Source organism: Macaca mulatta, chromosome 4 (assembly GCF_049350105.2).
Source record: "Macaca mulatta isolate MMU2019108-1 chromosome 4, T2T-MMU8v2.0, whole genome shotgun sequence".
Taxonomy (NCBI): domain Eukaryota; kingdom Metazoa; phylum Chordata; class Mammalia; order Primates; family Cercopithecidae; genus Macaca; species Macaca mulatta.
Window position 1 is genome coordinate 30974931 of NC_133409.1, and position 144179 is coordinate 31119109.

General features: G+C 38.7%; 1 protein-coding gene across 2 annotated transcripts; it reads left to right on the top strand.

The window, feature by feature from the left end:
- The first annotated feature begins 3305 nt into the window (after window positions 1-3305).
- Window positions 3306-59292, top strand: TRMT11 (tRNA methyltransferase 11 homolog). 2 transcript variants are annotated; one of them, NM_001258056.1, is given in 13 exon segments: window positions 3306-3402; window positions 11885-11950; window positions 14078-14151; window positions 16349-16430; window positions 16519-16611; window positions 16844-16978; window positions 17745-17901; window positions 26726-26806; window positions 29581-29745; window positions 31088-31160; window positions 31278-31409; window positions 39969-40089; window positions 58721-58990. In NM_001258056.1, coding segments are annotated over 13 exon segments (1383 nt in total). In that variant the 5' UTR covers window positions 3306-3330; the 3' UTR covers window positions 58853-58990.
- The last annotated feature ends 84887 nt before the right edge of the window (window positions 59293-144179 follow it).

Genomic DNA, 144179 nt, shown 5'->3' on the forward strand with positions numbered 1-144179 from the left:
TTAAGTTTGAGAATCTGTGCCCTATAGGATTAAGCATAATTCCCCTTTGGGCCTTGTTATGGTAGACTCTCAAGAAAATCTCTTTTTTGGGACCTGAGACTATCTATACTAAATACAATAATTTTCCTACTCATGAGAAGCAAATAGGAGCAAGAGATAGGGATTACTGGGAATTGTGCTTAAACAAGAATCTGTGTGATTTAACAAGCATGTAGAAGGTCACAGGCATACCTACTTTAAATGACTTGCCAGAAGTCTGTTTAGAAATCATGATTGCTTCTGATTTAAAGAAGGAAGGGAGATAAAAGATATGGCTCAAATGAGGTAAATGTGCTGTAACCTTTGTTACCTCTGGTTCACATGTTCTGCCAAGGGAAGTAATAAATGGCATCCCATTCAAATTGAGTCTCCAGCCTGTTTCCCTTCACATTTTTTCTATGCATAGAACCTGCTTTCCAGGTAGCAAATTAGAGGGCACAGTTTGTAACCAGGGCCTCAAGTTTGTTTCGGGGAGTCTTTAGAAAAGAGGATGGGATCTACATTTCTCTGCTTCTGGGGATCTTGTTGGAAATTTGACCTCAAGTAGCTGAGTCATACTTAAATCAACTGCAGCTACTTAAGTCTGAATTGGTGCCTCAGAATTTCAACTCATACAGGCTTGTTTCCTTAGAGTAGGCAGTATTATTTCTCCCTTTTCCTAAATTATCTTCATTAAGATTGACAAGAGGGGAGACCCCTCTGGGACATCAAGAAATTCAAACCTCAGTAATGCTCCGCTACGGTAAAATTTGTGCAATTCTTATGTAACTTATTCCAATAAAATCTTATTCTCCAAACCATTCAGAAGCCTCTCTTTACTGACTGCAAAACTCATAGTCTTAATACATATGAAGAGAACTTTTCTCCCTCTTATTGGTGTGCAAATCCCTATGGTTCTTTGTGATACCTAGACCCTTTTCAAGTGTTAGATATGCAGCCTGAGATAGATGCATGGGCAGTTTTGATATTACATATGACCTCTGCTGCTGGGACCTGTTAACTTTCTATTCATTTCTCTGAGTGTGTCTACTAGCCTCAATGCTTAAGTGGCATATTAAAACCAAAACTCAAAATTCCCCTTTCCAATTTCTGATCCTTACTTCCCAGGAATGTCCTCTGATTTTTTTTAGTGACAGGCAGCCTATACCATAGTCTTTAATGTTTGCACAATAGCTGTCTCACAGAAGGAGCCAGGTTCTAAGAGGTCTGCCCTAGAAGATGGAACATGGACGGAACTTTGGGTCAGTTCCAAGAAGTCAGACTATGAACCTCCTTGCTCCTTATAGTAAAAAAAAACAAAAACAAAAACAAAACCTTACTCTCCTGCTGCTTCTTGACCACTCCTGCAAGCTTAAAAACTTTGAACAGGTATGGCTGTGAGTTCCTCAAAGGCAGTTTAATTGATGTCACAGTAGTTCCACACTAACTCTAGTGGCCTGTGCAAGGTTAACCTCTACTTCTACAATCAGGTATCCAACAATTTAGATTCATGATGTAAATACTCTCCTGCTGATTTTTGAAGTGGAGATTTAGTATAGATTTAGTCCTGAACCGTAGCACAAAGGAGCTGGGTTAAAAATCAGTGACACTTGATTCCATTTGGGTTCTCTAGGCCTCGTAGTCTCATTTGTTGTCTCTATATAGCATTATATTGATCCAGGCATGAAAATCAGCAATTCTTTGATATTCTCTATAAAGTTGCTCCATCAAAATTCCGTATTAATTTTGCTGAAGATTTGACAAGTTCTGGGGATGGGGCATATCAAGCACTGCACATCATTCTCCCAACATCTCACTGGTTTTCTGTCCCAACCTTGGTCTCTCTTCTCAAATAGTAAACGACTTTTTTTTTCTTGCCTCAAAGTACTTTTATCCCCTTTTATGAAGTTTTGGGGTCAAGAGACATCTATGCTTCTGAGAGTCACTTAGCACAAGTGAATTTGAGACATATTTCTAACAAAAACATCTCTTGCTAACAAAAATTCTCATGTGATTTTCTTAAGAAAAATGTCAAGTGCCACTTATTGACCCCATTCAATATGCCAGATGTTATATTCGACACTTTATGAACATTATTTCACTTAATCCTTGTAACAATCCTTTGCAGGAGGCAGTGTGTTTTTCCATTTTTAAAAGAAAACTCGGGCTCGGAGAGGTTAAGAGCACATTGATGGTAAGTGGTGGAAGTGAGGTCTGAATCTAATATTGACACCACAGCCTATGTTCTTAATCACTATCACTACGCATCAACTACTTTTCTGGCACATGCTGCTGGGGATATGCCAGATACATACTCTTTTGTACGTTGTGCAATACCGCAGAGGAATGCAAAAGAAATAGCTCTCAATGGGGCAAAGGGCTCAGTACTCTCAAAAGCAGAAACAGCCTGGAGTGAAGTCTTGAGCCTATAATTCTAGCACTTTGGTAGACTAGGGTGGGAGTATCCCCTGAGCCCAGGAGTTCAAGGTTACAGTGAGCTATGATTGCACCACTGCACTCACCTGGGTGACAGAGCAAGACTGTCTTAAAAAAAAAGTCACATATATACATGGAATATGCAATTAAAATATATTTCATAAACTATCTGCTATGAAACCTGTGCCAGTGTGAACTTTCTCCAAATTTTAATTTACGGCTGTCCGTGGATTTAGTCCTGAGTCTAACAAATAACACAACCTAATAATTATTGCCTACTTTGAGGAAGATATTATTTTGGTTTTTGTTAAGAATAGAGTGAACCATAAGAGATTATCTCAGACCTCAAGAGTTTATCCTAGTTGGCTTATAAGGCATGTGCTCTCGAAAAGTTGTTACATAAATACGAAAAGTATACTAAGTGTTAAACGACTGGTCCAGCTAAATCAGTTCCCGAAGACTGTGCTGGTTAGACAAGTCTACAAGGAAATGGTGAAATTTACAAGGAAATAGTGAAATTTCAGTCCAGTTTTGAAGAACGGGTTTTGAAGGGCTGTAGAGAAAGCTGGAAGTACACTCCAAGCGGAAAAATCACTGGGAAATATACTGTCTTACTATCATACGCCGCTCCAGAAAACCACGCAGCCCCGCCCCCCAGCTACTAGCGCTGGGAGACCCCCAAGCACTAGGCACTCGCAGATGAGGAAGCCCCTCCCACAGCGGCCGGGGTTTCGGACTCGGAGCGCGAGAAACAACGGGATAGCGCCTGCCTCGCCGAGCTTCCGCTTCCGGCCCTTCAGGCTCTGTCTCTGTTTTGGGAGGGAGAAAGAGGTGGGACCTAGCGCGGGACGCGCAGGCGCACGGTGGGCAGCTGCAATGGCGCCGTCGTGTACCCTTAACAGGTATCTGCTGCTCATGGCGCAGGAGCACCTAGAGTTCCGCTTGCCGGTGAGTCCGTAGAGCCCTCCGCAACTTCCGACGGAAGAGGACGCTGGAGTGGAGTGGGTGTGTGGGTGGAGGTGATTTGCATAGCCCCAGGAGGCTGGGATTCGGGGGTCTGTGCTGGTCAGCGCGGGTCACGCGTCCCCAGTCCTCGGGCGGGGTGAGCTTGGCGGAGGATGTGTGCGAGAGAAGTCCGAGACCAAACCCCTCGGCCTGCTTAAATGTTTTCATTCATTCGTTTGCCCGTGTACCAAGTACCGGAGTTAGGCAGGTGAATATGACCGGTCCTCTCACTCCCGGAGCTCTTCGTCTAGCGGAGGATAGAGACATCTAGCAAATGCTCAGGCTAGTGTTTTAAGTATCGGAATCTGCGGATCAAGCTCAGTGGAGGGGATGGTGGTAGGGATTAGATGATGGAGCACTTGAGAAGAGTATTTTATTTATTCAAGAAACGTTTCAGAATGCATGTAGTCGAAGATGCTACACTGGGCATATAACGATGATGTAAACAACCTCTGCCCTCTAGGAGCTTACTGTTTAAAGGCAGAGCAGACACATAAGCGTTGAATGACAAAATAGCGTTGGTAAGTGCAGTGATAGATGCACATGGAAATATGAGAGCACGTGGAAGGGAAGTCTAATCTACTTGAGGGGTTGGGAATGTTGGCCTTTAAGAGGGCTTCCAGAGGAGATGACACTTGAAATAAAGGATGAATAGGAGTTAGAGGACCAAGGGGGGAAATCAGTAAATTAGAATTACAAGCTGTTCATTATTACTGGATCACTAGTTATGTGACCGAGAGTGGTAAGAAGAGGGCAGGGGAAGTAGAAAGGGGCAAGAAAATGAAAGCCTTGAAAACCCTGGAGCTTGGAAGGGGGATTTATTGAAGAGCCTTAAGTAAAAAAGTGACCACAAAATTAAATCAGTTTGACAACACTATGGAGGATGGATTTGAAAAGAGTAAGACTTGAGCCAGAGACTAGTTAGGAATAGTCTTGTTAATAGATTAAGAAGGTCTGACCTACAGCAAGGGGTAAGAGGATGGGATAGACTGGGAAAATATTTTGGCCATACAGTAATTAGGTCTGGATTGATTGAATATGTGGGAAAGGGGCACCAGTCAGGTATGACTTCTGGGGTGTATATAGGTAGGAGTGTCTCCATTTAATATAGAGAACATAGGCAGATGTAAGATTTAAATTTTGTTTACACTGAGTTTGATGTGCTCGTGTAACATCAACCTGAGGTGACCAAGAGGCAGTGGATATATGAATATGCATAGAGTGTGGCAGAGTGATCTGGACTAGTGATAAATATTTGAGAGTCTTCTTCATATGAAGACTAGGAGAGGGGATGAAATTACTCAAAGGGTAAGGTCAAAAGAATAGTGGGCCAAGTATAGATGCTTGGTGAAGGGGTGGCCTACCCCTCCACACCTGTGGGCGTTTCTCATTAGGTGGAACGAGAGACTTGAGAAAAGAAATGAGACACAGAGACAAAGTATAGAGAAAGAGGAAGTGGGCCCAGGGGACCAGCGCTCAGCATACAGAGGACCCACGCCGGCACCGGTCTCTGAGTTCCCTTAGTATTTATTGATAATTATCTTTACCATCTTAAAGAAAAGGAAGTGCCAGGATAATAGGATCGTTATAGGAAGAAAGTCAGCAGTAAGACATGAATAAAGTTCTCTGTGACATGAATAAGTTTGAGGAAAAGTGCTGTGCCTTGATATGCATATGTAAACATCTCCATAAACCTTTTTAGTGCAGAAAGAGCAGCAGCACGCTAGCAAGTCCCGCCTTTCGCCCTAAGGCGGTTTTCTCCTTTCTCAGTAAACAGAACATACAATCGGGTTTTATATCGAGATGTTCCATTGCCCAGGGACGGGCCAGAGACAGATGCTTTTCTCTATCTCAACTGCCAACAACCGCCAAGAGGCCTTCTTTCCTCTTGTACTGGTCCTCCTCAGCATAGACTCTTCATGGGTGTCAGGCTGGGGGACAATCAGGTCTTTCCCTTCCCACGAGGCCATATTTCAGACTATCACATGGGGAGAAACCTTGGACAATACCTAGCTTTCCTAGGCAGAGGTCCCTGTGACCTTTGGCAGTGTGCGTGTCCCTGGGTACTTGAGATTAAGAGAATGGTGGTGACTTTTAACCAGCAAGCTGCCTTCAGGCACTTGTTTAACAAAGCACACCCTGCACAGCCCAAAATCCTTTAAACCTTGAGTCACCACAGCACATGTCTGTTGCAAGGACAAGGTTGGGGGTAGGGTCACAGATTAACAGCATCTCAAATACAGAACAAAATGGAGTCTCTTATGTCTACTTCTTTCTATATAGACACAGTAACAGGCTGATCTTTCTTTCTTTTCCCCACACTTGGAAGCATTGATATTAAGGGAAAGTTGGAGGAGGCCATGAGGAAGATGGGCAAGTGCCAGAAGGTGTGAGACTGCAGAAATCAGAAGGGTAAAATTTTAGGAAGCAGGGACAAATGGATAATGTCGAACGCAGTTGTTTTTTAGTGAGAAAAGAGTGAAAAAGTGTTCATTCATAGTCCCAATTAGAAGATAATTAATTGGTGAATTTTCCTAAAGCCGATATGTTGAGTTTTAGTAGGAGAAGCCAGGTGGCTTGGTTTAGTAGTCACTGGAAAGTGAGGAAGGGGAGATAGGATAGACTCAGTGCCCTTAGCTGGAGCATGAGGGAAAGTAAGAAATTGGTTAACAGTTTGAGGAGGACCTAGGGTGAAAGGAGGATTCTCCCCATGGAGAGAATGAGATTGAGCTTAAGTGTATTTGTAGGCTGATGGGAAGAGAAGGGATAAAAGGGCATGGTGGGAGCGGTTCTCTTTTCAGTAGGAGGGAGGGGTTCTCTTTTCAGTAGGAGGGGAGATTGGACAAGGAAAGTTAGGTGGGTGTGGAGTAGTTGCCTGAGGGCCTGTTTTGTAGGTAATGAATGAGTGGAAGTTATTTCTTGAGAGATGATGGGCCAGTAGTTGAATGTGGAAATTGAGACAAATAGTAAAACTTGAAATAGTCATTGAGAGCAAAGGGGAGAGTTGACAAGGAAAAGTAAAATGATTGAGTGGAAAAGAGCATGGGTATTAGAGCAATGCTGAAAACCAGCTGAAGGTGAAAGTCGTATATCTGTAATCATGCTAAGATTCTGTGATTTTCTTCAGTTGTGTTTAACTCATTGGCCTTAGGAGTCACGAAGGAAGATTGTGGCATTGATTCAGTATTAATGTTTTGAGTTTCGTGGAGGAAATAAATTTTTAATTAAGTCTTAATTGACAGAGGACATGTTCTGTTGGTGAAGAGGATTGGAAAGTCCCCTTCTGTGAGAAACAGAAACAGGCTTAAAGGCACAGAGGTGGCCGGGCGCGGTGGCTCAAGCCTGTAATCCCAGCACTTTGGGAGGCCGAGACGGGCGGATCACGAGGTCAGGAGATCGAGACCATCCTGGCTAACACAGTGAAACCCCGTCTCTACTAAAAAATACAAAAAACTAGCCGGGCGAGGTGGCGGGCGCCTGTAGTCCCAGCTACTCAGGAGGCTGAGGCAGGAGAATGGCGTAAATCCGGGAGGCGGAGCTTGCAGTGAGCCGAGATCCGGTCACTGCACTCCAGCCTGGGCGACAGAGCGAGACTCCGCCTCAAAAAAAAAAAAAAAAAAAAAAAAGGCACAGAGGTGTGATTGGTTATGATAATTTGGAAGACTTGGGGAGGGAGGTTGAAGTAGTGGGCATTGAGACCAGAGAGGTGGTAAGATCTAGATTTGCAAATGTTTTGACACCATTCTAAGGAGTTTGGATTTTTTTTTTTTTTTTTTTTTTTGAGACGGAGTCTCGCTCTGTTGCCAGGCTGGAGTGCATTGGCGCGATCTCTGCTCACTGAAAGCTCCGACTCCCGATTCAAGTGATTCTCCTGCCTCAGCCTCCCAAGTAGCTGGGACTACTGGTGTGCGCCACCACGCCCAGCTAATTTTTGTATTTTTAGTAGAGACAGGGTTTCCCCATGTTGGCCAGGATAGTCTCGATCTCTTGACTTTGTGATCCGCCCGCCTCAGCCTCCAAAGTGCTGGGATTACAGGCATGAGCCACCGCGCCCAGCCAGGGGTTTAGATTTTTAGATTTAATGGGTAGCCACTGACCATTTTTCATTTTAAGCCAGGAAGTGACAAGATCATTTGTGTTTTAGAAAGATAATTCTAAAGTACCAGAGAAAAGATACCACTTAGAGAATACTGGACTAGAACTAGAGAGGCTCAAGAGTGTGTGTAAAGTAAGGCAATGCAGTGCCAATGGAGTGGTTAGACTGTGGTCTCCAGCATAACAACCTTAGTGCTTGGTGATTTTTACTTGTTCTTTCCATTGTAAATTCTTAGTCAGCGTATTACCCTTGTGCCAGTTTATTCTTCCAAAAATTCTGTTCTGTTTTACAGCTTCATTCTTCTTAAGATGAAAATCTTTAGTCAGGCATTCAAGGTCCACCACTGCATGGTTCTTTCCTTTGTGCTGTCACTTCCCACCTAGTCCTTAGTGCTGCCAAAACTGACTCATTATTCCCTAAATTCCTGCTTTCACCTTTGCTCTCTGTGTTTCCTTTAGTCTGGTTTGGGTCTTTCCCATTCTTTATTGATTTTTACATAGTATTCATCTAAATAAATCACATATTTATTTCTTTTAGCTTTATATGTTTTACATGATTCTTTTTCAGATCCACAGTTTCCTTTTTGTAGTTTTTCCTCCTCTGCCAAAATTCTTATTTTTTCTTGAATCCCCTTCAATATAGAAAGCATAGTTATGTTAAAGTATATGATAAAAGGGATCCTGTGGGTCTGTTTCTATTGTTTCTTTTGGTTCTCTTTAATGTAGTGTGCTGGGCTGTTTTTTAAATATATGCCAGATGTTGTATTTGAAAATTTATTTGAAAACATAATTTGAGGGCTGGGATGATGTACATCCTCTTGAAGAAGATAGGAACACGTAGGAGCATGAGGAATCTAGGATGGGTTTAACTCATTTTCAAGCATTAAGCCCTGTTCATGTTCTGATTCCCATGTACTCACAGAGTGTAGCTTTTTGATATCCTAGTGTAAATTAGGTGGTTCATCAAGTATCCTTTTCTCCCCCTGGGTGACCCTTTCTCTTTTTTTCCCTTTCTATGGGCACTCAGAAGGGCTGTTCATTCTTGCAGCTGTTTTTGGATTTGTAAATATCTCAGGGAAAAAGCGGCTCCACCTTGGAATTTTTGTCCTCTCCTGGATGTTGGTTTGGTAATTTTTGTTATCTTTCTATGCCTTCAATTAGATGGCCAACTTTTCTAGTTCTTTTCAACAGGAGGCTTAATCTGAAATACCTCTTTTGCCATCCCTGGAAGTTGAATTCCTCTGTCATTGGGTTAGATTTTTATCACGGATTAAGGCAGTTTCCATGAAATTTTCCTTCTCAAACTGAAATAATCTTTTACTCTGTTGTACTCTAATGCTTTTTTTGCTTTTACCTGTTTAAGAACATGTACTGTTTTTTACACTTTACATTTCAGTTGTGAGGTGGTTTCGTTAGTTCTACTAGACTTTAATTTCCCTAAGATGTGTGTGTATTTTTACATAGCTCAGGGACTTGCACATATTAGTTGCTTAAAAAATTTTTTTGCGGGGGCGGGTCAGGCGCAGTGGCTATCACCTGTAATTCCAGCACTTTGGGAGGCTGAGGTGGGCGGATCACAAGGTCAGGAGTTCGAGACCAGTCTGGCCAACATAGTAAAACCTTATCTCTACTAAAAATACGAAAAAGTAGCTGGGTGTGGTGGTGTGTGCCTGTAATCCCAGCAACTTGGGAGGCTGAGGCAGGAGGATCACGTGAACCTGGGAGGTGGAGGTTGCAGTGAGCCGAGATCACATCATTGCACTCCAGCCTGGGTGACAGTGCAAGACTCCGTCTCAAATAAAAAAAAAAAAATTTTTTTTTTTTTGGAGACAGTTCTCTCTCTGTTGTCCAGGCTAGAGTGCAGTGGTATGACCGTGGCTCACTGCAGCCTCAAAGACCCAAGTTCAAGCCATCCTCCCACCTTAGCTTCCTGAGTAGCTGGGACTACAGGTATACCACTATGCCCGGCTAATTTTTTTATTTTTAATTTTGTAGAGACCGGGTGTTGATCAGAGGCTGAGGGTTGGTGCGAGGGGGCAGGGTGGGGTGGGTGTGGGGGAGTTCTCACTGTGTTGCCAGGGTTGGTCTCGGACTCCTGGTCTCATGTTATCTCTTTGCCTCAGCCTCCCAAAGTGCTGGGATTGCAGGTGGAGCCACCACACCTGGCTGCTTGAAATATTAAAATCAGTGATATAGAATCTCTTCTGGGAAAGGCAATCCAAAGGACAGTCTATACTTTTGGGCCCATCTACTGCATTAGAACTGATAAGCAAGGACGCTATAATGAATGGCTGCCTTTATGAATTAAAATGAGAGATCAGATCCAGTTTTGCCTCTGATAGAATTAATCAGGGCCAATTATAGTTGGCAGCTACTTAATGTAGTTCTTATTGTACTAAGTAATGTTTACTGAAGTTCAAACTCCTGCACTTTATTGCTTGTCCTGAAGCAACCTTTTAAATGGATGAAAAAGCAAGTAGCTGAAATAACAGAAAAGCTCATGGAATTAATGCATCACACATGCCCCAGATCATGCTACATTTTTATATCCAATATTCAATATAAATTCTTTTTTATTCCTAATGTAGAAAGAGTCTCAACTGGAAAGTTGAATTTGCCATAAGATTAATTAACATTTTGTGTTTTGCTTTTTCCAAGTAGGTTGATGAAGTAGTGTAAACATGTTTTGCTTTTCAATTTGAAACTTGGGTTATCATATTTATTCTCAGTTTTAGGTGGCTGCTTAAGTTTTGGGTAGTAAAGATAATGCTGTGCCATAAAGCTTTAGTCTCTCATTTTTTTTTTTCCCCACCTAACTCTTAGAATCTTTGTGTTTTAGCCTGTTGCAGCTTTTTAACAGTATATTCCAGGAGCAGCAAACTTTGGTGTTTTAACTTGGTTGTAGTTGGATGTTTTAAATGTAAAGCTGACTTTACAATATGCTTTAATACAGAACAAACAACAATCATGCAAGATCAAGTAACTTAATCTATAACTTTATTTTTTTCTTTTAAGTGCTATAACTCTATCAGTCTTGGTTGACTTCTTGAGCCACTGGACTTCTAGGACAGTTGTCAGGATCTTCATCATTTTGATTCCCTTAATAACTGCCTATGTTCTGTGCTTCTCTCTTTGTAGTTCACCTAACGTGATGAGGTAGCTATGATTCCTGTTTTACATATGAGGGAACTAAAAGTTGGAGGATTTAAGATTCTTGTTTAAAGCCACATCGCTAGTATTTGGAAGAGCTGAAAATCAGATTATGGTCTATTTGACTTCTAAGTCTCATGTCTCCTATTCAGATTTCTGTTTTCTTTGTTGCAAAATAACCTTTGGGCTGCCTTCACTGATTTATCAGTAGTCTGTGATAGTTCTTGGTTGATCCATCTGATTGAACTAAATTCAGCCCCTTCTAACACTGAATTTAAAAAAAAAATGATTTGTTGCGTAGACAAAGAAAAAATAGAAATGGCGCTAGTAGCTTGAACTTCTTCTTTTTGATCTTGGGGGCGGGGGGACCTTCCTGATCTGGGTATATTTTCCCTTTTGATGGCTGTACCTTACGGTGGGCTTGGTGTTAAAGGCTCTTCCTTCTGGTTGGGAGGAAGGGGGATAGTAGGCAGCCAGCAGTGGGACACTTTCCTCTCATTAGGTTCCATCCTCCGTAAGACCTATAGAGGAGTGTGCTTCTACCTGTTTTATGTGATTTAAGGAGGTAACTTGTTAGTCATACAAATTATAAAATTTGTATAATTATTTGGGTTTATCAGTACAAAGTGATTGCTTCAAAGAATATAAACACTATCTGGACGGATTTCAACTTTGCATGATTGATGCTTTTAAAGTATCTATTATGTTGGTTCTCTTTCTAGTTCTGTAACTTTATGCAGAAAGAAGATGAGATTAACTTAGTTACTTGTGCTTAATGAATACCTAGTGGTATGCCCTGGCTGATTATTTTTTCCTTTTCAAACGTCTTCAAATCATCTGTCTGATTTTCATGTTGACTTTATTCACCAATTGTCAGTTTTACTAATCTGCAGTTTGTGTAATCTGTTTTCTTCCTTTTCAAAATCAGGGAATTTTCTGATTAAGTGTTTGGTAACTCTTCTGTTGTCTAAAATTTCTCAGAAATTACTTACCTGTGGTTTTTACTATTAGATTTTTTCTGAACCCTAAATTGTAATTGTCTGATGTTGAAGCTTAAATGCCTCAGTTAGATCATCAGCCTACTCTTTTTTATTTTTTAGTCATATAATACCTGTCTCCCTTAGTACAGTTTTAGTTCCTTTTGTTAAAATGTCTTTTCTATATCATATTTTCAATACAGGAAATAAAGTCTTTGCTTTCGCTTTTTGGAGGTCAGTTCGCCAGCAGTCAAGAAACTTATGGAAAGGTAAGTTAAATTTTCATTAGACCGTATGGAGTATACTTAGAAATAGAGCCTTAGGTTTGAAGAGAAGTGCATATCTTAAATTTATATTTGTGTGGTTACTTGTATCTGTTTCGAGAGGCAGTGGAATAAAGAGGATATTTTGGGAAACACTGTGGTTTTGTTAAGAAATTTAGATTTATTTCTAGTATTTTATTTGTTTTAAATTTTTAATCAACAGTTGCGTCATAATTTGTATCTGTCCTTTCACTTAAAAAAGGGCTGTGCCCCGTTGGTGAGTTGTGTTTAGAATTTGAATTTAGAATTTAGCAGAATATGGGGCTCATATTGAGAATCATTTTAAAATTTGAAATTGTGCATTGTATGAGATTGTGAATATATGAGCTTTGTATTTTGCATAATACTGTAGTTTATCAGTGTATGACAGAAGTTTGGAAAATAGAAAAAAATAATTTGCAGTTCCTCCTTGACATGACTCATAATTTGGGGATGCTGCCTTCCAGTCTTCTTTTGTTCGTGTACTTTTTTTTCCTCATTGTAATTCTAGTTCTGCAGCCTGTGTTTCTCACCTGATAATGTCAATATAGGCATAAGTTGTTACCTGGCCTTTATCTCTAACATAGTTACATAATTAATCTAACCATTTCATTTTCTTCAGGTTGCTTTAAAAATTTTCTAAATAAAAGTAATACTAAGATGAACATTTTTTTCCTGTTTGGATTAGTTTGAATTTTTCTGTTGGGTGGGGTAAATATTGGAAGAAAAATGATGGGGTATATACCCAAAGTAATATAAGTCATTCTATTATAAAGATACATGCGTGTGCATGTTCATTGCAGCACAATTTACAATAGCAAAGCATGGAATCAACCTAAATGCCATCAGCGATAGACTGGATAATGACAATGTGCATATACACCATGGGAGCCATAGAAAGGAATGAGATCATGCATACTGTGCAGCCATAAAAAGGAACAAAATCATGTCCTTTGCAGGGACATAGATGGAGCTAGAAGCCATTATCCTCAGCAAACTAATGCAGGAACAGAAAACCAAACACCACGTGTTCTCACTTACAAGTGGGAGCTGAATGATAACATATGGATATGTCCAGGGAAACAACACACACTGGAGCCTGTTGGGGGTGGTAGAGTCTGGGGAGGGAGAGCATCAGGAAGAATAACTAATGGATGCTGGGCTTAATACCTAGGCGATGGGATGATCTGGGCAGCAAACCACCATGGCACACATTTACCTATGTAACAAACCTGCACATCCTGCACAGGTATCCCTGAACTTAAAAGTTGAAGAAAAAAGAAAAAAGCTAGGTGTGACAGGAAGGATTTCTTGCAAAAGATGAAAGAGCTTCAGTTGAAAGTCCTGTAGTGTTGGACTTTTACTCCTGAATGACTTTCAGTTATTGAGGGCAGGAGGAAAGGAAGGAGAATGCGGATATAATTGGCTAAGGGTGATGAAATGAGGTCAGGATCCTTTTGGATTTTGCTGTATTCTGACAAGAGGTTATCTGGGTGCAGCTTACCAGAGCTTATAATCTTGGGTGTTGGGATAGAGGATTGGGAAAACACCCCTCATGCACTTGGAGCTTTTTTCCCCGAGACAAAATGTAAAATAGTAAAAGTTAATGAGAATTTAATAATGTACCTCATGATTTTCCATCATAGTTGTTTCAAAGGGCCCCTCCTTCACCCTCAGATGGCCACAATTACTTAGAAAAAGGTCTCATTTAGCAACTAAGAAATACATTACTTAGAAATTAAAACTGAAACAGCTGTATTATAAGGGATGATCAACCATGATGAATTTCAAGATTATACTTTGGGATATAATATGCATTAATTCCTTTAGTAAAGCTACATAAAAGGGCAGATACAAAATTAATGTTTAATTTGAGGATATATTCATTTATAGGGTCATTATAAAAATGTTTTTACTGTATTATTCTAATTTACTCTTTTACTATTGGAACGATTTTTATTTTGGTTACAGTCAGATCAGATATTCTTACATGAAAGTAGCAAATAGGCACTTCTCCTTAGTGACTTCTTGAATAAAAGCATATGATGCCATGTAGCCACTTAGAATTAAGTTGCATATTGTTATTTTTTTCAGTCACCATTTTGGATTCTTAGCATTCCCTCTGAAGATATTGCAAGAAATTTGATGAAACGGACAGTGTGTGCCAAGTAAGAGAAACTTACGTTCTCCTGCATGAATATACTGTTACTTCTCGTAACTACTCAGTCCTATTTTTTGCTATATTGGCATAAAGTAGTGTGGAGGCTCAGTTTAGCTTGCAGTTACAAACAACTGCCACTGGGTGGCGGTGGGGGACCAGAGGAAATTTACCTGCTGAAACCAAGAATCTCTGGGGAAATGTAGACATTTGTTTTCGAATAATTTTTTTAAACTTCTATATTATGTGGGAATATAGTATGAGATATAAACACTATGTTCTTACGCAGGATAGATGCCACATATAATTATAACCAAAGTGCTGAAAATCCAAAAATGCTTTTTTCATAGATGGTTTTTAATTGGATGAGCAGATTAGTGAAGTGTAAGGTAACAAAAGGTGAGGAATGCCATGAGATATGTTTTACTGTTTCAGTTGGTAGAGAAAAGAATTATGAGTATCAAATCTTGATATGAATTAATGTAATGATGCTGTTCATTGTTTATCCTCAGTGTTTCTAGATTTTATCATTGGCATCCACTTTTCATTTCTTTTTTCTTTGTACTATTGGAAAATTTTCTGCCATCAGATTTGAAAATTAAACTGTATTTTTAACTAGAATCTTAAAGATCAAACAGATTGTGTTATCTTTAAGCTACTTTTTCTTCCTGAACATTTTGGCAGATTGCTGAAACCTTTCTTTTCCTTAGAAATTATATTTGCTAATACAGTGCAAATAAGAATTTACATATATCTAGCTTTATTAACATGGTTAGCAATGTTTTATATCATCATATGTAATTGTTGTATTATGGAATTGGATAAAACCCTATATTTAGTTAACTTCATCCTATTGAGAACTACCTGCAGCCTTTAATCTTTTACAGTGAAACTTGTTAACAGGCCTTATTATGAAATAAAAATGACTAGAAAACAGAAACATAACTTTTAAAAAACTCTTTTTGAATAATTGCTTGTTGGGTTTAAAATAGCCACTGGAGTACTAAGAACTTGTATGCTTCTTTCAAAACTCTTGTCTTCTAATTAATATATTTGATTAATAACAATTAACAATTATACAATTGTTATAACAGTTATACAATTAACAATTGTATAAAATAATTTTTAATTGCTTTTTATTATCTATATATTTTGTGTAGCTGAGGTATACCTTAAGTGATAGCTAAGTGAGATTAATATTGTAGAAGCCTTTTCTCTGTAAATTCAATAGAAAAGGAAGAAATCGTTTGCAAAGCAAAAAATTTACAATTTAACTGTATCAGAATGAAGATAGACTTTTATAAAAGCATAGATTCAAACCAACTTAGATTTTTCTGTGGTAGGAGGGGATTGAAAGTTAATTTATTATTAACATGAAATATTTTGAGCATGCGACAAAAAGGTGAAAAATATAACAAGTACCTAGGAATATACCTTATTAGATCTCAACATTTTGGGTAACTTAGTTACTAAAATTTTGTGTGTGTGTGTGTGTGTGTGTGTGTGTGTGTGTGTCCTTGTGTGCGCATGCGCATGCATGACAGAGTCTCACTCTGTTGCCCAAGCTGGAGTGTGGTGACATGATCTTGGCTCATATTAGTCTCAAATTCCAGGGCTCAGGTGATCCTCCTACCTCAGCCTCCCAAGTAGCTGGGGCTACAGGTGTGTGCCACCATGCCTGGCCAATGTTTTCCCTGTTTTGTAGAGACAGGGTTTTGCTATGTTGCCCAGGCTGGTCTTGAACTCCTGGGCTCCAGTGATCCACCCACCTTGGCCTCCCAAAGTGCTGGGATTACAGGCATTAACCACTATACCTGGCCAGCTAAATGTTAATAACATTTTTATTTGGTCATTAGTCTTTTTGTATTATGGAGAAGACATTGGGAATAATTGACTTTTCTGCAGCTTTTTACACATTTATCTAAAATAACTGATTTTACTGTATCATTTGTTCTAGACTAAAAATGTGAAAACTTAGAAAATATCCTGAATTATTGAAAATCCTTCTTTCCATGTCAAGTTTAACTTCTGTGTGTGGTTTGGGCTTAAGTTATATTTGTTTCCAGGATACATAATTTTCATTTATACTTTGCAAAACATAGGCAATAATCAGTGGCGTGTGCGTAAAGAACTAGTAAAATGACTGTACGTATTACTGTGTGAACTAAGTTCTTTACTGAGGTTAGTACCAATCATTTATTTCCTAGGTCTATATTTGAACTATGGGGTCATGGACAATCTCCTGAGGAGCTGTACAGTTCTCTTAAAAATTACCCTGTGGAGAAGATGGTGCGTAGTAAAATGTGGTTTTACATAGGCATGCATGCAGATTCTGTAGAATTAAAATGCTCAAAAAACTGATTTCCTTTTATTTTAGGTTCCATTTCTACATTCGGACTCTACATACAAAATAAAGATTCACACTTTTAATAAGACATTGACACAAGAAGAGAAAATCAAGCGAATAGATGTAAGTAAATTTAGCAAAACAAAAACCCTACATGATGAATGCAGTCTAGCCATTTTTGATATGTAGGAATACCTAATGTCTGTGAAGTGTTTATTTTGTACCACATTGTGTGCTAAGTGCTTTTCATGTTTTATTTAATGTTGACTCCAGGCTTACAAGGTAATGTTATTAGATAAGTGCCATTTTTCATAGTAAATTATTATAAGACATTAGCATTTCTTTTGTTTTTTAGGCACTTGAATTTCTGCCATTTGAAGGAAAAGTGAATTTAAAGAAACCACAACATGTATTCTCTGTTTTGGAGGATTATGGTTTGGACCCAAACCGCATCCCTGAGAATCCACATAATATTTATTTTGGTAGATGGGTGAGCAAGTGTTCTTTCTACCTATGTCAGTTTGTTTTTTTGAAAGCTACGTATTAGGTCTTTTGTTGACTCATATGTAGAAATTTAAAGCAGCTAAAGGTCAGAACTACTGAATGGATTAAAATTGGTGAGGAGTATGTGATTATGTTTTGTTTTGTGTTTTCCCAGAGATTCTTAAATGAAGTGCAAGAGGCTTGTTAGATATAAGGAGGAGGTGGTATACCTGGAAATGTTAAAGCAAGACTTCCCAGAACATCTGGGCTTTTTTGTTTGTTTGTTTTTGTTTGTTTGTTTTAATAAAGCAGAGAAAACACAGAGTGCTGTGGTAGTTGAGGAATCTCATTTGTGGAGATTTCCAATCTGGGCCTTCCATTCCAAAAGAAATGGAATTACTGGAAAGCAGTTCTGCCGACTTCTCTGAGGCTTTAAGTGGGTGATTGGAAGCTGTGAGTGGAAGCTGTGACTTATGGTAGAGATTATTGTTACATAGGAGAACAAAAAAATGGGCATACCTTAACACCTACCTCTGGAATAATTGCATTCAAATGCAGGTCATACTTGTTTTGAAAAGACAAAATAAATGGAATGACATTAAGCAATAAAAGGTTTTGTTCATAACTACCTCAATTACATTATTTTAAAGAAACTGGAGCAGTAATAAGTGGAAAGAAGTTCTTATCAGCAAAATACAATGGTCTTATTGTGAGTGATTATCTTAAGTCCGTTCTGTATGGCTGTACTAACATGAGAAATATCTCTGATTTAGATTGCAGATGGACAGAGAGAGCTTATTGAGTCATACAGTGTCAAAAAGAGACACTTTATTGGAAATACAAGTATGGATGCTGGTTTGTCGTTCATTATGGCTAACCATGGAAAAGTGAAAGAAAATGATATTGTCTTTGATCCATTTGTTGGAACAGGTATTTGTATTTAACTTTTAAGCTAGTGTAGAGATGTTGCTTATTTATATTAATGAAGGTCATGGTAATATTTTTGCTAAAAGAGTAAATGGATCATCGTTTAATTGTGTTTGGATAATGGCCAAGAGACAACCACGTACTTGTATAATAGCTAGTATTTAACACTTTGCCACTTCAAAGATGATGCTGATAGAATTGTATGGGTTTTATTCCAGATAAACTACTAGGGGGGAGCATCCATCTAATTTTTTTGTAGCAGAAAAACTTTCAATACCATACATTGTAGAAATGTTGTAAAGCTGTATAGTTTATTTAAATAGGAAAACTCTTGGTGAAAGAAAACTTGAATGACAAGATCAAAAAAATATATTCATCCATGTTTAAATTCGTAACTGTATATGTGGATGGAGAAAAATAGTTAATATATCCCATCTTTGAGTTGGTTTGTGGAGGTTTATAAGTAAGTGTGAAAATAAGAAAAGGTGTCAAAGTATCAATGGGCTAGATAGCCTGGTCGCTCTGGCAGTGACCTTGGTTTTTTGTGCACGATTGGGATAATTTTTTATGGAAGTCCTAAAACTCCAAGTTTACTTCATCTGACTCTGTGTAGACTTTTTCCTACTTCCACTCAATTTTGCTTGATTTTGCCCATACCCAGCAAATACTTGTATTTATATTTGTTTGGCCAAACTCATTATGGCTCAGTTTGTGGTTGGAGCCTATCCCTGTAGCCATCTTTCCCCTTGGGCAGTGATGATGCAGAGCTAACATTTATTGAATAGCAAATGTATCAGGTACTATAGTTTGCACTCTGATGCTACTATCTAGTTTAATTCTTACAACTAACATGGAAATACTTTAAAAATTTGCTTGAGGAAATTATGGCAGAGAGAAAGGTGAAGTGAACTGGCCAAGGTTATACAGTATATTGGTTTCATAGGATTCAAACTCAAGCAGTCCAACTCCAGAGCTCATGCCCTTAACTTCGAGCTGCCTCCCTCTGCATTAGGATCTGCCAACCAGTGATTACACCATGTACTAACTTAAGGAATATGACCACATATGCTTAGGAAGAAGTAGTATGAAGGTGAATCAATTTCTAATTGATGGAATGACTTTCTCTGTTTATTGTTGAGTTAATTCACTGGCGAGTCTTTCTTCTCTGCCAGTTTCTCCATATCACCTACCCTCAGCATACTCTATATTATTCTCTTCTTACCCACTCTCATTATCCTAAGTAACTCACCCCAAATTTTAAACTTTTTATTGGAAATAATATCAAACTTTCAGAAAAGCTACAAGAATGAAAGTAGAACAAAGAACATCCATGTATCCTTAACTTAGTTTAAGCTGTTGTTAACATTTGGCCTCATTTGCTTTATCATTTGTTCTATTTGTTTATATTTAACACAATATTTTCTTTCCTGCATCATTTGAAAGTTGTATCCATCACATCCCTTTACCCTTCACGTAATTATTTCTCAAGAATAAGGATATATTCTCCTACATAACCACAGTACTGTTTTCAATGTTAATAGATGTATTAATATAGTACTTTGATGTTCATATTCCAGTCTTGCCAGTTGGCCCAGTAATATTAATATTTTTGACAGCATCCTTTCCCCCTTCCTGGCTAGGATCAGGTATTATATTTTGTTGTTAATATTTCTTCGATGTCTTTGATTTGGAACACAGCCAAAGTTTTTTTTCTTTTGTGAAATTTGCACTTTTCAAGATGCTATTTCTCTTCCCTTTATTTTTTATCTAAATTTTTTCTCATTTTGGGTTGTTTGATGTCTCCTCAAGATTAGGATTAGGTTATACATTCCCAGCTGGACCACTATATCAGTGATTTTCGTGGTCTTCTCAGGGCTGTGTGCATGATGGCATTCTGCCCTGCATTGGTGTTGGTAATTTTGATCATCTGGTCTAGGTTGTGTTTGATTTTTTCCATTCATAATCATAAACAGAATTACTGGTGGTTTTATTTTATTTTATTTTTTTCTTGCTATTAAGCAATCTGTGGAGAGACACATTAAGACCATGTAGTATTCTATTCCTTATCCAAATTTCCTCTCACCATTCAGGTCGTCAGGTTTAGTAGCCATTGATAATTCTTTCCTGAACCAGTCTTTACTTTGATGGTTTCAAAGGTGTGATTTTCCAACTCCAGCGCTCCCTCCACAGTTAGAAGTCAATGTTCATTATTCTGCTGTAAGCAAAAGCCCTTTCCTCTCTTCCATGTATTTGTTTTTCTATTTGTTATGAATATGAACTAGTGGGTTCTTCTTTTTAACCCCGATGGTCTGTAATTCATTATATTTCTTAATTTTCATTTATTTTTTTAATAAAATTACTTTTTTTAATAAAATACTTTTTTAAAAAAATTACTTTTTTAAAAAATTACTTATTTTTTTAAAATCAATTACTTTTATTCCTCAAATTGTGATTTGCCCAGTCAGAGCTCTTTCACATTGAATCTGTCTTTGTGACATGTTCATATCCTTTTTTCTTTGGAGTACTTCCTTCCTTTCTCTTCTATTTGTTGAAGCTCTGGTATCAGTCATTTCTCCAAGGAATTTTTGTTTCTTTTAGCAGGGAGATGAAATCTGGATTATAGATCCTTTCAGTGGACAAACTAGAAAATATATGTGCATATATACACAATATGCATGTAAGTGCATGTGCAAATATACAGGTATATATTATATACTGTGTGTATGCACATACACAGGCATATACATATTTTAGACACTGTATTTGCACATATTCTACAAATTGCAGTCAGTCCTTACAGATTTCTTTTTGACTACCCTATTCTGTTGTTTATATGCACCTTCTACCACAGTGAGAACCCTGGTTCCTATCTACATCAACACATTGACTTTTTCTCATTTCTATATCTGAAATGGTTTCACAGTTGTTTTGCTTATGCCACTTAAAAAAATCCTGTGAATAAGAGTTCAGGATGTGTTTTCGGTTACTTACTGTAAGGGGCAGTAAAGTCAAGTACTGTGCCTGCTTTTTCCCTTTTCATTTAAAATTCATTTGGGTTCATTTGTTCCAGTTTGCCCTCTGTTTTAAGTTTTTATCTCCCATCCCCTACTCCTTGTTGATTTACTTTTATTTTCAAATATGTATAAGATGAACTTGCTTCCAGAAGTCAGAACTACACAAGAAGTGGTACTCAGAGAGGTGTCACTTTACTTTTATAACACTTCCAGCCTGTTCTCCCACCTATCCTAGGTGACTAACTTCATTGTTTTCTAGTTGATTCTTCCTGTGTTTTTATTTTGTAATGATAAGCAGATATATATACATTTTCTTATTTTCGGTGCCTTGTTACACAAAAGGTATCATACTGTGTATGTTGGTTTTAACTTTGCTTTTTTCACTTAGTGGTATTTCCTGGAAATCACTTCCTGTCAGTTCATGGAGCTTATCTTTATTCTTTTTTAGTTTTGCTCCATGAGTGTATGTACTGTAATTTATTCAAACAATCTCCTATAGTTGGACATTGGTAGTTTTCAGTATTTTACAGTTACAAATAATGCTTGTAATGACTAACCTTTGTAATGTTGGAGATGTAGCTCCAGAGCAAGCTTGTCCAACCCGCAGCCCATGGACAACAGGCGGCCCAGATGGCTTTGAATGTGGCCTGACACAAACTTGTAAAGTTTCTTAAAACAGTATGAGAATTTTTGCAATTTTTTTAAAGCTCATCAGCCATCATTAGTCTTAGTGTATTTTATGTACAGCCCAAGACAATTCTTCTTCCAATGTGGCCCAGGAAAGCCAAAAGATTGGACCTGCCTGTCCTAGGGTAAATTCTTACAAATAGGATTTCTGGGTTGAAGAGTGTATGCATATGCAGTTTCATTAGATGTTGCCAAATTTGTCTCCATTATACTATTTTGGATTCCTACCAACAGTTGTAGGAGAGTCCCTGTTTTTCTACAATCTCACCAGCAGAGTGTATTTTCAAGCTTTTGAAGTTTTGCCTGTTCTGTTGGGTGAAAAATGGTATCTCAGTGTAGTGTTAATTTATATTTCTATGGTTATGCATGAAGTGTCACAACTTTTTATATTTTAAGGGCCATTATGACTTTTTTTGATTTGTCTTTTTTTGTCTTTTGCCCATTTTTTGATAGCAGTTTTGGTCTCTTTCCCCCTCATTTTTCAAGGTCCTTTGTAAGCTTGGGATACAACCCCCTCACCCTCCCCCTCTGTTTCTGTGACATATGTTGCAGTATTTTCCCTTAGCTTGTCATTTATCTTTTGACTTTGCTACTCATTGATTTTTGCCATGCAAAAGCTTTCCCCACACTCAAGTTATACAGGAATTCATTTGTGTTTTCTTCTAGTACTTTTGTAGTTTTACATTTTTTCGTTTTAGATCTCTGGTTCATTTGGAGATTATTCTTTTGTATGATGTGAAGAATGGATTTAATTTATCTTTTTCCAAATGCTAAAGCTTTTATTCTTAATCTTATTCTTGGACTTTAAAAACTTTTTCTGTCAATTGAGAATAATTCTTTTAGATATATACATGTACAAAATGATTAATATATATACATACATAGACTAGACCACAGAGTTAAAAAATATGGTTGCCAGTATGGGTAATATTTTTTTGTTGAGTAGATGAGGCTAGATTTTGAAATTATCTTCAGAGCTGTCAATATGTGGACCATTCGTAGTATGTCGAGGGTCAAGGAGACCTGCCCCTGTTTGCTTTAGGGCAGCTCCTCACAGTGGGTAGTATATTGGGAACGTCTGACTGTTCATATAGGACAATTAATAGGAAATGAGAGGAGAATCTTTGCAAATGTACTGCTAAAATATATTTTCATAATTTGTGTTTGCAGTTTAAGTATAGCTTTAGGACATCAGTCAATTTTTGGCACTTTTGTTTTGAAACATAATAACCAATAATTGTGAATAGACACAGGTCTTAAGCACAGTTTGTCCTCTCTTGGGCCTTTTGCCTCATCAATGGGTAGTACCTTCTGAAGGACTGGAGAAATATGTAGCTCTGTGCCCTCCTCCATGGTCATAGTTTTCACAAAACACAAATTGTTGATATTTTTCTTTTGGTTGCCTTTTAAATAGCTTTTAAAAAAAATTCACATGTCTAATCCCCTTTTTATTTTAAAGGTACCAAATTGAAATGTATGTAGTTTCCCAAATGTATTGCCCACTTACTACTCATGGTTTGTGATTTTTCTCAGGGATATAGAGTAGGGCAGAAAGCTTCTGGGAGACTGAAAGGAGAAAAATAATCTTTTCATGCCTAAATACTTTTCCTTGTTTCTTTTAGACTGTTTGCTACTGTTGTTTCGAATGACATTATGGGCGGCAGAAACACACTTTTCTTTCTATTTTAACAAATACATTCGTTTTCATTTCAGTAAATTTTTTTTTTTAAATTTTGTGTGTGTCTCTACTTTCCCAAAGGGGAAGAGATATAGCATTGTGTCAGCTCTTAGTTGTTAGGAAGTGCTACTGTTCTCAGGAGAGTTTGGCTAAAGGAATGATCAGCATGAATTTATTGAATAACTATGAATGGCACAGTCCTGTCTGTGATACAGTACAAGACTTGTGAATGGCATATATAACACTCTTATTAACAGAGTGTGTAGCTTCTTTACTTAATATAATTTGTTTAGTAGCATATTTTGCTTTTGTTTATCTAATTGGTGAGTGAATATGTTTTTACTTTAATTGGTGCTAATCCCAAAGGACGTAATATGATATAAAGAAAAGAATAAATAGAGCAAAGTTTAAATCTTTTTACCAATTAGTATGTGACTCTGGGCAAGATTCTTAACTTGTCTGGGTTTCACTTCTATCATTTGTAAAATGGTAATACTAATATATTGTGAGGATTGAGTCTATATGTATATATAATATTTCTAGGAAGTCACCTGACACATGGTAGACATTCAGTGAACTGTAATGGTTATCATTATTACTTTTTAATTATTATTTTGATAAGATTTTAGATGCCTTTTTGGTGAAAGATGTTAGATGTAGCTAATATTAAATGGTGATGATAAAGAGTTTGACCATAAACTTATTTTCTAGTACTCTTTTTGGCTAATTTCCAATATACTAATAATTTGCAACTGTTGGCAGGTTATAGCAGCAGGCAAGGGAATTGAAATATAAAATTATAAATGTCTAATTCTTTGTTTATAATTAAAAGAATATGTGCAAGTGTATGCCAGTTGCTTTAGGTAGCACAGAGCTCTGCAGCAATAGATCTGATTCCCTCTCATCCCCTCTGTCAAGTGAGTCAGCTCTTCCAGTGATGAGAATTCACCCAGGAGACTAATGTGTACTCCTTGGCCATGTCTACCTTCAGATGACCCGTAGGTCGAAGGGAAAGGAGTGTAGCTCCTTTTGAAGTTTTATCATTGCAAAATAGTGGACACAGAAACGAGGTGTTAGGGAACTAACACTCTCTTCCCTGGTTCTGGGAAGAGAAAATGGGGAGAAAAAGAGAGGGTTAGGAGAGTGAGATAATGGATCTCTGTAGGTTTGTATAATAATCTCTTTCCCATTTTTTTCCCATTACCCTTTGTAGTCCCCTTTTCCTGGAATCTCATGGTTTGTCTAATAGGAATCCCATTGCCTAGCCATATTCTTTTGCTCAGCCTGCTAGTTTAATTTATTTAAGTAGAATTCTTTTTTTAAAAAAAGATAAAATAGATGCAATAATATTGCCATTTTTCTTTCTTTTTTTCTCTCAGCAAAACCAAAACCCAGTCTCTCATTTCTCCACATTTGCAAAGCTTTCCAGTTCTCTAAAGATGAAAATCATGAATTAGTTTTTACATCGTGGAATAAATTCGATTCTTATTGTATTATTTTGCTTGTAAGATATTACCCTACCCTTAAAGTGCTCATTACGATTTAAGTAATGAGAAATTGAAACACCGAGTTGCTAGCATAGATCACATATGCAGTATTTTTACTTTTGGTAACATAAAAAGAAATGGGTGAGTCATGTTACTTGCCTCCTTGACACTTCACTTTTTTTAGCACCCCTTTTTCTGCCAAAAGACCCCCTCAAAAAGCTCAAACTGAGGTATAACTAAATGTAAGAAGTGCTTCAATTTAATCAAAAGAACAACTAGATGACTACCAATGATTACCCAGTGACCAGTTCAGATAAGCTAATTTATTATGATTTTATTTAAAAAAAATAAAAGCTTAAAAGGCATGAAGTTAAGTATCAGATGCAGTCTAACAGATTATTCATCTCCTTTCAGCAGTGTACTTGTAGATTGGGTCTTCTCAAAATTCACTGTAACCAAATGGATAAGGTTCTGTTTAAGGAAGCACAGGAAAGCTTTTCTGTTCCCCTTGACAACTAGTTCTTCTAGGTGAGTATCTGCCTTAATTGGCAGAATTGTAGTAATTCCTTGTAATTTGGGTGAAGTGACTTTGTGAATATTCCAAGTCATCACTTATGCTGCCTTTTCTAAATATGGAGTGTTCCATTTCCAGAGTAAGAATTACAAGGACTTTTTAACCTTCCCTCTCACATAAATGCTTTTTGTAGTTAGTATGAGAGGACGTAGGTTTTGGTTTCTGCTGTACTTTTAGTCTTTCATTTCTCTTCTTCATGGGTTCCAATAGGAACTAGTCAGTTATAATATTTTCCTGAACAAAGTATTTTTAACTCCATGCTACCAGACTGTTTTAAATGGCTATGGAAGGCACACCATTAATTTATGGATCTTGACCCTCCAGAGGCACTACCCATCTTACTTGCAGAGATTACATCTCAAAAGGATATAAGGGAAAGAGCCCTAGTTTTTTTTACCCTTGTCCAAGTCTGTGCATATTTTGTAGTCTAAGAATATATTTATGATTTCAGCTTGACTAGCAGGCCTTCCTAGAGTATAGCTAGATAAGACTTACCCAAGCACTAAAAGCATTTTAATTCGAATGATTAAAAAAAGTGAAGTTTAATTAAAAGTACAATTATTAAAAGTTTAGTTAATTTTGTACAATTTTTTTCTTAATTTAAAAATACTATTACCTTTTATTTTAAAGAGTTTCATTATTTAACCTTTATTAAGATTTCTCTTCATGCATGAGCTGGTCACATCTGTCACATTACTTTGACTAGTCAGATTGTGTTGGGACAGTTGTTCTTACTTTGGTCACAGCACTAATAAAAAGTTTATTAATTATTTTGTGCATGTTTGATAACTGTTACTGAGAAATTTATATTTACAGTTTAAAACGAGATAATGACTTGATTGGTTACAGGAGTAACTATATTAAAATAGATAATTCTTACAAAAATTAAAATATGTCCTAACCTTTTAATTTCTGTAAGAACTAATGTCTCACATATTAATTATGCCCTCTTTATTTGTCTGAAACTCTGACTTCAGTGGGAATCGAGCCTAGTTGTCAGAATTTATTCTATTTATTGCCAGCTCTTTGTGTAAACAGTCTTATATGCTCATTTTTAAGAAAGGAGCAAAATGCTTTTGTGTACAGCTCTCAAAATAAGATGAAAATGTCTCAATATACATTATTTTGACCAAAAAAAAAAAAAAAAGATAAAATAGTGCTATTTAAAATAATGATGCCAAGGTATACATTAATTTCGTAACCAGTTTAGTGAATATAGCTTAGGGGTTTGTTTTTTCAGTCCTGAGGCTTACTAAATATGTTATGACCAATGTCATTCTAGGATACTCTGCCTGCAGCTAGTTTCTAAGACTGGATGAAGTTAAATGGGAATGAACAGGAGTTTGGGACTTGCTGGTTAACAGGTCAAAATTGTGTGATTTTTCAGGTGGCCTCCTGATAGCATCTGCTCATTTTGGTGCATATGTATATGGGACAGACATAGACTACAACACAGTTCATGGCTTGGGTGAGTAGAGATTATAACAGTGTTATAGTCATTGCTGTAGTACCAAATGTACCTTTAAAAATACAGTTGACCCTGGAAGAACACAAGTTTGAATTGAACAGGTCCACTTATACTCAGATTTCTTTCCATCTCTGCCACTCCTGAAACAACAAGACCAATCCCTCCACTTCCTCTTCCTCCTCAGCCTACTCAGCATGAAGATGATGAGGATGAAGCCCTTTATGATGATCCACTTCCACTTCATGAATAATAAATCTATTTTTACTAAGTAAAGTAAGTATAACAGTTGGCTATTAGTAGTTAAGTTTTGGGGGAGTCAAAAGATATATGCATATTTTTGACTGTGTGAGGAGTTGGCACCCCTAACCCCCCATGTTGCTTGAGGGTCAACTGTAGTTTTAGATGGCATTATTTTAATCTTCAGATACAAAATTGTGATATAATTTTACTTGTTTTTATAAGACTTCATTGGGTATCTACTTTTATGAAGTAATCCAGTGTGTACAGAGTGATTTCCTGGGGGAACACGAAGACGAATGAGAAAAAGTCCTGCTCTCAGAGGGTTTTAAGGAAGTGCAGGAAAGTGATTACCCAGTGACCAGTCCAGAGCTATAATTTATTAGTTATTATTAATAAATATGCATGATAATGAAACATATTTGGTTAAAGTTATCACCACTCATTTAAAGATTATCACCAAAATTATTCACTAAGCATACATTGAGTGTATACTGGATTGATAACTAGTCTTCGAGGTACTATTTATGTTTCTAATTTCATAACTGACCAAAACCTCTTTAAAGTAACTTTAAAGAATCTGCCTTGAACTGAGGGTACTTGAAACAGTCATTTGCTTTACCTTTCAGGTAATTATGGAAAATATTTTAAACTCTAGAAGCTTCAATAATGATGTGTGATTGGATAGAATTGAATCAAACTGAAAAAATATTTCCTTATAGCTTAATGTTATTAAACATGTCATTTGATTGGCGATTTTGAGATGGTTTGTGTTTATGTTGGTATTTCTTTGTAGTAACTGGGATCAGCCCTTGTAATACTCTTTTCCTTTTCCTCACCCACTGTAAGTTACTGTATTGGTGAGCATTTATTATGCTTTATTTTCTTTTGAGGAAGTAATTTGATAGCTTGTGCTGATGACCTGTCTTTTTTCCTACCTTGACTGTAAAGAATTTAGTAATACTTATTAGGAAAATGAGTTCTAATTTATTAGGTATAAATGGGCTAGCAAGAAAAAGATATTCTTTATCTGAAATTAGTTTTAAAAAGTGCTAAGAATTATTCCAATTTGCTTTTAGTAGAAGCAGTATATTTCTTTTAAGGAAATTGTTTTATATAATTTACTTGAATTTTTATTTATTAAAGTTATGTTTGGAAACTTACGTTGTAACCTTCAGTCTGCTGGGATAGAATTCTGATTGAGGTAGAGTTTCCTTAGAGCATATCCAAGGTACTGTTAGGTATGCTTCTGTTTCCTATTGTTCTAAACTCTTACTTTATCCTAAAATATTCTGAAATTTGTCCTGTTTTAAAAGTACAAAACTTTTTTTAGCAAATCTGTAGAGGCTTTCTAGCTACCACTTTGTTTTCCTCTTCTGTTTGCCAGAATGCTTCTTGAAAAACTACTGTAACTTGTTGTCTCCTGTTCTTCATCTTTCACTCTTTTCTGGCCATTATTTTCCAGCTTTTGTGCCTATCATTCTGCTGAAAACGCTTACAAAGGCCACAGATTTATAGCATTTGACAGTGTTGACCTTCATACAGCCGCTCTTGGTTTCCTTGAGATGGGTCTCGGCAGGTGGTACTTTCACTTTTTTGTTTCTTCTCAGTCTACTTGAGGCCCTGCAATTTTCTTTGATTTCTGTTTATTGATTTTTTTTTTCCAGGCATCTACCTATTTTTGACCACTTCTCTTGTCACAATGCATGTTTTTCAGAATTATGTTGTTCTTCTTTTGATTTTATAAGAATAATTATAGAGCAAACATGTAACTACCTCCTAAGTGAACAAAAAGAATGTTATTCAGCCTTATGGAGTCAGTTTAAGATTATATACTGATAACTCCCAAGTCTCTATATTCTGGCCTTCAACTGCCTGCTGCATGTCTCCAACTGCGTATCTTTTTCTGAATGTTCTGCAGGTACCACAAGGTACACCAAGATTGGTATATCTCAAATGAATCTCATCTTTTTTTCTAAAGCTTGTTTTTCTTCCTGGTTTCTCCGATATTAATCACTGGTGTCATCATCCTAAACTATCATGTCTCCTATACAAGGAACTTACGAGCTTCTTCAGCCTTCCATCCACTCCTACTTTAACTTTCACTAGCAACGTCTCCATTTTGCCTGCCTTCTCCATGGTCACGACTGCGGCATTTCCCAAGTTCACTCTCTTCTTTTCTGTTTCACTTATCTGATTCATACTATCTCTACACAGGACTGTTTACTGCTGGAAGAAAGGAACCATATTCTCTTCAACTCACTCTTAACTACAAAAATCTTCATACTTGAAAATATCGAATGAATGTTTTAGGGCAGTTTTACTTGAAAGTTGACAGAGAAAGATAAGTTAGACATGAGTACATTTTACTGTTGAAATTAAAGTAACTACTTGTGTACATAAGATCAAGATTTTAAATGAAAGCAAATTTTGAATAAATGTAGGTTTCAATGAGTTAAAACATTACTTTTTCTACATGACAGGAAATAAGAATACTCTGTTTAATACTTTCTCTCTTCTTTTTTCTTTCCTTTCAGGAAAGGCTACTAGGAAAAACCAGAAATGGAGAGGACCAGATGAAAACATTAGGGCCAATCTTCGTCAATATGGTTTAGAGAAGTATTACCTTGATGTCCTGGTTTCAGATGCATCTAAACCTTCCTGGAGGAAGGGCACATATTTTGATGCAATCATTACTGATCGTAAGTTTATTTTTATACAAAAGTAGGAGTAGTATTAGTAAAATTTACCAACACATGCACAAAATGCCAACTTGTCAGTGTTTCTCCCATCCACCCCCAGCTTCCTCATCTTGCAAGGAGAAACTTAGGAAGGTAGAGTGGATTACATACTTAACTACATTGTTAAAGATTTACTGTTTTGTTTTTCTAAACAAATATATTGACTTGCCATCCACTTTTATATCCTTTTATATTAACTTGTCACCCATTTTTCCCTTCAGTTTATTTTTTTGAGGCATATATTTAGTATTTGTTTTTGTATTGACTATAATTGGTTATTATTATACCAACTGGAGCTCAAATGTCATTTGCAATTATGGTGTCAAATTTTGAAGAACAGAGTTTCGGATATCACACATTTCTCTATGTGTAAGCATTTGTGTTTTTGTACTGCCTGTTTTCACTGGCATCTCCTTTCTAGCATTACAAGAAATTTGGGGTTCTGTGGAACCATTGGGCCTGTGAACCCACTGAGCTTCAGGAATGTGCATGAAAATTTATTTTCCCATGCCTCATGAGGTCGTGAGTTTTTTAGGCAGGCTATCTAAGAATAGGTCTGCCTTTTCTATATAGTATTTGACAGTAAATCTGTAAATAGTGGCAAAATTGAGCCCTTCTGTCTCAGCTCTCTTTAGTTCTTTGCTAACTTAGATTTTTTTCAAATGTAACAAAAGAAAAGTTATCAAGGCATTATGGTTTCAGTGTGAATATACTTTATGAAAATTTGGTGATTTTTAAAAGGTAACAGTTTGCTTTATTATTTGCTCTCCCACTCTGTGTTTACTTATATAAAATACATTTTTTTTTTCTGATCAATTTGAGAGTAAGTGGTATACATTGTGGCCTATTACTCCTATACTTCAATGTGTATTTACTAAGAATAAAGATAGCCTCTTGGTAAAAATGCAGTTACCAATTTCAGTAAATTGATAAAATACTTTCATCTACAGTTTGCCATTCAGTTTTGTCAATTGACTCAGTAATAGCTTTTATGGCATATATTTTCCCTCTAGGACAGGATCTACTCTAGGGTCAGGTATTGCATTTAGTAATGATACCTTTTAGGCCTCTAATTTGTAACACTTCCACAGCTTTTCTCAATGACTTTTATGATGTTGACATATTTTAAGAAGACAGTTGCTCCTCCCCCAAGTCTTTATGTTGTACATTTTCAGTTGGATTTGTGCATCGGTGATGCTGCGTTCTTCTCAGGGTGTCACGTTTGAAGGCAACATGGCTCTTTGTCCTTGATCAGTGATTTGGTGACTTTTGACTATCTGTGTTACCTTTGTTTTCTGTGTAGCTCCATATGGTATCAGAGAATCTACAAGAAGAACAGGTTCACAGAAGGAGATACCAAAGGGGATAGAAAAATGGTAAGTGAAATTTAAATATGATGTGTTACTACTTTGAGAAGAAGCATGTAGCTTCCCTGATAACTTAGCATTCTTAAAAATGTTCACTGATTTTGAAATTTTGTTTCTTTTGTGTAGTCCAGGAAGCCATGTTCCTGTTTCCTTGAGTTATCATCTGAGTGATATGTTTCTTGACCTGTTAAACTTCGCAGCTGAGACCCTCGTGTTGGGTGGAAGACTAGTCTATTGGTTACCGGTGTATACGCCAGAGTATGTAATCTTAATTTTATTTTTAATGTCATTTTTCTTACAATATTTGCATATCTACTATAATTTTTTCTTCATCTCTTCTTGCATTTGGTGCATCTTTGTATTTAATTTGTAATAGCCTTTGTTTGCCTTCAAATGTGTATAAAATAGTCTTTTTATTTATTTATTTATTGAGACAAGGTCTTGCTCTGTCACCCAGGCTGGAGTGCAGTGGTGCGATCATGACTCACTGCAGCCTTGACCTCCCAGGCTCAAGTGATCCTCCCACCTCAGCCTCCTGAGTATCTGGGACTACAGGCATACGTCACCACGCTCAGCTATTTTTTTTTTTTTTTTTTAATTTTTTTGTAGAGATGGAATCTCACCATGTTGCCCAGGTTGGTTTTAAAGTTCTAGGCTCAAGTAGTTCACCTGCCTCAGCCTCTCAAAGTGTTGTGATTATAAGGGTGAGCCACTGTACTCAGCTTCCCTCTTTTCATCAACTGAATTGTTTTGACCTTGTTATTTTATATCAGGGGGCAAACCATGGCCTATGGACCAGATATGGTCCTCAGCCTGTGTTTGTAAGGTTCTTGAGCTAGGACTAGTTTTTAGATTTTTAAAGGTTCTTAAAAAATATCCACACACAATAATATGTGACAGAAACATACAGTATGTGACCCACAAAATCTGCAATATTTACTCTCTGGCCCTTTATAGAAAAGGTTTTGCCAGCCCTTATTGTACCCTACACTTAGCTCAATACCTGTTGATCACAGCTGTTTTACAGCTCTTTTGCCAGTCTTTAGAGGTAATTTTCAACTGCTTAGCTAAAGGATTCATGCATCTACTACCTTCTAATGCTAGCTTTAATATATATTGGCTATTATGATTATCTTAAATACAATAAATCAAAAGCTAAGACCAAAATAAGAGCTGTGCATATATTTAAAGCCCTGATTATGTTTAGCATTATTACTTTGAGTTTTGTTATTCAGTAACTATTAAATATAAATAAAGCTATATATATTAATAGTAAAAGAGAAGATGTTTGAACAAGATGGAATCTTTAAATTTGAAAGGTATTGCCAAGCCCAGTAGGTTATTTCTTCAATCTGCCATAGATATATTTTTTAATACAATTATTTTAATTCCTATATTTGTATTTTATTTTATTTTATTTATTTTTTGAGACAGGATTTCGTTTTGTCACCCAGACTGGAGTACAGTGGCATGATCTCATCTCACTGCGACCTCCACCTCCTGGGTTCAAGCGATTCTCCCACCTCAACCTTCTGAGTAGCTGAGATTACAGGCGCACGCCACCACGCCCCGCGAAGTTTTGTATTTTTAATAGAGACAGAGTTTCACTGTGTTGGCCAGGCTGGTCTTGAACTCCTGACCTGAAGTGATCCACCCACCTTGGCCTCCCAAAGGATTATAGGCATGAGCCACTGTGTCCGGCCAATTCCTATATTTACTATACATAATTATACAGTGGTAACTGTCTTTTTCTACAAAGATCGGTAGTCCCTCAGCATTTGGGACCCTCAGCTATTTCTTGTTGTTTGTTTTACAAATGCTGTATTTAAAACTACCATGGCCTCAGTTTAGTTATGCATTTCATTATCAGCTGATAAGAGAGAATACATTTGTACCCAGACCCCTTAACACTGAGTTTGTTTTGTTGCTAATGGTAATCTCATTTAACCTGTTTTAGAAATGAGGAAACTTAATTCCAAGGAGTGAAATGATCTATATAAAATTAAAAGCCAGCTAGCTAATTTGTTTCCTTATTCCCAGTGCTGTATTCACTTAATTCAACATCCTGCCACATCTCCTATACTTAGTACATGAAATGATAGGTGAAGTTTTATTAATATTTTCAGATAAGACTATATTTGTTCATGTCTTTGTAGAAAGGGTTCCTACCTTAGACAAACTGAATTCCAGCAACAAGCTACTTGCTTTTTGTTTAATTCAAGTTGTAGGGCTAAAAGTAAAAAAAAAAATTACTGTGAAATAATTTCAAACTTACAGAAGTTTCAAATACAATACAGAAAACTCCCATCTCTACCCTTATCCAGATTTTCCCAATATTAACATATATCTACCTCCCCTGACTCCTGCACGTATCTGTTATCACTAATCTTTTTGAAACCATTTGAGAAGTCATTGATATGGTGCCCTCTTACCTCTATATATGTCATTGTATTTTTCAGAAACAAGAACATTCCTATCTAACCATGATCAACCCTCCAAGTCTGGAAGTTAGCATTGATAACAGTATTCCACCCAGATCATAGACCCCATTCAAATTTTACCAGTTGCAATCCATGTAGGAAACTGTACTGTAATCATCTATCCTATCTTTTTTGGTCTTCTCTGGTCCAGAATATTTTCTGTCTTTCCATATCTTTTGTATCCTTGGAAGTTTTGTAGAAGACCTGGCTTATATTCTGAGGGTTGACTCTCAGCCGGGGCCATCTGATATTTATTCTATGACCAGACTGAGGTCATGCCTTCTTGGTAGGAATACCGCAGACATGATCTTTGCAGCACATCATAGGGCACACAAAGCCACTCCTCCTGGTAACGTTAACTTTGATTGTCTGGTCAGGCTTTTTTCTGACAGATTTCTCCTCTCTGAATCATCATTTTCTTCTTTGATTTGTATTTTATGGGGAAACAACAAGATTACACGAATATCTTGTTTTTCATCAAACCACTACTCAGATTGATGACTCCATTGTTGACAGCCACTGCTGTGGTAGTTGCCAAATGATTCTTCTATTCTATAATTTCTTCTGTATTTGGAAGTTGGTATTCTGTAAGAAAGAGCTTTTATTTCTGCCCCATTTACTTCATTAATTATTTATAGTGGTATGGAGTCATGGATTCCTGTATTATTCATTGGGTTGTAATTTATTAGTAGTAGTATTTTGTTGCTCAAATTATCACAGATTTGACCAGAGGGAGTTTCTTTGAGCTGGCCCTTCTGTCCTTTTGAAATATCCTCAGTAGTTTTTTATGTAATTCCTTCCTTTTTAGCATATCTGACTGTTCACTGTTTTGCAGTTTATGATTTAATTATAATTGAAATCATATGTGGTTAAGAATTTATTCTGGAGTTCTTTTATTCCTTTATAAAAAGTAATATTGGAGGTTCTTTAAACTGAATGTATTTCTAAAGACTTTAAAAAGTGGCCACTGGATATTTCTTCAATGACTTCTCTATTGTAGTAATTTTAGACGAGGGAAGATTTCCAAATACATATAACCAAAGTGATGTTTTAGAAAGGGAAAAGGGAGACATGTTGTAGTGATTTTTTTTTTTTTTTTTTGTCTTAGATGTTTTATCAATGTTTTATCAATGGATAGATTTCTTCTAGTTATGGGGCTAACATACGTGGAAAGACTATGGTGGCATTTATTTCCCTGAGTTTCTGGCCTCTGGAGAGAGTTATTTTCAGATCCCCTGATGTTCATTATTAGATCTCAATAGTGTCTTCTCTCTTTAAGCCTAAAGCGATCTTATTAATTATTAATAGTGAACCAAATTTGTATTGCGTTTATGCGAGAAAAATGAACTGTTTTCATATTCAAGGTCTTTACTCTTTTGAAAATTCTTTACTGTTTTGAAAATAACACAGTATCAAGATGAATTTGAGTCTAAAGTCACCTGTAAAAGTTTGAAATAATATTCTTCTGAATTAAGCAGTTTAGAATTAGTTTAACTATGTTACATTGAAAATGTAGCTTTATATTAGACCAGGAATAAAAAGGAATTCAATTTACAGTTGTACCTTAGTGTAGTTTAATTTTAAGACTTTTGTATTTTTGGTGTGGTGGATGTAGGCTGTTAGTTCTATTACTGAATTAATTTACTCTCAGCCAAACCCTGTTATATGATTCAAGTTACACATTATAACCCAGTTCAGGTATTATTTTAATCCAGGATTGATAGAAAAGTATAAGACATAAAAGCAAAATACTGCCTAAAAGCTTAGTTGTATATGGAAAATTGTGAGAGCTAATGATTGAAAAGGATTTTCTCAGTGTTTGACAATGTAAATTGCAATAAAGAAACTGCTACTCAGAAACTTCTGCTGTTCTTTTTCCTTCTAGTCTAGACTCTCCCTACTCCAATATATCAGATTTTTTGCCAGCATCAAGATACTCTGCATTTTATGTCTTTTCACCTTTGTCTATTCTGACCCTACTGTTTGAGATGCCCTTTCTTCTTTCCTCAACTGGTAAAATTCTAGTCATTTTTCTAGGCCTGGCTTAATTGTCAACACTTCTGTGACACTTTCTCAAGATACTTCTCAGCAGAATTAATCAGTCCTTCCTCTGCACTCTCATAGTAGCTTGTTTTTACTGCTTATAGAGACTTAACACATAAAATTACTGTAGACTGTTGGTATTTGTGAGTTTATTATTTACAATTTTGACTACTTACAAATGACCCAGATTATCTGTGTTACAATCATGTGTATAGGGCGTCAATCCAGTGTGTACATGTACAATCCAGGTATGTTTGATGTCATAGGAGTCAGTGTGCTACTGAGTGAGTGTAGCTGTTTGCCCAGGCTCCGTATATCCATTTAGCTTTATCTAATTTCATTGTACACAGATAACTCCTGAAGTGATTAGAAATAGTGTTTCTTTATAAAAGATGACCTTTATAGAAATCCAGCTGCTAGTGTTAGTGCTGATAGATGACATACTTATATTAAAATTGCACATAGTACCCCCCCAATGTATATAATTTTAATTCATTAATTAAAAATTTTTGAAAAGGTGAGAAGCTAATAATGTGCCCCAAAGTAGGACTTGGAGATAAATTTTGATTGTAGTAAGATGAACTTTGCAGTGCCTATAATCAGTGAAGAGAACATGTTTTTCATCTCTTAGGAAAGAGGAAGAAGTGATTTTTTTTTTCTTTTTTTTCTTTTTTAAATTTATTTATTTATTATTATTATTATACTTTAAGTTCTAGGGTACATGTGCATAATGTGCAGGTTTGTTACATATGTATACTTGTGCCATGTTGGTGTGCTGCACCCATCAACTCGTCAGCACCCATCAACTCGTCATTTACATCAGGTATAACTCCCAGTGCAATCCCTCCCCCCTCCCCCCTCCCCATGATAGGCCCCAGTGTGTGATGTTCCCCTTCCCGAGTCCAAGTGATCTCATTGTTCAGTTCCCACCTATGAGTGAGAACATGCGGTGTTTTGTTTTCTGTTCTTGTGATAGTTTGCTAAGAATGATGGTTTCCAGCTGCATCCATGTCCCTACAAAGGACACAGACTCATCCTTTTTTATGGCTGCATAGTATTCTATGGTGTATATGTGCCACATTTTCTTAATCCAGTCTGTCACTGATGGACATTTGGGTTGATTCCAAGTCTTTGCTATTGTGAATAGTGCCGCAATAAACATATGTGTGCATGTGTCTTTATAGCAGCATGATTTATAATCCTTTGGGTATATACCCAGTAATGGTATGGCTGGGTCATATGGTACATCTAGTTCTAGATCCTTGAGGAATCGCCATACTGTTTTCCATAATGGTTGAACTAGTTTACAGTCCCACCAACAGTGTAAAAGTGTTCCTATTTCTCCACATCCTCTCCAGCACCTGTTGTTTCCTGACTTTTTAATGATTGCCATTCTAACTGGTGTGAGATGGTATCTCATTGTGGTTTTGATTTGCATTGGAAGAACTGATTTTTAAGCTGTTTTTAGTAAATGTTCAATCTTTGCAAAATCTGTTTCTCAAATGGAAGCTGAAATTCTAGTGACATTTGGAAAGTAGTTGAAGCATGAAGATTCACAGGAAAATGAGTGACAGTCAAAATTGATTCGCGGAAAATCTAGGGGCCTATGTACACAATTATTTTTGTTTTTTTTTTTTAAAAATTGAAATAGAATTTGCATACCATGAAACTCACCCTCTTAACGTATATAGCTTCATGGTTTTAGTTTATCCACAAAGTTGTGTGATTGTCACCACTAGGTAATTCCAGAACATTTTCTTCACCCCCGAGAAGTACCCCATAGACATTAGCAATTACCACCTCTGGCACCACTTGTCAGTCTCTGTGGATTTACCTATTAAGGATGATTTAGCTTTTAAATAGATAACTTGGATTGTAGGGGGATATTAATAAAAACGGGGAGTTAAGATAGGATTTGGTACTGTCGTAATGGCCCAGGCAAAATACAGATTTATGCCTTCTACTTAACCATTTGCCAGCATTCCACTGGAATGAAATATATTGGTAAATATACAGTGAATTATTTTTTATTTTATTTTATTTTATTTTATTTTATTTTATTTTGAGACAGAGTTTCGCTCTTGTTGCCCAGGCTAGAGTGCAGTGGTGTGATCTTGGCCCACTACAACCTCCACCTCTCAGGTTTGAGCGATTCTGCTGCTTCAGCCTTCCAAGTAGCTGGGATTACAGGCATGTGCCACCATGCCTGGGTAATTTTGTATTTTTAGCAGAGACGGGGTTTCACCATGTTGGCCAGGCTGGTCTCGAACTTCTGACCTCAGGTGATCCACCCGCCTTGGCCTCCCAAAGCTCTAGGATTACAGGTGTGAGCCACCACACCCAGCTGAATACTTTTTTAACTGCTGTTTTTAATCTTTTTAGTATAATACTTTGGGAGTATATTGTTAAATTGATTAGCTCATTAATGGAATAATTGTTAAAAGTGAATTAAGATTGAGTCAGAAAAGATAATAGGAAACATGCAAATATGTTTTTCTGCTGTTAAACCAAATGCAGCAACTTAGTTCAGCAGTTTAGCATCATTCATGCCATAGATGTTAATTAAAATTGTATTGGTTTTGTACTTTGGGATTGGATTGTTAAATTTGTTTTTTGGGTTTTATAGTTATATTAGGGATATAAGCATGAAGAATTTATATCGAATTTATGCTTGTGCATATTTAAGTGACACTTTAATAAAAAAATACTTTAAGTCAGTCCACCAGGAAGTAAAAGATTTTTTTCCTTTTAAAAATAGTATATTACTTAGTTTGACACATACTGTTTCCAGCATCTATAGATCCTACGGTTTGTAAGCGTAAGTTTAAGGCTATATCTTCTCTCTGTTAGCACTTATTATTTTAGTCTCACCCATGGTGTAGAATATATTCTTTCTACTGTACTCCAGCCTGGGCAACAGAGCAAGATCCTGTCTCTGAAAAAGAAAAAAAAGAATGTATTCTTTCATGTCGTAAATGTATTGCATGAAGATTCAAAATTTGATGTCAGTGTTACAAGAAGTACAACATTTCTGGCTATGTAGTGAACATTAAAGAATTACTAGATGAGGTGAAATCTGAAGTGCTCATTACTTGTCGGAAAGCTCTAGGAAGAAGTCAGAGAATGACTTCAAGATAATTCTTTCCACTGATAATAAAGTGAAGTGCATTATGAATGATGCTTGGGAAGTGGGTGATGATGGGTTTGAGCATATGATTGAGGTAACAGGGAGAGCTCGTTGAATGTCAGTGGGACCTAGAAAAGTTCATGAAAGAGTAGTGGGGAAAACAGTGTTGATGCATTAAAACAGGTAGCTGAGATTGTCGTCCTTTACATGAAAAACTAATCAGCACCTTTGCTATTTTGAATCAGACCTTTAAGATTACCTGTATAATAAATGTGTGCAGACACCATCCAAAAAGGTGTAAAAAATTGCAAAGGAAACAGAAATCCTGGCAACACAGTGTTCTTAAAAGTACCCCATGCCTAGTGAGTTCCCTCCTTTGCTGTTCTTTCACATTCTGTTCCATAGCTGTTTCTCCCACCTCTGTTACCTATTTCTTTGGCCAAGATTTATGCTAAGCTGTCAGATGCCAGATTCTGAACTCCTGCTATTGACTGTCCTGCTTTCTGGATGTTGTCATCATCTTTATCCATGTAGGACATGTGCTGTACAGCAGCAGTCTCCACCACTCATTGGCATATTTTTGTTTTATTTCCTGGTTCATATGACCAGAAGACTGATGTAATCTGTAGCGTTTATTTTAGTTGTAGTTTATTTGAATAATTTTACAAATAACTTTAGTTCTATATGTACAAACATAATAGAGGTCTCAAGATGTTATTAAAATTTTGCAGGGGCACTTCATTTTAGAGGGGAAAGTATATGCTGTAGTGGATTTTACACTTTGGGAATTTATAAAAATCTACAGATGGTCAGTCTTTCGTGAATGTCAAGGGATGTTCTTGAGTGTATTTTTGTCTACTCTTATGGAGTTCTGTAGGGTGGAATCACCTTGTACTTCTGTGGTTTAAATGTTTGGCGTTCTTCAACAAAACGTACTTACAATATTTCTCTCTTATTCTACAGGTAAAACATTTAACTGCATTTTTGGGATATGATAAAATTAAGCTACTTTGCTTATAGATAGTTATGGATCATGTGGATAGTAAGCAGGTGTGGGGAAAAAGAGCAGATAGTGGAAGAACATCTCACACTACGTTGGACGATCCCCATGATTCTTTGTGGGCCACACATGCGAGTGTTCCTAACAGTCAGCTGTTCTTCCTTCAGGTACACTGAAGAGATGGTGCCTTGGCACCCTTGCCTGAAACTCATTAGCAACTGCGAGCAGAAGCTTTCCAGTCACACATCAAGGCGCTTGATCACAATGGAAAAGGTGCAGAAATTTGAGGTAAATTGCTTTAGTATTTTTGGGATAAATTCTGAAAGAATCAAAAGTAGTTGTTTCTAAATAGTTTTTCTGTGATAGAGTTTGGAAATGTTATTCCGTGATATTTTAAAAATTACAGATGAATTTAGCAAGAGGCAGAAGTTGAAGAGATTTGTGCATCCACTTGGGATTGAAGGGTAGGAGCTGGATATAGACATAGACATTGAGAGGAGTTCAAATAGACGTTGACCCTCACTTCTCAGGCTTTATTTGACATCCTTGTTGCTAACTCAGTTATAAAACAGCATTCTTAGACAACTGTTATCTAATTAGCAATGTCCTAGTTACCATTTTTCTCCAAAAGCAGAACCTACTTGATTGCAGACTGTAATGAAGAGATTATGTTGCTTTATAAATAAAGAGAGAAAGTAAATGTCCCCAGTTTGTTAGGGCCCAACACATTCTCTGTCTCTCTTTCTCTCTGTTACATACAAAATTCATTTAAGCTTAAGAAAGAACGAAACGTTTGTTATTTCATGCCCAGACGAGAGTTGACATGAATAGTGCCTCATAATGGAGCTTAATTAAATCTACAAAAGGTCTTTGGGCTGTACTTCTGTCGATTGACAACCAAAGCTCTCTTAATTTCACTGGCAACTTGGATGACCCCCATTCTTGCTTTGGACCTTTAGGGTAAGCAGAAGAAAGGTGGTACTGTGAAGATTCTTCCTTACTTTTTGTTTTGTTTTGAGACGGAGTTTCCCTCTTTCACCCAGGCAATCTTGGCTCACTGCATCCTCCACCTTCTGGTTTCAAGTGATTCTCCTGCCTCAGCCTCCTGAGTAGCTGGGATTACAGGTGCCTGCCACTATGCCTGGCTAATTTTTGTTTTTTTTTGTATTTTTAGTAGAGACGGGGTTTCACCGTCCTGGCCAGGCTGGTCTTGAACTCCTGAGCTCTTGATCTGCCTGCTTTGGCCTCCCAAAGTGTTGGGATTACAGGCGTGAGCCACTGCTCCAGCCTGAAGATTTTCATACCCATCTGTAGCCTGCATTTGACTTGTTTTTATGTAGTTCCTATCTTACGGATTATTTCATAGTAATGAAAACTAATATTTGTATGGTGCCTTTTGCATATATTATATCATTGTTTTCATCCTTTTTATTTCCATTTGCTGTCTCTAATTTAGACCCTTATTACCATACACCTGGTTTATGTTCACAGTCTCCTAAATGATCTCCTTCATACCTCTAGTTTATATGTTAAATGCATCTTCCTAAAACACTGCATTCATTATGTCACTACCTTATGCAAAATATTTTTTTATTACTGAAAAATGTTCAGAATTTTCATTGTGATATAAACTATCTTCTGTAATCAGGCTCCAATATCAGGGCATTTCAGAAAGCTAACCTATACATCTATATAAGTAGTTGATTGGTATCTACTATATGTATATATAGGTATCTGTGTACCTACATAAAAACATACGGATGTATAGATATATGTGGTGTAATTAAAATGAAAATGTACGGCAGTCATTTTTAAAACAAAAATACTAGAAGTTTATATTCAAATGACATCCTTGGAGTGGAATCTTTGTACTCATTCTATTTCTGTCATAATTTTTCAGCATATTCTTGAAACTTACCTTTAAGATTTGCCTTTAAAGAAGTTTTTTTTTTTTTTTTTATTAATCGGTTATTTTGTTTTATAGTAACACCTTGCTTTTCTTAAAATGATTTTACTGGACTTTGCTGCTCTTATTTTATACCAGACTAATGATTTAAAGTTGTTTTTGGAAATCAAATTCTATTTCAAGGATGATGATTTGCCATTAAACCATTAAACATTTAAAACATTACAGATTCAGAAATTCTATAAATAGTTTCCAAATTGGCATCATTACAGCCTTCCAGAATGAAAGTTTTAAATGAGTAACATTTATTTGGGCATACAGTAAAAGCCCTCTTATCTAACGTCCATTTCAAACCCTGTCGATTAACCAATACTGGCCATTCCTTCTGTAAAACACACTGCCTGGGCCGGGTGCAGTGGCTCTCGTCTGTAATCCCAGCACTTTGGGAGGCCGAGGTGGGCGGATCACGAGGCCAGGAGTACGAGACCAGCCTGGCCAACATAGTGAAACCCTGTCTCTACTAAAAATACAAAAATTAGCTGGGCATGGTGGCACACACCTGTAGTCCCAGTGACTTGGGAGGCTGAGGCAGGAGAATCGCTTGAACCGGGAGGTGGAGGTTGCAGTGAGCCGAGATTGTGTCACTGCACTCCAGCCTGGAGACAGAGCGAGACTCCGTCTCAAAACAAACAAACAACAACAAAATAAATTATTTAATAAATTATTGCCTGATGCAATAATATGTTGTATGTTGAATACTTTCAGCTGGTGAGTCGCTTGATCTCTACTATTCATATACAGTACTTCTGCTTCTATCAGCTGATTTATTTGTTTAACGAGTCTATTGTGGTATTCTCAGAGCTGTTTATGCCAATTATATTTGTTACAGTAATTATATAATCTACTTAAATACTAGTTAGACCAGTGAAATATTTGTGTAAGAATACAATTGTAATTTCTGTAAAAACTAAGTTAATGCTTTAGAAAGAACAAAGTGAGTTGCTAAAAAAAAAAAAGACTTGAATTGGGAATGACTTTGAAAAAAGTAACTGCAATCTAAGTTTTTGCACCCAGATTGCTTTGTAAGGTCTTGCATCATTTTATAGAAGCCAAAACTAGAATTCTTTATAGGTCTTGATTCTGTTTGAATATATACAAATGAATATTGTTTTTTAAGTTAAAGTAAGTTTAATATGTTTACAAAGCATTTTAATTTCTTCCTGCTTTTATTTTATTTATCCAGTTAGCTAATTGTATTAGTGTGCTTGGGCTGCCATAACCAAATACCACAGACTGGGCGACTTAACAGAAATTTATTTTCTCACAGTTCTGGAGGCTGGAAATTCAAGATTAAGGTGTCAGCAGACTTAGCTTCTTGCAGGTGTTCACTGTCTCACTGTTCTCACAAGGCCTTTCCTTTGTGCATCTGCACTTCCAGTGTCTGTTCCTCTTCTTTTTGTTTTGGATTTAGACAGTGTCTCACTCCATCACCCAGACTAGAATACAGTGGCACTATTATACCTTACTGTAACCTCAAACTCCAGGGCTCAAGCCATCCTCCAGTCTCATCTGTCTTCCTCTTCTTAGAAGAATGAGAGTCCTATTGGATTAAAGCCCCACCTTTAAGATTTCATTTATGTGTAATTACTTCCTTAAAGGCCCTGTCTTCAAATACAGTCATATTGAGGGTTAGGGACTCAACATATGAATTTTAGGGTAGAACAGAATATTCATTCCATTATACTAACGATTACCAATGTCCATCACATTGAATAAGAGGAGTCTGTTGTATGTTAGAGGATGCTTTTTTTTCTCCTCTCCTAGTCACTTACTTCTCATGTATATGTTTGTCTTTTGGTATTTTAAAGGATGTAAGGCATTTTGATAATTCAGATGGTAACATTACAGCTCTTAGAAATCATAGCATTTAAGGCCAGGCGCGGTGGCTCAAGCCTGTAATCCCAGCACTTTGGGAGGCCGAGACGGGGGGATCACGAGCTCAGGAGATCGAGACCATCCTGGCTAACACGATGAAACCCCGTCTCTACTAAAAAATACAAAAAACTAGCCGGGTGCGGTGGTGGGCGCCTGTAGTCCCAGCTACTCGGGAGGTTGAGGCAGGAGAATGGCGTGAACCCGGGAGGCGGAGCTTGCAGTGAGCTGAGATCCGGCCACTGCACTCCAGCCTGGGCGACAGAGCAAGACTCCGTCTCAAAAAAAAAAAAAAAAAGAAATCATAGCATTTAATAGAATCATTCGAGTTAGTAATATAATAGTAACTAACATTTATGTGCCAGGCACATGAGTAATACATGTAAAAAGCAAGCATTACTTATAGATTTTGCAGTTTTAGGTCGTGATATTAGAAAGAAAAGTAAATGGCATTAGCATTCTTTATTGTGTGGCCTACATAAATAGTATTCCAAAGAATTAGGAGGACGAAGCTGTGAAGACTCTTTAATAATTCATGGAGCTGCATAATAAATCAGCCATTCTATTTTAATGGAAAAATTTAAAAATTAAGATCCATTGTGGACTAATTTTTATGCTTGCTTTCCACTGAGTTTTATTTGTTTAAGAAAGTCTGATATTTTTTCCCAGATTTATAATATTTCCCTAAGCAAATTTATTTGAGACTCAAGGAAAACTGGGCTTTTGAGGATTTTTGTCCTATGTTAAAATGATAAATGAGGGTACTCACCTTTGGTATTTTTAAACCTGTAAAGGCAATGCTCATTTTTGTTGGGTTTTCTTTTTATCATTTTACTTTCTTCTTTTCAAATTGATTAAAAAAAAAAAAAAAAAAAAAAAAAAAAAAAACAAGGAAAAGCCGCAAGTAATTTTTTGAAATGGTCTTCCCTATATAAGATCAAATTTAACTAGTGAATTTTTACTAGTATGATGTTTATTGTAACCGAAAATACTTTGTCATGTTAAATTAATCATGTTTGGTTTTTAATTAATTACTTCATTTCTACCTTTTGTTTCTGTGGAGAGGAGTGTATATAATTGCAGCAAGATCTCAGTCCTTTATAATGCAAGTGGTGACATAAAATTGTCAAACAGTTCTCACACACGTCTAACAAATTATTCTTGGGCTTGTTCAGAATTGTTGATTTTGGCAATGCAAGACTATTAGTTTTAGATTTTTACAGTTTTGTATACTGTGTCTCTTCATTTTTGATTTGTCACTTGTTAGGTTTAACTTCAGTATAACTTTTGGCCCACTTGGTATGTTGTTATAAAGTATTCTCCCTTTTCCTCTTTTAAAAGTGTAAATGTACGTTACAACAAAAATTGTCTAAGGAATATTGATATTTTATAAAATTTTGAAGTTTTATATTATTGGCCATACTTTTCAGACTTGCTTATGGCACATAAGTAGTAAAGAAGAAAATTCTTGACAACTGTATTAAAATTTTGAAATTGCCTGATAAGAAGGCCCAGGTTTTTTCATTATTCCTTGTTGATATATTCTGAAAGCCAAGTGAATGATGAGTAACACTTTTATAATGCATTATTGTTTATAAAACTTCCCTATCCACTTGACTTTATTAATGTCACCATTTTAGAAATGAGAAAGTAGCCTGGGCCGGGCGCGGTGGCTCAAGCCTGTAATCCCAGCACTTTGGGAGGCCGAGACGGGTGGATCACGAGGTCAGGAGATCGAGACTATCCTGGCTAACACGGTGAAACCCCGTCTCTACTAAAAAATACAAGAAACTAGCCGGGCGAGGTGGCGGGCGCCTGTAGTCCCAGCTACTCGGGAGGCTGAGGCAGGAGAATGGCGTGAACCCGGGAGGCGGAGCTTGCAGTGAGCTGAGATCCGGCCACTGCACTCCAGCCTGGGCGGCAGAGCGAGACTCCGTCTCAAAAAAAAAAAAAAAAAAAAAAAAAAAAGAGAAAGTAGCCTGGGACTATCCCAGTTTGCTTAAATAGTTAAGTGGCAGAGTTGAGACCAAAACTCCTCTTTGTACTTGAAATTCTGTGTCCTTTTTTCTACATCTTGTTGCCTCTATACTGAAGCATATTTCTACCTTTGGAATATGCCAACATTAAAAAGTAAATATTCTTTTTATTTTTTATTTTTATTTTTGAGATGGAGTCTCACCCGGTTGCCAGGCTGGAGTGCAGTGGCGCAGTCTCGGCTCACTGCAACCTCTGCTTTCTGGGTTTGAGCGATTCTCCTGCCTCAGCCTCCCAAGTAGCTGGGACTGCAGGCGCGCGCCACCATGCCCAGCTAATTTTTGTATTTTTAGTAGAGACGGGGTTTCACCATATTGGCCAGGATGGTCTCGATCTCCTAACCTCGTGATCCGCCCGCCTCAGCCTCCCAAAGTGCTGGGATTACAGGCATGAGCCATTGCGCCCGGCTCTAAAAGGTAAACATTCTTGAGTGACGTATTACTAGTTTGTTTTTAAAGATAGTCTTTCCTTGTCCTGCTGTATAGCTAGTGTTACTTTTGGGGCCATGGTGGAATGTGTGTTTTTTTTGTTGTTGTTTTTTGGTTTTTGGTTTTTTTTTGAGACGAAGTCTCGCTCTTTTGCCCAGGTTGGAGTGCAGGGCCTTGGTCTCGGCTCGCTGCAAGGTACGCCTCCCGGGTTTACGCCACTCTCCTGCCGCAGCCTCCCGAGTAGCCGGGACTACAGGCGCCCGCCACCACGCCCGGCAGATTTTGTTTTTGTATTTTTAGTAGAAACCAGGTTTCACCCTGTTAGCCAGGATGGTCTCGATTTCCTGACCTCGTGAACCGCCAGCCTCGGCCTCCCAAAAATGCTAGGATTACAGGCGTGAGCCACCACGCCCGGCAGTTTGTTTTACTAGATCTTGCTGTCCCACTTAACACAACATGTAGTTGATGCTGCTATATGTGGTTGTAGTCACAGTGGTTACTTCTATAAAACATTTTTCTTATATGAAATGTATAGGATAAAAATGCTGATCTCCAGAGTTGTCCACAACAGACTGAGGTGTAATAGTTACGTTTTCAATGACAGTCACCTGAAACAATACTCTCTCAACCTTCTCCATAGAATCTACTTGAACAGATGAAAAGAGTATCCAGGGTCGCCTTTTCAAGGTTTCCTTGAAATCTTTTTTAAAAATTCATGCAACTTTTATAGTCTACTCTGTAATAGATACATGATTAAATATAAAAAATTAGTTTAGATTACCATTACATTAAGTGGGCCATCATGTGCCCTATTTATTTTGTGGTTTATTTACCTGACACGCTACCTTATATTCCTAGTGGTTTGAGAAGTATTGAAGTTTGGGTACGTTTAATTCAAGGTATTATATGGTTATTAATTTAGACTAAAGTTATAATGTATAAATCAGTTGTCTTTTTTTTGTATAGCTACATCATATAGTTTAGGTTATTTAAAAGAGGAATACTGGAAGATCACAGTGGCAGCTGATGACAGTTTATGTAATTTTTTATTTTGGATTGAATGAAAGAGTCCAGTAACATGAAGCTGATGAATGCATTAATCAGAATGGAGTGTCGCCAAAACTGAGGGTTTTAACTAAAGGACTGAAAGATTTTGAAGCTATGAAGGACAAAAGAACCATTAACTTTATGACAGTATTTTTTTAAACAAAGGAGATAATAGACACTGAGGTCACTTCAGAAAATGACTTATAGATGGCTTGAAGTGGAAGAAATTAGTCTTTATGATAAATAGTTTACATATTAGAATGATAGTAGTGTTACTGATCATAAACTCTGGTGTTTTGCTGGCATAATGCTGATGCCTATTTTCTTTATACATTATCCTTTCTCAGGATTAATGTTGTTACTGTGTTTTTCTTTTGCAGCTATTTGAATTAAAGTGTGTCTCTTCTGATTGACTTTTCCTTCTGAAATATTTTGTGATTTTTGCCTATCTCTTCCCAAAACTGTGTGTTCCCTTTTGATTAGAAGTATAAAAGGTTAGAGATTAGGTATGAAGCATTTAAAACAAAGGGTAAGATAGATAAAGGTAATAACCTCATTTATTGGTGAGAAAAACAAGGCATGGTGGCACTAAAGACATATTGAACATAAACTCAGTCTAGGTCTTCATACAATCCAGTACTTACCACCATCAAAGTATGTGTGTGTATCTGAGAGAAAGAGAGAGTCTTTTCAAAAATTATTTTGCATAGCAAGTCAGAAGGGAACCAATTTGCATTATTTATAAATTATGACTTAATTTGAGATACTTAAAAAAGACTCGGAGAAGCAGACAGCAGCCTGGTGATGCTGCATATCATGCTGCCTGAATTCAGTTTTCAGGTTCATTTGGTCCACTTAGTTCCACATGAATTTTCTTTTGCTGTTGGTGGTACTTTTTCTTGAGTTTACATCGTGGAGGGTCATTTTTCTTTTATACTTATGCAAATAAAATGATCTTGTTAAACGGGGTTTTTTGTTAAGTTAATGCTATCATAATAGTTTTAAACTATTGTTTCTGATAAACCATGAAAAAGCAAACATATCTTCCCCACTAGCTCCAGGAAAGCAGGCATTTAAGGTATCTGGATCCCGCATCTTATGGTTCTGTTTAGAAAGAACTATTTTATTTGCAGAAATAAGCAGTTCTCTGAAGACTGAGAGAACATATGTCTTTATGGTTCCAGCATGTTTTTAAACTATGCCAATAAAACAGTTTTTAAAGTACTAGTGCTAAAAGAATCTTTGGCATAGGTCAGTTGAAAACATAAATATAACTCAGGGATTCCAAGGTATGAATGATTTAGAGAAATGGGAAGTTTCTCATGTATATTTTTGTATTTTTTCCTCATTGTATGTTTTTATATTTTTCTTATTTATCATATAGTTATTTAACTTAGAATTATCTTTCTGGTGTTTTTCAAATTCACATGTAAACTTACGTCCTCTTTCCACTTTATGATCTAAGAATCTAACCCTGAGATTTTTAATGTGTATTTTTTACATAAGACATAAATGTACAATTTAGTAATTATAAAGTGAATGTCCATGTGCCTGCCACCAAGGTCAAGGTTATAGAATAATGCAGCACTCCAGAAGAACCCCCCTTTGTGGCCATTGTTAATCATAAATACCTCCCTCTGCAGTGTAACCACTATTCTGACTTTTATGGTAATCATTATCTTGCTTCTCTTTTGTAATATTGCCACTATTGAATTCATCCCTAAGCAATATAGTTTTGCTTGGTTTTGATCTTTGTATAAATGCATATTCGTTTTTATTAATTTTTATTTTAATGGATTATGGAAATTAAAAAAACTCACCTAGGAGAGGAGTAGTCTACATTAAAGTGACAGCATATATATGTGCATGCCTGCACATGTTTTGGTCTGCTACTCAAGAAGGTGTTAAACAAGATTTTTAGTTTTAATGAAATATTAGATACAGTAACTAATAAGCGGTCATTAAATGTTTATCCTAGTGTGTTGACTTTGTATTCTTTTATCATTTGAGATAAAGTTTTGAATTTTATCAAGTATAGATTCTAGCAGATAGCATGTAGAAAGTGTTAATACTTCTGTGTTGTCATCATAAGGACTAATATCCCCAATGCTTTTTTTATAATTATTAAGAAATTACGTATTGAGTGCCAGATGTCAAAGTTTAATCATTGTCACTCATGTTGAACACTCTAGATATGAAGATTTTAATATGTATTAAAATAAAATATTTTCATAGATTTTAGGTGACTTACTATCATGTAGTGACATTTTTAAAAAGTATAGATGATATGTAAATATCGAATTCAAGGATGAAGGTTTCCAGTGGTACCTTGTTCTCATTAAGAATAACGCTAGAGGTTTCTCTTGATAGTATTGGGTGCCAGACTTTTGACCTGCTTGTCCTTGGTTTGGAAATGGCCTAGTGCTGTTTATAGTTGTATAACTTTAGCACAAGTGGTTTCTATAGCTACTGTCCAGTACCAGATGTAGAACAGTGGGAAGCTTTGATAAGGAGAGCAGGATTTTTAAACAAAAGCCGGACATGGGTAATTACCCTGAAGCTGAACTGAGCCCCATTATATTCAGCACTGTCATTTAAATTTCATTTCACTCTCTGCTGATTACAAGAAAATAAACCGACCCATTGTTTTTCTCTTCCATCTCTTTGCCTTCTTCCTCACACCTTACTTAAGAATGTATATCGTAGCTTTAACTGGTTCCATGAATCTAAAAAGGTTTTCCCCACAAAATTAGATGAACACTACCAGTTTGGTGGCTTTCACTATGGTGACAGCATCACTGGTTTTTACTTATCATAGAATAAATTTCATAAGCCATTTGTATTCAAGCGTTTGCAATGAAACTGCTGTTTTGTATAAACTACTGTCACTTTGAGACTATAAATGACTTAAGGTTAATACTAGTGAGGTAGAAGAAATCATTATCTCATTATCAGGAACTGTCAGTGAGTAAAAGGACAGCTTAAACCTGACCTACAATTAAAATAGAAGCCATTTGGTTTTCTGCTGAATGACTATAGAGCTCTGAAACTTCATCCTCTAGAAAGTGGACGTATCGTATTTTTAAAGAATAGTGATTTTATAAATTGATGATCATCGTTAGATATTTTAACTGAAATTTCAGGAATTCTATTAAATTAACTCTTGGCAATGAAGGGACACCAGGAGAGAATTTTGTCTTCATCATTATATTGATAGGGAGTGGTGCAGGAGATGAGACTTCACAATGAAGCGAGTAGGAGCCAGTTTGTAGTAGAGGATGGGCATGGTGGTTGGGGCAAGGAGGATGATGAGGAAATTCATATCTGATAACTGCTGTTTGCTCTGTAAAGAAGCATGCACTTTTTTTTTTTTTTCTCTCTGAGAATAAATAAGCAGATACTAATGTAAGAATTGAGGATTGAGGACAGGTGAACTTTTAGAAAAGGTACTATGAGAAATAGGAAAAAAAAAAGCCATTTGCTTAACAATTTTTAGATTCATGTACTTTTCCTATTTTTGTATACTTTATTTCTCTTACTGAATTACGTCTTCCTTGAGAGGAAGGCCATAGTTTTCATCGCGTGACATGTGTTTATGAGACCATTTGTGTCAGGTCTTGGGGCTGAACAGACTAAGGCTTCTTATCCTTAGAAAACTTGCACATCAGGAGAAATGGCCACTCAAACCATATTCCAACATAGCATCTTGTGTTCTGTAGTGATCTGTGAGAAGTGTTGTTGAACATAGAAAAGCACCTACCTAAGGAGATGGTGCTTTTGAGGCAAGAGAGGTGGGGAATTTGGTTGGAAAGCCAAAAATTTAAGCAAGGTACAGAATGAGAGGCATTGTGGTACATGTGGGGAACCCTGGACTTCAGCGGAGCTGGAAATACTGAGCAGTGAGGGAGGAACAGCTGGAGATAACCTGGAAGACTAAAGAGAGGGAAGCCCAGTGTTGAGGGACCTTACCTGCTGTAGAGTTTCAAATTTATCCTGTTGGTAAAAGGGCAAGCCCATGAGGGATGTTTGGAAAATGGCAGAAGCTCTGTGTTCTGTGAAGGGCCTCTGAACTTCACTTTGTTAGTAAATTTGAGCTGTGGAAGGATACCTGTGATACCACTGAGGAGGTTCCTGGCATAGTCAGGCAAAAATGATGAGGCTATGAACCAAGGAAGCTAGAATAGAGATTGTAGAGGGCATGGCGGAATTGAGAATTTTCGGGGGAGGTAGATGTGGCAGGACTCTGACTAATTGGATAATTGGGGTGAGGGAGATGAGCTAGGGGTGAGGGAGATGAGCTAAGGGTGATATTTCAGAAATCTGGCTTGGGACAACTGAATGGATGATTGCTTTCTTGTATGTTTTTATTCCCCACCCTTACTCCCAGGACCATGGTGCAGTGCTGCTTTCTTAGGCCGCTATAATAATCTTCTACTGATTTTTCTGCTTCTGCAGTTTCTTCCTCCATTCCATGTCCTACATGGTGGCCAGAATACCTTTCAGAATATAAATAGATAAGGAAACTCCTCTACTTAAATCTCATCAGTGGCTTTCTGTGGAATTTAGAATAAAATTCAGAATCCTTTACATAACCTTTATGTCAGCCTGATCTACTTCTGACCTGTCCAGTCTCATCTTGTGCCACCTTCCCTTTTGCTTGCCAGTTGTTATCCACCCTGGTCGTCTTCTTTCAGGTCCCAGAATGGATTTACCTCCTGTTAGTCTCAGAGTCTTCTCACACACACTGCGTTTCCTCTTCCTAGAATGTTTTCTTCCCCTCTTTTCATATGAGTAAATTTAATTCATCCTTTAGGTCTCAGATAAATTTCACTTCCTTAGAGAAGCCTTTCTTGTCCTTTCCCTTCACCCCTTCTGAGTAGGTGTTTCCTTTTATTCTTACTGCACTCTTTTCTTCCCAGTGTTTAATCACGGTTTGTAAGTATATGTCTGGATGTATATTGTTTAACGTCTGTCTTTCCCACCACTATACAAGCTCTGTGAATTCACAGACCTTGACTCTCTTGCTCACCATGCAATAAATATTTATGGAAAGAATAGTAACTTTTAAGTGATTACTCTGGGCCATTCTAGTATAAAAACAATCATATCAGTGGTATTTAAATCATCCATTTGAAGGAAGAGTACGAACAGATAGTTATGGCTAGCCAAAAGTTTTCCGTTAGAAAATACATTGAATTTTATCATTACCCTGATACTACTCTTCAAAAATCACTAGGACAAAAACATTTTAATCCTATGATTCCTAGGCCTCATTTCTCATGAGAAGCAAACCAATAAAACAGCTGAATTGACATATTGTGGAAAATTATAACACCTTCCCTTTATTTAAGAAGGAGGTGATAAAAGAGAATAGCAAATACCTGGGAGAAGGCAGTAATTAGGAGGATAGTTTTATCTAAGTGGAATTCTCAATGAAGAATCTTTCGTATCTTGGAAGTCTGAGCAGTTTATGATGGTCAGTTTGAAAAAACTTTTTATATATATGCATTCTCACGGTATAATCCAGAGGGTCATGAGTTGCGTTTAAAGCATCAGTTTCAAATATGACTACAGAACATACAGCTTGATTTATTTTCTTGAGAATGAATTCCCCATTAGATTAAAATTTATTACAAGTGGCTGAAATACTTTTAGCATCATTTTTTGTTCTTTTTAATGCAGTATTTTTGATGTATAGTTGTAAACGTAAAGATTGACTTGAATAAGGTCACATTTATATACTTTTTCTTTCTTGTTCTAGAGAGTAATTTGGAATTTTAGGTTGGACACTGAGACAGTGTTACACGTTAGAATCACTGAGGTGAATATGTAGTCGTCTATTTCTCCATCATTCTTTAAAAATGAAATGGTGTGAATAAATGCTAACATTCCCTGAGGAAAAGGCCAGCCTGGTCATGTTGGGACTGTGGGACTCTAGATGTTTACAGCAATCCGGGACTCACAAACAGCTATCACAACAGGGTGCTCCTGGCAGATGTATGGTCTGCTGTGCTGTAAGCTATTTCAGTTCACATCAGAAAGTACTCCAAAGAAGGGTTACTATGCTCCAGCCAGTAGAGGGTAGTGTACACATAAAAGTAAACTACCGATTTGTAAGCCTGCCTTTGGTTTCTTTGGCAAGTGTGTTAAAATTCCTCGAGTGGTTTATGTTTAGAATTAGCAGTACTGATAGGACAGGAAATTGGCTGGGTGGGACAGTGGTTAAAGGAGTCCTGCCTAAAAGTTTAGATCTGAAATATGTGCTACCATAATGTTGCTGTTCAGTGAGGAATGTCCTCTAAATGTCAAACTCTATTTTGAATGACCCACTAATCTGCCATGTGGGAAATTAACTCTTTAGCCATTGTTTTGATGTAATTTCTACTAAAAAAAAAAAGAGAATCATAATGGGAAAAACATGAGTTTTGAAGTCTGATTTAGGCTACAATTCTGGCAATGCTACCTACCAGCTGTGTGATTTGTGGTAGATTGTTTAAACTCTTTAGCCTCCTTGTGTCCCTATCTGCAAAATTTAGATGATACTCTTCTGCAAAAAGATACAGAAAATTAAATAATTATGTAATAACACATAGTTGGTAGGAAATGTATCTTCCTTTCTTGAATCATAACTTGTATATTTCTTATAATGTTTACGATTGCTGATTGTCTTAAAAGGATCAATGATAGGGCTGAATGCTGTGTATCTTCCTTAGGTAGCCATTTATGGCTAACACAAATTTACCTACAGAAACTCTTCTGATTATAAAAAATGATAATAGTATAATCAATAGTCTTAATATTTTATTCATATCATCTTAATTACTACCAGTGGTTAAGAAATTTGGAAAGTGTAGTTGTTTTATCACCATAATCTTCTCTCTTGCCATTTCCTAATTCTTGTGTGTTTTTATTTTTCCATCAAATATGTTTTGCTTACTAAACATTGGCAGAACGCGGGTTTTATAATACGTAGATGATATCACAATGAATAGTGGTAGACAGATTTGGAAATGTTAGCAAAACCAAAAGTCAAACACTGGGGTGAGCTTGAGTTAATGGGGGAGATCAAAGATTGTATTTGCCGAGGATACTCTTCTCCTTTTAAGTAAGCACTTTGGCCTTTGAGATACTGTGCTGGAAAAAAAAAAACCTTGCAGATATTCCTGGTTGAGATGTGCAGGGAATGTGCATAGAGAAGAGTCATGAAAAGGTGATGAAAAATATGTAGAGTTGAGTATCATCATCTCAGATGTAAGCCCTGGCAAACTAAACTGAAGATAGGATGAAAGAGAGGTAGAGAGAAAAGAGAAAACAAAAATGAGTTTGCCATTTTATTTAGCATTAAGGGTAATATAAGTTCTGAATGCTGCGTATAGTTTATTTCATATGGTCTGGGTGTACTTTAAATGTGTATTGTTCATAGGTATGTGGTATTTATATGTACGATTATATGTGATATGTGTTGGACCATAGACATACTGAGTGTTTTGTGAGAAACGTTTTATGAACTATGGTCTTTCCACTTGAGTGAAAACAGTAGCCAAAGTCCTTGGAATGCCTTACTTGAAGCAGGACTTGTGCTGCTGGGTAATAGACTGGCGCCTGCCAAGTCTCTGGCTGCATAAGGGATTTGGAGCTTTTGGGTTTTCCAGAGTTTCTGTTATAAATGATATTGTGTTTTGCAATCAGGAGTCATTTGGTCTTCTAGAAAGGGGGCATTTTAGCACAGAACGCAAACATACACTTTACACTGATTCTGCTCTACTACCTGGGAAGTAAGAAAATAGGATTTTCCCCCGAGGAGTTGCATTTCTAAGGGTAATGATCTTTCCCAACTTCTTCAGTAGCATGTATGTCTTTGTCACTGTGTCCCCATAGCACTGAATAGAACAGATGGTCTTTTAAGGGCTTATTTTGCCTTTATTCTGAGAGGTCTAAACTATTACAATAAAGAATGTCTTAAGTAGTAAATGTTTTCTCAATAATCGTTAGCATACATTTTAATCATTACTTTTGGATTTTTCAGGCTTTTGCTGTTCATTCCCAGTCTCTGACTCTGATCTTTATATTCTCTGACTTTATTACCAATAGTTGCCCTATTTCTATCCCTCCGGTCAAAGACAAACTATTTTTTTTTTTTTTTTTTTTTGAGACGGAGTCTCGCTCTGTCGCCCAGGCTGGAGTGCAGTGGCCGGATCTCAGCTCACTGCAAGCTCCGCCTCCCAGGTTCACACCATTCTCGTGCCTCAGCCTCCCGAGTAGCTGGGACTACAGGCGCCTGCCACCTCGCCCGGCTAGTTTTTTGTATTTTTTAGTAGAGACGGGGTTTCATCGTGTTAGCCAGGATGGTCTCGATCTCCTGACCTCGTGATCCCCCCGTCTCGGCCTCCCAAAGTGCTGGGATTACAGGCTTGAGCCACCGCGCCCGGCAGACAAACTATTTTTTTAAGCCCTTCCTTTGGTCCATGGAGGAAGCCCATCTTCCGTTGTGCTTTGGGCTTTGTCTTCTGCCTCCCTCTTGTGAGCTGCATAACCACACCTTAGGTCAGCTAGGTACGCTAGTAACTGAGCCTGGTGGTCAGTTTGCTGGAATCATGTTTCTGTCCTACCTTAGTCTCCTTACTACTGCAGTTCTAGAATATTCCATGAAGTAATCCACAGGCAGTTCAAGGGGGAGAGGGAGGTGATCTTGCATGGCCTAGCGGGGCCATGAGAGTAGTGGACACAAGGGCAGAGCTGGGAAGTCCTTTATTGCTTGACTGTATTCTGATTCCCCTTGTACAGAAGAAAGTGAGATGTCATTCCGCAAAGTGATAGGTAATTTAATGTAAGTACCAAATACCAAGGGAAAAGTCTGAGAATTATGGACAATTTGAACTTACTTAGATTTTAGCCAAGTGGTTGGCATATTAAATTTGCACTTTAATAAATTAGATTTGGTCTCAGTATGGAGAATACACTAGAGAAGGAACCGCTGAAGGCAGGGCAGCTGTCCATTTAGGGAAAAGAGGCAAGGATGACGGAGGCCTAGATTAAATATTGGAGATATGAGTGGAGAGAAGTGGATTTGAGATGTTTAGGATATACAAGCTAAGATTTTAGGACTGACCAAATCTGAGAAGAGGGATTTGACCCAGGTTTCTGATTTTGATGACTGGATGGGGAACAATGCCAAGAATTGTGAGCATCAACATAGTAGCCGAAAAGATGGCAGCAACTGGACATAGCTTTAAAATAAAACCAAAGAAAAACATTCTGCCAGGATTAAGCTAACATAGCTCAGGAGGTGGTCAAGTTTTCTTGGTGATCTTACTGACATAAGGACAGATTTCGAATACCTGGAGGAGTAATTGATGGACTTCAGTCAGACTTTTGATAAAAGTTGAAGTAGTTGACATTAAATGGTGGAACATTGTTCTGTGTTGCCGTTGTCCTGGCACAGTCCTGATTATGTGGACCAGACTTGAGTCCACCTGTGGAGTCACCTGTTCTTTCAGGGTTTTGTTATCCTTCAGCTTCCCTGTGGTTCTTATACCTCCTCCTGATATGAAAAGTCTGTGCCATTGAAATATATCCTTAGTTAATAGGCCTTCATTAGTAAGACCTCTTATCCACTTCTACTCCTTTCTTGGTGGGCAGCTCAGCTGTCATGGCCTCAGTCCATCACCTATATTCTCAGAGCTCCTCCTGCTTCGTAAGTTGGGGAAAAAGGTAGCTCTTTTGGAGAAAACCTCATTACCTTGTAGTTAAGGGTGCAGTCTTTAGAGTCAAACAGATCTGTGTTCAGAGCCTAGCTCTGCCACTTACCAGGTGTATTATCTTGGGCCTGTACTCTTAAATAATTCCTCATCTGTAAAATGGTACTGATCTTTTACTTATTTCTTAGAACTGACAAGTTTTATTAGGTAGTACATATAAAGCATTTAGTATTGTTTTTGGTCCATACAAAACACCCAGCAAATGTTACCTTTCGTTTGGCATCTTTAGTTGTATACCTACACGTTGACTCTCTAAAATTGATCTTTTGGGGGATTGTATGTAGCCTGAAGTTATTAATAGTAACCTTTGACATGTTTTCATGTGCTTGCAGGAATTTGGAACTGTAATATACTTAGGTGCCATAAAATTTCAGTAGCTACCTATTTCTCTTTGATGAATCAGGAAATCTGGGCATGTTTAAGTTGTAATAATTGAGTTTTTGGTGTGATTTTAAAAACACATATGGCAAAAATAGTTTCTGAATGAACAAATGTGCCAACATTATTTTGGCTAAACCTGGATTTTTATTAATGCTAGGTATGATGGAAAAATGAAGGTACTCATTTTATACAGGCAAAAATATTTTTGCAAAAATGAAAAAATATTTTGAGGATTGTTATATTCCAGATATATTTTTGTATTTTTAGCTACCATTTTGATACTGAAATCAGGATAAAAAATCATGTTTTCCATTTAAGTCTCCACACTTGTCTTCAAAATCACATTAATCTAGGTGTAATTGAATATGAATTTATAGAAGTACATGGGAAATGAGATTTTATGTCTAATTAGATATTTTTCACAGTTGGATGAGAAGCCAGTGTTCCAGTGTTTCCTGCCAGGAACCTCAATTTTCTAAGCCAAAATATGTTTGACATTTTCACCCAGGTTGATATTACCATTAGATGTCAGTCTGAGCAGTAGTCCTTACTTGTCTGTGAAGTCTACAAGTGTGGAAATCTCTTGTTTAGCCTGTATCTTCATCTACTATGTTCACTTAAAGTTTCCACGAATTGTTTATTTCATTAACTGAATATGGAAATACCCCCAGACAATTTTGTGTTTCTGTATGACCTCACACAAATGTATTATTTTGTTGGTTCCCAACTTTTTCTTGAGTAGAAGCTTCCTTGTTTAGTAATTTTCTTTCTTTTTTTTTTTTTTTTTGAGACGGAGTCTCGCTCTGTCGCCCAGGCTGGAGTGCAGTGGCGCTGTCTCCGCTCACTGCAAGCTCCGCCTCCCGGGTTCACGCCATTCTCCTGCCTCAGCCTCCCGAATAGCTGGGACTACAGGCGCCGCCACTTCGCCCGGCTAGTTTTTTGTGTTTTCGGTAGAGACGGGGTTTCACCGTCTTAGCCAAGATGGTCTCGATCTCCTGACCTCGTGATCCGCCCACCTCGGCCTCCCAAAGTGCTGGGATTACAGGCGTGAGCCACCGCACCCGGCTGTTTAGTAATTTTTATCCATAGGCACAGATGACTCCAGCATGTGCTGAACTTGGAATCAGAAGAAAGTTATAGCCTTGGCTCTGTTACCTGGAACCATTCTCTTTGCCCTGAGGTAAAAGAAAGAAAGAAAGAAAAGAAATTTGTCCTCTGTTGGAGGACTTTTGTGAGGCTTTCATGAGGTAAATGAAAACACTTTGGATATCCAAGCATGATAAGGATGTAAAGTGATGGCATATTTCTAATTCAAGTAGTGAAGGAAAATAAATATGCACTAGAGGGTGAGATTTTGCTTAAGGTAAACAACTGCTTTGGTATAAGCTAACTAAAGAAATAATTTTTACATTTTGTATTTTCCAACCAAACAGAATCGGGACCAGTATTCACATCTACTAAGTGATCATTTTCTGCCATACCAAGGTCATAATTCCTTCCGTGAGAAATATTTTAGTGGGGTAACAAAAAGAATTGCCAAGGAAGAAAAATCCACCCAGGAATGAAAATTAAGATTTTGACAATAAAGAGAGAGTAAGAATTTGATTTAGAAAGACATCTGGATGTGAACTTTCATGTATGATCCAGAAAATATGTACTGTTTTAAAATATTTTATATAGAAAAGCTACAAAGTAAATTGGGCAATGCTTTTAAAGTTATCTTTGTTTTATAGACTTTTTTGTTGTATGTATTACAGTCTTTATAATCTTATTTAATGTATATTTGTACTTCCAAGTACTGATGGAGATGGACTCAAAACAGTTATTTTTTTACAATTAATCTACAAAGGGAGTTAATATTGTTGACTTTTAAAACATCTGCTGGATATATTATAAGCAATTAATAGTAATTAAGAATGTATTCATTTGGTAGATATGTTTATTTGGTTTTTGATGGTCATTGATTTACATTGCCACTAATAAACCATATTGAGAATTTCTAAAATTGTGTCATATCTAGTTGTCTTCAGGGGGGATGTGATGAGGGAAATAAATTTTTATTTAGAAATTCCAGACAAGGAAGTAATAACAGTGCTAATAGTGATGATAAGAAAGGCTAAGACCTGACAACCTAAAAAGATTCCAAACTCCTTAAGGCCTGTCTACATTCGAAGCTCTTTTGTACCTTGGATTTGCTCCTGCATTCCTAACCAGTGACTGTTGGTCAAGTTGACTACCCACAATTTTTGGTTTAGAAAGTAACTGATAGTTAAAAGCAGTAACAACAACACAAATGCTTGATGGTTCCCTAATAGTATTAAGCCTAATCAGTGCCCTTTGAAATAGAAGCTATATTTTTCTTGAAGGAGAAACTTTGCTGAGTCCACATTGTGTCCATCATGAAAATATCTTGCTTGAAAACCACTATACCCATTAATTCAGGATGCTAATAGCTTTCTTGCCTTTGGTGGTCAAATGTACCTCAGCAGGGTGGCAGTAAACGGATCTTCTCTCTCTAACCAGAGCCTATATTATTTATTATTATTATTATTTTAGTGTTACTGCTGACTTTTATGGACTCAGAGTATTAATGTGCGCGGCTTAGGACCTCTGAAAGCTCAGTGCTGCCCAAGTAAAGAGACATCAGGCTATCTGCTTTGGTCTCTCTCCTTTTCTTGTCTTGCAGCTCGGGATTTCAGCAGCAGATCTCAAACATTTCACTGATTCTTTTGTTTGGGTTTCTGGATGTGATTTGTGGTACACTAGGGGGAAATCTAAAAGTATTCAAGGATGATTTATTTTCAGTATTTCTGTTATAAACCATCTTATTTAAAATGTTTCAAGGTTACATGGGGGGTGAGTTTGAAACTTCGTCACTGACTCCATTTGGAATATGAGATTTTAGCTTAGCCCCTTTTTTGGGTGGTCACAAAAATTAGTCCAAATAGTTCTGGGAAGTTGCAATATTAATTTTAGTCACATTATCCTTAAAAATTATCCAGCACTTTAAAAAATATTTGAAATTATTTGTTATTATTACTAATTGAGGTCTTCTAAACTATAATTCCTATTATGAGGCTTATTTTCGTATTTAATCAGGAAGTTCACTTTCCCATTCCTGAAATGTCACTAGGCTCAGAGTATAATCTGTTTAGTTGGTACTCATAAATAAAAAAGAAACCTGATTACTTCCAAACTAATTTTGGTTTTAGAGCATAGGTCTCAAGCCCTCTTAACGAGAGAGTTTTATTTTTTGGCGTTAGGATCTTATTACTTTCAGCGTAAGTTACAGCAGATCATTTCCAGGATTGCTCTGGTTTTCTATGTTACCACTGTATTCCTCATGTGCTTATAGCAACAATATCACCTAGCAAATTGCCTGCATTTCAGATGGTCCTGTAGTCTGGATTTACGGTATAATCTGTGAAGGAATTCCAGGTGGTCTGTGGACTGGCCTATTTTAATGTTTATAATATGACAAAATCTGTAATTTTGTTCCTGGCGTATATTAAATATCCATAAAATCCAGACGGTTACCTTGGTGGTGTTTCCTCAGAAGTGCCTTCTTCCTGTCTATTCTGGTGAGTACTTTTTGCTGTGATAGCTGGGAGGGAATAGTGGAGTAGGTGGTCTTTGTGTTTAGCCGAAGTGGCCAGCAGATTTTAAACGTTTTAAAGCCACTTCCTGCCCAGGGTGACCCAGCTTTGGGCCAGCTTGCCACTGACTTCCTTATGACTAACTCTTTAAATACAAGGATTGAGCAATAAAATATTTTCAAACTGTTTAAGCTCTGGGAGGTAAGTCAGTATTGCCACTATTTCCTTGTTGAGAAAACTCACTCAAATATTGAGATTCCCTACATATTTAAGAAGACTGGCAATTATAAGTAAAAACAAAACAAAACAACAATAACCTTATTTCAAGTTTCGTAGGGGAAAGTAGAGTATGTGTTAACATCACAGGAGGCATTGTAGTGGGTGTGTTTATTTTATTGGGTTAGAGTTGTGCTTTAAAAGTTTGAGACATGGAAATAGCTTTTAAGGTAATATGTTTTATACTCGTAAATTAAAGAAGCAGGGATTTGACTTTTTTTCAACACCGGGAAATTAGATGTTGAGGTTGTGTTACATAGATGCCAATATAAGCAACTCTGGTTCTTGAATAAAAGTTCTTAGTCGTTTGGTGTTAGAAGAACTGCTGACATCTTATGCTGGAAATATTATCAAATATTCCTTATCCAAAGAGATATGGAATAAAACATAATGTTTCTCTGTTGAAAACTGAAGGTGACTTTTTTGGGAAATGATCTTATTTTCCATCCCATTGTAATAAATCTCCCTTGAAAAAGCACAGTGGAACTAAGCTCATGTTAATAGTTCTAATAGGAAAAAAATGCTTCGTAGATAAAGCAAGGCATAAATAAACTCATTAATGCATTGCAGTGGTGGAAATGGAGGTAAGTGTTGCCAAGGCAATTGATGACCTTATTGTTGACCTGCTTGACCAAAAGAGAATAAATTATACCAAAATAAGAACTTTGGCTCTTTTTGCTGGGTTATGGTTCTGTTCCATTATAAAGTTATTTAGAAAACTAAACACTTGCAAGAATCTTTGTTCTTAGAAGGATTGTATTCATAGAATAAGTGAAATCTACTTTGATTTCCAACTCACCCACTCCCATTTTTCTCAGATATTTATCAAGTAATGTGGTTTGTAATCCAAACAAAAAAAAGTGCCTTAATCCAGAACATACACATGGAGACAATAACAGCAGACTGATGGTGTTTGTACTTTACTAAAACATTGAGATCTTCTCTAAAACAGAGTGGTTTGAGAGCATAACATCTAGAGTGTAAAGAATTATAATGGAATGGTAAACATACTGTGATTCTATCTGGTCACAGAATCATAGAGACCAGCACATTCCTGTCTATCCTTTGGGGTGAAAAACTAGGGAATGTGACCCTTTTCCCTTAAAAGAGATCTGCCTTACAATGTTCATATGTTTCACTGTGTGGGATAAGCAAGTTGACATTTAGACATAACTGAGGCCAACCTGGAATTTGGCTCTTATCCCTTCCTTTATAAGCCGTTGTAGACAGGGCTCTTTGGGGGATGGAGGTTTAATTGTAATGGCAGTCTCTTAAGCCTGGGTCATGGAACAATATAGGGCTTAGCAGATGAATGTTAAGATAAGTCAGCTTCCCTTATGTAACTGTTAGCCCTATTTCTTGTGATATTAGGATGTGATTAGTATATTTTTGTTTTAAAATTTGAAAGTTCTTACTAAGATAATCATGTTGCAGTCATGCCAAAATGAATTGCCTAAAAAGGAACCTGTTTTGACCTCTATGACTTTAAAAATCTCTCCTTTAATCAAGCTTCCCTGGCTCTCTCCTGAGGATTTATCGGAAGAACTCCATTTTGGCTAATGTGCAGCAGTAAAGATTAGCTGGGCTTATGTGTGAAGTTAGTCAAATTAAAAGAAAAGGAAAAGGCTGAGGAGAAAATTAAAATTGAAAATGTAAATGGTACTTATGATATTGGAGTTGTGCTTTGATGGACTGCCAAAGTAATGTGTTGTAAGTTGGGGAAGTGGGTCAAGATGGGCAGAGTTGTTATTGGTGAGTTTTAAAAATCTTTAAGAGTCCCTTAATGTTTGTGTATAAATCTTGGAGTATCTCACCACAAGTTGGAGTGAATTCTGCACAAAGAGCAAAATGGCCTTTGCATTTTTCCATTTTTCTACAATTTATACCAATTGAGAAGCAATTCTCCATAGATCTCTTGCATTTCTATGTGTCTTTCTAAGGAAGGCACAGACTTCTTGTATCCTGTACTGTCTTTTTGAGGATATTTGTATAGTGAACAATCTTGGAAGATACAGTGTCTTTCTCTCCCCTGTCTCGCCCTCCCTTTTAACTTCCAGAGCAGAGGTTTAAGTTTGTGTACAACCTCGGAAGATAGTGTCTTCCCTTCAGAGTAAAGGCATGCTTACTGCCCATTATAAAAGATTGAGTTCCGTAAGCTTAAGATTTCTTCTTTGTAATAAAACCTACTGTAAGTGCAGGCACCCATCTGGGCCTAATCTGGTCACTCTTCTGGGACTTGGGTATAAGGAATAACTGATTTTTAAAATGCTGATTATCAGGGCAGGCACCGTGGTTCATGCCTTTAATCCCAGCACTTTGGGAGGCCGAGGCAGATGGATCACCTGAGGTCAGGAGTTCGAGATCAGCCTGGCCAACATGGCAAAACCCCATCTCTACTAAAAATACAAAAATTACCCAGGCGTGGTGTGGTACACGCCTGTAATCCCAGCTACTCCGGAGGCTGAGAAGTGAAAATTGCTTGAACCTGGGAGGTGGAGATTGCAGTGAGCTGAGATTACACCACTGCACTCCAGCCTGGGTGACAGAGCGAGACTCCATCTCAAAAAAAAAAAAAAAAAAAAAAAAAAAAAAAAAAAAAGGATTATCATGCCCTGCTTACTGTACCATAAGTAATAAAGTTCTTTGTATGTGACCTACGGGTATGTCTTTTACCAGTGTCGATGAATATGGCAGGCGCTTGCAATAGAGCAAAATCTCAGACCCTTCACAGTTCTTGATGGATTTTGATCATGAGGATGGGATGCGGACAGACACATAGCTTTCTGGAAGAGGAGGAGGGCTTTGGGGCTCATTAATAGGATTCATAGGAAGTCCTTAGTAATTGTTAGCAAGCATGTTGACCAAATTTCATGATCAACCTGATGATACATGGTCCTCAACTTCATTGCCTGTTAATGAGGAGCAAATGGGACAGTGGTTGCAGGCCAAGTATCAGAAAGTAGGTCCAGTGATAGCTACCCAAATGGTTCCTTGTTTTTTGCTAACCCTTTTCTGGGCATGGGGAGAGGTGTTTCCTCACCAGTTTGCCAGTTAGCTTCAAGTCCACCCCACTGTAAAAATTAGTACTAAGATATATCCTGGGTGGGCTGAAGGGTGTACCTCCTTAGACAATAGGTGAATCATTAGAACTTTGGTTGTTTTGCTTGGGACATATGGTGGCAGGGCACATCATGGTTGTTAAGGAACAAGGGCAACAAGTGGCCTATTTTGTGGCTCAGCTCCTCCTGGCAGTCTGTCATGCCAGACTTAACATCCATTCAGAGAAAATAAAGGATTTTTGTTTCCAGTGGGTCTTGGTTGCTTTCAGAGAGCATTGGCATCTCAGGGATATATCCCTGAGACAAACTCCTGTTAGAAAGGATAGAGAGGCATTAACTAGTATTTGGTCTTTTACTGCCCTGAATTGAGTTTACTATGCTGATGAAGGCGACCTACTGAAGAATGAGAAACTGACCCAGAGAATTCTAGATAAATTCTTGCAGTTGGCCCCCCAACCTTGGAAAAGTACTCTACCTTTTATGTTAAAGCTAGGCCAGAACTTAAGAGATATTTCTTGGTAATGGTGAAGATGCTGTTAATTAAGATGAACTCCTAAAAAAAGAAAAATGTCAATGTAAGTCAAGCTAGAGTCAGGTAAAGGACACAAACCCAGTGGCTTCAGTCTGAAGACCATGTGTCCATGGTTGCTGAGTCAAAGGGTCCCCAGTGCCAAAACATTGTCAGATTTTGCTTTGTTTTGGGGACCAAAATCATTGGAATTTCATTTATTTGAGCTCCAAGCAGCTGCTATACTACTCAATACTAAAAGTAGATGTAAAGCCTTGCATACTGGCATGGAACCTCCCACCCCAACCCCATGTTCCCTCGTTTCTCCCTCCACCTTTAACCTGACATCAGCTGCTTTAAGGAGAAAGATGGTTAGGGATGGGGCCCAGGACTTCTTATCTCAAAGGAGGACCAACCACCACAAGTACCCATCTGAATATGCTGGGGGACTTTATAGGAGAAAGGGGTGCAAACTTTTATGGCTGTGTTGAACACAGGTGCCCAGTTCACCATCTTACACAGTCCTGCGGGGGAAGGGTCCACTCAGTTTCAACTGATAGGGTTTGGGCAAAGTTCATAATAGGAAAGGAAAGTTAACATGACTTTGTGGGTATAGCGTGTTGAACCAATTCAATGCACTGTTGTTCTTTTTGCATCTGAATATATAGCAGAAAATGACATGTTCTATGCTTGACCTTTTCTGCCCCATAAGTGCTAGAGCCCAACAAGAAAGAGCCCTGTTTAGATAGGTACTGGTATCTTTGAGGCTACACAAACCTAATGATACCTTTGAGCTACAGAATATCCCGTAACTGATTACTTTGCTGATTGGAGACCCTGGTAAAAGGAGACACCCTTCATCCAGAGATGCCCTTGGAGTTTTGGATGCCTGGACTCCTTGACATGGCTGGCAAGGTACATGCCTTCTGAAAAACAACTAAGTATTAGCTACTACTGATGTGGACCGAGGGCAGGGAAATTCTGGGTAGAAGAGGGCAGTGCCCTGACAAAGGCTCCACCCTCAAGCCCAGAAACCCACGGCCCTAATTGGGAACAGGCATTCCTGTTTTTGTGCCCAAATGTTGCCTTTTGGCCTGCCATTCCCCCTTATCCTGTACCCATATAAACCCTAAACTCCAGATTCCACAAGCAGAAGAGTGGCAGAGAAGAAGAGAAGCATCTGAACGTCAAGAGGAGTTTGGCTGGAGACGGTTGGAGAGAAGATTGGTTGCAGGATGGCTGAACTCCAGGGGAAGATCATCCTCCCACTCCATCCCCTTTACAGCTCCCCATCCACCCCACTGACAGCCACCTCCACCACTCAATTAAAGCCCCACATTCACCATCCTTCAAGTTTGTGTGTGACCTGATTCTTCTTGCATGCCGGACAAGGACCCGGGTATCAAGAGGGCAGGGTGTAAAAGACTGTCACCCTGACTCTCCACTGAGCTGGTTTAACACTTAGCTGTCCACAGACGGCAACTGCTAAAAGACCATTAATTGTAACACACGCCTAGACGCTACTGTGGGGCTGTAGCCCAAAAGCGCTCGCCCCAGCTCCTGCATCTGCCTGTCTGCGTGCTCCCCTTCCCATAAGGGGTTTGAGCCACACCCCTGTCGCAAGTTCCGTGAAGGAGTCAGGCAACTCTCCTGTTTCACTACTGGGCTTCTATCAAAACTGAACACTTGAGCCATCCAGTCTGCCGTTCCCTTTTTGGAGTAGATCAAACAGACCTCACGACTACTAAAGTGGAAAGGGTCCAACTGGCCTTGCTTGTCATAGAAAATCATTATATGCAATAATCATTAATGCAACAGACCTAGCCCCAGTGGCATCTTGGATTTACATGAAAAAGTGGCAGCTAATCCTTTGGGGAAAACTTTATTGTCTATTCCATTGCCTGAAACAAAGCCCCTGGCTTAGCACCCTCATTTCATAAAGGTTACATGTAGGGGATTTAAAAACATATTTAGGTGGCATTTAGGAGATTCCTCGAAATGCCTGTTGCTTCTTTCACTGACAGATTGGCTAGCTGAAAATCAGTGCCATTTCAATGGACTGCTATGACTGTTCAACCTCAGTGCCAGGTAGCAGAACTGAAAATGGATGTAGTTGATCTGGTCATTAAGTAGAATTCAAGGCCATTCTCAAAGCTCTGACCAATACCCTCCTTGAGGAGCCTTGTAATGTTTTTACTGACTGTTAGGTTGTTGCTAAAGACCTATGGTTTGATCTGCCACTTGGAAAACTACAGATTTGCAAATTGAAGACATCCTTCTTTAGGGACTTCAAACAGCGGAAACAAATTGTGGTGGCTAATAGAACTGTTGGGGTCATTCATATTGACATCCATTGTAAAGTCTCATTCTCTGAAGAGACCAGCTAGAATCACTCGGTTAGCTAGCACCACCTCAATTGCCATCATTGCTGCCTGGATCCCTTATTGTGCTGGACATGGCAACACATCCACTGTTATAGACAGGGTATAAGTAAAGTACTCGATGTTTCTGATGCAAAGGCTACCATTTGGTGCTAGACTTGTGACTCCTGCCAAAAGTTGACCTTGTTGCCTCTTGGTAAGGAAGAACACACTGCATGGGGTGTTTTCTCCACTGCTCCTGGCAGATTGATTACCTCAGACCTTCCGCCACCCCTCTTTAGAGCTACTGGTTGTTCATCAATGCTATTGACACTTTCTCAGGTTACAGGGTTGCTGTTCCAGTGCAATCATTTGACTCCAGCCACACCACTTTGGCCCTTGAAACTAATCTTTGTCATGTGTTTGACTTTCTGGATCATTTCATATGACAACGATACACCTTTTATTGCTAAAGCCACTCAGTCATGGGCTACAGTCAAGACATTTGACAGACTTTCCATACTTCCTACCATCCACAGGCATCTGGAATTTGCGAGCTTTGGAAATTTGCTCTACATTTGTTCTGTATTTTCTCTGGCAACCCTTTGCCAAACCTTCACAGAAAGGCTCAGCACATTGCTCAAAAGTTACCTCTCAACAGGGCAGTCTTCTGTCCTTTGTGGGATGCGTAAATCTTTTAATTGATGGTTTTAACTCAGACAATTGGTGATAAATAGTTTGAGTCTCAGGCCGAGAAGATTTTCCAAAACCAGCACCCGAGAGAGTTGTAACAATCAGTTGAAAAGGATCACTTTACCTAGTATGCTTTATTATTGATGTTGAAGCAGGCAAATAAATATTCTAGTTGACCTATTATCTTCAATTTTCTTTCTCTTTACATTTTTCTATAGATTCCAAGAGTTAATTTTTTTTTCTATTTTAATGTCAATTGTTGTTCCTCTGTAATAGTTGTATGTGTTACTCTATTTTTCCTGTAATACATGTTCTAACGCTTGTCTATTGGTGATTGGTTGATGTCTGTGGGAGTTTCATGCATGGATTTAAATAATGACAAAGGAATTTACAGTCTGGTTGGGGTGATGAGACCTACACATAAAAAGATAGTTAACACAAGGCAGAATGAATTAAGTACCCAGGAGAAGCCTCAATGGAGTTTGGAAGGATGAGAATTTTCTTCAGAGTAGAATATTTAATAAAGATTTCACAGAAGGTGTGGTGCTTAAGCCAGAACATTACACACTTTTTAAAAACTCAGTTAAGTGGAGAGAGGAAAGAAGAACATTTCAGATTGGAGTTGTGTGTGAATAGTGTGAGGAAAGTTCAGATGTGAGAATGCGTGAGTCAAGTTCAGAAGATGATAGGTACTAACTAGACTAGAGGGAAGGGTTCATGTGTATGATGGTGGGAGAGGACTTTGAAGAAAGTAGGCTGGGGTCATGTTGCTAAAGACCTTGAATGTCAGTCTAAAGAAATTGTATTAATAATTATAGACAGACTGGACATGGTGGCTCATCATGCCTGTAATCCCAGCACTTTGGGAGGTGGAGGTAGGCACATCACTTGAGGTCAGGAGTTTGAGACTAGCCTGGCCAACATAGTGAAACACCGTCTCTGCTAAAAATACAAAAATTAGCTGGGTGTGGTGGCACACGCCTGTAGTCCCAGTTACTGGGGAGGCTGAGGCAGGAGAATCGCTTGAATCTGGGAGGCGGAGGTTGCAGTGAGCCGAGATTGCACCACTGCACTCCAGCCTGGACAACAGAGCAAGATTTCATCTCAAAAAAAAAAAAAAAAAAAAAAAAAAAAAAAGACAATAGAAAGTTGTCATGGGACTAAAGATTTGAGAATAGGGACTGATTTCAGAAAGGTGATTTGGGGTGTTGGTTGCAGTGGCTCACACCTGTATCCTCAGAGCTTTGAGAGGCTGAGGCAGGAGGATCACTTGGGGCCAGGATTATGAGACCAGCCTGGGCAACATAGTGAGGCCCTGTAATTACAAAAATAAAATTGGCCAGGTGTGGTGGCACATGCCTGCAGTGCTAGCTACTCAGCAGGTTGAGGTGGGAAGATCACTTGATCCCAGGAGTTCGAGGTTACAGTAAACTATGATTGTGCCACTGTACTCCAGTGTGGGCAACAGAGTGAGATGTGGTCTCAAAAACAAAAAAAGTGATTTTGGCAATGGAATGCAGGATGTGCTTGACACAGGTCAGGAGGTAAATAAATAGTCCGTGTGAGAATCTGAACCAACAGTGGGAATAGACCACAGAGACAGATGGAAGACACAATACTCATCTATTCATTCATTCAACAGATATTTTGTCCACATTGGTATGCTAGGCACTACAGGGTCAAAGATAAGAAATGATAATCCCTACCCTGAAGAAGCTTGGAACCTTCAGTAGTTGTAGAGATAAATAATCCTAGCAAGGCATCAAGTGCAGTGAGATATAGGGGGGCCCTGTGGGAACATGCAGGCAAGGAATCCAGCCTGCCCTGGGTCTGGGGATGTGGGAGGTGGTTCCAAGAGGAGGTGTTTCCTGAATTGCCTTTTGAAGTTTTTATATCGGGTTTAATAACTTTATTGTGAGATACATTATTTACAGCAAAGAGTGCATAAAGCATAAGTGCAGTTTAATGAATAATTACACAGGGACACCCCTACAGCACCATCCCTGAAATGAGTTTTGAAGGGTAGGTAGTAGTTAGCCAGGTTAAGCGGGGGAAAGATCCAGGAGGACATAGCAAAGGAATAGAGAGGTAGAGGACAGAGCAAAGGAATAGAGAGCATGGTATGTGGGGAAACCGCATGCAGTTCATGGTCACTGAAGTGTGCACTGAGGATCGACAATGTAAAGTCAGAGAGTAAGGCAGGAAGGGGTTTGCATTTCTGTTTGATTACCTTGGGCATGCTACCCACTCCCCCTACCCTGGATTTTTGCTGGGGACACCATATTATCAGACTTGGTCAGGCCATCACTGTGATTATAGTGGCTTGGAATGGAGGGAGATATGAATACAATCTAGAATGCTGATCAGAAGATTGATGTGGTCATCCAGGTTAGACAGCGGTGGTGGTAGGGATTGAATGGAGAAATATTTAGAAGGTGAGTGAGCAGGTAGGTCCTGGTAGTTGAGAACCAGATGAGGAGTCAGGGATGATATCTGAGATTCCAACTAGGGCACTGGGTGGGTGCAAACTGAAATAGATGATAATGGGAAAAGGATGAGTTTAGGTTTGGACATCCTGAACAAGAGGAGCCTATGGTACAAGCATGAAGAACTGCATAGCAGGCTTTTGAGTATCCAAGAGCAAAGTCAGGCAATGATTACTTACGCGAGAAGTGGAAGATCCCTGTATGGGACAAAACAAAACAAAACAAAACAAAAACAAACAAACAAAAAAACCCCACTGAGTCAAGATACATTGTACAGCTCTAAGATTCCTTCTGTGCCATTTTCCCCCCAGCATGATATATATATGTGGCAAAGAGCATTGACATGACCCGATACTCTTGAGACTGAATCAGGCAATTCTAAGTTTATTACAAGAAATTTATACTAGAATTAATGAGATGAAATTTCTCCATTGTGCCACCTGAAGCTGCTGAGAACATCACTGGCTTTGGGTGATGTGCTTCTGCCTGAACTGGATGGGTGGACGTGCTACCTTTGCTGTATAAATTAGTGAAACTGTAAGCTGTTGTTAGTTGTCTCTAAGAAAAACCTGCTAAAGAAATACACAGGCCACCACTGTTTGGGCTCTGGACACAGAAAAAGAATAACCCAAAGGGTTTTCCTCTCCTCTCATCCTTTAAAATTAAAAATACTTCCCCTTCCTCTCTCTTATTAAGTAACTACATAATAGCTTTCGGGCAGCATCATAAAATTACAGAGTCGGCCAGAATATGGGGAAAATTTTAATTAAATCTGAGGTTTCATTTGTTTTTTAATTTATTAAAAAAGGCCTGGCCCAAAAAAAAAAATCCCAATTTCCCTCTGCCCCCCTCTTTATATATCCTTATGCATTTGGCAGAGCTCATGACAATGTCTTTCCAGCTGTGGACCAGCCGAAAGCCTTTTCTGAAGCTCCTACTAATTTGGATTCAACTGACTGGTTAAAAGCTTCACACAGAAATGCTGCCAGGAAAGTCATGAGGTCTTATGACATTTAAATCTACAGTCTTATCTTTTGGACCAAAATAAATGAACAAAGATTTAGTTTTTGATCTTGCATTTGTTAGCTTGTTTTCTTTCTTAGTTTTGGAGAAACAGATCAAGAACCTGAAAACGGAAGAACCATGTTTTTGCCTCCAGTCTGGCTTTCTGAACCCAAAGAGAAGATCTTTCATGATCCTAAGTGGATTCCTAAGGAAATGAGAAGGGCAGGATGGTGCTATGTGAAGAATCAGGTTTCTGGGGAAGACCTGACCCATTTCTGCTGGGGTAAATGGCCCAGAAGACTTGCTTCTATGGCAGGGGATGTCACCTGATGCATTGGAACCTAGGGCTAGACCTTGAAGTCTATCAAGTTCATCTCTATGTGCTATTTTGCCTCTCATCAAGGGATAAGATATAGTCCTGTCCTCAATGAGCTCATGGTCTGGAGGATGGCGGTGGTATGAAACAAAGAGGTAAGTAGTCAATTAAAATAGTGTGATCCATTTTCCCACAGGGCAAGCCCAGGGTGAGTCTAAGAGGAGCACCTAGCCACTTCTAACAGTCATAGTATATTAACCATGTGTTTCTGATATTTTGACATCTGGGACTTTGCTGATCCTGGAGAGAACAGAACCAGTCAATTCCTAGAGATAAAGGTTTCACCTTCCTTCAAGTGTGTCTTTTATACAAACTAACCAGTCCAGAGTCCACTCACTCTGTTTCCTCTTTTATACAGCTTTTACGCTTTGGGTCACTATTTCTCAGACCTAAATCACTTTCGGGCCAGGTATCAGGTAACTTAGGAACAACCGCTATACTCCAGAGCCTGCTGAAATTATTCAAACTGGCTAATCCTATGCCTGCTTATCCTGCCTCACCTGTTCCTTTCTCTGGAAACCACAACAAAGGCTCTTGTCCACATTTTCCCCTCCCCTCTACCTCCTGAACGACCCTGGTGCTTCCCCACATGGCCTTGCATGGCGTGGTGTATCCTCTTCCCTTGGGAGCTTCAAGGGACAAACTGTCTTTTCAGTGACAATTATCTTCTGATCTATTGATCTCACCATACCTGAATAATAATAAAACCTACATTTAAAAACACGTGTGAGAGAGGACTGGGTCAAGGAAGAAGTCTGAGAGAAGATGACATCTAAGTAAAACCCTAAAGAAGTGTAAGTTGCTTGATCATGTCAAGGGGTGAGGGCGGGAAGGGGTATTCCAGGCAGAGGGAATAGCACTGGAAGAGCATATTTGGGTAACAGTTCAATTAGTTAGTGTGCCAGGAGCTAAATGTGTTAGCCGAAGAGGAGAAATGAAGCTGGGCAGGTCAGGAGAGCCAGATCCTAAAGGACTCGTACGCCCTGCTGCAGAATCTGCACTTGATCCTGGAGAAGCCCACTCCCTGTGACCTTCTCTCCCCTTTGGTAATGCCAAGGCTCTTTGGGAAGTTTGAATTTCTTTCAGAATGGTGTCCTTGGCTGAAGCGTTTGAGTTCCTTGACAAAGGGTGCCTGTGGAGAGGGAGTTTGTGGCTTTGCCTTTGCTCCAGGGTCTGTTTCTGCCTTGGTTCTAGGTCTCAGTGAATGCTCTCTTCTGAGTTGGGTGAGTTACATAGCTGAGGCTGCCTGAATTAAGGCATTGCCACCGCAAAGCTTCCATTTCTGCATCTATAGAGTCCCCTTAGGTCCCCTTAGGTGCCCAGTTACACTGTGGTAAGAGATTTCCCAGATAAATACAACAGAAACCTCCCTGACCCTGACTGACAGATCCTTGCTCCAGAGCCAAGAAACAGTCTCATGTTGGCCTCCTGCACGGAGGGAGATGATTTTTATTGATTTCGCTCTTCACACAGTGCTGACGGTGTTGGCCTGCAGAAGAGCAAGCTGATGAAAATAAAGATTGTGGGTTGCCAGCTCATGTTTGTCCTTATCTCCAAGGCAAAATACAAACATAGTTTCAGGGAGCTGCTTCTCCACTCCAAGATAAATGAGCTGTTGAAGTGTCATGATTTTAAAATCCGGTGATATACATAAAGGATATTTTACTGATCAACCTCAAGGAACCTGTCGAAAATAAAAAATGGTTTGTGACTCAAGCACTGTTGCCTATTTCAGAATTTCACCTTGGGGCCGACTGTGCTGTCTTCTAAGACACAGGGTGCCCCCCAAAAGAAAACAGCTCAGAACTCCCAACACTTCTCTTTCCCATCTTTCCTTGAAGATGCTTACCAAGAGCAACCAACCTTTTTGAGTCACCATATGCTGACGAACATTTTTGTTGTTTTTTGAGAAAGGGTCTGGCTCTATAGCCCAGGTGGTAGTGCAGTGGTGCAATCTTGGCTCACTGCAGCCACAACCTCCTGGGTTTAAGCAGTCCTCCCGCCTCAGCCTCCTGAGAAGCTGGGACTATAGGCACATGCCACTTCACTCGTCTAATTTTTATATGTTTTGTAGAGACAGGGTTTCTCCATGTTGTCCAGGCTGATGTTGAACTCCTGGGCTGAACTGATCCCCTTGCTTCTGCCTCCCAAAGTGCTACAATTACAGGCATGAGCCACTGTGCCTGGCCTTGATGACCTTTTAAAAACCCATTACTAATGAGGATGAGAGGAAAGGCTAGCCCTTGCTTGTGGCCCGCCTTGTTTTCTCTAACACTCCCTGCCTGCTTCTCCTTCGCCATTTACTGCATGCCTGGCATATGCCAGCCAGCAACCACCATGAACATTGGATGAATAAAAGATACGTGTCTTATGTTGAAAAGTTGTACACAGTTCTTGGTTAAACTAATTTTTGTTAAATTGTTAAGAAGCCATATTTATTCTGAGTCCCAAATTCTGGCACTTAAAAAAAAATACACAGAAAACAAGACTATACCACTTTCAATACACTATTTTCTGGATGAGGTACTGGGTGAGATTGGGAAGGGCAGGAGAGGTTTTGTGGGGTGCAACATCTGATCATAAAGGAATTGACATTTTTTCCCTTTAGTATTTATGATTTCTTTGTATGACTAAACCCATTTCTTTAAGTGTTTATGTTTCCTCCCATAAAGTTCTACAGCCATCTTTTTCATGCTTCCTCAGTGTTCTATAAAGTTCTACAGTCCATTTTTTAAAGCTTTTTATTTAAAATTTTTGAATAAGCAATAAATTTACATGGTTTAAAATTCAAAACAGCTCAAAAGCGTATACCCAAAGAAAAATTTCCCTCTTTCTTCTTCTCCTTCCTGTGGGTCCCTCAGACACCCAGCTCCCTGCCTTGAGACAATCACTGTCACAGATGGCTTAACTCAACGTCAAACAATACAAGAAAGTCCCAATGTGAAGCCATCAGTGAAGCACCCATGTGGAACAATGGCAAAAGCAAAGAACCAGGAGTAAGACAGCCCATCCCAGTCCTCCCAGGACAGCTCTGAATTCATCAGTGTCTTATTTCGCACTGTTAACATAAGAATAATAACCGTTCCTTAGCTATCTCTCTTGGAATGAGAACTGTTGGGATGATTTGTATGAATGCATTTAGAAAAGTTTATAAGGGTTATAAAGACTAAGGAAGAGAAAAAACAGAGCCTAAAACTAAATCCGTTAGGGGAGGAGTTGAATCATGGTAGGGAGTCAAATTGTTCAAGATGTTGCCCAAGAAGAGCTTTTATTTGATTTCAAAGCTTCCACTGCTGAGATGTGGGGAGGTTATTGGGCCAATAGGGAAGGTTAAAAGGTAGATTTATTTTCTGCCAGTTTTCAGATCCTCTCTTGAATTCTCCCATCACCTAGCCAGAAGCGGTAGCCTCTCTTAGGTGCATATCTAAGCAAAGAATGTGACCTCCTTTGCAGCCTCCTGATCAACCACCTTTGGGGTCAGCTGAAGCTTATTTCCTGGGCTACTCAACTCCTTTCTTGTTTGTAGAGTGGTTTCCCATCAAGTAAAGATATGGGCCAGGCGTGAGAGTTGGGAGACAATACAGACTGCTGTAAGGCTATTACCTCAGGACTGATGTCACCATCCTCCTTGAGGCAAAGCTTGCCATTTACTTCAGAGGAAGTTTTGCTTGGGAAGGAATGCAGACTCTGATGTGCAGTTAAATGTGCATGTGTGAAGGGGAACTGGCCTGATAGCTAAGGGCTGGAGCCCTTCTTTATCCACAGAAGATAGGAAGTGAAGAATGGTGATAACGTGGCTTTCACTTCTGTGTGCCTGCACCTGGCCCCAAAGCTGTGTCTAGTGAGATAGGAGCTCTGGGTTGGGCCCACTGAGGCTTTCTTGGTGCAGTAATTATGGAAGGGATCAATGTCCTTCTGTTCAGTGAACTCTGGTGCAATTTTATAAAAGGAACCCTAAGCCTATGCCTTTTGTATGTTTCTTCCTTTTTAAAGTGACAATTATTTATTTGCAGAGTCTCAACAAATAATAAACCTGTCTTGAGCATTATCTTTCTTTTACAAAGCAGCCTGAGCAAAGCTGCAGGATTTCTGGGAGAGTGTTCACGGTTGGCAAGCCTTTGCAACTCTCCTCTCTTCCTCTTTCCTCTCACCCAGTCCTCTGTGGCAAGAAGTAATCTGATGGTGTCTATGGTTGTCTTGATTTTCTGACGCCAGGAATTGAATTGAATTCTTATGTCTTAGGTTATCTTTGAGCTACTTATCTCCTGTATTAGGGAAAAACCAGTACTTTTTGAAGAATCGATGTTGATGAATTATGGTGGGATATGTGGGTGGAGGCACTGATTCTATTAGCTGCCCTATTAGGGGATGTCTAGAGAAACTTCGAGTACTCCATTGATTGGAAGGGATTAGTGGCTTTTTGGTCAGTGTAGAATACAAATCAGAGCTCTGAATACTGTAATTCTGTAATTTAAGGAGAAATCGTTCTGTCCAATGAACCAAACAGGCTTGGTTAAGTAAGTTGCTTAAAATTCACTGAGACCAGGAGCTTTGTAATATGTTTGGAAACCGTTAAAATGCTTCTGCCTAGGCAGTAATTAGTCTTCAGGAAAACACAGAAAATGTGTCATCTACCCCACTGCTGTCAAACCCAGCATCCGCCTGTGAGTTGGTTTTAGCATTTTGACAGCACTGGGGCTCAAGGAACCTAGGTCAAGACCTAATGGCCTAAGAGATAACCTTTTCATTGCCTTGGTCGTCAGAGTCTTTCTATTAGAGCAGCTTTGCTAAAGGGCTGGCAAAGATGGAAGGGCTTAGCTAGAGAGCTCCATCTCCCCAGGGGTATTTCTTTTTTTCTTTCTTTCTTTTTTTTTTTTTCAATTATATAAGTTCCAGGATACGTGTACAGAATGTGCAGCATTGTTACATAGGTATACACGTGCCATAGTGGTTTGTTGTACCCATCAACCTGACATGTACATTAGGTATTTCTCCTAATGCTATCCCTCCCCTAGTCCCCCACCCCCCCGACAGGCCCCAGTGTGTGCTGTTCCCCTCCCTGTGTCCATGTGTTCTTATTGTTCAACTCCCACTTATGAGTGAGAACATACGGTGTTTGATTTTCTGTTCCTGTGTTAGTTTGCTGAGAATGATGATTTCCAGCTTCATCCATGTCCCTGCAAAGGACATGAACTCTTCCTTTTTTTGTGGCTGCATAGTATTCCATGCTGTGTATGTGCCACATTTCCTTTATCCAGTCTATCATTGATGGGCATTTGGGTTTGTTCCAAGTCTTTGCTATTGTGAACGGTGCTACAATAAACATATATGTGCATGTGTCTTTATAGTAGAATGATTTATAATTCTTTGGGTAAATACCCAGTAATGGGATTGCTGGGTGAAATGGTATTTCTAGTTCTAGATCCTTGAGGAATCGCCACATTGTCTTCCACAATGGTTGAACTAATTTACACTCCCACCAACAGTGTAAGAACTGAAGGAGATAGGGACACAAAAAACCCTTCAAAAAATCAGTGAATCCAGGAGCTGTTTTTTGGAAAACATTAACAAAATAGACCACTAGCCAGACTAATAAGACGAAAAGAGAGAAGAATCAAATAGACACAATAAAAAACGATAAAGAGGATATCACCACTGATCCCACAGAAATACAAACTACCATCTGAGAATACTATAAGCATCTCTATGCAAATAAACTACAAAATGTAGAAGAAATGGATAAATTCCTGGACACATAAAACCCCAGTGGTATTTCAAAAGGATAGGGCCCACAGAGATGACTGAACTGGCCAGATTTTGTTATTATACCTCAGAGAGGCCTAGGAGCCTGCCTTGAGTTTTGAGGTTATTCTCTTGTATTCCCCTGGAGACTGAATTGAAGCATGAATTGGTTCCTTGCACCTCTTCTCTCTCTCTCTCTCTACTTATCTCTCTCTCTCTTTTGTTTTGAAGAGATAGGTTCTTGCTGTGTTACCCAGGCTGGTCTCAAAATCCTGGCCTCAAGTGATCTACCTGTCTTGGCCTCCCAAAGTGCTAGGATAACAGGCATGAGCCACTGCACCCAGCCTACCTCTACTCTTTATTGGGACACGTAGTCTCCCTGTCGATGCCCAGGAGTTGGAACAAATAACAGCTTTACTATAAATTGGGTTAGTTACTAATTTCTGAGTTTCCATCCTCTCTAAGATTTTGGACCCCGAAAGATCCCAGAGTTGGTGCATGCCAAGAGCAAATCACACTATTCAGGGTGGTCCTCCTTACTCTCCTGATATATTTTGGACTGGGCATTATTTGGCTAAAAGGAGTATCTGTGGCAGCTTTTATAAACAGGACAAAAACATGAATAGCAAGAAAAGCAGTGCATGGGCACAAGGCAGAGGCTGTGAGTGAGAGATTCACTTAGCTGCAGTACTTATATTAATAATTACTAGTAAATGCTAAGTATCTGACATTGTGATAAGTACATTTTATGTGACCTTTAATCTTCATAACCATTTTATGTCCTAGGGATTATTATATCAATTTTGTAGATGAAGAAATGGAAATTCACAAAGCTTAAGCAACTTGAGCTGTTTAATAGTGAGTAATATGGAGGTGGGATTTGAACCTACATCCAACTGATGAGATCTGTGCTTCTGACCGTTTTACTCGACTATCAATAGCAATTAGCTTTCGTCTCCTCTAGACAGTAAGTACATTTCTCTAGGATAAAGACCCTGGCCCATTCATCTCAATGTCTAATCATAGTGTCTGGTTGAATGAAATTAAATCCTCCTTCACAAAACCCTGAGGCTTTCTTTTTTTTTTTGAGAGGGAGTCTCACTCTGTCGCCCAGGCGGGAGTGCAGTGGCCGGATCTCAGCTCACTGCAAGCTCCGCCTCCCGGGTTTACGCCATTCTCCTGCCTCAGCCTCCCGAGTAGCTGGGACTACAGGCGCCCGCCGCCTCGCCTGGCTAGTTTTTTGTATTTTTTAGTAGAGATGGGGTTTCACCAGGTTAGCCAGGATGGTCTCGATCTCCTGACCTCGTGATCTGCCCGTCTCAGCCTCCCAAAGTGCTGGGATTACAGGCTTGAGCCACCGCACCCGGCCTAACCCTGAGGCTTTCATTGGCATGGAACTGCATGTCGCCATGTCCAAAAAGAGCTCTGAGGAAATACTCAGAAAATTTATCTGGAGGAAAAGAAGGGTAAAAGTCATGGTCAGTGGAAATGTGGGCAAGAACTGTTTCTGCAGACCACGATGTTGTCACTTGTCTGCCATGCTCCAGCATTCTAGTGAACATGAACTGTCAAGAACCATCAAAGACCAGAGAAAGAGTATTTAAACCCCATGGATTTACCTGAAAAGCCCAGGAACTTTTCCTCTTCATGAGCAGGTTCTGTTTTATTCTTCCTTTCTTCATGCAGTGGGCCTGGTTGCAGGATTTTTATTAGACTTTTTCCATTCAGAATTTTAGGTCAAGATCTCAAATGTCAACATTGAGGAATGTTTTCTCATAAGTGTTAGCTGTTCTATTACGGTCTCTAAAAATAATGTTTAGCCTCAGAATCTGACATCCACTGTTTCTTTTTAAATTTTATCTTATCACGGGCTCTTTGGCTCAAGCTGTCCACCAGAGAAGTGAAAGACCAGAGGGGCCGTGAAGTACCCCCACCTCTCCTTCAGGCAACTCAGACCAAGTGTAGTCTAAGAGACCTGTTGACGCTGCCCTCTCTCCAGAGAGAATAGTCCATTCACGAATGGCTCCATCACTCAGTGTGTCTGTGACACAATGCAGATCAAAGGGCGTCACAGTACCCAGAGAGTCTGGGTTGGCCCTGCTCACAGGATGTGGCTAGTCACTGCTGGAGGTGAGGACAAGGCCTGGGCTCTGTCCAGAAGGCACACAATAGCTGAGTTTCAAAGTTTCTTCTTTTTCCTTTTGATTGAGAAATGAATCCCCCAACCCTGATGACAGAACAGTGCCCCATTTGAAGGGCTTGGGGTAAGTCACTATATTAGATTTCTGAGTCTTGCAGCATTTTGAGAACACAACGTAGACTACTTGTTGTTTGCTTTCAGATCAGAGAACAAAAGGATTGTTTATGTAGTTTCTGTGCTCGGGGACATGGGATCACTGGCATGAGTGAAATCCACAAAACTTATTGGAGTGGGCAGTTTCAACTTCCTTCCCCACCAAATCTTTCTAAGAGTTGCCAACAGGCAAGTGGTTTCTAGGAACTGGAAGTGCTGGTGAGAAGTACAGTGGCTAAAAGAGGGCCCGCATAACAGAAGGGGAGAATCACGGATCCCTACAGGAGCAGAGTCTCAGTACTCCTGTACTTGGCTATTCAAAGTGTTGGCTATGGACCAGCACATCTGAAGCCCCAGAACTTGTTAGGAATGCAGGATCTCAGGCCCCATGTCAGACCTGCCAAAGCAGGACCTTTATTTTAACAAGATGCCTGGGTGATTTCTATGGATGTTGCAATCTGGGAAATATGGTTCCCAACTCAAAACAAGATACCACACATGCTGCAGCTGTTGTCTGCTGGCGGAGAAGATAGTCATTAATATAAATAGAAGAAGATAAAGTCATTAATATAGTTCTTAAACTTGTGTTATTTAGGTGAATTATGTGTTTATTTAAAGTAAAATGGCCTACTTTCTCTGAAATCATTTATCGTGCCTCTCAGTAAATTGTTGTTTTAAATTCACAGGCTTCCTTACTTCCTACTTGCGTGACAGTTCTCAGAATGAACTAAGGATCAGTCAATTTTTTTTTTTTTTTTGCTATTAATACCTGTAAACAGTTCAATCTGACATTAGAAAATACTGACTGTTGCTGTTATCTGCCCAGATACCTATTTCTCCTTCATTTGGTAATGGCACCTTCCTCTTCAGAAGCCTGCAGGCTGGTGGAGCTGTCACATACAGTCCTCTCTCCTCTGATGGCCCCTCCAAAGTGAGATCAACTGGACACCCTCTGATGAGACTGAAGCTCATCTGCTCTGTCATACTAGCTGAAAGGACCATTTCCTGCTCGATCCCAGAGCTTCCAGATGACCATCCTGCCCAAGACCTGGCTCTTCAGCTTTTCCTTTATGCTACCCTATATCTAGTCTTTTTCAGTTTTGAGACAGGATCTCCCTCTCTCACCCAGGCTGGAGGGCAGTGGCGTCATCACAATTCACTGCAACCTCCACTTCCTTAGCTCAAGGGATCCCACCTCAGTCTCTTGAATAGCAGGGACTATAGGTGCATGCTGCCACACTTGACTAATTTTTGTATTTTCTATTTTTTTTGGTAGAGACGAGGTTTTACTATGTTGCCCAGACCTGTCTCTAACTCCTGGCCTCAAGAGATCCATCCACCTTGGTCTCCCAAAGTACTGCAATTACAGGTGTGAGCCACCATGCCTGGCCAATATTTTTCATTTTTATTTGCCTGAGGTAGCCAGGATCTCATTCTGTTGATTCAAACCAAAGAATCCTAGCTGAGCAAAGGGATCGAAATATAGTTCATGTTGTGGAAAAATACCAATTTTGTTCTTAAGGCAGAGGTAGGGCACTTTTGAATCACTACAACTTTACACTTTGTGATTGTTCAGATTTTATTTACAGGTTTTCTCCTTTACCTTGAGGTACTTTATTGTAATATGTATATATCTGTGAAAAGACTAATATTGATTAATAATCATCAGGATATGGGTAGCACACTTTTGTGGCAACTTCAAACTTAACTTTGGTGTGGTTTTGTTTTAGCTTTTAAACCTAGGACTTAGGTCTTCAGGTGCTCTTAGAACATCTAAGTGAGTTGAAAATTGGCCCCAAAACAAAAAAGAACACATGAATAACTTATCAATCTATCATATGGAAAACAGCAATGTTAATACAGGCCAATCCACTTAATGACTGTCAAAAGATATTACTTAGTTGACAGGTTTTTAGCTTTATCATTCATAGAGCTGCATACAAATTCACACATCTTTCCCATAAATGTGTTTATTTTTTATTAGTAAGCATAAAGGACTGAAGCTGATACAAAATTTGTTAAATGAATAAATAATACTGCCTTATAAAAAATACATTGAATCAAGCCTCAAGAACAACTAACATATAGCTCCTATCCTATTTTCAAAATACCTTTGGGAAAGGATGGCAATGGATTCTGGTGAAACACTGGCTGATTTAATATCCTGTATCATCAGTACTCTTCAACCATTAAACAATATCATAAATTAATATTTACTGGATGTGTTTCATAATAAATAAATAATAAAGGGTATATATCATGCAATCACATTTCATGATCTATTTATAATAATGTTACATATAAGTGAAAGTATTGCAATGTCTCATAGTTATCTCTGGGTAGTTTTGTTTATTTTATTTTATTGACTTGTTTATTTCATTCTAGTGATATATATTTTACGATTTTACTATCAGATACATTTTGCTTTTTTAACATGAAAAAAGGAAAAGGCTATTTTTGGTTAAAAATAAACTAAAGACTCAGTGGGCTTTGTGCATCAGTTAATATGAGAAGATATGTTAAGGTTTAGCTATCCAGACTATACCATGTTGTACCATGCAGAGTAGTATAGAAAGACTAAATTTCCCTAAGAATGTGGAAAAGTCTTATTAGCTTTTATTTTTAATTAACCAAATTCAATGGAACTTAAATTAAGAAAACATTTCTGTAACCGTTCTGTTTGATTTTGTAAAGAGATCTTACAGTTGGAGATTTTTTTTTAAAGGATAAATTAAACTTCGTGTTACAACAGACATTTCTGCTTTCTAGACCAGAGCTTCTCAAATGTTAATGTGCAGAGACGAATCCCCTGGGGATCTTGTGAAACTACAGATGGGTCTGAGGTGAAGCCTGAGATTCTCTGTTTCCATCACGCTTGGAGGTGAAGCCAGCTGCTGCTGATTCATGGGCCATGCTTTGAGAGGCAAGGGTCTCTGGACAGAAGTTGTCATTCCTAATGACTTTGTAAATCACTCTGAGCCAAGGAAAAATAAACAATCGGTGAGCAAAAGCTTTTACAGCCCAGGGTAGAAATCTGGGAGGATCTGAGCCTTCTGGGTCTGAGGCTTGAAATGTGTCTTCAGGGTGGCACTGGGGTCGGAGATCTAGGAGTAAGAGTGAGGCATGGGATGTTGGATCAAAACAGGGAGGTGGGCCGAGAAAGGACCACAGGAGGAACAAGGCCATGTCACTGATGTGGTTGTGTCCTACAATATGATTTGGCATCTTACATTCCTGAAGCTGCCATTGCAGGGTTCCTTCAGTCAGTGGATTAGAAGGAGCTAGAGGTTGGCAACCTTTGGCGAGGAGAACTTAGGAGAATGGTGGGCTTGTGGGCATTGGGGGAGAGAGGGAGAAGATGGTGGTGAGGTCTGACTGTTGGTGCTGACTCATGAGCCAAGGAGGGCGTGGCGGGGAGGGAGAAAGGGCCCAGGCAACAATTTGTGACCCTTGACCTCTGGTGTGTCTGAGGGCAGCCCGGGTGTCTCTGAAAATCTGCCTGTGAGCTGACTGATGCCCTGGATTAAACCGCAGCTCTGTGGACCCCTTTAAGCCCTTGTAAACAGCTCCAGAAGGATTAGTACCTTCTATTCTCAAAATAAGATTCCAACAAATATAATACACAGCTGCCAGGGTAGCCAAGAGCAGTGGGCTGCTGGATTGAGGCTGTGTAGGGCTAAGCAAGGCAGGAGCTATTAGATCACATTTCCTGACTGACTTGCATTCTGAAGCTGGAAGGGCAGTCTCACAGGAAAAAATTAATTTGCCTCCAAGATTAAAAAAAAAAAAATACCATGAAAGATTAGAGACAATTTTGAAACTGTATTTAATAACCGTGACAATTTATGGTAAGATCAAAACTCCCAAACCATAAAATGCAAATTCTATTTTGAGATCAAATACTAGGTCAGACACACGGTTTCTGCAGGCCAAAAAGATTCATGTAAGTTAGGCCCAGGTTCACAGAAGAGGAAGGAGCCAGCTCTTAGGCTGCAGATTTATCCTAAGGTCAATGTTTACTTTAAAAATCTGTGATAATTTGTTCCACCCAGAGGTGGTTTTTGTCTTATGTTCCACCTCTTAATCATTTGTTGAGCAGACTTGTTTTATGTTTGTTTAGTTAGAACCTTCTGGTGTGGAGCAAGGATCATTAAAAATTATAATTAGCTGTAATTACTTAATACTAGAACAGAACTGCTTTTACTTTAGATGTATGAGCTGATTCCCCCAGGCCGAGTTGGTGATCCTGCTTTGAGTCTAGGAGCATTTCCATTCACAGCTGAGTCCTTATACAGCAGAGGTGTATAGAGCCACCTCTCACATGAGAGGACTGAGACAATACGGAAGGAGAAAGAAGAGGGAAGGGTCGTTTCTTTTTTTTTTTTTTTTTTTTTTTTTGAGACGGAGTCTCGCTCTGCCGCCCAGGCTGGAGTGCAGTGGCCGGATCTCAGCTCACTGCAAGCTCCGCCTCCCGGGTTCACGCCATTCTCCTGCCTCAGCCTCCCGAGTAGCTGGGACTACAGGCGCCCGCCACCTCGCCCGGCTAGTTTTTTGTATTTTTTAGTAGAGACGGGGTTTCACCGGGTTAGCCAGGATGGTCTCGATCTCCTGACCTCGTGATCCGCCCGTCTCGGCCTCCCAAAGTGCTGGGATTACAGGCTTGAGCCACCGCGCCCGGCCGGGTAGTTTCTAAAGATAGAAACCACTGGATAATATCTCACTCACAAAATGTGAACCATTTGCCTATGAAAAGGAGAGCTAAAAAAACCCAGAGAACTGAGTATGAAATTTTTTCTTTTATTGTTAGGTACATAGTTCGACAAGTCTACCTACTAAAAAGGGAAAATGTTAGCTAGAGTACTGTAAAGGAGAGAAGATAATTGGTAAAATAATCTTGTTTTTCTATCACGGGTCCACTGCTGGAGAACTCCTGCCACGACGACAAGGCAGGGCTAGAGTGGGAGCTGAGAGGCGACCACAGAGAACCACGCCTTCAGGCAGCATGTACGATACCCCCCTGTTTGTGTTTCACTCACTGGTAGTGACCTGCTTTTGGTACATCTGGAGATTTCAAACTTCCATACCCAATAACCTACCCTTTAATTCTGGGGAACCATCGGCTAAAGTTTGTGGTTAAGCAACCTTGGTTCATTTCTTGGCTCCTTCATTCATTAATTATTGCGATCTTGAGAAAATGACAGTTTCTCTGTGCCTCAATTTGCTTAATTGTGAAACGGGAATAATAGAAGTACTTATCTCCTAGGATTGTGGGAAGAATTATAAAATGAATACTTGCGAAGTGTTTAAAACAGTGCCTGATACATAGCAAGTACTCAATAGATATAATATTAATAACAGAAATTCTATTATTATTATTCTTTAGCTGTATAGTCTTGGGCAAGTTGCTGTGTTTCTCTGACATTGTCCTTCAGATGAGATTGGCAGCGTTCAGGGTGGTATGACTGTAGACTGAAGTTGTCCTTCACATGTACAATGAAAATAATAGTACCTATCATGAATGTATCATGATCATAAAAGGACAGTTGCTGAGACAGATGCTCAGACTATAGAAAAACGGAGCTCAAATGCTGCTAGACAAAGTTGGGAATGTCCTGGGTGCCTGCATAGCTATTTGCATTTACATGGGAGCAGAGGCTTCTTAGGGAAAGGCACACCACCCTTTCCCTTGTTTGATGGTTGGAGGGAGCAATGATTAAAGCTGGATTGTGAAAGTAGGGGAGCAAGGAAGCCCTCTGGAAGAAACTCACTTTGAGGGCCAGGACGAAAGCTGACCTCTGCCTGTAGGCCAGGGTGTGGCTGGATGCTGTGGGGTTAGAACTCATCCTGTCTGTGCCTGGCTGTGAGTAACTCATTCTGTCTGTGCCTGGCTGTGAGTGAATCACAAGTCCAGGCCCTTTGGGTGTGGCCTTACATGAACTGTCAGTCAGTTTAGGCTGCCGTAACAGAATACTATGGACCAAGTGACGTAAATGACAAACACCCATTCCTCACAGTTCTAGAAGCTGGATGTGCAAGATCACTGTGCCAGCATGGCTGAGTTCTTGGGAAGAGCACTCTTTGTTATGTCCTCATATGGCCTTTCTTGGTGCATGTATGTAGGTCGAGAGGGGAGATGGGAGAGGGAGCTCTAACCTGTTTCTCTTCTCATAGGGACACTAATCCTATCATGGGTGCCCCACTCTCATGATCTCATTTAAACCTAATTAACTCTCAAAAGCTGCACCTCTGAAACCATCCCTTTGGGGCTGGGGTTTTAACATACATTTTGGGGAGACACAATTATATAGTCTGTAACATGGACTGAGTTACAATCCTGCAGTCAGGATACTCCATTCCTTTGCCTAGGGATGCTAGTAAGCCCTAGGTGAATTGTTAGACGTGTCCTGAGGGCTGGGCAGTGGACAAGTCACATGGCTTATTGATGATGAGGCTTGGGGCAGTGCCATCCACCCAGCCAGCCAGGACATTGGTGTCTGGTTTTTAGCCACAGTGAAAAACAAGGGTGAATTGCTTAATGGCTGCAATGCTGGGCAACTGACCAACTTCATTCATGACTAATAAAAAAAAAAAAAAAAAAGGGCCGGGCAAGGAAGCTCACGTCTGTAATCCCAGCACTTTTGTAGGCTGAGGCAGGCGGATCATGAAGTCAGGAGTTCGAGACCAGCCTGACCAACATGGTGCAACCCTGTCTCTAATAAAAATACAAAAGTTAGCCAGTTGTGGTGGTGTGCGCCTGTAATCACAGCTATTCAGGAGGCTGAGGCAGGATAATTGCTGCTGAGATCGTGCCATTGCACTCCAACTTGGGTGACAGAGTGAGACTCCGTCTCAAAAACAAAACAAAACAAAAGTTGTTTTGCCAGTAAAATGCATAAAATGTGTCTATTGCTCAATAAATTGTCACAAAGTTAACCTCATGTAATCACCACTTAGATCAAGAAACGGAACACAGTATTGCCAAAGTTCTACTTCAGAATCACCTCTGTGCCTTCTACGGGTAAGCAATATCTTGACTTTTAGATAATCCTTCATTGCTTACCTGTATAGTTTTACCACTTAAGATGGCATCTTCAAACAGATTTTGGCTGCTTATTTTGCTCAACAATTTTGAAGATTCATTTATATTGTTGCTTCTAGCTGAAGTTTGTTCATGTTCTTTGTTGTGTGGGATTTTACTGTGTGACTATACTGTAGCTTAAGATTTTTATCCATTCTAGTGATGATGGACATTTACATTTCTCTAGTTTTTGGCATCCATGAATAATATTGCTGTAAACATTCTTTTACATGTTTCCTCGTGAACGTATATATGCATTTGGTTGGGTTGATATCTCAGAATTTACTGGTTAGATCATAAAGTATCTGTATTTTCTACTTTAATGGATTATGCCAAATTATTTTCCAAAGTGGTTGTACCAATTTACACTCCCATCAGGAGTGGTTAAGAGTTTGAATTGCTCCACATTCTCACTGACACAATCTTTAAATTTTATTCATTTGAGTAGGTGTAAACTACTTTTGCTTGTGTTTTTTAAGAATAATAGCTTGGATAAGATATTGTTTCCATGCCATACAATTCACGCATTTGAAAAGTACAGCTCTTTAGCATGTTAGTTTTTAGCATATCCACAGAATTGTGTAATCATCACTTACTGCTTATAATTTTTATTTCTCTGACTCCTAATGAGGATGAGAACCTCTTCCCATGTGTACAGATCATTTGGATTTCTTCTTATGTGATGTATCTTTTAAAGTCTTTGGCTCATTTTTCTGTTGGATTGTCCATCATTTTTTATTGTTTCGTAAGAGTTTTTTAAAAATATTCTGCATATGAGCCTTTCTTCTACTTGTATTATAGCTTTTTACTCATTTAATAATACTGTCTGATAAGCAGAAGTTTTCATTTTTGTGGCAGTTAAACATTATTTTTCCTTTACAGTGAGAACCTTTCTGTGTTTTGTTTAAGAAATACTGTATTCTCTTGACTCAGATCATTAAGTTATATATAATCTCCTATGTTATCTTCTAGGAAGTTTGTTATTTTTGCCTTTCAGGTTTGTTTAGATCTGTGGTTCATTTGGAGGTGATTTTAGTGTGTGGTGTGAGATAGGGATGTCAACATCATCCATGCCCCACTGCTTGGCAGTGTCATCTTTGGCATAAATCAGTATCAGTTTATGCATGGGTCTGTTTTAAGGCTTTGTTTCTTATTCCATCAATATAATAGTACATCTTTGTGCCAATACCACATTGTTTTAATCATTGTAACTTTAGATGTGATTTGATATTTGATATCTGTCTAAGCAAGTCATCCTACCTTTTCTTATTTTTCCTTTTCATTCAAGAGCATATTGACTATTCTTAACTCTTTGCATTTTTCTATAAATTTTAAAACCAAGTCTCACAAAAATACATTAGAATTTTGACTTTCCGTATCCATCTTTTTTTCTTTCCATTTTTACTAAGTGAATACCAAAAAGATTATTTCTTCTTACTTAGTGAGTTACAATATGCCAGGTCTACCAAGTTCAGGTGCACTCTAGAAATGATGGCTGTAACAGTACTCTGGCATTGGTTTCTGTAGGAACTAACCTTTGGGCCAGCAGTTGTGGAGTTGTCCAGGCTTGAGAGCCATCTGTGTTTCTGCCCTATCAGATAGGCCACAACTAATTCAGGTGAATCAGGATATCTGGGGATTCTTGGACACATGAGAAGGCGTGTGTCTGGGCAAAGGCAAGAGTCTGCTAATTTGGAAAGTCAGAACTTGGAGTCTTTATAAGTTAGGGTACCTAGGTATACACCTTGAAGCTGAGGAAATCCAATCATTTTGGTTCCATGATGACTGAAGGAATGAAGGATATCTAAGAGCCCCAAACAATATCAAGCCACAGAAGATGCTCAGTAAATAACTGACCTCATCCCCTTCTCTGGCTTTGCCCTAACCACCTGTAAGGCTGTGCTTGACTAAGCACACAGCTGAACCAGGCTATAAATGTTGGACCACATGCTACAGCAGCAGTAGACCAATGGCTTTGGAGTTTGTGATCAGGGAAAGGAGATTCTTTTGGCTTTGCCGTGTTGTCCATGATGCCAAGGAGACAAAGCTGTGAACACCACCAGAACAAATGTCTATTGATTGTGCCTTGCATTCTCTTTACTGTTTCTGGGCAAATTCTGAAAATATCCCCAAAGCAATAATCATTCTGGTGTCTCTGATTTCTATCTAGTTTTCTTTTCTTTTTTTCTTTCTTGCTTTTTTTTTTTTTTTATGAAGTCAACTTCTCAAACAAAACAACAAAACTCCAATACTGAATTATGCCTGGTTTTGCTGTCAGACCCTTGTCCGAGCCATACACTTGGAAACAGTCATCAAACTGAGAAGCTGCATGTTATCCTAACTCCCCTTTGTTAACAGCTTCGTGTTGGCGCCTCTCCAGTTGCTGCTGCCAGCAGAGTGTCTCTGTTTCCAGACCCTGTCATCTGGGACTTGCCAGTCATCAGAGGCATCCTTTTCTCTGGTTATTAGAGACTTTCAAGGAACACTTTTCCTTTTGTTTTTGAAGGCAGTAACTGTGGACATGATGTGAGAGATTGACAGTAGTGATACCTTTGGTTTCTGTAGATGAAGGTTTTTTTTTTTCTTTTTTTTCTAGGTTTATTGAAACAAATGAGAATCTGTCAGCAGAAATGTCCTTTAAAATCACCCTTACTTTTGAAGGGTCAAATAGAAGAGTTAAGATATGGCTACTTTCCAACTGGTCGCCCGGGGAGAGTTTGGAGCAGTTAGAGGGTCCTGTGAAAGCAGAATGACATGAATCAAAATAAAACCAAACATACAAATGACACATTAAGTAGTAGCCACGGGCTACCTTTCCTTTTCTGATTTCTCTGGATAGAAACTAAATGCAGGAAAGAGATAAGTATTTGGAGACAGTGCTTGGAGTGTGCTTCCCATCAGAGAACCAAGGAATTTTCACTTTTCGGCTTTCTCTCTGGGACTCCCATATCAGGATCAAGAGACAAGTTGGTTCCTATAGTGGTTTCCAGTTTGCTGTGAGTGGTGAGAGTTCAGAGAACTTCAGCAGTGTGCCAGACTTGACTTTGCGGCACAGACACCCTCTTCTCTTATTGTCTGTCTTTTTGTCCCCTCCCATATACCTGGTACTCTCACACATTTCTCTTTCTCCAAATTTGAATAAAAATGACTCTCAGATTTTACATTCATCCTAAGGGAGAAATGTTTGCAAAATCAGATAGACTCATGAGATCAGAAACCCGAAATGAAGAAATAAAACTCTATAAGCAGAATTCCAGGAATCATCCAGTTAGTGGGAGAGTTTTGAATGGTTTCTCTCCTTCCCTCTCTTTTCTTTCGCCTTTCTTTCCTATCAAAAAGTCACAGACCCACTGCTTATTCTCCAGAAACATACATCTAGTTAGTGACACCATCCTACATAAACCAAATGTGAGCAATAATGACAATATAATAGCACGATGTATTCAGCATTTACTGAAACAATGTGCCAAGCAACTTACATAAGTCATCTCATTTAATTCTGAAAATAATAATTCTATGATGTTAGTAGTAGTATTCACCATGTTTTTACAGATGGGGAAACTGAGGTTTAGAGAGATTAAGAGCTTACCTAACAGCACACACTTACCAAGTGAAGAGTCAGACAGGTCTGACTTCCAGCCACTATGCTAATTCAGCATCACACCGTGCCTGGAAGGCCACAGTAATTTTGATTGTAAGAGAAGGAAAGAAAAGGCCAGTGAGGGAGGCTTTTCAGAGTTGATGGGACCTGAGCTGGTCATGAAGAACATGTGGAAGAAGGGAGCAAGTGAGCGTTACGTATGTCCTTCTTACGCCCTCAACTCTGATCAATTCTTTCCTTCAGAAGTAACAGTTCTCCTTCTACACATGAGCCTTTGGAGTGCAGTAGTTTTCCACTCAGTGAAAACTGGTTATCATTAATCACTGCGTGCAGCCCTGTTTCCTCGGGGGATGGGGGTGCTTCTTTTGGATGCTGATAAATCTTTCTAATTAGCTGTAAAAAGCATGAAAAGTCGACGTCATGTTTTAATCATAAACCACTTGGGCCATTGGCATTCATGTCCTAGCTTGAATTCTTTTTATTCTTTTTTTTTGTTTGTTTACCAAATTGCTTTGAGCTTATAACATTTTTAGTAGATCTCCTGTAAGTCCACAGAGCTTGGGATTATAAAAGCTATAAATTGTTTTCAGTAACTCAATCAAACTCAATCAGAGAAAAGCAAAGCAAAAAAAAAAAAAAAAAAAATGGCATTGACACATTGTCAGTGGTTTATTTTCCCATGTGTTGGTGCAATATTAAAGATCTTTGAGATCTTTTTAGATAATTCAATGCAGGCCTGGTTCTAAGAATAAAAGCTGGCATGATGATCAGTGAGAGAGTAAATGGGTTTGCTTTTGCTTTTTTTTTTTTTTTTTTCCTCAGAAGCTAAAGTGAACTCTTCCAAGAATTGGGAAGAAGAATGTGGGATTAGAAGTCACACTATAATTGTCCTTTAGCGTTGAGTTGTACTGTCAGAACAGTTTCAGAAAATCAAGTCTCAGCTAAAATCTCTTCCATGTCATGGTATATCAATGACACCCAAACTTAAACATGGATCAGAATCATCTAGAGAGTTTTTTACAACACAGATAGCTATGCCCCAGCTCAGAGTATCAGAGTTAGTAGGTCTTGGATGGAGCCAGAGATTTGCATTTCTGACAAGTTCTCAGATGATGCTGATACCTCTGCCACCAAATTTTGAGAGTCTGACTTCAATCTAAGCTCAATGCTAACCAGCTGTGTGATTGAGCACTTCGTGGCTCTGTCTCCTCGAATCACTTGCACCTAGTTCAGAGCAGGTTTAGAAACCACTGAGAACCATTGTGATACAGTTAACAGCATCTACTAGGATCCCAGCTGATAAAAATATTTACTCAGTGTTCCTTCCAGTTTGAGTAGGATTTGCTTTTCCTGAAATGTTGGTGGGGATTTTCTATTTCTGGGGAGCTCTGAAGTTGAACTAATGCTGCCCTTTAGCATAAGGTCATAGAACACATGCTTCTGAGTCTGATCCTCATATGAATGTAAAAGCCCCAACATTGAGCACAGCATATTGTGGCTTGATATTTTCTTTCAGCACTTGTATTATGAAAGGAAATCACTGTTATTTCTGCAAATCTTATGCTTGTGTTCTTATCTTTGGATTCAACAGCACTTAACAGAATGTCTTGAGTATGGGAGGTGTTCAAAAAATGCTTACTGAGTTGAAACACTACAACTTACACTTGATACCAAGAACGCATCTGTAAAATAGCGTATATTGAGTATATAAAAATAATCAGAACAATTACATTTTATATGAGTATCTTAGTTCAGTTCAGGCTGCTATAACAGAATATCACATACTGGGTAGCTTAAATAACACAAATTTATTTCTCACAGTTCTGAGGCTGGAAAGTCCAAGATCTAGGTGCCAGTAAATCTGGTTTATGGTGACAACCCACTTCCTGTCTTGCAGATGTGTCTTATTGTGTCCTCACATGGCAGAGAGCAGAAATCGTCTCTCTTATGTTTCTTCTTATGAGGACACTAATTCCATTCATGAATGTTCCACCCTCATGATCTAATTACCTCCCAAAGACCCTTACCTTCAAATACCATCACATTTGGAATATAGACTTCAACATATGGATTTTGGTTGTGGGACAAAAACATTCAGTCCATAGCAGTGTGTCTTAGGATTTCAACAGAGTTGTAAAACAAATATTTGTCTTCTTTAATCTTCACAAAAGTTACATGAAATGATAGAATCTTTGGGATTCAGATTATGGAAGATCCTACTTGAGTTTTAGTGATCCCCTGACCAAGATTTCTAGGAGCAACTTTCTATCTCTATGCCCTGTGGAAGGCGTTTTTCCTGTAGGTATTGATGGCTAGGTGTCACATGCGATTGGACATGCAGCTTAGCAGATACACTGAGCCCAAGTTGAGTACTACTACAAAGGGAGCATTGTCCACCCTGAGCCCAGGAGAATGAGTGCTCTCCTTATGACTACTACAATCAGAGACTACCAAAAAGAGAGAGACTACTGAATTCTCTTCTCTTGGAAAATATGGTCTGAATCATTGAATGCAGCATGCCAAATATATATTGATAATTCCATTTTCAATTTTTAAGTGTCAGGGATTTTACCTAGTAAACAAACAATTCATGTGACATGAACATAAAATTGTTCCTAGTTTTTTTTTTAGTCTTCTATTACAGTCAGTGGATATCAAAAAGTTGACTAGTTATATAGTAAGCCAAGATACTTTTATGATTCTTATGTTATATTATTTTTGATTGTCTTAGGGAGGACTCTGTCTATTAGTCTGTTCTCATGCTGCAAATAAAGACATACCCAAGACTGGATAGTTTATAAAGGAAATACGTTTAATTGACTCACAGTTCAGCATGGCTGGGGAGGCCTCAAAAAACTTACAATCGTGGCGGAAGGGGAAGCAAACACCTCCTTCTTCACATGGCGGCAGCACGGAGAAGTGCCCAGCAAAGGGGGTAAAGCCTCTTATTAAACCATCAGATCTCATGAGAACTCACTCACTATCATGAGAACAGCATGATGGTAACCACCTCCATGACTAAATGACCTCCCACCAGGTCCCTCCCATGACACGTGGGGATTATGGAAACTACAATTCCAGATGAAATCCAAGTGGGGGCATAGCCAAACCATAGCACTCCAGGAGATTCTTTTGGATATTAATATTAGGAATATCAGTATTTCTCTTTAACAAATAATCTCTTTTAATAGTGAACAATATGAAACACATAGCTAATCAAGTTTCTCTTTTACAGTAGCTGTTAGGCATTGTGGACTATATTTGTGACTCATCTATCAAAAGTGTATTTAAGTTTATAGAATATGGTTTTGAGATTTTTGCCTTTGTATGTGTGCACATATGTTCCTATTCCTTTCTCACCTATTTTATAAAAAAGACTTTCTTGTTGTAAAATAATGCATATTTATCTTAGAATATTTGGAAGCTATAGAAAAGCAAAAGCAAAAACCAAATCAACCAAACCCAGAATATTTTTGCAGTCTTCTATGCATATATGCATCTGTCTATTTAAGTAAATTGGCATACAGGTATGGTGGTGTGCACCTGTAGTCCCAGCTACCCACGAGGCTGAGCCCAGGTGGTTGAGGCTGCAGTGAGCTAACATTGCACTGTGGCACTTCAACTTGGGAAACAGAGTAAGACCTTGTATTAAAAAACAAGAAAGAAAAAAAGAGATATAAATAAATTGGCATAAAAGTATGTAAACTCTGTTGTACCTGTGTTTTTCTTTAAATAGTATGCCTCTCTTATCACTTACTCTTAATTTACACCATTCTTCTGTTACTCTTAATTTATACCATTCTTCTTTGTTTCATATGTTTCATAAACTACCCAGAAATCCTTTTAAAACAAGGGAGGCTAGGAGGTTCAAAGATGGCTGAATAGGAACAGCTCCAGTCTGCAGCTCCCAGCATGAGTGACGCAGAAGACAGATGATTTCTGCATTTCCCACTGAGGTACCAGGTTCATGTCACTGGGGCTTGTCAGACAGTGGGTGCAGCCCACGGAGCAGGGTGGGGCATTGCCTCACCTGGGAAATGCAAGGGGTCAGGGAATTCCCCTTCCTAGCAAAGGGGAGCTGTGACAGATGGTGCCTGGGAAATCGGGACACTCCCACCCTAATACTGCGCTTTTCCAATGGCCTTAGCAAATGGCACACCAGCAGATTATATCCTGTGCCTGACTAGGAGGGTCCTATGCCCATGGAGCCACGCTCACTGCTAGCACAGCAGTCTGAGATTGAACTGCAAGGTGGCAGTGACGCTGGGGGAGGGGCACCCGCCATTGCTGAGGCTTGAGTAGGTAAACAAAGCAGATGGGAAGCTCAAACTGGGTGGAGCCCACCACAGCTCAAGGAGGCCTGCCTGCCTCTGTAGACCCCACCTCTGGGGGCAGGGCATAGCTGAACAAAGGGCAGCAGAAACTTCTGCAGACTTAAACGTCCCTGTCTGACAGCTTTGAAGAGAGTAGTGGTTCTCTCAGCAAGGAGTTTGAGATCTGAGAACAGACAGACTGCCTCCTCAAGTGGGTCCCTGACCCCTGAGTAGCCTAACTGGGAGACACCTCCCAGTAGGGGTTGACTTACACCTCATACAGCCAGGTGCCTCTCTGAGATGAAGTTTCCAGAGAAAGGATCAGGCAACAACATCTGCCGTTCTGCAAAATTTGCTGTTCTACAGCCTCTGCTGGTGGTACCCAGGCAAACAGGGTCTGGAGTGGACCTCCAGCAAACTCCAACAGACCTGCAGCTGAGGGTTCTGACTGTTAGAAGGAAAACTAACAAACAGAAAGGGCATCCACACCAAAACCCCATCTGTACATTACCATCATCAAAGACCAAAGGTAGATAAAACCACAAAGATGGGGAGAAACCAGAGTAGAAAAGTTGAAAATTCTAAAAATCAGAGAACCTCTTCTCCTCCAAAGGAATGCAGCTCCTTGCTAGCAATGGAAAAAAACTGGAAGAAGAATGACTTTGATGAGTTGAGAGAAGAAGGCTTCAGACGATTGGTAAAAACAAACTTCTCCAAGCTAAAGGAGGATGTTCCAACCCATCGCAAAGAAGCTAAAAACCTTGAAAAAAGATTAGACGAATGGCTAACTGAATAAACAATGTAGAGAAGTCCTTAAATGACCTGATGTAGCTGAAAACCATGGCACAAGAACGACGTGATGCATGCACAAGCTTCAGTAGCCGATTTGATCAAGTGGAAGAAAGGGAATCAGTGATTGAAGATCAAATGAATGAAATGAAGTGAGAAGTTTAGAGAAAAAAGAGTAAAAAGAAATGAATAAAGTCTCTAAGAAATATGGGACTATGTAAAAAGACCAAATCTATGTCTGATGGGCGTACCTGAAAGTGACAGGGAGAATGGCACCAAGTTGGAAAACACACTTCAGGATATTATTCAGGAGAACTTCCCCAACCTAGCAAGGCAGGCCAACATTCAAATTCAGGAAATACAGAGAACGCCACAAATATACTCCTCGGGAAGAGCAACTCCAAGGCACATAATTGTCAGATTAACCAAAGTTGAAATGAAGGAAAAAATGTTAAGGGCAGCCAGAGAGAAAGGTTGGGTTACCCACAAAGGGAAGCCCATCAGACTAACAGCGGATCTCTCGGCAGAAACTCAAACCAGAAGAGAGTGGGGGCTAATATTCAACATTCTTAAAGAAAAGAATTTTCAACCCAAAATTTCATATCCAGCCGAACTAAGCTTCATAAGTGAAGGAGAAATAAAATCTTTTACAGATAAACAAAATATTGAGAGATTTTGTCACCACCAGGCCTGCCTTACAAGAGTTCCTGAAGGAAGCACTAAACTTGGAAAGGAACAACTGGTACCAACCACTGCAAAAACATGCCAAATTGTAAAGACCATCAATGCTAGGAAAAAACTGCATCAACTAACATGCAAAATAACCAGCTAACATAATAATGACAGGATAAAATTCACACATAACAATATTAACCTTAAATGTAAATGGGCTAAATGCTCCAATTAAAAGACACAGACTGGCAAATTGGATAAAGAGTCAAGACCCATCAGTGTGCTACATTCAGGAGACCTATCTCATGTGCAGAGATACACATAGGTTCAAAATAAAGGGATGGAGGAAGATCTACCAAGCAAATGGAAAACAAAAAAAAAGCAGGGGTTGCAATCCTAGTCTCTGATAAAACAGTCTTTAAACCAACAAAGATCAAAAGAGACAAAGAAGGCCATTACATAATCGTAAAGGGATCAATCCAACAAGAAGAGCTAACTAGCCTAAATATATATGCACCCAATACAGGAGCACCCAGATTCATAAAGCAAGTCCTTGGAGACCTAAAAAGAGACTTAGACTCCCACACAATAATAATGGGAGACTTTAACACCCACTGTCAACATTAGACAGATCAATGAGATGGAAAGTTAACAAGGATATCCAGGAATTGAACTCAGCTCTGCAGCAAGCAGACCTAATAGACATCTACAGAACTCTGCACCCCAAATCAACAGAATATACATTTCTTCTGAGCACCACATCTCACTTATTCCAAAATTGACCATATAGTTGGAAGTAAAGCACGCCTCAGCAAATGTACAAGAACAGAAATTATAACAAACTGCCTCTCAGACCACAGTGCAATCAAACTGGAACTCAGGATTAAGAAACTCACTCAAAATCGCTCAACTACATGGAAATTGAACAACCTGCTCCTGAATGACTCCTGGGTACACAACGAAATAAAGGCAGAAATAAAGATGTTCTTTGAAACCAATGAGAACAAAAACACAACATACCAGAATCTCTGGGACACATTTAAAGGACTGTATAGAGGGAAATTTAGAGCACTACATACCCACAACAGAAAGCAGGAAAGATCTAAAATTGACACTCTAACATCAAAATTAAAAGAACTAGAGAAGCAAGAGCAAACAAATTAAAAACTAGCAGAAGGCAAGGAATAACTAAGATGAGAGCAGAAATGAAGGAGATAGAGACACAAAAAATGCTTCACAAAATCAATGAATCCAGGAGCTGGTTTTTGAAAATATCAACAAAATCGATAGACCACTATCAAGATTAATAAAGAAGAAAAGAGAGAAAAATCAAATAGATGCAATAAAAAATGATAAAGGGGATATCACCACCGATCCCACAGAAATACAAACTACCATCAGAGAATACTATAAACACATCTACACAAATAAACTAGAAAATCTAGAAGAAATGGATAAATTCCTGGACACATACACACTCCCAAAACTAAACCAGGAAGAAGTTGAATCCCTGAATAGACCAATGACAGGCTCTGAAATTGAGGCAAAAATTAATAGCCTACCAACCAAAAAACACCCAGGACCAGATGGATTCACAGCCGAATTCAACCAGAGCTACAAAGAGGAGCTGGAACCATTCCCTCTGAAAGTATTCCATTGAATTGAAAAAAAGGGAATCCTCCCTAACTCATTTTATGAGGCCAGCATCATCCTGATACCAAAGCCTGGCAGAGACACAACAAAAAGAGAGAATTTTAGACCAATATTCCTGATGAACTTTGATGCAAAAATCCTCAATAAAATACTGGCAAACCGAATCCAGCAGCATATCAAAAAGTTTATCCACCATAATCAAGTTGGCTTATCCCTGGGATGCAAGACTGGTTCAACATAGGCAGATCAATAAACGTAATCCATCATATAAACAGAACCAAAGACAAAAACCACATGATTATCTCAATGGATGCAGAAAAGACCTTTGACAAAATTCAACAGCTCTTCATGCTAAAAACTCTCAATAAATTAAGTATTGATGGGACGTATCTCAAAATAATATGAGCTATTTATGACAAACCCAAAGCCAATATCATACTGAATGGGTAAAAACTGGAAGCATTCTCTTTGAAAACTGGCACAAGACAGGGATGCCCTCTCTCACCACTCCTACTCAACATAGTGTTGGAAGTTCTGGCCAGGGAAATCAAGCAGGAGAAAGAAAAAAAAAAGGTATTCAATTAGGAAAAGAGGAAGTCAATTTGTCCCTGTTAGCAGATGACATGATTGTTTATTTAGAAAACCCCATCATCTCAGCCCCAAATCTCCTTAAGCTGATAAGCAACTTCAGCAAAGTCTCAGGATACAAAATCAATGTACAAAAATCACAAGCACTCCTATACACCAATAACCGACAGAGAGCAAAATCATGAGTGAACTCCCATTCACAATTGCTTCAAAGAGAATAAAATACCTAGGAATCAAACATACAAGGGATGTGAAGGACATCTTCAAGGAGAACTACAGACCACTGCTCAATGAAACAAAGCAGGACGCAAACAAATGGAAGAACATTCCATGCTCATGGATAGGAAGAATCAATATCATGAAAATGGCCATACTGCCCAACGTAACTTATAGATTCAATGCCATCCCCATTAAGTTACCAATGACTTTCTTCACAGAATTGGAAAAAACTACTTTAAAGTTCATATGGAACCAAAAAAGAGCCTGCATTGCCAAGACAATCCTAAGCCAAAAGAACAAAGCTGAAGGCATCATGCTACCTGACTTCAGACTATACTACAAGGCTACAGTAACCAAAACAGCATGATACTGGTACCAAAACAGATATATAACCAATGGAAAAGAACAGAGGCCTCAGAAATAATACCACACACCTACAACCATCTGATCTTCGACAAACCTGACAAAAAGAAGAAATGGGGAAAGGATTCCTACTTAATAAATGGTGCTGGGAAGACTGGCTAGCCATAAGTAGAAAGCTGAAACTGGATCTCTTCCTTACACCTTATACAAAAATTAATTCAAGATGGATTAAATACTTAAATGTTAGACCTAATTCCATAAAAACCCTAGAAGAAAACCTAGGCAATACCATTCAGGAAATAGGCATGGGCAAGGACTTCATATCTAAAACACCAAAAGCAATGGCAACAAAAGCCAGAATTGACAAATGGGATCTTATTAAACTAAAGAACTTCTGCACAACAAAAGAAACTACCACCAGAGTGAACAGGCAGCCTACAGAATGGGAGAAAATTTTTGCAATCTACCCATCTGACAAAGGGCTAATATCCAGAATCTACAAGGAACTTAAACAAATTTACAAGAAAAAAATCAAACAACCCCATCCAAAAGTGGATGAAGACTATGAACATACACTTCTCTAAAGAAGACATTTATGCAGCCAACAGACACATGAAAAAATGCTCATCATCACTGGCCATCAGAGAAATGCAAATCAAAACCACAATGAGATAAAATCTCACACCAGTTAGAATGGCGATCATTAAAAAGTCAGGGAACAACAGGTGCTGGAGAGGATGTGGAGAAATAGGAACACTTTTACACTGTTGGTGGAACTGTATAACTAGTTCAACCATTGTGGAAGACAGTGTGGCTATTCCTCAAGGAAATACCATTTGACCCAACCATCCCGTTATTGGGTATATACCCAAAGGATTATAAATCATACTGCTATAAAGACACATGCACACGTATGTTTATTGCAGCACTATTCACAATAGCAAAGACTTGGAACCAACCCAAGTGGCCATCAATGATAGACTGGATTAAGAAAATGTGGCACATATACACCATGGAATACCATGTAGCCTTAAAAAAGGATGAGTTCATGTCCTTTGTAGGGACATGGATGAAGCTTGAAACCATCACCTGAGCAAACTATTGCAAGGACAGAAAACCAAACACTGCATGTTCTAACTCATAGGTGGGAACTGAACAATGAGAACACTTGGACACAGGGTGGGGAACATCACACACCGGGGCCTTTTGTGGGGTGGGGGGATGGGGGAGGGATAGCATGAGGAGATATACCTAATGTAAATGATGAGTTAATGAGTGCAGCACACCAACATGGCACATGTATACATATGTAACAAACCTGCATGTTGTGCACATGTACCCTAGAACTTAAAGTATGATAATAAAAAAACAACAACAAAAAAAGAGAGGCTCTATGTGAATTATCAAACATAAAACAAACAAACATGCATCTGGTGACTTGATGCAGACTGATAAAGGAGGGACAGAAATCAAATGAAAAGTGAAACATTTAATGAAATCCCTTGTGGTTTCCATAAGTAATGATATTTTTGATGGAGAAATGAATAAAGTGTGTATACATCTTATAGATATATGCCACCTTCATATCAAAATACATTACTGATCTCCCCTCCAGAAAATATGGCTCTAAGTGTTGTTTTCATGAGAGTGGCAGATATGTACCAATTTAGCCACAGTTAGGTGTTGACACGACTAGGTAAAGGTCCACTCCACAGTCAAATATCAGAAGGCAGCTCACTGAACCACACAGGGTTTAGGTGCAGGTTTGTTCTTATTAGTCACAAACTAGTTCAACCTGCAGGTCATTGCCTGCCTACGTTCTGGCTGGCTCTTTTGGGGTTCCTGACAGTCCTTGCAGGAGAAAAAAATGTGAAGTGCTGTATCTTAGCATCATGGGATGAACTGATGGGCAAAGAAAGTTCTCAAACCAAAGATTCATGCAACACCCTGTGAAGGTTCTTTCTGAGAAATAAAGCACAACTTACTTTGTTGTAAAATCAAGTCTTGAAAAGATGTTTGATGACCCGCCAGTTGGCTCCAAATAGATTCCTGAATATCCTGATTACATAAGAAATGCAACCAGCTATGTTCCTTGCTCTCTTTCCCTCTGTGCTTGAGCTCTCTGCCTGGAATCCCCGTCTTTTGGATTTTTCACCAGGATGGTTGTCCCTGAGGACAAGACTGAGGCATCTTTTCCCTCAGGGATGCCTTCTCCAACTCCTGTATGTGTCTCTGTGTTTAATGCTCTCAAAGCACTTCTTATTACCCATAACCACTGGATAGCATTGGACTGAAGCTTTCTTAAGCACAGGGCACAAGTTTTGTTTCTTCTGACAGTAGCACGATTATTGTTGAATGAATAAGTTGTATCTAGACTTTTCTCATCAAGGTAGACTTCTTGGGCTAGGTATGGAAATATATAAGCTCAAATATTTTAAATACCACCTAGAGCTAAGAAAAATTACCAAGAAGGCCATTCAAATGGAGAGAAAAGACACTAGGGCCTAGGAGTTAGCTTTTTATTATTTTTGCTAGTTAGGACAGGGGGCAATGTCTGTTTTTCTACATTCTTAGTGTAAAATATCTTTGTCAGGCTTTCTTTCTTAAGAATTGTTTTATATGTTATTTTCCTCAATCAGACAGAACATGCATCCAAAATGACAAAGTCTCAATTTTTCATTTCAATGAAACCTATGTAAATAGTAACTTAATTAATTCACCAGAATCTTCAGTGAACTGGATCCTGCCTGTATCAGACTTTAGGCAAAAAAAGCAAATAAAAAGAACAAATGATTAAACAATTATTTTCAAGACTAGCTGTCAGAAAAATATCTAAAGGTCAGTATTCATTCAGTTCATTTTTTAATTTATTGAAGTATATAAAAATAATTGATTTTCCTGATTGTCTTCCATCTGCACAATTTTTATTAATTTTTAAAAAATAATAGTTGATAAGAGAAATAATACATTTTAGAAAAGTTCTCATAAGACCTCAAAAAATCATTTTACCATAAGCTGAACATCCTTTTTAGGGTGTCGAGTTTCTGCTACTGTGTTCTAAATGCTAGTTAAGTGCTCTGTGTAAGAAAAACACATATTGTCTGAAATTAATCAGGAAGACACGTGCAGGATACCTTGAAACAACTGCTTTTCCCTCTCTTATTAAAGGAAAGTGTCAATGTAAAGAAGTCTTTACATTGAAATAACTATGTGAGATCCATAAATAAGGCTTTATTTAACTGCTAGTTCTTATTGCTCTGCAGGGGCTGTGAAATGGCTTGGATTTGTGTCCCCGCCCAAATCTCATGTTGAATTGTAATCCCCAGTGTTGGAGGAGGGGCCTGGTGGGAGGTGATTGGATCATGGGGATGGATTTCCCCCTTGCTGTTCCTGTGATAGTGAGTGAGTTCTCATGAGATCTGATTGTTTAAAAGTGTGTAGCAGCCTCCCTCCCCCACTTATCTCTCTTCCCCCTGCTCTAGCCAGGCAGGGCTTGCCTGCTTCCCGTTTGCCTTCCTCAATGATTGCAAGTTTCCTGAGTCCTCCCCAGTCACGCTTCCTGTACAGCCCGTGGAACCGTGAGCCAATTAAACCTCTTTTCTTTATAAATTATTCACTCTTAGGTAGATCTTTATAGTAATGTGAGAATGGACTGATACAGGCTGCTGAGAAATGGTGATATTGTAGTGAAGGTAATTACCTCTAGCTGCTGCAATAGACAAATCCCCAAGTTTCCCCCCAAAATAAAATAAAGTTTATTTTTTGCTCGTATGGGTCCAGTTTGTCCATCCATCTGGACCATAGATTCTCCAAGGTCATGGTTACAAAGGAGATGCAAGATGGAAAAGGCACATGGCCTTTAACTGCCTTAGCCCAGAAGTGACATGTGTCACTGTGGTTCAGCATATTTGGCCAGATGTAATCACAGGGCCCCAAGGAACTTCAGGGGAGGCTGAGAAATGTATTTTATGAGTACGCATATGGTTGGTGAACATTAACTGCTTCTGCCTCTGTATTTTTGACAACTAGAATCGTATGCATCCCCCTTTTCTACTTAGTGTGCTAGTAAGGTTAGTAGGTTGTGGGGGGTTGGGGGGTGGGAGGTAGGGAGAAACAGGATACAAGGATATGCATAGTGATGTCTTCTATCTTTTCTAGTAGCAGAACCCACATTTCCTTATGAGAACCATCTGTCTCCCAATTACCGCTCTTATAGTCTGGCTTGACTGTTCCCTGGGCATGTGCCCTATACCTGATCAATCAGAGATCACTGTAGGACAGAAGAGCCAGGCCATATCTGCCTATGGTGACAATAATTGTGCCCATATAATGCCCTCAGTGAATGTGTCTTTTTGAAAATGAAGCCAAATCAAGAGACCGTTGAGCCAAGAGAAAAGAGATAATTTGGATGGCATTGATAGATAGAACCTTTGGATCAAGCACTGCCAGTTCCTATCTTGACTTCCTCAATTATGCCAGCCAGGTATTCCTTTAGTTTGAGCTAACTTGAGTTGGATTTCTGCAACTTGTAAATGAAAAAGATGAGCTAGAGGTTTTCACTCCACAAAACTTCAAAACACCATCCTTTCACCCTTTTGTCTCTAAACTTGAGTAACTACCCACTGCCTTAAAAAGTACTGATAATTATAGCCTCTACATTTACACGGTAGAATTGTTGCTTTTATGGTACAGGTACCATATAAATAAAAAATGTCTAATGTCCTGTGTGTGTCTCTTCTAACCCTAGTTCAACCATCAGTAGAGTTTTTTAAATTAGCAGTGGGCTAATTACTACCTGAATTAAAATGGATTTAATTTTGGCAGCTAATCATTTCTACCTGTGAGAAATGAAATAGAAAAATCAGCTTGTAGAATAGTAAGGGAGAAACTCCCTTCTATTCTAATCATCTCCACAAAAACCAGACTATTAGTCAATAGAAGGTTTTGCAAATATCAAAAGTCAATCTGAGTAATGTTTTCTCTGGCCATGGTAGTGTAAAGACATAGATCCCACAGCCAGATCCAAACTCTGTGGAGTGTTTCAGGGGATTTGGCTCAGTTACTCTATTTAACCCAATACTTCACAAGAAAAGTCTGAAAGAAGATATGCAATAACTTTCTGGTGACCCAAACTATTGCAACCTCAGTCTCTAAATCACATGACATTTGTTTACTTTCTTTCCAATGGGCTGATTAATGATTTGTGTTTATTTAGTGTTCTAAATCAGGAGCCAAAAGAAGTCGGAGCAGCTGGGGCCAATTTTTACATGTAAAACTAACAGAACAATTTGGCTGTCTGATGCTGAACTGAAGGGTGACTTTCCTTTAACTTTGTCATCACTACAGCATCCAACCTGCCCTGTTCCAAATGTGCAACAACTAGGCTTTGAAAGAGTGTGACTAGGACATTAAACAAGGCACGTGGACACACAAAGGACGTAAGAGGCTCCAAGAGATCACGTTCCTTTCTTGTGTAATTTCTTTCCTCTAATTCTGTCAACATTTACTGGAAACCTCTATCTGGAACACAGAATTCTTCCTCTTTTACAAGCAAGGCAGTAAATGTAAAGAAAATTTTGTTGTCCAAGATAATTAAATGAACTGAATAAGAATCCACATGAAAAATTCCCTAAATCTTTCCCCATAGAATATTTTCAGGTAATAAGTTGAATTAAACCAAACTCCTCTTACTGGCTGGATAGAGAGTGTTACTGGCCCTAGCTGGGTAGGTGCCCTGGAGAAATCAAGATTCCTTTTCTGGCTGGGTGTGGTGGCTCATGCCTGTAATTCCAGCATTTTGAGAGGCCATGGCAGGAGGATCACTTAAGTCCAGGAGTTTGAGACCCTGTCTCTACAAAAAATGAAAAAATCAGCCCGGTGTGGTGGCAAACCCCTATAGTCTCAGCTACTCTGGAGGCTGATGTAGGAGTACTGCTTGAGACTGGGAGGTCAAGGCTGCAGTGAGCCATGGTCATGCCACTGCACTCCAGCCTGGGTGAAATAACAAGATCCTGTTTCACCGGGCATGGTGGCTCATTCCTGTAATCCCAGCACTTTGGGAGGCTGAGGTGGGTGGATCACTTGAGGTCAGGAGTTTGAGACCAGCCTGACCAACATGGTAAAACCCCGTCTCTACTTACAAAAAAAAAAAAAAAAAAGATTCCCCTTCTAAGAGAAATATATTCTAATTATATTCTAATGCATTTCCTTTATTCCACACTGGGGCAGTTTTTCCTTCAACACATATAAAGTAAACATTGTTTTCTTCACTACGTTAGAGTGATGATTTAATAACTCAGCTGACAATTTCAAATGACAATAATTGATACACAGCAAGTTTGACTGGGAACGGCTAAGATAAAGTTTTACGTAGGCTATTTAGGTAGAGAAGGAAGTTATCATTTGACTACTAGCTTCTTCTTTTTCTTCTTCTTCTTTTTCTTCTTCTCCTCCTCCTCCTCCTTCTTCTCCTCCTCCTCCTCCTCCTTCTTCTTCTTCCTCCTCCTCCTCCTCCTCCTCCTCCTCCTCCTCTTCCTCCTCCTCCTCCTCCTCCTCCTCCTCCTCCTCCTCCTCCTTCTTCTTCTTCTTCTTCTTCTTCTTCTTCTTCTTCTTCTTCTTCTTCTTCTTCTTCTTCTTCTTCTTCTTCTTCTTTCTTCTTCTTCTTCTTCTTCTTCTTTCTTCTTTCTTCTGACAGAGTTTTTCTTTGTTGCCCAGGCTGAAGTGCAGTGGCACAATCTTGCCTCACTGCAACCTCTGCCTTCCAGGTTCAACTGATTCTCCTGCCTCAGCCTCCAGAGTAGCTGGGATTACAGGTGCATACCACCATGTCCGGCTAATTTTTGTATTTTTTAGAGATGGGGTTTTGCCATATTGGCCAGGCTGGTCTCAAACTCCTGACCTCAAGTAATCTGCCCTCCTCAGCCTCCCAAAGAGCTGGGCCTACAGGCGTGAGCCACTGCGCCCAGACAGTTTATAATCCTAATCAGTCATAATCCTAATGATCATGTTAGAACAACATCTTATTGTCAACCAATCATTGAGTATTTGTTGCGGATATTCTTCGTGCTACATTAAGTGAACGCAGGCAGCAGATCAAGTCTCTACCTTTTTCACAACCTAGTTTGGTGAGATAATGTTAGTATAGATTAAGCAATTGTTACTAGTAAAAGTCAGTATATCATTAATACTAAGTTATGTGGTACAGACTAGAACTCTCAGAAAAAAGGCTGCAATCATAATAAATATGGTGAGAGTCAGAGATCGTTCTGGGCTTTAAAGAGAGGCTTAATCACAGACTGTGCAGCTACCCTGACGCTGAGCAAGACACATCCTTAGTTTCAAGATAGACTGGGGTTTGGGAATATGGGTAGCTCTGTGCTAATGCATCACCTCACTGAGGAAACAGGGTTTGTATTCTACTTACTGTGGCTTCATTGCATAAATTTTATGCACATTAGAGAGAATATTTACTTATAATCTAGCCCATCCATTCTTATAAAAGAGACCTCTGAAAGGTAAGAGTCACTTTCCTGAGGGAAATGTAGGACTCTGGGAGAGAGAGGGCACTTTGAGAATGGGAAAATTGCCTGTGAAATCAAATTTAGGGCAAAAGATAGCCCAGCAGCCATATGTAAATCGTTCCCTCATGTAGGAACAATGCTGTGCACTTGGTAATTCAATAGAAAACATTAGTCATTTATCATCCTTAATTATCAGCTATCTCTAACTGCATCTGGTTTGTGTTTTTTATTAGAAAGGTTTTTTTTTTTTTCTTGAGTTGGACTCAGGCATTTTTTTTTCTTCCATTCCTGATTTCATTTTGTTATTCTTTTAAAAATTCCATCACTAATTCCCATGATGTGGAGAGGTTTCTATTTCATAAGACACAATAAATCAAGCAACGCCTCTGTTGTAACGTCGTCCTTACTGCGCATTTGTCATGGGCCCTGGATTGCTGAGTTTACTCAAGGTTAGAGAGTCAAGCTGCTTTGAGGACACACTTGGCCAGTGCCGTGAGTATGCACGTAGCCCCATCAGAGGAGCCGAAGGTATAAAACCTCCATCAGCTTGAGTGAGCACAGCTGCTTCAGAAAAGTCATGGCACAAAAAGTGACCCTGGGAGGTTTTGGAGTTTGAGGGCTCTTGTCTTGGCACTCTGGACAGTGTATGATGGCCATGTCACCCTTTTATAGGAAGAACTCATGATAACAAGTCATGTTTTTCTCTCATAGAATAATAGTAACAGCTAATATTTATTAAGAATTTTCTGCGTGTTCTGCATTTTGCAATGTACTTTTAAAATACATTGTCACATTCAATTCTCATGATAACCCTTTCAGGGGGGAAATATTATTTATGTCTTTTAGATGAGTAAACTGTGGACTTAGAAAGATGTAGTTGCATGTGTCAGCTGGTGAGTCCCTGGACCATAAAGGTAAAATAAATCATAACCCTAAGCCTTCAGGAGGTAGGCCTATGTTACAGTGTCTCCAGAGAGAATCATTTTAAACATGAAAATCCCAGGACAAGATAGCTAAGCTCTTTTTTTTTCTATGGTAGGGGATTTCTTTTTTTACTGAAGTTTTAAGTTTATATGTTTAATTTTAAAATAATGGCTGTATTTAACAATTGGCTCATGAAACTTCTGAAAATTTAACAGCCTGCTCTTGTGAGCTGGAGTGAGCTGGCGTGAGCACACTACTGCCCGTATCTACTGAGGATGAGATGCCACAGCTTCCAAGGCATGATGAGGAGGAGGGAATCTGAAGATTTAGGCAAATAGGAATGTTAAAGTGGCTGTATCATGCAAACTGCACACTCATTCCCAACTATATTCTTCTAGGAAGCCCACAAGGTATCTTCTTCACCAAGACTTCAGTTTTTAAAAATTTTATTTCTTGTTATTTTGTTTTAGTTTGATAGCATGTTAGAAGGAAGGTGAGGGCTGAAAAACTACCTATTGGGTACTGTGCTCACAACCTGGGTGACGGAATCATTTGTACTCCAAACCCCAGTGACATGCAATCTACCCAAGTAACAAACCTGCACATGTACCTCCGAACATAAAATAAAAGTTGAAAACGGAAAGAAAAAAAAGATTTTGAACCATACATTAGTGAAGGGATTACCAGCATCCTTGCAAAGCTCCGTGGTTGCTCTCATTTGTAAACTAACTATGACCATGGAGGATGTGCCATTGATATGGGAATTCTGATTTCAATGGGGGTGGTGGATTTCTGGAGTAGTAAAGGCCAAGTAGCAGCACTGATCCACCAAACACAAGGCATGCACATTCACTATAGAGAGCAGCAGCGATACTAGTAATTGGAAAGCATTAGATATTTGGTGGTGGCTAATTGACCTATTTCATTTCTAAAAATGAAATAGGTGAGTGGTCTGCTAGTGTATTTTTTTCTATATAACAGGAAAAATAAAAAAGACAACTCTGGTTCTTTTATTTTTATTTTTTATTTTTTATTTTTTGAGACAAGGTGTCACTTTGTTACCCAGGTTGGAGTGCAGTGGTGTGATCATAGCTCACTGCAACCTCAAACTCCAGGGCTCAAGTGGTCCTCTGTACTCAGCCTCCTGAATAGCTAGAACTACAGGCATTCAGTTGTTTTGCTTCATTTATTTTTGTCTTAATTTTTTTGTTAGAGAAAGGTTCTCACTATGTTGCCCAGGCTGGTTTTAAATTTCTGGCCTCAAGTAATCCTCCCACCTTGGCCTCTCAAAGTGCTGGGAGTCAACAGGCATAAACCACCGCTCACAGCCTGAAAATCTCTAGTTCTTATAGCCAAAAATTTGACTTAAGTTTCCTTGATGGAGAGTCAGGGTCACTCACCAAGTACACTGACCTAAGCTAATTCGCAGATTTAGAGCCCCTTGATTGAAGGGGAGTCCAGGTCTCCTTGAGGAAGGAGTCTGCATCATTGCTGCAAGTAAATACTCTAAATCTTCATCCACGTGTTTTCTCAAAGAGACCTGGGGCTATTTGTTAGAGTGACCATGCACTTTGGGAAAGGAAATGTCCAGATATTTCAGTAATTACTGAATAATCTGTCTTAATTATGCTAACTCCTGTGGCCTAAACTACCCATGGTAGCCCACTAGTTAAAATGGGGGCATTCAGTGTTCAAGATACAGATGATGTCTGAGCCCAAGTTTAACTCGCAGTGGACTCAGTTGGTGGGTTGACCCCCCAGTAGTTATTCCCCCAGTTCCTGAATGTATAATGGGAATAGACATACTTGGCAACTGTCAGAATCTTCACATTGGCTCTATGACCCCTAGAGTTAGAGCCATTATGGTAAGAAGGACAAAGTGGAAGCCTCTGGAACTTCCCATTACTACAAAGATAGTAAACCAGAAGTGATATTGCATCCCTGGGATGAATTGCAGAGATTTGTGCCACTGCCAGAGACTTGAAATGTACAGGGTGATACCTACCACATACCCATTTTACTTACCTGTTTGGTCTGTACAGACGCTGAATAGATCTTGGAGAATGACTATGAACCATAAATTTAATCAGGAGGTAATTCCAAACTGCTATCCAAAAAATGGTATCTTTACCGGAATAGATAAACACAGCCCCTGGCACTTGGTGTGTAGCTAGTGACCTGAAAAATGCCTTTTCTTCCATACCAATATGCAAAAGCCACTGGAAACAGTCTGCTTTTATCCAGCACAGCCAAGAGTAGACTTCACCCTCTTGAGTCAGGGCTATGTCAATTCTTCTTTCTTCTATTATACAGTCCACAGAGAAATTGATTAGCTTGACACTTCACAAAAATGTAGGGGACACTGGTCTTCTACATTACAGTATTGATTGGCTCTAATAAGCAGAAAGTAGCACATCAGATGCCTTAGTAAGAAATATGTAAACTAGAGAGTGGGACATAAACCCTACAAAAATTCAGGGGCCTTCTGTGAGGTGCTCGGGGTTCAGTGGTCTGGAGTAAGGGGATAAGTTTCTGCTTCTAACACCATCTACCATGAATAAAGGGGTAAAATACTTTGTATGCAGTTAAAAAATTTTTTTTGGAGGTCACATATACTACATTTGAGTATACTACTCCCACCTCTGTACTGAGTTACCGAATAGGCTACTAGTTTTGAATGTGGACCAAGAGAGAAGGGGCCCTGCAGCAATTCCAGCTTCAGTGACTGCTGCCCTAAAACCTGGGCCTTATGTTCCAGCAGATCCAGCGATAATATGTGTATAGCAAATAGGGATGCTGTTTGGAGCTTCTGGCAAGTACCAAAAGGAGAATCATAATGCAGATCTGTAGGGTTTTGGAACTAATCTATGTTCTCTTCTTCAAGTAATAATTTTCCTTTTCAAAACAGTTTCTGGCTTGCTACTGGACCACCCAAAGACTAAATGCCTAACCATGGAACACTAAGATACTATGTGATGTGAGCTTCCTATTATGAATTCAACGTTGTCTGATGCACCAAGTCATAATGTTGAGTGTGGACAGTGCAATCTATCATTAAGTGGCATTCCTTACAATCAACTAAATGACAGATCTTGAGCCTAGTTTAGAGACGGTCTTGCATATTATGCTGATATCACCGAAAGTGGACAGCTGCATCATTACGTCTTAGGGGTGACTCTGATAGTATGTATGTCCTATTGTTTCTGTTTCTTTGAACCCTGGTTAATAGAAGAGATAATATTGCTGTAATATAATATACAGTATTATATTATCAATATATTATTGCATATTTTATTAAAATACTGATATTATATATTACAACGTAATATCAATTGTGCACTATAATATACATATGAAATAACGTAATAGCAATGGATCATTCACTTTGTGTTCTCTTGTTGGAAGACTTGGTTGCCACCTTGCGGAATCTTGTCCCAAATCATTATGTTGACTTTTTATAGTTTCTTTTTCACATTGAAAATTAGTCTTAGGTCATATCCTCTATGCTCTAAAATAATTTATAATCAAATTGTGATTGACTTTATGTCAGGTTTCTCAGTGTTCTAGTTTTGAGCCAGGAAACTTTATCAAATGTATAATAGGGACTCATAGAGCCTTGAAACTTAATCAAATTTATAAAAGGGACTTTATTTTATTCTTTTTTTTTGCCATTTTGGAATTTTATATCCTATTTAAATTGTTCTTTAGTTTTTAATTCAAAGGCCACTGTTTTCAACAGATAACGAAGCAGGTACAAAGATTCACCCTAATACATTAAGTGTCCTTGAAAAATTATATTTAAAAACAAGAAGTGGTTAAATAAAGAAGTAGTTAACAAGGAAACAATAAGCAACATGAAACAGCAGCCTACAGATTAGAAAAAAAAATTTGCAAACCACGTATCTCATAAGGGGTTAATATCCAAAATTTATAAAGAACTCATACAACTCAAGAGTAAAGAAACAAATCACTTGAATATAAAATGGGCAAAAGACTTGAATAGATATTATTCCAAAGAAGACATAAAAATGGCTAATAGTGGTTATGAAAACCTCCTCTTGTTTTTAAGTATGATTGTTTGCTGGAAGCCTCAGCTTATTTGGAGAGTTTCACTTTTCTGACATTCTTTCGGTCCCTGACAAACTGATGTCCTATCATGGTTTCTCTCTGTAAGGCAACCTGAAGTGCCATCATTGAGTTTACCAACAGTAGTCTCTAACCCTTCTTTCTGTCTGGAGTACTCTGCATTTCCGTGACCCTAGTGTACATAAGCCTAAGCATTAATATCTTTTGCTCTGGAAGATCTCTGACTCTTTTCACTAGGTTTGATCCCTTCAGTTAGATAATCTGCTATTTACTTCCATATTATTCCATACCTTCCTTTTCCTAATTTTCAGCAAACTTTCATTATTGGCTAAGTGTATTTTTTATAAATACATTATATTGTGCATATGTAAGGTATACGACATGATGTTATGGGATACATATAGATAGTAAACAGGTTATTATAGTGAAGCAAATTAACATATACATCAGCTCACACACTGCCATTTTTGTTTTTGTTTTTGTGGCAAGAGCAGCTAAAGCTGCTCAGCATGAATTTCACATACAGAACAATTTTATTACCTAAAGTCCTCATGTTGTACATTAGATCACTAGACTTATTCATTGTACATATCTGCTACTCTGTATCCTCTGAACGACATCTCCCTATTTCCTTCCCTCCCAACCGCTGGTAAACACTATTTTGCTCTCTTTCTGTATATTTGATTAAAAATATTCCACATATAAGAGAAATTATTTTCTGTGTCTCATAACGTTCTCCAGTCTGATGCATATTGTGATATTGTGGCAAATGGCAAGATCTCATTCTTTTTTAGGACTGACTAATATTCCATTGTATAGATGTACCACAGTTTCTTTTTCCATTTGTCCATTGACAGATACTTAGGTTGTTTCCATAGCTTAGCTCTTGTGAATAATGCTGCAATGAATATAGGAGTGCAGGTATCTTTACAAGGTGGTGATTTTATTTCCTTTGGTTACATGCCTAAAAAATAGATTGCTGGGTCATACAGTAGTTCTAATTTTAATTTCATTAGAAGTCTCCATACTGTTTTCCATAATGACTATACCAATCTACATTCCCATCAACAGTGTATAAGAGTTCCCTTTTTTCCAAACCCTCACCAACACTTGCTATCTTCTGACTTTTTGACACCAGCCATCCTAACAGTGGAAGGTGGTATCTCATGGTGGTTTTGATTTGCATATCCTTGAAGAGTAATGATGTTGAGCACCTTTTCATACACCCATTGGCTATTTTTATGTCTTCTTTGGAAAAATATCTTTTGCTCATTTTATAATCAGGTGATTTGTTTTTTTTCACTCTTGAGTTGTATGAGTTCTTTATACATTTTGGAATGTTAACCCCTTATCAGATATATTCCAATCCACATGCTACTGTTTCATTTTGTTGGTTGTTTCCTTTACTGTGCAGAGCTGTTTGGTTTGATGTAGTCCCATTTATTTATTTTGCTTTTTGGCCTGAGCTTTTGGTATGATATCAAAAAAATCATTACCAAGGCAAATGTCCAAAAGCTTTTCCTCTCTTCTAAGGAAACATAATTTTATATTTAGGTCTTTTACATATTTTGAGTTGACTTTTGTATATGGTATAAGATAAGAGTAATTTTGTTTCAGCCTTAAGAAGAAAATCCTACCATTTGTGGCAACATGGATGAACCTGGAGGAGATTATGCTAAATGCAACAAATCAGACACAGAAAGACAAATGTTGCATGATCTCTATGAGCCTAAAAGAGTCAAACTCATAGAAACAAAGAATAGAAGGGTGGTTACCAGATATTGAGGGGTGGGGAAATGCAGAGATGCTGGCCAAAAGGCACACACTTTCGCTTAAAAGGTAAATAAGTTCTGGAGACCTGAGGTACAGCATGGTGACTATAGTTAATAATAATGATGTTCTGCATATATGAAATTTACTGAGAGTAGATCTTAAGCATTCTTGCTCCTCCCTAACAAAATGGTAACTATGTGAGGTGCTGGGTATGCTAATTAGCGTGATTGTGGTAGTCATTTCCCAATGTACACAAATATCAAAACATCATGTTGTACACTTTGAACATATATAACTTTAATTTGTCAATTATACCTCAGTAAAGCTGAAAAAAATTATTCCCCTATAATGTCTATCTTTTTTATCAGCCTGTACATTCGCTAGGGCAGGGCTCTGACTTGGTTCCTGACATATAGAATCAGTTAACAACTGCCAGGAAGTACTCTAGACCATTAGTTATTTAGGGAATGAACCTATTCTAATTTCATAGAAGGCCTTTTTCCCATTTTCTTTTGGTCTCTTGCTGTTTCGAATTCCTTTACCTTCTAAACATAGCAAACATTAGAAAAATGTTTGCTGTGTAAGGTGGCATAACATATTTGACATGAAAAAAGTTGTATCCTCAGACCCTGATCATGCCTTAATGTCTTCCACGTACTCACAAAGGCCTACAGTGTCAGTAAGCTGCAACAGGCCAATCCTTGACACAATGGAATTCAATAGTCAATTGACACCTGGCTGAGTTCAAGGTGATGCCTGCCTGTTATCTCTTTTCTGGACTCAGAGGTTCAAACAAATGGATGATTTAGGGCAGTAAACATACTCTGTATGATACTATCATGATAGGTATATGTCCGTATACATTTGTCCAAACACTCTGTACATCAGGAGTGAACCCTAAAGAAATACGTACTTTGGGTGATGATGTGTCAATACAGTTTCATCAGTTGTAACAGGTGTATCACTTGGAGAATATTGATGATAGTGGAGATGATGCATGTGTGGTCTATAACTTCCTCTCAACCTACTGCTGCTCTAAAAAGTAAAACCTTCCTGAAAACAACAACAAAAATGACACAAACAAAACAAAACACAAAACAAATGAATGAGAAGTGGTATCAGAAGTCTCGTTTTAACAGTTGGAGGAAAATGTCCTTAGATGCTTCATATTAAAAGATTGCATTTTCTAGTCTCTAATTCTTAGGCTGATTTACTTTAAACTAACAGATTAAAAGAAAGAACTACTCAATTCAGATATTATCTAAATAAAAGTGTGAATGAAAATTTGCCCGGTTTAATACATCAGATCATGAATGAATTACTTAAACATCCATTATTACTTAAACACATTTGTTTCACTTAGTTCCCAACAAAATCTATTGAAGCCACAATGAGTGTAAGAGTGGATAGATTAGTTACAGGCATCATATCCATCCAGTGTCCTGAGCTAGAAACCTAAATAACATTCTTGATTGCCCTTTCTCCGTTCCCATACCTATCCTCATCAAGTCATTCACCAAATTTTGTCAGTTCTACCTCCTACTGCCTCTCAAATTCATCCCTTTTTCTACATTTGAATGTCTACTACTATGGTTCATAGTCTCACTATTTCTCAAGCAGATTGCTGCACCTACCTTATCCGGTCTCCCTGCCGTCAGTCCATTTTCCAAATCACAACCTGGGTAAGTCAGATCGTGCATTTCCCTGCCTACAGTACTTCAGTGATTCCATGTTGTTACAGAGTTAAGTTCAAGCTCTTTGGCATTGCATACTAGGTCTTTCGTACTTGACTCCTGTTCACTTCTTTGTCTTATTTTGATCACTTCCTTTATTTTCTAAGTTTCATTACATCATGTGACTGAAGGTATTTGTGTATATTGCTTCCTCTGAAGGCCTGAGGTGTTCTTTTCTCTTTTACTTGTTCAGCTATAGTCCTTTGCTTTGACTATAGTGGGGGCACTACTCTGAGAAGGGTTTCGTCTCTGGCCTCCCCATAGCTCCCTGTGCATACCTTTATCATGGTATTATTCATTTTGTGTTCTGGTTCTCTTTTACAGTTTTCTACTCCTTCCCAATTCCCAAAGAATTATAAGTTATTTAGAGGCAGGAGCTGTTGAATGAATGAATGAATGAATACAAGAAAAAGAGTAAATATCTAAGAGTTTCCTACTCCCTTTATTAGTTCACAAACTTGGTCAAGTTAATAGCTTACCAATTATAAACCATCATAAGCTCTATGCAGGAACTCACTTTTGTTCTAATGGAACACACTATTCTTCAAAGACACAAATGACATTAAATGTTTTGTGAATGAACCCACTGGAGTGCAAGAAGAATATTTATTGGAAAACATTAAACAACCTGAAACAAAAAGCAGATCATTTCCCACCACAAATTGCAAATTAAAGAAAAAAAATTCTAAACCAAGATTAAAACCTACTTTAAAGTAAGTACTGCCAACACTTTAAAGGGAGGGCACAGTCAAATCAAAGGGATGAAGAAAAATGGTAAACTAAAGAACATTAGTCAAGAAAATAAAATGTCAGGAAGCCCACTTGGACAATGAGTGAAAATGAAACAAATTCAATTTTTAAAAATATTTGATTTATATAGGATTGCTTCTTTGTTTTTCTCCATAAGCTGATCTCAGAAACTTTTCCTTTGCAGAAAGAGGCTGTCATTTTTTCATGGTGTGTGTTTGTTCACATGCCACACAGGCAATGAATTATGAAGAAAGGACAGCCTTGTAGGAGGGAGGGCCAGGCTGTTCTTGCTTTTAAACTAGGTAGCCACAAATGAGGCTCAGTTAGAAAAAACAACTTGAAAACTGAGTTCTTCCCAATGTATTACACATCCCAAAAGAAATGCTGAAGTTTCTTCCTCTTTTCTCTCTGTTTCTGCAAATCCTATCACTTCAAGACCTTAGTTTCCCCAAGCTTCCAGCTTCCTCAGAGATTCTGACCACTTTGGCCATTTCTCCTGACCTCCTTAAGAGCTTTGGAATCAGACTATTTAATTGTTCATATTATTGCATTATAGTTATCTCTAATGATGTTTTTGTGTGTATGCATTGCCTCTCTAATCAGATTATTCCCTCTGCCAATAACTCTGTTATTCACTTTTAAAAAATATTTATGACCGTTATTGGCACAATGTGCAATATATATAGTAAGCACTCAGTAAGCATTACAGTTAAATTGAATTAAATTTTAAGACAGAGATTATTTTCCCCTTTCAAAACTATTAATGTAAACAAAAATCAGACTGTGACCATCTTCATCATCCCTGTATATAACAAGTATTTTCTTTTTTCCTTTTTCAAATTATAAGCTTATGCCACACCAGTGGTTTTCAACTCTGGATGTACATTTGAATCACCTGGAGAACTTAAAAAATTACAGATGGTAAGGCTGCTACTTAGACCAATTCTACCAGAAGGTGTAAGGAGTTTTAAAAGATCCCAGATGATTCTCACATGCAGACAGAGTTGAAAAGCACCGGACTGTACCAATTGATAAGTGAGTCAGTCAGTAGGATTTACGGAACACTAGGGCCAATCTATTCAAGATTACCTTGGTAACTGTTCCTGTGGGTTTCTATCAACTGCCCAGTATTTCAAGTGTGCAAAGCTATATATGAGCTTTTAGGCTTCTCAAATATCCAAATGTCCACTTTGTGTATAGGTACTTTTCTTCTAGACATCTCTTTATAGTAAACGATATGAGCATCTTTTAACTAGAGAGTAAAATGGGAGAACCAAAGTCCAAGAAATGTAGGGGGTTTGGTGAGAACAGACATTTAGATTGATTTTATATACTTAAATGGAAAACGAGAATTGACTTATGTTGCCAGAGAAATCAAATCCCAAACTGTTTTCATCTGAAACCTACATCACTTTTTGTATCTAAAATAGCTAGTTATTTCAAATTAGCCAGCTAATTCGAGAATGAAAGTTACTTCTCAATTATTTGGATAATTGAATACATTGCTAGTTTTGGTTGTATTTATTTACAGACCAACATCACCTTGTCTTATTTTGTAATTTTAAAATTATTTATTGAGCTCTCACTACATATTCACTACACATTATATGTTCTGCAAAGCTCTTTACATGTAATCTTTTTTTTTTTTCCCCCCGAGGCGGAGTCTTGCTCTGTCACCCAGGCTGGAGTGCAGTAGTGTGACCTTGACTCACTGCAACCTCCATCTCCCGGGTTTGAGCAATTCTCCTGCCTCAGCCTCCTGAGTAGCTGGGATTATAGGCACCTGCCACCGTGCCCAGCTAATTTTCTTATTTTTAGTAGAGACAGGTTTTCACCATGTTGGCCAGGCTGGTCTTGAACTCCTGACCTTGTGATCCACCCGCCTCAGCCTCCCAAAGTGCTGGGCTTACAGGAATGAGCCACCGCACCCAGCCTACATGTAATCTTATTTAATTATCAGACTATTTATTTGAATCATGTGCTAGTATAACAGCTGTTATACGCACAAGGAAACTGAGGCTGGAGAAGTTAAGAAACTTAACCTGGGTCACATGGTTACTGAGAAACAAAGGCAGGATTCAAACCCCGGTCTGTCCAGTTGCAAAGCTCTTGACCTCTGCACTGTGCTCCCAGTAATAACTTCTGCCACCTCATCCTGCTGAATGAAGAACTGAATGAAATGCTTAACCCGAAATCCAAGGGTGATGGAAAAGAAATAAATTGTAGGGTTTTCTTCTTAATTAATCAACTGTAAGTCATTAGGAATTTATGTCTACTGTAATTGTGTTTGTAACTTTCCACTAGAATGTGTTTTGGATGATCTTGTAAAATTTCACAGAAAATTCATGGGATTTTTTTCCGGTGTTAAAAGATGAGGAAGAGCAGTAATGTGGCACTAATGCGCAGTTTATTTATAAGGAAATTATAGACTACATTAATACAACTACTTTCAGCTTAAATCCAATGACAGTTCAACTCCTGGCTCTTGAACATGCTGTGCCATTTCATGCCTCTGTGAATGTGCACATGTTGTCTGCTCCACCTGGTCATCTGTCCTTCCTCCCCTTGGCCATGTCTATGTGTCAATTGCCAGCCAGTCCTCCAAGATGCTCAGACATCTTTCCCTTATTGAATTCTTTTCACCCCTGCCCTGGGAGCCTAAACTTTTCTTTGCACCCCTATCACAGTCTGTACCTTATCTCCTGCTCTTTTACAGTGTTCACAGATCTCATGGCAACTCTTTCTCATGTATCTGTCTGATGAGGAGTGATAAGACTGCCTTTGGTGCAGGACTGTTTTTTGATCCTTGTATCCCCAGTGCTGAGCATACAGTATATGTTCAATGGACAGTTGGATGAACTTTTGAGTGAAGTATGACTTAGACAAATTGCAACTTACCTAACAGACCAAGCTGTGAAAGTTGTGCAAAGCCTTCACCCTGATCTGATTAGATTTCTACTACATTTGAAAACCTGTCACCCTCCTAAATTTTTTAAGGGAAGTGTATGTACACATATACAAGTAAACAATTTAATATTGGCTGGGTGTGGTGGCTCATGCCTGTAATCTCAGCACTTTGGGAGGCCCAGGCAGGCAGATCACGAGGTTAGGAGTTTGAGACCATCCTGGCTAACATGGTGAAACCCTGTCTGCACTAAAAATACAAAAAAGTTAGCCGGGTGTGGTGGTGGGCGCCTGTAGTCCCAGCTACTTGGGAGGCTGAGGCAGGAGAATGGCGTGAATCCAGGAGGTGGAGCTTGCAGAGAGCCGAGATTGCGCCACTGCACTCCAGCCTGGGCAACAGAGCGAGACTCTATCTAAAAAAAAAAAAAAGAAAAATTTAATATTGAACATAGACAAAGCCTTCTCTGGAAGCAATTAGTTGATTTACAGTGCCATTGGTGGCAGTTTTATGTATGTGCGAGTGTATGAATGTAAATCTTGGCCTCATGGAGTCATTTCTCTCTTTTGAAAATTTGAGATTCTATGTAATACTAAAATTTAATACACCAAGACATCCTTAGAACATGTTTGCTCTAATACGTAAGACTGGTTCATTCTGACATTCATTTGTGGCATTTCCATGACTGAAATAACCACTTTGAGAGAGAATCTCAATCCATACACGTGCGGTGTGGGTGTTAGTTAATATGGGAAACAGTATCTGAATCCAGCCTCTTTCTTCAAAGCTTTTCTTTGAAACAGATGTCCTCTCTTTTACCAAGAAGAGACACTTGGGGCATCTAGTTAAATTAAATTTAGCCTAGGCCGGGTGTGGTGGCTCACCCCTGTAATCCTAGCACTTTGGGAGGCAAAGGCTTGCGGATAACTTGAGGTTAGGCGTTTGAGACCACCTGGTCAACAGAGCGAAACCCAGTCTCTACTAAAAATACAAAAATCAGCTGGTTGCGGTGGCTGGCGCCCGCAATCCCAGCTACACCGGTGGTTGGCCGGTGGCAGCGGCTGAGGGAGGTGGAGGTTGCAGTGAGCCGAGATCTCACCACTGCATTCCAGCCTGGGTGACAGAGTGAGACTCCGTCTCAAAACAAAACAAAACAAAACAAATTTAGCTCAAAGCTGCCTTCTTACATCTTTTAAGTTCAGCTTAAACTTACTTCATAAGCAGTGAACTGTAACCTAACTGGATGTATAAACAGGCTGTAACCTACGTGTACCAATCACTGACATTTCGCCACTCACAGGTGGCCAACTGTTTAAATGGTGTTCAAATAAGGCAAATGTCGAGCTGTAGCTAATCCAGCTGTTTCTGTACTTCACTTCTGTTTTCTGTACATCACTCCTTTTTCTGTCCATAAATCTTCCATCAAGTTGCAGTGCCAGAGTCTCTCTAAACCTGTTCTGGTTGTGTTGGGGGAGGTGGCTGCCCCCTTCGCGAATCACTCTTTGCTGTCTTAAATTCGGTTACGTTAAATTTGTCCAAAGTTTCTCTTTTAACAGTCTCTTGGGTGCACTCGGTCACACCCTGTTTGTCTGGCTTTGTGCTAGGTTCTTTGTGCAGATGCTTAATAGGAAAAGCCTGATGTCTCTCATGGCAACTCAATTGTTTGCATAGAAGCCAAAGGAGCACTAGTTACATTATTTTGCCTTGAAACAGTAAAACTCCAGCAGCTATCTCTCAGCCTAAAGAATGCCGTGCAGCTTGATGACACATTGATTGCTTTCCTTTAGTCTTTTCTGGCCATAAAATCGCCACATGGAAATTCATTCAATTTCTTGAGATCTTTTCAGTTTGCTCAAATTCTGACTTCCTAAAATCTTAATATGTATCCCATGTGTTTAAATGATTTAGAATTGAGGTGTTAAAAATAACTCATCACCTACGTCTATGAGTCCTAAGAAACATTTAAGTTGTACGTAATCATATGATTTTAAAAGTTAAGAAGTTGTGCAAGAAATATAAAATGGCCAGTTAAGGTAGTTATTCAGATGATTCAGATTTAAAATAGTCTTGTAATAACTTTATTTGGTGTGTTTAACTATGATGACTTGTAGTGGTTGAATTTTCTATGTAGACTTAGTTTTAATTTTAATTCAACTACCACGCCTGGTGTATTAGTTCATTTTCATACTGCTGATAAAGACATACCCAAGAATGGGTAATTTATAAAGAAAAAGAGGTTTAATGGACTCACAGTTCCACATGGCTGGTGAGGTCTCACAATCATGGTGGAAGGCAAAAGGCATATCTTACATGTGGCAGGCAAGAGAGAGAAGGAGAGTCAAGTGAAATGGAAAATTCCTTATAAAACCATCAGATCTCATGAGACATATTCACTGCCATGAGAACAGTATGGGGGAAACCGCCCCCATGATTCAATTATCTCCCACCAAGTTCTTCCCACAACACATGGGAATTATGGGACCTACAATTCAAGATGAGATTTGGGTTTGAGTTTGGGACACAGATAAACCGTATCATCTGGTTTTCTAACTTTGTTAGACAGAGGAACTAGAGAACACAATGAATACAATCTGAGCTTTTTGCTGTTCTCAGTGATTGGTCTGTTTCTTCATTTCTTTACTTTTGTTATGATATTTGGAATCCTTGGCAATTGCGACTTTTGCATTTGGCTTGGAGATTTCTAGAAATGTCAGGAATTTTTACCAATCCAGTGTTTCTGTTTCCAAAGATTATTTGCTGGCTGATCAATTGGATATTGGAATTATCACCAATAAGTAAATGTGATATACTTTTAATCTGTGACTCAGACAGTGAGTTCTGCTTATCTTGGTGGAGACAAATGACACAGTTCTAGAAACACACAATCAAGACTTCTAAGCTTATTTCAATCTACTCTGGATCCCTTGCTCAAAGTTCTTAAGTGCTGGAGTTTGTGGAAAAAGGAATGTAATATTTTAATCTGCCCCATGAACTGTTTATTATTTATGAAATATTTCCCACATTGCTTACATAATGGAGGTGGAAAGAGGGAGCCTTTTTGGAGAAAGTATTAAATTATTTCCTTCCAAGTCCAAGCATAATTTAGGCAGTTTATAAGTTATCCTCACATTTGTTTAGACATAAATCTGAGTTATCTGAGTAAAATAAAAACAAATAACAAATTGGTAATTTTACCTAGCGTATTAATTCTATCACATTACTTAATATGAACGTCAGACGCCTGAGAGACAGAAGTAAACACTATTGGCTCTTCCTGTGGCACTACAAGATTTCTTTCCTCGTTTCGCACTCTCTGGTTTCTATGTATTTGAAATTTTAAGGTAAACTGACTATGACAATAATTAATTCCAATATATGCGAGATGAGAAGTTTGGAGACCAGCAGAGGGGACATGTAACTGCTTTATTATTAGGATTATAATAATGTTTGGGAAAAACTGGGGCGATGCTGCTTCAATCTTCAAATTGTCTTAGTTGGTACTCTAGTGTAGGTAACAGGACATGTACATATACATATATTTTTTTCTAGTCCTGGAGGATGAATTAGGTGCTGGAACTTGTTCAAGGGCTTAGAAATAGAAAATAAGACTAACTCCTTAGAGTGTTATACTATTAACACAGTAAGTGGGAGAGTGCAGTTAATCAAGCACTTGGGTAGCTCGAGGCTTATAGTACATGTATATACTCTAAAACTAGTAAGTTAATTTAGCAACTTCATAAAATAGCAACTTCATTAGCCTATAAAAATAAATTCCATTTCTAAATACTAACAATGAATAATTGCAAATTTTCTTAATGATTAAAGACTTAATAGAATGCTTTACTCAGCTTCAGAGCTTTTCCAAAGTATAATGTGAGTGGCAAGGGAACTGAGTGCTTCGTGGAATCATGTCTTTGAGCTGACTTTCAGAGTAATGCGTTCTTGAGCAGTTGGTCCTTGATTCATGGTTATCTAAGCCAAGTAGTGTAATAGAAAATGTGATACACACACACACACACACACACACACACACACCCCAGACTCTGACTACTCTTTTTTGATGAAATGACTGGGGGATTGTCTCATACTCATAGCTGTTGAATTTTGTGTGCTTTCTACAGTGACAAAATCTCATGTGCCATTTAGAGCATGGTAGTATCCTTAAATCCTGTGTGGAGCTAAGAACTCTGTCAAAGAACATACATTCAGCAATAGGATGGAAAAGTGTGCTCTTTTAGAAAAAGAATTTTCTCATTTAAAATTGCTTGTCACATGGCACCATCATACATATATAATTGGCAAATTTTTGTGTCAGTGTTGACACAGTCTTAAGGAGCTTTAAAAATTGCGGCCCTGGTCACCTGAATTTGCCATTCTTGATCTTGCCATAGAGAAACAGAAAACCTTTGGCTTGTTTCGTCAGACTTTCTGCCCAACCCTTAGCCACAGTGGGCAAACATTTCCACATTTCCTTCAGCATCTCAGAGGCAAGACCATTTCCTGGTTGGTGGGCATAGAGAATGCCAAGGATTTCATCTCAGCCTGGCCTGAGTTTGAATGTAGAAAGAAGCAAGACAATGGCTCCTTTCTGTAGCTCTTAATTACTGATGTGTGAGCTGAATGTTCAGGAACATTCTTGGGATAAACACTACAGGCCATATTAACTACGGTCTATTTTCTACCTAATTAATCAAGTATATTATGTGGAGATTTTTCCAAGAACTCTCATATGTGTTAACTCTACCAACACATACTACCTTATTTTACCTTCACAATCATTTTGTAAGACAGATGAAGATCTGCTTTTTGAAATAATGAAAGAAGCCTGGCTTGAGAATCAGATCTAGATTCTAGTGACTACCTTATAGCCTCACTTTCAACTTTCAAGTATGATGCTTCTAAAATGTTCATTGTTTTCGTTCTACCTTAAGATAAACTATGAAACTCAGAGATTATTTCTTCAAGGTCACATTTTTCATTAGGTCTGGCGCTAACCTTGCAATAGCATGCATCTCTAGAGTTTAAGGACAACATACTTGAGATGGTTGGATACCAGGAATGTTTGGAAATGGATACTAGTAATAATCAACACACGATGGATAAGAATGGTCCTTCTAAGCGATAATTTAAGAAACCAATCTTCCCCAAGGAGGCAGGTAACCTGAGGAGTACAGACCTGGAAAATAATCTCCTCAGCTATATTGCCTACTGATGATTGATGAACAGTTGAATTATTTGTAAGAATCTGTCAGGGTTTTGCCGGGCGCGGTGGCTCACGCCTGTAACCCTAGCACTTTGGGAGGCCGAGGCGGGCGGATCACAAGGTCAGGAGATCGAGACCACGGTGAAACACCGTCTCTACTAAAAATACAAAAAATTAGCCGGGCGCGGTGGTGGGCGCCTGTAGTCCCAGCTACTCAGGAGGCCGAGGCAGGAGAATGGCGTGAATCCGGGAGGCGGAGCTTGCAGTGAGCCGAGATCGCGCCACTGCACTCCAGCCTGGGGGACACAGCAAGACTCCGTCTCAAAAAAACAAAACAAAACAAAACAAAACAAAACAAAACAAAACAAAACACACACACACACACACACACACACACACACACACAAAGAATCTGTCAGGGTTTTAAATGTAGTCTAAGGGAGAGGGAGCCACCATGGTCCTTGTGGGAGATACTGCCCTAGGATGGAGTTGATTGCATAAGCTAGAATTGCTCACAGGGAATATTTAACACCCTTGCTTTGTCTCTTTCTTTGCAGTATAACCTTCCGATACCAACTTGGCTTTCAATGTAGACTCATGTTATTCAGTCAGCAAACATTTCTTGAGTCTGCCAAGTGCTAGGCTTCATACATTCAAATATGAGAAATGTGGTCCTTGTCCTTGTGGGGCTTGTGATCTACTTGGGGTGGAGGAGGGGAGAGAAACCAAACATATACAAATGAGATACCTATTATCATAAAGGCATGAACAGAATGTAATGGAAGCAACTAACTATGCTTTGGGTCCAGGTCTAAGTGGGAGACAAAGTAATCATAAAATTTTTTACCTGGGGGCTGACCATCTGACTCTCACAGTGTAAGAGAGAAGGACAGAGCTTTTTAAGTGGGATCAGACATTTCTAAGGCATAGAAGCATGAGAAAGCATAGCTTATTGAGAAAGAATGCCAGGTTTTGTGTCGTTGGAGCTTGGATTCTGGGGGCCTACGAGAAGGGATGGGAGAAAGAAAAGAGGTAACACTGGAGTCACATGGTCCGACACTGGCAGACTTTGATTGCCAGGCCAAGGCTTTTGGGTTTTGTTCTGCAGAAAATGAAGAGCTAATTTCATTCCTTCTCATAAGAGGGAGAAGAGTTTGGTGTGCCCAACCAGTAGAAGAATTCTGTTTCTCTTGGAAGGTAACTCTTGACGGAAGAGTAGAGGTTTGGGTTTTATGTATAGTCTTTCTTTAGGGCCAGTGGATCCATAGAATTCCAGGTGCATTGACAATTAACCTGATTGGTAAAGTGGTGTTCTAGTTTATCACTCATTTTGTTGTAAATTTTGTTAGCTTCAGTCTTCTCTGGGATCTGATCAACTATGGTTGTCTCCAGGAAAGTTGATTTTCTGGATCTTCACAATGGAAGAACATTCTGTAGATCACAGGTCACCCTCTGTGGTGTTTTCTACTTCCGTAACCAGCTTGTCTCTAACTCTTACTTAGCAGCAGATTGATGTTGGACTCCAGGTTCTTTTAATCTTAGCCCATTGCTTACATCATTAAGTCATGCTACCTCTAATTTCAAAAGCTCAAATAAATTAGACTTAAGTTTTTTTTGTTTTTTTCATGAGAATCAAATGCTTTAGATAGCATGCTCACCATGGGCATTAGGGCACTGGTGCTGATTGCAGCCTTGTCTTTAAGCCTCTGTAAGTTGGGATGGGTCTTCTCAATCTTTGTATCCCCCATAGTCCCTAGAATGATCCTGTACATGTAGTAGAAACTTAGTAATTGTTCACTGAGGGATGACTTCACAGTCATATTTCTCCTATAAATAGTTTTTGACTTGTATCAGGAATCTGTCTCTTGCTAATATTTTGCATTATCTATTAATATGAAATTGATTTAAGTTCATTCAACTTTCTTGAACAATTTCCATAGGAAAGAAGCTCATTATAACAGAAATGAGAAAGACCAAAATTTGGAGAACAGAATTTAAGGCAGTGAGTCACTACTGCAGATATAAGCTTGGGGTTTATAACCACAGTCAATGGCTGGAATCGTTTATAATTACAGGGAACATTATTTGTCTCATCAGACTATTCTAGATTGTAGACTTTTCTTCTTTCAAACAGCATAACTTTGATGTTAACATAATGAACATTTGTATTTTCCCCAAAATGTATGATTTGAGGGTGGTAATATGAAATAGAGGAATGTTCTGATAGTACTGTTAGGTGAGAAGTCTGTCAACTAAGAGGTTCTAATAAAATACTTCGATTAGAAAATGACTTCCCTTACTGGGAAGGTAATCTTTCTTCCTCAGCCACTCTGTTTATCAGCATTGTTGGGGACCTACTAACTGCTAAAACACAGCAATAAATAATGCTTACATCACAAGACCTATATTTTACATCAAGAAGACCATACAGTAATAAATGGTAATTATTTTAAATGACACTCAAAGGAAGGCAAACTTCCAAAGAATACATTTTCAGTGTCCCAGGCTGATGAATAAAGGAAGCATTTTATATCATTTTAGCTATTCTTTCCTTAGGGCAATAGTATATAGTGGTGCTTGCCTGATAAACATGACACAATTTTTATTTTATTGCATGCATATCAAGCATGAAATTTTCCTTTATTTTTAATAGTGTCTGAAGCATGGTTCAAGATTTTTTTTTTAAATTCTTATGTTCTCTAACTGTTTAATCAATTGAAATTTTAAAAACTCTGAACTTCAACTAAGATTTTATCTCATTTTTACTTTTTTTTGTCTCTAGAGATTTAGTTGGCTAATGAAGACTAAAATTTGTTTAATCCCTGTATTCCTGAACTTTTTCTATCCTTTATATTTCAATATGTGTGTGTTCTTGGGGCAGGGGCTGGGGGTGTGGGCAGTAGAAAGAGGAAGTGGGGAAAAGTACTTAAAAATACCTCTTATTCTTTTAAAGAAACATCTCCAAACTCTTTTTGTTTATTCTTATGGTAAGTGGTTTTACAAAGTGCTGGGTAGGATAATTTCCCTGAAAATTTCCCTGGATTTTAATGACCTGAAGAATTATTCCAAATTTCTTCCAGAACACTAACTGGAAGAGCGTGCGGTCTAGCCTGGAGTTTCCCCACTGTTTTTCTGAATGGGTCACACCTCCAGCCTCAGAAGGCCACCCTGGAGGAAAAATCCTTTCCTCCTCCCTGCCTTCCCTACCCGCTAAGTTTGAGGTACTTATTGTGCTTGGCGTCCACTCACTTCCCACCTCTGATCTCCTGATGTGTTTGCTGCTGCGTTCATTTCCTTGGGGGCAGGCGCTGCACAGCTCTCCCACAGGTCTTGACACCTCCTCCAAGTCCTGCCCACTCCTAACTCTTCCACTCTTCTTAGAATTTGTCTTCTCTTTGTTTCAGATGCTATTTAAATTTTGAAGAGTAATTGTATGTGAATTGTGTATGTTCCTTTTAGACGTATTTGCCTTTTATAAAGCATACTTCAGATGCATTTTTGTAATGGAAAAGAAGGAACAGTGGTTATTTCTGGTTCCATAAACGTCTGAGCTTTCAAAAAGTGTACTTCAAATCACTCCCTATAGACCACAGTGACTGTACAACCCTTTTGCATCCTGCCTCAACCGCTCCTCTCCCCAGCAGCAATTCTCTGTCTTTCACCTCCGACATTGTTGCAATTACCTCCTTTCTTTACTCTCTTGTTAGAAATCTGTGAAATGGGATTGGCGGGGGATAAGGGGCTATGAAAAGTTGGAGAAGAGTGTAGTTAGTAGAAGCCGACTAAGGAGTATTAACATCCCTGTGACATTCCCTCATTCTAGTGATCACTAAAGGATCAGTTTCCCTTTTTGTTACATGGGTCTAGATAAACAGATGGGTACACCATTTTTGTTCTTTAATGTTTCAGTAGTTGAGGAAATTTCCACAAAGGGGATTTTTTTAAAGTAGTTAAGAAATTTATGGGTTTAAGCTACTAATTAATTCAGAAAATGTAGGCATTCAACAAGATCCATTAACTCCACAAATATGTATTGAGAACTGGCTATGTGTCATTCACAGTTGGTAGGTACGTAATTAGGTAGCTGTCACATAGGATTAAATCTACCTAGAAGTTGCTTCTCAGCCTCCCACTTTTGGAAGTTACTTCTCATTGCAAGAAACTTGGTGACATTCTTAAATTATTCATTGTTAGCTTCTTATCATTTGGTTGTCCTTCAGGAATATATTGCACTTATATAGAATTGTATACTTCTTCAAATGTGTTGTATTTTGAATTCAGGGGAGAAAATTTTCCCCAGATTTCATTAAATCTGTGCACTTTGGTGTGGTGTTAATACCACACATCTTTGCTCTCACTTGCACATTCTCTACTTGCTCAGCAAAACTCTGGGTAATAGTTTTGATCTAGACATCCTGTATTAAAATGAAAATAAATTTAGTGCATCAATCAAAATTTGGCCACCTATCTATGACCTGATATGAGAACTAATGGGATTTAGGTAATTGACATTCCGTGTATTGACAATTGTGCTTAGTGCTGAGATTTTCCAGATGACTCTGATCAACTTCATGGATGACAAGTTGGATCCCTCTACCTTCCAAAAAATAGCTTGCATTTTTTGAAGTCAGCAAGGCTGGGCCTTACGTGTAGTATCTTATTTAATTCTATGCCAGTCCTATGAGGATGGTTCCATTTATTTCTCCTATTTTACATTTGAGAGAATAGAAACTTAGATTAAGTAATAACTTAGCAGATAGATAAGGGAGTTTCAAAAAATCCAGGTTCTTCTTGGGCACCTGAGACATCATAGAAATACAGTAAGAGAATTCTTTCCTGAAAACACTTTGATAAGGAAGAAGAAAACAAGATACTTTAAGGATTGTGAAGTCCTATCCACATCTTTGTAAAACTGAGTGTGACAAATAGCAGGGAAAATTAGACCATAGTAATAAAGTGTTCATATCATTAAATCTCTTCATTTTTGATATTTGTATAAATCTGAATATGAAGCAAATCCAAGTATCAGGTTATTTTCCTTTTTCTTCAATGAGAAGTTAAAAAGAATTGTGACCAATTTGAATACATAAACTCTTTTAAGGTTACATAAAATAGGTAAATTATACCTATTTATATATACCTATAATATGTGGTTGATTAATTAGTTGCCTAAACATATTTGAAAAACATTTTATATAAAATATTGATTTATAAATACTTCTTTTTCCACCCTTACATTTTATGAAAGAATTTTACTTAAATTCCTTACATAGATCTTCAATGTTAGTATCATCTTTATTACTGGAAGAACTTTTTGAATCATCCATCAAAATTTTCAAAACAGTGTCATCCTTACCTTCACCGAAGTTATGATATTGTTTGATTTTGTGGATGATGCTGACACTGGGGATTTCATTCTATTTGTAATTTATGTATTATAATCTCTTACTGTAAAGTTATTTTCAAAAGGCCTGCTTGCAATGCTAAATCTATATTAAGTTTCTCTGCTTCTCCTACTTAGTACTCTAGGAAAGAGGTAAGCTAAGGGGAGTGGGTGATGCTACACACAGATAGCTCCAGAACCAAGGAAAGAAGTAGAATAGGCCGGGTACTGTGGCTCATGCTTGTAATCCCAGCACTTTGGGAGGCCGAGGCAGGCGGATCACTGGAGGTCAGGAGTGCAAGCCCAGCCTGGTCAACATGGCGAAATCCCGGCTCTACTAAAAATTCAAAAATTAGCCAGGTTTGGTGGCGGCCACCTGTAATCCCAGCTACTCGGGAGGCTGAGGCAGGAGAATCACTTGTACCTGGGAGGCGGAGGTTGTGGTGAGCTGAGATCGTGCCACTGCACTCCATCCTGGGTGACAGAACGAGACTGTGTCTCAAAAAAAAAAAAAGGAGTAGAATTAACAATTGTTATTTTTATTTTTTAAATCCCAGAGATTGAAAAGGAAAGCAGTCAGACTCCTGAGTTGATTTTTGAGGCTAGAATGAGACAAGAAGTGGATGTGGGTCTGGAAGAGCTGGGCACCTGCACCAGACTGGGTGTGGAGCCTGGTAGGTAGTTGAGACTTCAGAGGGGACTGGCTGAGCGTGAGCCTGGCAGGTCTCAGCAGCCTGGGTGGAGTATGGTGCCAAGGGAGTAGTGCTGCTGGCAGTTTTTCCCTCTTTCCAGAGACCATGCCAAATGATGACACTCTTTGCATGCTTTGAGTTGAAAGTTAGATGACTCTCTTCTTTAATTTATTTAAGCCTCCTAGGGTTCTCAGGAGATGACGCAGAGGAAGGAGAAGTGGAGGACCAAGCCAGTATGAGATTCTTGAGTTGGTTTCAATTATATTTGGTGAAATAAGAGGATCATTTTTGCATCTTGAGGGTGGTGAGAATTTCAAGCCAATTCCATTTTATAGATATAGGATTAAGGCGCTATGAGATTATGATTTGCTGTGTCACGTCTCTAGTCACAATGCTGAGATTTCAATAGCTGGAAACAAATAGCTTAGGCAGTCTCACTTCTTATTTCTCATTTCTTATTCCATTATTTTCCATTACAAATATTATTTTCCTCATTTTTTAGTTTAGCTCATTATTGTTTTAGGAATCTTTCTTGTTGCTTATGACAGAAACTCGACCTGAACAAGCTTGAACAAGAAAATTTGCTACAAGGAATGTGTTGTATGGATTTGCTACAAGGAGTGTGCTGTCACATACCCCGAGGACAGGAATATCGCTAAGCCTTAAGAATATCATCCCAATAAGCTGTGGCCAGGCTGAACTTGTGCTACACAACAGCAGGCCTCAACCTTTTCAGCACCAGGGGCCAGTTTTGTGGAAGGCAATTTTTCCACAGACAAGGGTTGGGGGAATGGTTTTGGGATGATTCAAGTGCTTTACAGTTATTGCACACTTTATTTTTATTATTATTACATTGTAATATATAATGAAATAATTACACAACTCACCATAATGTAGAATCAGCGGGAGATCTCAGCTTGTTTTTCTGCAACTAGAAAGGTCTCATGTGGGGGTGACGTGAGACAATGACAGATCGTCAGGCATTTGATTCTCATAAGGAACATGCAACCTAGATGCCTCCCATGCATGGTTCACAGTGGGGTTCACGTTTCCATGAGAACCTAATGCTGCCGCTGATCTGACAGGAGGCAGAGGTTACTCACATTACTCAGGGGTAATGTGAGCAGTGGGGAGCAGTTATAAATACAGATGAAGCACACTGCTCACTTCCTGCTGTGTGGCCTGGTTCCTAACAGGCCAAAGACAGGTACTGGTTTGTGGCCCGGGGGTAGAGAACCCTTGTTATTCAACATGGAGACTCCTACAAAGCTGATGAAGTCTGGACTGGGAGGGAGATAGCCAAGGGGGCAGTTTCCAGAAAAGATGTACTCTTAGGCAGACAAGAAATTATTTACTACAATTAATAATAACTTTGAAATTAATTATATATATTCCACTTACAAAATGATTCTATGAAGCTAATAATAATACTATTCTATATTTTATAAGACTATATATGTTACTCATATTAATCAGAATCACAACTACCCAATGCAGTAAAGCATCAGGTGTATCTGCTCCCACTTTTATAGATGATGAAACCAATGTGCAGAGAGGTTATGCAGTTTGCCCAAGGACACACAGCTGGTAAGCTGTAGAGATGGAATTCAAGCTTTTTCCTCCACATCCTCTTCCTATAGGCTTCAATTCTTAAAATAAATCAACTCAGTTGTTCAGGTCTTTTTCACTTACTTGAAGGAAACAACATTCTGGATTAATTTTAAGTGAAAATACCCTGGAGGCACACTGAATTTTCAGACGTGGACAGCTGATCATCTGAGGAAGCTGCCGCATTTCCAGTTCTCTTTTGGTTGGGAGAAAGGCCATTCTTCATGCTCCTCTGTTCTTTTGATTTCCTATTGGCATCTCCGTTTCCCTCCATACTTTTCAACATTCAAGCCAGATGCCAATTGTCTATGTGAAAACACACTGCATCTCAAATATACCAAGATGCCATAATATTTGACCATATGTGAATATTCCAGTAAACTCCTGGGGACTTATGTTCCAGTGTCAGTGCTGAACAACAGGAAGACTGTAAATACCATCAGCTAACCAGAAGACTCACATATGCCTCATGTTTATAAATGCCCGACAGATGTAGTGCGTTCTAAATTTGAATTTTTGGTGCAAGAGAGGGGATGGGTGCTTTCTCCATGGAGGAAGTCGCAGCTTGCAAACATACAAATGGATGGGACCTCCTCAGGTTGCTGCTGATCCTGGCAATCAGTGATTGTGGAGAGACTTGCAAATAAGGAGCATCTCTTGAGATGAGCTCTGAAAGAAAAGAAGAAAAGAATGTGTCCATGGTAGCCAATAGATATATTAAAGAAAATAAAGTTTGAACTAACTATATTAACTGGTCCAGAAAAATCCTCCTGAAGCTGGACAGGGTGGGATTAAATTCTAAAACCTTAAGCAAAACATTTCAAAGGACATAGGATGAATTTTGAGCAATATCTTTATCTTTGCCACCCTCTTCAGTCCCCAGCCTCCTGCAATGCTGGCCTCATCACTGAAAAAACACAAAAGCAAACCACTTCAGGAGGATTTGCTAGATGCCAAGCTTTGTTTTGGACCTGGTGAGAGTTAAGAAGATGAAATAAACAAGCCCTTTGTTCTCGAGTTGCCCAGTGATTTAGTACGAGAATCTTTATTGTCATAAAAGTGCCTAACAATGCTAGGCAGGAAGGCAGGAAGCAGGAACTGAAAGCAATGTGTCCTTGGAATGGCCCACAGAAGAGACTGAGACTCCTAGTTTGCCTCTGAGCTGACTTAAAGTGTCTGGTATAGTGGCAGTTCTTTTACCGAACTGCACTCTCTTCTAGTAAGTATAGAAAAGTTCTATTGGCAATAATAATAGCAAACATTTATCAGGTTCTTATTGTGCCAAGCACTTTAATTCTGTTATTGGACTTTCAAAACAACTTATTGAGGATGATACCATTACTTTTCCTGTATTATAGCAGAGGGAACTGAGGTTTAGAGAGATAAAATAATTTGCCACAGTCATATAACTGTTGTCTTATATAATTGTTCATCCCATAGAGAACGGCATTTTCATTTCTACAGAGATCACAGTGGGTTAATTGTTTTCTATTTCCTGTCTCAAACGTGTTACTCCTCATCTCTGCCAAAGCAAGCTCTATTTATCCTGCAAGAACTGTGGAAGGTCCTCTACTTCCATTGTAAACTCTTCCTGGGACCCAGTGACCTCTCTTCCCACAGCATACTTGGAGAATTTTTGCCTGCCTCATGTATTTGACAATTGATCGTAAATGGTCCTATGCTAATTCTCATTTGTCATATGATATCGTATAATTTTGTTTAATCTTTCCATCCAAATTGTAAACTCTTTGTTTCTGGCTTTGTATTTAGGATTAAAAGTGAGTCTTTTATACTATTCACCACAGTGCACAATTGAGTTGTCTTTGTATTTATTTGAGTTAAAGTTGTATAGGTTATATATTGCTGCTTAACAAATTTCCAAAAACACAGTGGCTTAAAACAACACACATATATTTCTGCAATTATAATTCTGTAGGTCAGGTGTTGGGCATGTCTTAACTGGTCCTCTTCAAAGTTGCAATCAACGTGTTAGTTGAGGCTCAGTTCTCATCTGGAGGCTCAAGTAGAGATGGTTCTGCCTCCAAACTCACTTAGGTTGTTGGCAAAAGTCATTTCCTTGTGGTTGTAAGACAGAGGGCTCCAGCTTCTTGCTAGCTATCAGATGAAGCCTTTCTCAGCAATTAAAGGCTGCCCCTTCCAGCCCAGGTCCATGCTACATGGTTCTCTCTCATATGCCTTTTTACAAAATGGCAATTTTCTTCTTCAAGACTGCTACTGAGAGTCTTTGGAGCAAGTTTGCTGGTAAGATGGAGTCTTACATAACACAATGTAATAATGAGAGTGACTTCCTATCACCTTTGCTGTATTCTATTGATTTGAAGCAAGTGACAAGTCTTACCTAATCTGAAGGAGATGGGGTTATACAAGGGTATGAACAACAAGAATTTGGGGGTCATGGAGGGACCACCTTGGAGCCTATCCACCACAGAAATGAAAGAAGCAAGAAATGTACAAAGATTTGAGACAATTATATTTCACTTAGGAAGTTAAAAATAGCACTTACAAATTTAGAAGCCTGACTTGGATCTCCTTGTTTTGACTACTAAATAATCACCATCAAAATTTGAATAATCTTGGCTAAATAGCAGGTTTGGCTTGTGGAGATGGAGCTCAGGAGATGAAGCATCAACTAGGAGGTATGTACTGAGGGAGATAACTTGCTATGAATAGTCCCTGTCCAAAGTGATGAAGTCAATTCAAGCTCTACTCTTGCTGGAGCTGAAATACAAGGCCAACTAGTAAGGAGTGGGTGGCAAGAAACTGGGTGTACTAGGACTGGGGTTCGGTCAGCCTTTCAGAGACAGAAACTGGAAAGTCCATGTAGTTGGTCAAGAACACAGCCTGGAAGAATAGGAATATAGCCTTTTGATTCAGTCACTATCAGGAAGCTGAGGTTGAGCCACAGCTGTGAAGAATGGATGAACCATCATGCAGGTGGACCCAGTTAATGTAGGATTGTGGCTCAGTGGGCCTATCCCCATTTATAGGACTATCATTGGCTGCACCTGTGGACAGAGGCGAGGCTCTTAATGTTCTTGTGGAAGACTCACTGAAGGAAGGGTCTAAGAATTATTGCATGACATTTAGGTTCTAATTCGATATAGGTCAAATTTGCAGGAAGCAGTACATATTTACATTTTGTTTTTTTCCTAAATACGAGACACATTTACTTATTTAGAGGATTTCATTTTTATGCCTTCCTTTCTCTTCTTCTCCCATTGTTTAAACACCTTAATTTTCATGAAAACCCTTAGATTTCTATCCAGTTCTTCTTTTTTCATTGAAACCTAATGATAAAGATATTATCCTATTGATGGAACAAATTGGATCAGATATGCTTTTCTGCATATTGCTTATTTGTCATACACCTTCCTATGCCTTTTTAAATAATACATGTTTTATGGGGTCTTTCTCCTGTGACTCATTTTTGGAGCTGATCCGAGAGGGAGTTATTCTCCAGACGTGGCACCATTGACCCTCATTTCAAACTACATTTTTAATTTATTTTAAAAAAGATATTTCATTCACAGAATCCCCACTGAGCTTTTTATTGTGAAAAATTAGGACCCGTAAATCATCCCCCTCAGAATACTATAAATTTTATACAATTGAAACATTCCATGGACTGAGCTTGGCACTTTGATGAAATCACTCCTTTGCTTCTCTTAATTTATGAGCTTTCTCCATTCTCCTCCCTCCTGCTCCATCATCACCTTGCCCTTCCAGCAAGAGAGCGGGTGGTATCGTGCCTTTAAATTGCTCACTGGGGTTTACTGAATATAATTTGTGAGTGAATTTATATGAACCTACAATATTGCAATTTATCCAAAATTATGAACAATAAAACTTTTCATTTTCTTCTGGCAGGCAGAAGGGACATGGGTTGATCACGCAGGAGGTAGCTCAACATGGTGCACTGGGGAAGAACCAAGTACCTGGAAGCCAGATGATGTGGGGTAGAGGCACGGCTCTCCCGGTTGTTCTGAGACTGAGGCTTCAGAGCATGCATGATATTTAAGGTTGTTTCTTTAAGCTCTCACACATTCTGATTCTATGGATTGAGATAGTTTTTGCCTTGTTGCTTCTTTTTAAACGGTAATTATGAAAACCAACATGATGTATCTTAAAAGTTTGATTTTCGATATGAAAAGTTAGCTTTAATTTTTTAGGGGAAAGAAGGGATGAGAGTAAGGAGAAAGCACAACTGTGTAAAAGAGCAAGGTACTCCTGATTCTTGTCTGTGAGGTTTGCACTGGATTATAAGGTCCTTGAAACCAGGGGCTGTGTCTTATTTAACTTTGAGGCCCTGGCTCCCAACACAGAGAAACTGATATCTTGGTTTCTGATAAAAGTGTTGAATTAATATGAAAAATCCAAAGGTGGGTTACCCCCACAAATCCAAGTGCCTGGAATAGTGCCAGACACATGGAAGGTGCTCAACACATAATTGTTGGATATCCAACAAAAGGGCTACTGGCCATCACTGGGATCTTAGTGTTTCCCTGTTTCCACTCCTGGTCCATGTGACATCCTTATTGTTTATATCCTAATATTTTTCTTGACTAGGATTTCAGATGGATTTTTTTTTAATAGAATCTCACTCTGTCACCCAGGCTGGAGTGCAGTGGCATGATCTCAGCTCACTGCAACCTCTGCCTTCTAGGTGCAAGCGATTCTCCTGCCTCAGCCTCCCAAGTAGCTGGGATTACAGGCACCTGCCACCATGCCTGGCTAATTTTTTTTGTATTTTTAGTAAAGACAGGGTTTCACCATAGTGTCCAGCCTGGTTTCGAACTCCTGGCCTAAAGTGATCTGCCTGCCTCGGCCTCCCAAAGTGCTAGGGTTGCATGCATGAGTCACCGCACCCAGACTCCAGATGGATCTGTTAAGAAATTGCTAGCTTTTTGGCATCACTACTTTTCGCACTGTTAGAAAGGGTTTTGCTGCTGAAGAAATAGGCTAGAATTCGAAGATAGAGGTTGTATGGCAAAATGGCTGAGCTTCAGCTCTGGAGAGAGATTTGGGTTTGAAGGAGGCCTTTATAACATAAGCTCTGTGACCTTTGGTGGAATGTTTTCCTCCTGCTAAGCTCTATTCTCCTTCTCTGTAGGACGAGGGATAATAATTGTACTTACCTCTTAGGGTAGAAGTGAGGATTCAAAGCAGCTATCCATGTCAAGAGCTTAGTCCAGTGCTGGCATATAGTAAGTATTCAATACATATTACCTATGACTTGAATTTAATTATTATTAGGAGTTTTGGTGTATACATCAGTAATCACCATAGTTTTTACTTTTGCATTAAAATTCAGATTCTTGCCACTGCACTCCAGCCTATATAATAGAGTGTGAACTTCTCTCTCTCTCTCAAAAACAAAACAAAACAAAACAAAAAAACCAGACTCTGTGCGGACACTGTGATTATTGTTGTATACACAATTTATTTAGTGTTAACCTTTTCTTTAGCTTTTCAGTGTATATTTTGAGATCCCTGTGTTAAAAGAAAAGAGTATCACTGACATTATTAACAGAACCTCACTATTTTGGATAGAGAGCGTTGCTTGGATTTCTAATTACTTCTAAGTGTAGTTTTATTTCAATTTCAGGACTTTACAAAAAAAATAAGAATATAGTGCTGAAGCATCTGGTATTTATGTTTTTTCAGAAGATGGAAAATTTCCTTCCTGACAGTTGTTGCCTTTGCCTATGTGCAATTATAATACAGCACACTACTGTTTTAAGAAGAGTATCATTAGCGTCAGAATGCAAAACAGTCTGAAATACTCGAAAATCAAGGTGAAGCCAATTCCCTTTTCTTTGACCTGCTTGCAGGATACCTTGACAAGGTATGAACTGGAGTATGTGTCTTGGAACTATTTACCCCTTAAATATGAAAAATGTAAATGAGCGATGGAGTTTGGGGTGACAGAGGATCTAAAGTGATGGCCACCTAGCCCTTGCGAGTAAAATACGGCTCACTTGATGACATTTCAGTCCTAAATCATGCACAGCAGGCGAGTTTGTGGGCTGAGCGGGTTGCACTAAAACATTCCTTCGGGACCATTTAAACAGGCTGAATAAGCAAGGAATCCTGTGTGACAATGCTCAGAATACCAGAGGAGCGGTTCAGGTATACATATTATTGCCTGTGGCTCCAAGCCCAATAACCTTTTCCTCACTGAGATAGATTCCCTGGACAGAAAACATATCCTTTCCAAGTTAGAGAACTTTATCAGATTTATCTCTCATTGTCAGATCAGCATGCAGGAAACAAATGAAGTCTGCAGCGTGATTCATATTAGAAGGAGAGCAATTTACAATGCTTACTGGCTTCTCATAAAGCTTATTAATGTTTGGCATAGGGTGCCAAGGAGTCATAAAGAATCATCCTGCTGAACATTTATATCTGCTTAGTCTCTGATTATATGTCCTCGACACAGCTTAAATAATGGCAGACAGAGCATCTCGTGAGCAGGAAATGAGAAAGTAACACATGTTTTTGTCTCATAATCAAATATTCTTCCCTATCTTTTTAAAGTCTTCCCCTGGGAGGCAAAGAACTGTTTTTTGGTTTCTCGGTTGCTGCTCTTGCTTGTAATTTCCACTTTGTTTAGATTTGTCACAGCCCTAAAATGGAATTAAGTTGCTTATTTATGCTCATGTCTTCTGTTATTTTGAATTTGGGGCACTTCTTAATTCAGTCATGGCTATACAGTTGCTCCACTTCACATTTCCTTTTGAATTCTAGCCCATTGTGCCTTCGTGATGTGAACTCATTAAGGATAGTGCTAACTTATTTATGAGGTTCTTAACGTTTTTGACCTAATAATACTAATAGATGACATTTGTTCAATGCCACCTATGTGGCACATAAAATATAAATGTATGTGCCAGGCACCTTATATTTATATTTTATTTAATGATCATAACAACCTCATGAGGTAAGTAGTATTATCACACTCATTTTAGAGATCAGTTACCCTGGGATACAGTGCTACTAAACAGAAGAGCTGAACATTGCATCCCAATGATCCAGTCTTCACTGAGCTGCACTCCTTCTCTAGAACATTAATTTATAGTTCATTGAATGTGGTGCTCTAGAAAACATGAGCATAACAAAGAGAGAAGAGAGGAGGAAAATGGGAAGAAATAAGGTTAAATGTAGAAAGATGGACAGCAGGACATTCTACCAGCAATTGAGCTGAGGGACTATTAGTTGCACAACTGACTCTTGCTGAATCAAATTGGCTTCTCAGATGCCTTGCAAATGGCTAGTGATGTGGGTGGACCATTTGACCCTTCTGATAACTGAAAAGGACACTCTTCTATTATATGGAATTAATCGTTTTGTAATTTTTTATTTTGAAATAATTTTAGACTCTCAAAATGTTATGAGTACGAGGAACTTCCATATCCCTCCAAAGATAATATCCTAATTATTAATGTTTTACCACTTTTATTTTTATCATTTTCTCTGTAATAGACACTTATTTTATGAATCATTTGAGAATAAGTTGCATGCTCAAATCCTTTGGTGTGTTTTCTAAGAAAAAGTAAATTCTCATATAGCCACATTGTAATTATTGCAATCAGAAAGTTAACACTGATTCAATGCTAACATCTAAAGTACAAACTTATATTTCACCAGTTGTCCCAGTGAAAAGGTTTTGGGAGGAGATGTTCAGGGAGCAATCTAGATTACATGCTGCATTTAGTTGTCTCTTTAGTCTCTTTTAGTCTGGAACAGTTTCTCTTTGTCTTTTATCATTCTGACAGTTTTAGAAAGGATATAGCCCAGCTGTCTTTCAGACTGTCTCTCAGTTTGACTTTGCTTGATGCTTCCTTATGATTGCACTGAAGTTATACCCTTTGGTCAGGAATGACACTGAAGTGATGCTGTGTTCTCAGTGTGTTGTACCAGGAGATGCACCTTATGTTAATTTGTCCAACTATTGATGATGTTAACAGATTGCTCTAATGTAAGACTACAATTTTTCAATATACTAAAGTTAAAATTTGATTTAGATTCTAATTTCCTCAGAATTGGGTTCAGATCAAGTCCGTCGCTTAAGAAGCTTTGGGTATTCTGAAAAAACTAGCTTCCTAATCTGTAAATATCAAGATCAGTAATGAAAAGTGGTGCCTGGCACATGCACTTATATTTTATGTGCCACATAGATGGCATTGAACAAATGTCATCTATTAGTATTATTAGGTCAAATATGTTGAGAACCTCATGTAAGTGTTGCTTAATGTCTTGGGACATTAAGCAGACACAGGGACTTGGTACTCCAACTCCAGGGAACAAACCAGAAAATGGCAAAATTATTGTACAAAACCAGGTCTGGGTTGGCACCAAGCATGACTTGAAGAAGGTGCCATGGATGGGGCTAGACAGCTAGTTAAACTTTTAGCCTCAAATCTGGCTGGCTCTGAGAGACTGAGGAGGTGAATCAGATTTCAGCTGGGGGAGAAGCAGGGCACAGTGTGTGGACTGAGTTTGATGACGTGACCAGCTTATGCTGCTAAAGACCTGAGATTCATAATCAGCAACTGTGCAATCAGCAATAGCAGTTGTACCCACCTCATCTGAGCCGCCTTATGGAGGCATGATTATTGGCTTTTTTGGGGGGTATTTAATGAAAATTTCTCCTTTCAAGGTTATTCTTCAACCATACATCACTTGTGCAATGCTGAGAAACACATAGGATGATTTGGCCTGGGTTCCATATCCTTCCCAGGAACATCTTAAGACTGAGAAATATGGTCTGTTCTCCATACCTCTGAGTTGTGTTTACATGGACGAAGAGAATCAGAATGCTCAGTGAAATATGTATTCATAAAGAAATGTACCAGAATAAAATTACATTAGAAAATAATTGCTTCTAAAAATCATCACCCATTCTTATCCTCTGTTATTCTGTTCTCTTTCAACTCCCTGTATTTTAATCCCTTTCTTTTTCCCTGATGTTTTCTATTCATTTAACTTAAGCAATGTTTCTGGATACCATAGCAATAGCAATGAGGTGTTGTATAAACATACAATGGAGCAGAATGGAAATGCTTCCTATGGTATCAGAAACCATAGAAACACGTGTGTGTGTGTGCGCACGTGCGTGCATGCGCACACACATGTGCATACAAAGCTGTTTTGGGGTCAAAGCTTTTGGAGTTCATGCAAGTAGGAAAATGAAGTGTTTCACTGTGATCACATTGCTGTTTGTATCTATTGTTATCATGATTTAACATTTGTTGCATGCCTATAGTCCCCTGGACAGACCCTGGAACTAGATGTCAATTCTACTTAGTGGATTTATGTTTGAAATTAGATTGCAAAGCCACAAAATGGAAAAAGATGAGAATACTTCCAAAACAGAAATATTGAATAATGCATTTTCAGAAAAATTAGGTAAGGACAAAATGAGTTTGACCCAGGCAGTTAGGAATGAAAGATATGTGAGGAGACTTAAATGTCTAGATTAGGAATGGTTTGCAGCCATTTCCAAGAACCCTGGGAGGGACTGCTTATGCTGCATGATCTAACACTTTAATCCTCTTCTGCCACAGCTCAGACCCCATGGGGTAGAATCTTGATGAGACTCCCTGTCTTGGATAATAATAACAAGCTGTCTTCTCTGTAGGCAGATTTTCAGGTGGAAGTCTCACTCTACCACTCTCATAACCAATGCAACAAATAATCAAGTCCTCAAACTGCAAGGAAAATTTTGAGGGGATTTTTTTAAGTATGTAAAGATCATTAAAAAAATGAAGAGATAGTTTCTTAGACTAAGTTTTTTCCCTCCTTTGCCATGTGCCTGAAATCATCTTTTTTGTCTACCGTAGACACCCCCCACACTTTTTAATATTAAAGATCTCTTAATAACAAAAGTAAACAGCATGTTATTTATGGAAACTACACAACATTAGCTTTGCTAATTACATGGTTACTCACTTTCCCAGGACCAGATCACCTCTTATTTGTTTCCAACTGCTGTGGCCACCATGTGTTTTAAGAGTAAGACAGAAATAATAAACTGCAGGTTTCCAGGGTAATCACGTATTATTTCTGCAGTTCACACAGGAAACGTACCATCTGGGTTTGAAGGGCACATCATTCCAAGACAGAGTGGAGTGAGCAGGGCTTTCCCTATAGAGCCACTGACTCTATGGGGAAGTTTCAAATGGAGTTTTGGGGTCAGAGAGACCCGAGTTCAGATGCCTGGCACAACAGTTTCCCACTTACGTGAAATCTTCTTTGCCTTATCTGCAAGTAACTTCTCTGCCTCTTGGCTTTCTGTATATAAACTGGGGATAATGGTGCCTAATTCCTAGTGTGGCTCTGAATCTTAAATGAGGTGATACAATATGGCACTTGCCATAGGGTAAATTGTTACTGAATGATGGTCTTAGTTTCTTTCTACTGCATTTCTGTCTCTTCTAAACTCCTAAGAACTAAGTTGAGAAGGCATAAAAGATGACATACAAACCATTCAGCTCAAAATCCAGAATAAGCCCGAACTGGAGTCTATTCTGCAGGAGATTTGCTGTCTTAGGGAGCTACTATTAGCTCAGCTTTAACCCTCCTTCCCATCTCTTTCTGGTTAGTGAACTGGTGCCACCACCTGCCCATTAGAGAACCTGAGCTATTTGTTCAGTGACGCATGTCTCTGGATTCTAGCACTGAGCCGGCATAAACTCCCGTCAGTCAGCAACACTGCGCTAACATCTACCAGGAATGGTTCAGTCCCTGTAGATCTGGGAAATAATTCCTGTGGTTACATCAACTGCTTGGATCTTTGGATCCATAAATTTTTCGTCTCTTCTTTTTTGAAGGGTTTTCTATTTGAATGCTGTTTTATCTCAAAAGGCAGTTGGTTCCATTCTGACATGGTAGAGATATGAAGCTTCCTTCAACTGACACAATTTGGCTAGATGCCATCCAGGAGTACCTCCAGGATATTTTGGCTGTAGGATAAGTTACAGATAGCCTGGCCTTGCCATCTGCAATGATTGGTTGTAGTAATAACAATCTCTGGGTGCACAACTGGTTGTCTGAAAATGTGAAACTTATTAATTATCCTGCATTTCTGCTTGGCTGCTAGCTACTCTGTCTAGACCCTGTTTCTTGGCATTCTCTCATCTGTCATTTCTACCATAAATCCCCTACAGATCTTTAGTTGCCTACTTTCCTGTACTTCATTGTCTTTCTTTCAGCCATTGGCTTTTACTGTGATTTTTTTTTTCATGAAACCAGAGTTTTAGAATTCTTTGTTTTATTATAGGGAAAAGAAACCAAGTCTCCTTGAATCAGTTTATCCCAAAGTCTTCTAGTTTCCTACGTTGGCTACAGCCAAGATAACCTATTACTAAGGTATGTTGTGTGTTTCTAGACCACCAAATCCATTCAATAGACCTTTTTGCATCTGAGTGGTCAGGTCCTAGATGACACTGGAGACATTGAGGTGAACTCCCTCCCTGGCCTTCAGGTGCTCACATTGCATTTGGGAACTTAGGCATTAAGCAAACAACCATGATACATGTGCTAAGTGCTATCGCTAAAGTATAAACAAAGTGGTTTGAGGGGTGTTATTTTCCCCCATGTTGACCTGAAGCTGTAGTATTTTGACTGTTTCTAGAGTACCTGTATGTCTCTGTATGTTCAGGCAGTCTGATTTATTAACAGGGCCCTCTTTTAATCTTGGAGTCTCTATGTGGATGATAAATTGTATGGTCTTCCTATTTATAAATCAAAAACCAACACAGGAGGCTAGTTTAATTTGTGAACAAATATGTTTCTATTTATTAAGAATTCTTGAGTTGCCTGCCTCTGCATTAGTGGTTGAGGCAGTGGGGTGAGTTCCTGATCTAACTCACCTTTCTCACCAACAGTGATACTTGTACTTCAGCACATATATGAGAGACTGAGTTGATTCTATAGCCTAACTGGAGTTTATTCATTCCTTCATCCATCTACTCAATGAATCAATTCTACATTTACTGAGCACTGATTGTGTGCCAGCCAATCTACTAGGCATGTGGGATACAGTGATGATCTATATAAATATATCTCTGCCCCCACAGAACTTACAGAGTGGAGCCTCAAAAAGTGATTTCAATTTTATCCATCTGCTTTGTGTCTTCTCTTCAAATCCTTGCCACCCAAAGTAGGCTCTCAATATTAGCAGCATTGGTGTCACCTGGAAGCTTGTTAAAACTGGAGAACTTAGGCCCATCTCACACCTATTGAATCTGAATCTGCATTTTCAAAAGATCTTCAATAATCTGAGCAGATTCTGATTCGGTTGGTCTAGGGTCTTCACTTCTGACAAACTCGCAGGCAATGCCAATGCTGTTGGTCCGTGGATCACACTTTAAGGGACTGCCTCAATGCTTTACAAAATGTGGGTTGCAACCGAATAGCGGGTCATGAAATCAATATACTGAGTCGTAACTAGCACATAGAAAAATATTTTAAAATAGGATAGAGTATACAAACAATTCAGAGTGCATTTCATGTCATGATGAAGGCACTGTTGCATGAAACTTGAATCAGCTTTTTATACACCTGCACACAGACACACACAGATGTATATAGACTGAGTCCTGATGAAAACGTATTTCTTAATAT

What these genes read in the sequence shown, in the direction of transcription:
- TRMT11 (XM_028846802.2), top strand. Translation starts at nt 17,817, where the DNA reads ATGGATGCTGGTTTGTCGTTCATTATGGCTAACCATGGAAAAGTGAAA. An exon ending in CAACACAGTTCATGGCTTGG is followed by an intron (nt 26,807 to 29,580) that starts GTGAGTAGAGAT and finishes CTTTCCTTTCAG; the next exon opens with GAAAGGCTACTAGGAAAAAC. An exon ending in AAAAGGTGCAGAAATTTGAG is followed by an intron (nt 40,090 to 58,720) that starts GTAAATTGCTTT and finishes CCAACCAAACAG; the next exon opens with AATCGGGACCAGTATTCACA.